The sequence below is a fragment of the Euleptes europaea genome, chromosome 19 (genome assembly GCF_029931775.1).
Source record: "Euleptes europaea isolate rEulEur1 chromosome 19, rEulEur1.hap1, whole genome shotgun sequence".
NCBI classification, from domain to species: domain Eukaryota; kingdom Metazoa; phylum Chordata; class Lepidosauria; order Squamata; family Sphaerodactylidae; genus Euleptes; species Euleptes europaea.
The window spans coordinates 16505395-16615677 of NC_079330.1; the positions used below are offsets into that span (position 1 = coordinate 16505395).

The 110283-nt window shown below is 48.9% G+C and overlaps 4 protein-coding genes across 4 annotated transcripts; 2 read left to right on the forward strand and 2 right to left on the reverse strand.

Moving 5' to 3' along the window:
* Positions 1–11852: 11852 nt before the first annotated feature.
* On the reverse strand, positions 11853–13487 carry LOC130491786 (vacuolar protein sorting-associated protein 37D-like). The gene is made up of 2 exons (XM_056865578.1): positions 13304–13487; positions 11853–12181 (listed from the first exon to the last, which is right to left on the reverse strand). Exons 1-2 carry the CDS (start codon positions 13485–13487, stop codon positions 11853–11855), a joined length of 513 nt encoding a protein of 170 aa, XP_056721556.1.
* An 8689-nt stretch (positions 13488–22176) lies between these two features.
* On the reverse strand, positions 22177–37216 carry LOC130491384 (vacuolar protein sorting-associated protein 37D-like). The gene is made up of 4 exons (XM_056865107.1): positions 37064–37216; positions 28144–28315; positions 24658–24740; positions 22177–23029 (listed from the first exon to the last, which is right to left on the reverse strand). Exons 1-4 carry the CDS (start codon positions 37190–37192, stop codon positions 22556–22558), a joined length of 858 nt encoding a protein of 285 aa, XP_056721085.1. The 5' UTR covers positions 37193–37216; the 3' UTR covers positions 22177–22555.
* On the forward strand, positions 37191–59005 carry LOC130491787 (serine/arginine repetitive matrix protein 2-like). The gene is made up of 5 exons (XM_056865579.1): positions 37191–37359; positions 41851–44283; positions 48002–48046; positions 49462–49465; positions 58495–59005. The coding sequence occupies exons 1-5, from the start codon at positions 37191–37193 to the stop codon at positions 59003–59005; spliced, it is 3162 nt and encodes a 1053-aa protein (XP_056721557.1).
* Positions 59006–66722: 7717 nt separating this feature from the next.
* On the forward strand, positions 66723–104485 carry LOC130491838 (septin-4-like). Its single transcript, XM_056865644.1, has 12 exons — positions 66723–66774; positions 77728–78048; positions 80471–80564; positions 81532–81618; positions 83446–83569; positions 84187–84321; positions 86964–87081; positions 88667–88768; positions 89239–89335; positions 91088–91250; positions 103055–103154; positions 104242–104485. The coding sequence occupies exons 1-12, from the start codon at positions 66736–66738 to the stop codon at positions 104299–104301; spliced, it is 1440 nt and encodes a 479-aa protein (XP_056721622.1). The 5' UTR covers positions 66723–66735; the 3' UTR covers positions 104302–104485.
* The last annotated feature ends 5798 nt before the right edge of the window (positions 104486–110283 follow it).

Genomic DNA, 110283 nt, shown 5'->3' on the forward strand with positions numbered 1-110283 from the left:
GTCAAGTATTTGCAGTGCCTACCCTTCTCCATATGGGGATGGGAAAAGGACACCCAGGGAGGCCAATGAGTCTGGCAATCTCACCAGCCTGCAGCTCTTGCAGTATTTCACTAAGCCTTAGAAGCTGATGATTCTTGGTTTGAGTTTGGTTGTGCTAATCACCTATTGTGTATGGATCAAGAGCTTGAGTGGGAGCAGTTAGGAGTGGTGGACTCTAATCTGGAGAACCGGGTTTGATTCCCCACTCCACATGAGCAGCAGATTCTAATCTGGCGAACCGGGTTGGTTTCCCCACTCCCCCAACGTGGAGCCAGCTGGGTGACCTTGGGCTAGTCACAGTTCTGTTAGGGCTCTTGCTGGAGCCCCACCTACCTCACAGGATGTCTGTTGTGGGGAGAGGAAGGGAAGGAGATTGTAAGCTGGTTTGATTCTCCTTTAAAAAGGTAGAGGAAGTCGGCATATAAAAACCAACCCTTCTTTAATCTGACACACAGACTGCATGATGAACTTGCAAATAGGTAGGCAATGATGTAAAAGTACCAAGCCTGGCATAAGTTCAGGGTTGCCACGCAGAGGCAGGCAATGATAAACCGCCTCTGTTAGTCTCTTGCCTTGAAAACCCTATGGGGTCGCCACAAGTCAGCTACGACTTGATTGCACTTTACAAACACACTAGCTTCTCTAAAACCCAACAAGGTTTTAATTGAGTCTGTCATAGTGAAGCTCACCCCATCCAAGGTGAAAAACCCAATCCTCTCCAAGACCTCCACTTTCCCAGCCAGTAACAGTTCCGTCTTATCTGGATTCAGTTTCAACTTGTTCTCCCTCGGTCACTTAACCATGACAGCCAGACAGTAGCTTAAGAGATAGCTGTTTCTGGGGGCTTTAGAAAGGAGAAAGATAGCTGGTTTACATCAGAATGTTGAGGATACCTAACACCAAACCTTCGGACAAGGTGACAACATAAAGCTTTGTACAACCATGAAGGTTAAATCCCAAGCAGCAAATTCTGAGTCCTCGATGAAGACCTTCTGGACACAGTGAGATTTAAAAAACAAATAGACAAGTCATTTAAGCACCCTTCCAGTAAGTGCCTCTTCAGACTCAACATATGTTAAATAGAGCTGAGTGATCAACGGTATTGAAGGCAGCCAACAGATCAAGCAAAAATAATAGGAACACTTTATCCAGCTGCAGATGAAGATCATTTAATAGAGTTATTAGCACTGTTTCTGTCCCATAATTGGGCCTGAAACCAGAGTGTAAAGGGTCAAGTGCAGATGAATCATCCCGAAAATTCTGGAGGTGTTCTGCCGTCACTCAGTCCTTGTTCCTAAACGCCCCCCTCAAGCAAGTTGGAAACGCCTATAATTGGAGACAGTCTTTACAAATATGGTTTTTTTCAGTGTAAGCTGCACTAGCTTCTTTCAGAGGCGGTGGAAAGACCTTTTCTGGTGGATGCATTGATGGTCTTCATCCATTGGACCTTTGCCTTAGCCCAGCCTGATTTTAACAGGCTGGGCATAGGCCCAAACTACATGCAGTGACCCATATAACACCTGTGGGATACTGTTAGTATCAAACAGGGATAACAAGAGGTAACTGTCCACATAAAAAGGACCAGACAGTGCTAAATGGAATGTCTTCTGCTTAATTACCCAAGGCAGGGCAGGTTTTTCCCAGCAAAGAACAGTGCCCACAATTCACAGCTAATGGCCAAATTATTATAGTTTGAAGAAGAAGAGTTGGTTTTTATACTCTGATTTTCTCTATCTTGAAGGAGACTCAAACCAGCTTACAATCTCCTTCCCTTCCTCTCCCCACAACAGACACCTTGTAAGGTAGGTGGGGCTGAGAGAGTTCTGAGAGAACTGTGAGTAGCCCAAGGTCACCTAGCAGGCTTCATGTGGAGGAGTGGGGAATCAAACCCAGTTCTCTAAATTAGAGTCCACCACTCTTAACCACTACCCCACACTTGCTTAACCCTTGAAATTGTTAACTAATTATCTTTTACCCAGTGCTCTTAATCCAAGACAGTTTACAGAACAACAAAAAAGTCTACCAAAATCAGCAACAAAGCCATCAATAAAACAGCAAACAGCTGCAGGTTAAAAACCACTACCATAGAATCAAACAACCCTGGCAGTCAAAGCAGAAAAAAAGGAACAAAGATTACAAAAATTAGCAACATAAAAGCCTGATAACATAAAACCAAAGCGAAGAGCAGAAAAGGATTTGGAAATGAAGTTTGGCCTTGGGGCTCTTCAGGTACTAGCTGGAGATCTCCTGCTATTACAACTGATCTCCAGCCAATAGAGATCAGTTCACCTGGAGAAAATGGCTGCTTTGGCAATTGGACTCTATGGCATCGATTCCCTCCCCTCCCTAAACCCTGGCCTCCTCAGGCTCCACCCCAAAAACCTTCCACCGGTAGCAAAGAGGGACCTGGCTACCCTAGCTCTTGGGTTGCTTTTCAGCCTTGGAAATAAAACCAGAAAAGTTACTAGTGTACAAGGAAATTGTACCAGCCCATAAAATGCCCCTTTGTGGCATACTGGTGCTTCACAAGAAAATACCTGAGCACTTCTGTAGCACTTCCGCTGTTTAAGAAGCTTCTCTTACATTGTCATGGTAATCTGAACAACAGCTTTGTACAATAAACTAGTGTTGTTCCTCAATATTGCAGACTACCAGTGGCGGGGTGAGAGCACAGTTGCCTTAAGACCTTGTGCTTTATAGTGGATGCAAAAGTTGAACCAGCGGCATCCCAAATCACAGTTCATTCTCTCTTATTTCTTAAAATATGTATACTCCACTTTTCCTTTGTGGCTCCAGGGGGCTAAAAATTCCAAGATTAAAAGCATACAATATACCATAAACTCCCATTAACCTCCCCTTTCCTGAGAAAGTGCCTGCAGCTTAAAGCCCCTCAAAAGCCCTTGCAAATAAAACAGTTTTACGATACCGCTATATTAACTCTGCTCTCAAAAAGTAAAGAATTAAGCTGTCCAAGAACTGACAAAGAGTTTTCCTTCCAGGTTTGCCTGGAGGAGATTCTTAATCCCCACATGCGAACAAGTCCTTACTAGCCTGACCCTGGGTAGATGGTTTGGATTTTTGGCTGCCATCATGCATGAAATTGCTTAAGCTGTTTACTGTCAAAGATGAAACATTACCGGTCGGTGTCCCTTATCAAATATTGACTGTGTGCCCACAATCAAATATAAAATAACGCCCCTGCACATTCAGGTAGCAAATAATGTTCGATGTTGACTGCCAAACGCACATATTGATGAATGTTAAACGTTACCAAAGCATTGAAATTGGAATTTGCAGAGAAGAAATTGTGGGAGAAAATTCATTTAGGCTCAGAGTAGGAGAGAACCCTAAACAAATCTCTAGGGGCCCTAGAGAATTGCTCCAGCTAGAGCCAAGATGTAATTTTTGAAATATTTCTGGAAATAATTTTTATGCTTTGGAGCAAAAGAAGCCGTTGCTGTTATCCCTTCCATTTCACGTCTGCTTTGGCATATATGTTTTGCAGTAGGGTTGCCGGCCTCCAGGTACTAGCTGGAGATCTCCTGCTATTACAACTGAACTCCAGCTGATAGAGATCAGTTCTCCTGGAGAAAATGGCCGCTTTAACAATTGGACTCTATGGCATTGAACACACACGAACACATGAAGCTGCCTTATACTGAATCAGACCCTTGGTCCATCCAAGTCAGTACTGTCTACTCAGACTGGCAGCTGCTCTCTAGGGTCTTATGCAGAGGTCTTTCACATCATCTTGGGAAGGCATCTTGGCCATCTTCTGGGAGGGCATCTTGGTCATCTTCTGGTCACTAGGTGGGGGGGGGGGAGGTAGTTGTGAATTTCCTGCATTGTGCAGGGCATTGGACTTGATGACCCTGGTGGCCCCTTCCAACTCTATGATTCTATCACCTACCTGCCTAGTCCCTTTAATTGGAGGTGCCGGGGATTGAACCTGGGACCTTCTGCATGCCAAGCAGATGCTCTACCACTGAGCCATGCCCCCTCCCCAAACCCCGCCCTCCTCAGGCTCCACCCTAAAAACCTACCACCGGTGCTGAAGAGGGACCTGGCAACCCTAGTTTTGTGGGCACTCACCCCGCCCCCATGGTTATGACTGGCCCCTGAGCTCTTCCTTCAGCTACCTTTGCCATCACTTAAGTTATTTGTTTAAGAGATTTTCACACTGCTTCTCTAGAGTCCTGCTCCAGGCAGTTTACCAGTAAAACAAAAGCATAAAACCCTAATAAATTATTGGTACGAGAACAAAGGCAACCTGCCCAGGAGCCACACCCCATAATCCCAGATGCTTTGGCCACTGGAGAAACGCACTTTATACATGCTCAGGAGTTCTCTCGCATCATTGCTGCATACGCTCACGGCGGAGTTCTGTCTAAAAGGAATGTGGTCAAACAAAGGTGTTTAGGCTGGGTGACAATTTTCCAGCCCTCCCACTCCAAAGCTGTAGCTGCGCTGCCAGCCCCCCACCCGCCTACCCCCCACGAGCCTGTGTAACGTCACAGATCATGCCGAAGGGCAACTCAAGAGGTGCACATGGCCAGTTGCGCCCCGGCATTGTCTGCAGCACCCTCAAAGGGTCACACCGCCTGGGATCGCCCAGCCTTTTGTTTCCCTCGAACGCTCCCCACTCCAAGCGCGGCTTGGGCTGTTCCGAGGAGGGTTGCAGGACTGCGAAACCTCTCCTTGCCTTTCACAGGAGGATCTGGATGCTGCTGTTGCCAAGGCGACCGGGCAGCCCATCAGCATGCTGGAGAACCTGGCTGGTCCTCCCGGCCAATGGGAGAGCCAGGCTGGCATCCAAGAGACAGCTGCTGCCTGTAACCAAGGGCTACCCACTGGCAAATGGGAAGAGCATCTCTCTCCGGGAAAAGGGTTTGGTTTCCTATTAGCCTACAGCGGGAGCAACTGGAAACAACCAGGGAGCTAAGAAGACTCAATCTTCTCCCCGCCTCCCCCCAAGCAGCTATTGAGCAGCCAGTTCAAACCTCTCCCTAACCTCAGCATCCGCTGCATCTGGTGGCTGCTGTAGGAAGGGAGCCGGCCAGCCACTTGCTACGATCCTAGCAAGTTGCCCTTGATGTGGGACTAGGGTGGCCAACCTCCAGGTACTAGTTGGGAGATCTCCCGCTATTACAACTGATCTCCAGCCGACAGAGATCAGTTCACCTGGAGAAAATGGCCGCTTTGACCGATTGGACTCTATGGCGTTGAAGTCCCTCCCCAAATGAACCCTGCCCTCCTCAGGCTCCACCCCAAAAACCTCCCCGGCAGTGGCGAAGAGGGGCCTGGCAACCCTATGTGCGACTCAAGGAATTTGTGCCTATTGGGTTATTAAAAGAGAGGGGGAGATTGCCTCTGAGGATGAACCGAGCGCATGGGGGGGGGGCTGCTACCAAGCAACCTTAGCTTGTTTCATCTCATGCACATCGGAGGGCAGGACAATCTGGCCCGTTTTATAGGTGACAGCTCCACTAAGAAGTGTCAGTGCTTAAAACTTTACTGGTCACGGACCGTTTTAATAAACTGTAACTGTAGTGCTTAAAACAGGCTTCCTCGGGAGGTGGTAAGTGCTCCTTCCCTGGAGGTTTTTAAGCAGAGGGCAGATGGTCATCTGTCAGCAAAGCTGATACTATGACCTTAGTCAGTTCATGGGAGGGAGGACACGTTGGCCATCTTCTGGGCATGGGGTAGGGGTCACTGGGGGAGGTAGTTGTGAAATTCCTGCATTGTGCAGGGGGTTGGACTAGATGACCCCGGTGGTCCCTTCCAACTATGATTCTAAAAAAGTTGGCCAGCCCCCCCATGTGCTCTGTCATTAATCCGGTCTTGTGCCTTCCTGTGCGTGACGCACTTCACCATGACCTTGAAAGACATAATTTCAAGGCTGAGCTGAGAGCCAGATGGGGCCCGGAGTTCAAATCACCCCTTTGCTACAAATTCACCTGGGCAAGCCAGTCTTAGTCATTCCTGTCCCCATAGAAAGACAATAATATAGACCTATCAAAGAGGAATCCCGAGAAAGTTCATGAGAAACATTCTGAACCTGCCCAAAATGTTGCATTAGTGGCATTATTACTCCTGCTACTAGTGTTGTAAAAGTAGGGTTGCCAGTTCCCTCTTTGCCACTAATGGGAGGTTTTGGGGGCGGAGCCTGAGGAGGGCGGGGTTTGGGAGGGGAGGGGCTTCAATGCCACAGAGTCCAATTGCCAAAGCAGCCATTTTCTCCAGGTGAACTGATCTTTATTGGCTGGAGATCAGTTGTAATAGCGGGAGATCTCCAGCTACTACCTGGAGATTTGAAGCCCTAGCTGTAAGACCCTTTCGAGCAGGTCTTTAGAGAGACGGCATAAATTATGCCAATTTACTGCTGTTGCGAGATGCTTGGCTTTCTGATAAAGAAGAATAAGGAAAAGATTAAGGATCCAATGAGGTATATGGGACATTTGACTAGGATTAGGGAGACCCGGGTTCTAATTCCTTGGGGTACTTGCTATCTCTCAGCCTAACCTACCACGCAGGGTTATTGTGATAGAAAAGAGCAAGAGTCCAGTAGCACCTTAAAGACTAACAAAAATATTTTCTGGCAGGGCATGAGCTTTCGTGAGCCACAGCTCATTTCTTCAGATATTTCAGAAAGCTCATACCCTGCCAGAAAATATTTTTGTTAGTCTTTAAGGTGCTACTGGACTCTTGCTCTTTTCTACTACTGCAGACAGACTAACACGGCTACCCACTGAGGGTTATTGTGAGGATGGGAGACCTGTAGACATCACCCTGTGTTCCTTGGGCAAGATAAAGACTGGTGAGTTTCAGATCTCAAGGTAGGTGAACAACTGGGCTCCTATCCTTGGAACAGACAGTTTGCAGCCCATGGAACAAAAAGGAAATCCCATAATCTCTCCAGCTAGCAGGGTGGGTATCTCTTACTTGGTGCCCAAGACTTTATAGCTTCCTATTCCGTCAGTCCATACCATCTCTTTTCATGCCTGTTGCCAATTTAGATTACAGACTCCTTAGGGGTGAGGATTTCTTTTTTCCTTATGAACTCTGGTTAAAGGCCACATGTGCTGAAGGCACCCTATAATGAAAAATAATCCACATGGGGGTAAGTCTGGGTGCCATGTGAACATAAGAACACAAGAAAGGCCAAGGCCCATCAAGTCCAGCAGTCTGTTCACACAGTGGCCAACCAGGTGCCTCTAGGAAGCCCACAAACAAGACAACTGCAGCAGCGTTGTCCTGCCTGAGTTCCACAGAACCTAATATAATAGGCATGCTCCTCTGATCCTGGACAGACTAGGCATGCATCATGATTAATATCCATTTTGACTAGTAGCCATGGATAACCCTCTCCTCCATGAACATGCCCACTCCCCTCTTAAAGCCTTCCAAGTTGGCAGCCATCACCACATCCTGGGGCAGGGAGTTCCACAGTTTTAACTATGCATTGTGTGAAGAAATACTTCCTTTTATCTGTTGCGATTGCAGAGGCCATGCTTGTGCCCAAGGAAATCCAGAAACACCAATGCCTTTCTGGCATCTGACCCAGCGGACGCTGGGGTCACACGCAATGTAACCTGTTTGACTTTAGGAAGGTGCTCAAGGTGTGTGCTGGAAAGTGAATCTTTCAAGGACTTCCGTGAAATCCTCCCACTGGCTTTGAAAGCGCTAAAACATCTGGAGTTGAAAACAGCTGTGGCAACGTCGGTGCCGCGTATGTCCGAAAGGCAGGTAGAAGACTCCAGAATCCCTATTTATTATGGTGTACCAGTCATAAAACACACATGAGGCTGCCTTATACTGAATCAGACCCTTGGTCCATCAAGGTCAATATCGTCTACTCAGACCGGCAGCGGCTCTCCAGGGTCTCAGGTAGGGGTCTTTCACATCAGCTACTTGCCTAGTCCCTTGAACTGGAGATGCTGGGGATTGAACCTGGGATCTTCTGCATGCCAAACAGATGCTCTACCACTGAGCCACGGCCGCTCCCCACATAGAGTCATAGAGTGGCTGAGTTTTGGGATTCCATAGTTCATTATAGGGTGAAGCTGCAGCTAGGGTTGCCAGCGCTGACCTGGGGAATTCCAGGAGATCCAGGGACAATGCCTGTGGACATGGACAGTTTGGGGAGTGATTTCACCTAAAATGTATGGCACTACATAGAATCTGCCCTCTAAATCTGCTTTTTCTCCCGGGGAACTGATCTGTATAGTCTAGAGATCAGTTGTGATTCCAGGAGAACCCCAGGCCCCGCCTGGATGTCGCCCCCCCCCCCCGACCTGTAGTGCACCCAATCCATCAAAATCACAAGCAGGATTTCACCCTGGCTGCCTCCCCAGCCAACACTGATGAGTTGCAGAACCAGGAAGAATTGCAAGGGCAGGAAACGATCTGGGGTTGTGGTGGGAGAGAAGGTGCCTGCTTTGTCTTGGAACGTGAAGTATCTGAAGCAACACCATGTGCTGCTGGCATGCGTCTGTTACTGTGAAGAAAACAAGGGAAGCTCAAGGCCACACACAAGGGAAAACCAAGCACAAAACCTGACAGGTTGAGAATAGGAAAATCCAAGCCAATCAGTTCATGAATACAATCATATGGCTCTGCACAGGTTCATCTCAATGGCTGTTGGCAGCTGAGGCCCCTGCTCTGGTTGCACCTGAGCATCAGTGTCTTCTCTGTAACTGGTATCCCCCATCCTTCTTCCAAGGTGCCGATGAATTTCCCTGAACTGTCCTTGCAGATTGCTATCAAGCAGGTTCCTGAACTTGGGTGTCTTCGGCTCAGGTCGAACTCTTCACTTCCACCGCACTAACTTTGGGGAACTCCCAGCCCAAGAAAAAGGGGGCATCTCAGAGGGGCATCATCATATAATGGCATTTGCAAAACATCCCAGGACTCAGCTCACACTCGGCATCATCCGCAGATGGGCTGCAGAACAGCAACATCCACGGAAACAATTATTTCTGATTGCCCTCAATAGACAAAGGCCATTGCAAGGCTACCTAGGACATAAGGAGTGCCTACACTCTGGGCACAGCTGGGACTGAGTCACAGAGGAAGCGTCAATGATCACGAGAATTTACAATGGTCCCTTGCACGGAGGCTTAGTGAGGGCAGCAGGGCAGCATAGCAGCAGCGCTGCTGCTTCTTGCAGTGTCTTAGTCTCAGAGGCGAAGCACATTTCGTCCACTGAATACAACTGGCGATGGCCGACGAGAAAAATCAGGGGCATGTGACCCTGACGGGACAGCAGGAGTCAACAGAATTTTTGCACAACAGTTTCTGAGTAAGAGTGGATGGAAGTTGGAAACCCTGTGGCTAGAGCCTTAAGGATTCAAAACCATTCTGAGTTTGCTCCTGTGCCAGTGTGGGAGGAAGAGGGACGTAGTATTAGGAGCTTGGCCCAAGAGTAGACATACAATCATAGAGTTGGAAGGTACCACCAGGGTCATCTAGTCCAACCCCCTGCACAATGCAGGAATTCACAACTACCACCCCTACACACCCCCAGCAACCCCTACTCCATGCCCAGAAGATGATCAAGATGCCTGCCCTCCCTCTCATGAGCTGCCTAAGGTCATAGGATCAGCATTGCTGACAGATGGCCATCTAGCCTCTGCTTAAAAACCTCCAGGGAAGGAGCACTCACCACCTCATGAGCAGTTATGGAACTAAAAACTATTATTCAGCTTCCCAACCCATGCCAGCATCCAGCATGCTTGCTTTGTGTAGGCAAGGCAGCACCTTGCACGAGTGGATCTCCTCCGCACGGGCAAGAGTGACAGATTCCGCCACGCTTCCTTTCTCCAAGGAGCAGCCGCTGTTTGTTTGACTCAGAGTTGCAGCGCCAACATTTGGTCGGCTGCCTCCCCCAAACAGCGCAAGAGCCTGTGCCAAGGCAACTCTCTGCCAACTGCTCCTGTTCGATTTGCCCGAGTCTTTGGTGATACAAACTGGTGATAGAACTGGTTCTCGGGGGGCGGGGCGTCCATAGACGGCAATAAAGACCACTTTATTCGCTCGAGCTTTTAGTAGGGTGTAGGCCTAGGGTTGCCAGGTGGGTGGTTTGGGCAAGCCTTTGCCTGCCGATCCCCCACAGCTACCCTGGAGCTGCGCCCACGTGCCCGCGAAGATGCCACTTCTGGGTTTACCCCCAGAAGCACCACATTGCAGCAGCTGCTTTAGCACTCAAACCCCCCAAATTTGCTATATCAGCCATGGTGATGCAGCGCTTCCAGAAGTAAACTCAGAAGTGATGTCTTCGCGTGTGTGCGGCCGCCCCAGCCCTGCTCCCTAAAACCTCCCGCCAATTGAGAGGGAGGACCTGACAACCTAGGGTTGCCAGATCCGGGTTGGGAAATACCTGGAGATTTTTGGGGTGGAGCCTGAAGAGGGCGGGATTTGGGGAGGGAGTTCAATGCCATTGAGTCCATTTGCCAAAGTGGTCATTTTCTCCAGGTGAACTGATCTCTATCGGCTGGAGATCAGTTGTAATAGCGGGAGATCTCCAGCTAGTACCTGGAGGTTAATATACATATCTTCAATCAGTTGTAATAGCGGGAGATCTCCAGCTAGTACCTGGAGGTTAATATACATATCTTCAATCAATTGATAATGCGAAGGAACAAAGGAACAATGTCCGAAAAGGAACACAAGGAACAGTAGTCCAGTAACAGACAATGAATTGTCCAATAATAGACGCAAAAGGGTAAGGCCGGCTTCTCAATCCCTTTCGAGCCGCGAGCTTTCTTCATCAGTTGCTTTGAAAGGTGAAATTAACACACGTGGTGTCGACGTGTTCTAATGGTATAGTGAATTCTCATGGAGGATATTTAGCACTTAATGCCACAAGCCATTATGACAGAGGTACTTCTAGTATCCCTTCTGCTCATCACAGACTGAAGTGTGTGGTGTGGTGTGGTGTGCTTGGGAGTTTGATGGTACTTGGGAGTTTGATGGTACTTTGTATGTTTTTAAATTTGGATTTGTAAGTGGCCTTAAGCCTCAAAGGAAAGAAGGGGTACAAAATAGTTTAATAACACTTCTGCAGACGATGCCCTGTTATTCAGTCTTAAAATGAAACAGCCTAGCATTTCCAATTTAAAACTCTTGTTTTCCTGATCGTACATTTTAGATCTTTTTTGTTCCCTTTTACCTGGTACGTTGCTTTGAATTTAGTTTCACAGAAAAGGCAGCTCCTAAATTTCTATCAGCAAGAAAAAGAGCGCTTGAAACGGTCCTCAGGCCAGCCAGGGATTCAGTCCTCTGGATTCCCACACTTCCCCTTCCAGAGTACTCCCTCGGACCTCCTTCTGGCTCATGCCCCCACCCGCTTCCATATTTTCTCCATAGAGAACATGCAATTCTTGCATTCAGCTTGGTTGTGGCAACCAGGGTCCCTTCAGCTTTGGTGACTAACAATACGGAGTCTTCCGTTTCCTCTGCAGAGGAGGGCAGACATATGCTGGTTCGAAAGAGCAGGGGATATGCAAGAAGAAGAAGAAGAAGAGTTGGTTTTTATATGCTGACTTTTTCTGCCACTTAAGGGAGAATCAAACCGCTCGTGTGGAGGAGTGGGAAATCAAACCCGGTTCTCCAGATCAGACTCCACCGCTCCAAACCACCGCTCTTAACCACTATACCACGCTGGCAAGGAGGATGTATTCACCATCCATATAGATCACGATGGGTAGCTGCGTTAGTCTGTCTGTAGCAGTAGAAAAGAACAAGAGTCCAGTAGCACCTTAAAGATTGCCGGAAATTTTGTTAGTCATTAAGGAGCTACTAGACTCTTGCTCCTACCATCCATAGTCGTGTCCATGTAGCTGCTGTTTGGGTATAACTGCTGAAGAATCCATCGGAGGGAGGTGGTGCTTTGGCGAAGTACCTGGCACAGGGAATGGAATGACATCTGCTGAGGGGGTACGAAGAGCTGGTGTGAAACTGTAACAGAGCTCGGAGAGCTTGGCGGTTTCATTTTGTGCCAAGGGTGGCAGCTCAGGTGAAGGGCCTTTACCCAGTCTCTCGCATCCTGGCCTCAGCTTCCCCGGTGGACCTTTCTCCTCCGACAGAAGGCTCTCTTGCAGTTTCCCTACCTGGGTGTGGCGGAGATGGAAGAGCAAGACGGCTGTTCAGAAATGACTCGAGGAAGGTCACAGCGGGGATATTCTGGCACAGGGATTGCTCCAGCTGTTCCTGCAGACAACAGGACAACAAGATGAATGGATGAGTGTGAAGGGCACGGGGGAGGAAACGGAATGGTCACAAACATTTTGAATTTGCTGGGTTTTTCCCCTGACTTCACCACTTCGATTTTGAACACGAATTTCTACCATGAAATGTGAGTGCTTCAGATGAGTCGAACCGTTTCTCACCTTTGCCAGCTATTTATCAAGCCCTGGTGGTCAATATTTAAATAAAGAAAATCCCTGAAATATGGCAGGCTGCCTGCCTGTGTGTTCCCTTGGATGGTTGGGGAACGAAGGTCATTAATGCATGGTCGCTTTAACCTCCTTTATTCCCCGTTTCAGCCAGGATCAAAGTAACCCGGGTTGGGGGAAACTGTATGCATTGGCTGGCATGATCCGGGATGAAACTGTGTGCTAATGGAGGTATGAATACAGAAAAGCAGTCTCCCAAGTTCAAATCAAGTCCCACCCCTTTAAATGCTGCTCTGTAATTGGCTGACTTTGCAGTACTCACCCTGAGAGAAGATTTCCTTCCCCCCAGACCCAACTGCCACATAAAAAAGCATTTTAAAAACAAAAAACAAAAAACAGAGCAATCAGAAAGAAAGGGGGGAGGGAGAAATCCAAGCCTTTTTTTTAAAAAAAGCCTTTCTTTTGCTCAAAAGAGCTCCGCAGAAGGAGGAAGCACTAGAATCCCCACCTCTTTACACACTGCTTTTTGATTGGCTGTGAGAGAAGCCAATCTTTTGTGCTTCCCCTGTTTGGCTATCTGCATGCTGCCTTGAAGAGGGGTTTGGAAAAGGGTGGGGCGAAGCTCAACCTGAGAACGGAGTATGCACGCTCTGTGACTCCGGAGTGAGCCAGGATCAACGGTTTAATTCGGGCCAGAAGAGGAATGGGAAAAGCCGGGTCCGTTTTGCCTTGAAACAGCGTTGAGCTTCCAAGGAGTGAGGTCACGTGCATGCTGAAAAATTTGATCCTGGCTGAAACAGGGAATAAAGGTGGGTAACGCGACCATGCATGAATGACCAAAGACAGGGAGCACAGCCTTTCTCACTCACCTAAGTGCTGCTGCTTCTCCCGACACATCTCTCGAAGTTCCTGCAGCTCCTGGTACTTGACGGCCAGGGAGGTCCTGCCATTCTCCAGGCACGGCTTCAGAGGCAGGTTTTGCTTGGCCAGTGCATAGTTGGAAGCCAGGCGTCTCTCCTGCTCTAGCTGCAGGCTCTGGGACTGAAAGCACATCAACCCCTGGCATCACCCGTCTGACTCCTCATTCCAATCCCCCTGAAGTGCATAAATCCCAGGCCCCTTTTCTCTGGCTCTGCTGACCTCCTCCCCTTTGGCCCATACCCAAGACCCATTTGCTTCAAAAGGAGCAGCAGAGCTCCGGGAGCCAGTGTGGTGTAGTGGCTAAAAGCGGTGGTTTGGAGTGGTGGCCTCTGATCTGGAGAGCCAGGTTCGATTCCCCACTCCTCCACGTGAGTGGCGGAGGCTAATCTGATGAACTAGATTTGTTTCCCCACTCCTCCACATGAAGCCAGCTGGGTGACCTTGGGCTAGTCACAGCTTTCTTAGAGCTTTCTCAGCCCCACCTACTGCACAGCGTGTCTGTCGTGGGGAGGGGAAGGGAAGGTGATTATAAGCCAGTTTGAGTCTCCCTTTAGTGGTAGAGAAAGTGGGCATATAAAACTTAACTTCTCCTCCTATTCTTCTTCTCCTCCTCCTCCTCGTCTCCTTCTGGACCATGTCCATAGCTCAGAGCCGTCTGCCTCCAACTCAGATGCCTTTAACAGCACCCCAAACTTGCTGCTGGAGACGAAGTCAGCTCAGCGGGCCATGTGATAAGGCCTTCATCCAGAAACTGCCAAGAAAAAGAGAGGAAGTCCCTCAACAGTCTCTGGGTGTCTTTTCCCACTTCAGAAATGCTCTGAAGAACTTGTAAATGCACTCTAAAGTTTCATCCCCAGGTCTGCTAACGGCTTCCAGGTCTTCTCAAGACCCTTTTAAGTATCTGGAAAGTCAACTAATGCTGCCCCTCCCTGGAACCACCTTTTCTCTGGGATAAGCAAAGCCAGCCTCTTCAGATGGCATAGTTAAATTGTGGAACTCCCTGCCCCAGGATGTGGGGATGGCTGCCAACTTGGAAGGCTTTGAGATGGGAGGGGATATGTTCATGGAGGAGAGGCCTATCCATGGCTACTAGTAAAAATGGATACTAGTCATGATGCATACCTATTCTCTCCAGGATCAGAGGAGCATGCCTATTATATTGTGTGTTTAAAGTGCCGTCAAGTCGCAGCTGACTTATGGCAACCCCTTATGGGGATTTCAAGGCAAAAGACTGAAAGAGGTGGTTTGCCAGTGCCTTCCTCTGTATAGCTACCCTGGACTTCCTTGGTGGTCTCCCATCCAAATACTAACCAGGGTTGACCCTGCTTAGCTTCTGAGATCTGATGAGATCAGGCTAGCCTGGGCCATCCAGGTCAGGGCACCTATTATATCAGGTGCTGTGGTACATAGGCAGGATGGTGCTGCTGCAGTCATCTTGTTTGTGGGCTTCCTAGAGGCATCTGGTTGGCCACTGTGTGAACAGACTGCTGGACCTTGGTCTGATCCAGCATGGCCTTTCTTATGTAGAAAGCCATTTCCCTAATGCGCAGGTACACTCTGAAGTTACTTGGTGGTGATGGAAAGCACATACCTCTTTAGGGATACTTTGATCTGTTCTTACTGGATATATTCCAGGGTTAAAGCCAAGAGATGTGTAGATGACTGGGGCAGGCAGTGGCAACCACCCCGTAAGCTTCAGGATGTGACGTTACCCCATGGGTCAGCAATGACCCGGTGCTTGCACAGGGGACTACCTTTACCATTTTTTAAAGCCAAGAGATACAAGGACAGAGGTCTGGTGTCCAGTTGGGGGGGGTTTACACCTCTCCCCACTTTTTCTCCCCTCCTGTGATCTGTTTCTAAAGAGCTAGAGGGACACTCCCCCACCCTTTTGACCAGGGAAGCCTTATCTCCTGATAGATCTCAGAACAATTTCCTCTAAACACTCTACAGGTGTTTTCAGCCTCATCACAGACCCTGTAAGGTAGTTCTGAAGAAGTGAGCTGTGGCTCACGAAAGCTCATACCCTACCAGAAAATATTTTTGTTAGTCTTTAAGGTGCTACTGTACTCTTGCCCTTTTTGACTCCTGTAAGGTAGGTTGCCTTTATACTGTGTGTAAAGTGCCCTCAAGTCGCAGCCAACTTATGGCGACCCCTTTTGGGGGGTTTTCATGGCAAGAGACTAACAGAGGTGGTTTGCCAGTGCCTTCCTCTGCACAACAACCATTCCTTGCTGTGTATTCCTTGGTGGCTTCCCATCCAAATACTAACCAGGGCTGACCCTGCTTAGCTTCTGAGATCAGGCTAGCCTGGGCCATCCAGGTCAGGGCTGCCTTTATACGGCATGGAAGAAAATAGTTTGTACTTGGGGTGAGATTTCCGCAGGGACTTGCTGGGGTAGAGGCACAACCAGATTTTGTTAACTCACAAGTAAGTCCCGCTGAGTTCAAATGAAGCCCCGGGATTCCCCCCCCCCCGCCCCGTGAGGGCTACCTTTGTATTCCGCCTGAGAATGCTCCCCAGCCATCTCACCTTGCAGCAACGCCCGGAGTTGCCCTGTGCTGAGCCTCCAGAAGCCCGGATCCACCTCCAGCGGTTTCCTGTGCCGGGACTGGCCCCGATCCATGCCGCCTTTTGTTGCAGCCGCGCAACAAAACCTACCTGGCGCCGGCGGAACTCTCACCTGGATCTTCACCTGGGCCTGCAGCGCCAGCTCCGATCGCCAGAGGGCGCGGCGCCCGCGGCTCTTAAAGGGGCTGCGCTCCTACGCGCGGCCTCAGGAGCAGAGGTGAAACTACTTTTGCTCTGAGCAGGGGCAGATCCAATGTCTGCTTGCAAACGCGCCGGCAATTCTGGCTGGTTGTGAGCATGTACAGAGCGAGGAAAAGGGGGTTAAAAAAACAAACAAACAAAAAAAACCAGACGCAAAGTCAGAAAGTTTCTGAGGATGCATGCAATGCCTCCCCCCAAAAAGCAACTTATAAAGAGGAGGCCTCTGAGCATATGCAGAGTGGCCCCTAGGGTTGCCAGCTCGAGATTGGAAAATACCTGGATATTTTGGGGGGTGGAGCCTGAGCAAGGTGGGGTTTGGAGAGGGGAGAAAATGGCTGCTTTGGAAGGTAGACTCAACGGCGTGATATCCCATTGAAGTTTCCTCCCCAGACTCTGCCCTCCTCAGGCTCCTCTCTCAAAATCTCCAGGTATTTCCCAACCAGGAGCTGGCTGGCAACTCTACTTCTTCATAGCAGCCCTGGTCTTCCTTGGGGGGTCTCCCAGCTAAGTAGTAATCCTGACCAACCCTGTTTAAACTTGGGCTAGTCTGAGCTGTTCTGGCTGCTGGGTAAAGTTCTACCATATTTAAAACAGTAGCAGGAGGGAGTGCGTGTGGGGGACTTTTGACTGGAGGAGTGTGGTTGGAAAGAGTCCCTCCCCCAACATTGGTGTAACAACAGCTTCAGAAGTGCTTTGCTCGGGAATGTTAAACACACGGCCCGTGAGCCAGATCCGGCCCCTTGAGAGCTTATTTTGGCCCACAAACCAGCTGAGGCAGCCCACCCCGGCTCTCGATCTGGGCTAGCGAGGCATGGCCCCGCCTGATCAAGTGACATTTATACTCACATCCAACCCTCTTAACAAATGAGTTCGACACCCCTGGCTTTGCTGGTATAAATTGGGCAAGCCCCCGTCAGAGTCTTTGTGACATCAGCTGTGATTACTCCCGTCCCTATCCCCATCTCAGACCTATCTGCATGTCTAGCAACCAAAACCAGCTTGTGCTGAAGAAAGCAGCAAAGACTGTCAAAGAAGCCACGGACCTAGAGTGCAAACTGATCCACAGAGGTGGGCAAGTACCAGCTCAGCTACTTTTTGACAACATAGAGCTGCAAAATTTGGAAAAGCAAAGGTACATTCTCTAAAGTCTTGAGCATGCAAAATAACAACAACCCTCAGCAAGGATCCGGGCCTCTCTTGACCACAGTTCTAGATCCACCACAGCAGCAATAACCACAACATTGAAACTTGCTTTTGAAAATGCTGCATACAGAAATGTATTACTTAAATTTATTCCAAAGAATATATATTATATATATACTGTTTCCACACTTATGTTTCCAAAAACATTACATGAAAAAAAAACGTTCACGAAGACAGCATGAGGTCTATCTTGAAGCTGCCGGAATCAGATTACCCTGGGAGAGAGTCCCACAAGTGAAGTTTTGCGGTGAGTCCCCAAAGAGAAAGTTCTGGCTTGTGCATGAAAATAACAGGGGGTCCAGTCGATGTTTCAGAGGTAGGGAGACCATCTGGAAATCCCCCCCTTCAAGTCCCTTGAAACTTGTAGTACATTTACATTCCAAGTCTGAGGCCTGGGCTAAGGAGGGATGTTGGCATATTGAGGGTGGGGGGATGACTTCTGGATGTCTGGGGAAACCCCCCCCCCCCAACTTTCATTCCCAAAGAATACCCTGATCGGGGACACCTGGTGAAGTTTGAAACCAGGTTATTTTTCATGGCTAGTTAAAAACAAAAAATCAGTGACGATGCCAGAAAATTAGCAACTTTAAATTTGCATGCATTTAAATGAATCAAGGTATAACAGCAGCGAGAGACTCCTCTCTTCCTCCGGAATCCTAGAACTGAAACCAGGGTGAAAATTTTCAGGCAGATGCTGCTAATTCAGTGGATATCCAATGCAAAACATTTGTATTCTCCTACCTCAACACCACTGCCACCCCACACTTCAAATCAAAAGCCAGTCTCTTTATAGTTACTAGCTGTGATAGCTAAATGGCATCTTCACGTTCAGAGGCAGTGTACCTTAGAATGCCAGTTGTTTGGCGTTATAAAACCCAGGATGGTTGTTGCCTTTGGGCTGTGGGCTTCCTGGAGGCTACTGGGGAAAACAGAATGCTGGACAAGAAGGATTGACCCAGGTCTGATCCAGCAGGGTAAAAAAGGTTCAACTTGGCAAATGAATGCTGAACATGTTAATTTTCTCTATTTTTTAAAGCAACATTATTATTATTTTTTAAATGAGATGCCTTGACCACTTTAAAATTTTCTTTAAAATTTTTTAGATGTGAAGATTTTGGAAAGTTCAGATTCCAACTGTGGAGAACAAAGGTTATTAAATTGGGGTGGGGGGAGGTTGTTCCACACCCCACTACAGCACCTTGCCCTGGGGGGGCTACTCAGGAGCTGAACTCCTTGTCTTGGAGATTGGTTTATCCCAATTAACCCTTCCCCACCCCAGCATCTAGAATTCCAGCTGGGTCTTACAAGGGAAGAAAAGTGTGTGTGTGGGGTCAGTAATGGGTCAATTATCAGAGAAAGCCAAGTTGAGGATGATATTTGCATCATGTAGGAGAAATATGAGTTCACCCAGATCTTCGCTCGAACCAGAGAAATTCAATGGGCCTTAACCTCAGAATCTGTACATGGCTCTAGGACATGCATACAAACAGTGCCCCTGAGCTTGCACAGAGTCCATTCCTTTCACACAAGGACCACTCTGCTTGGCTCCTCCTCCTCCTCTGCTCGGATTCTACCACGGTTGTGGACAAAGGGTCTATCACAGTGATGGCGAACCTTTTAGAGACCGAGTGCCCAAACTGCAACCGAAAACCCACATATTTATCGCCGAGTGCCAATGCGGCAATTTAACCTGAATACCACCCCCAGAGGGGGCCCAGAGGGAAAGGCTAGGGTTGCCAAGTTCCTCTTCGCCATGAGTGGGAGGTTTTTGGGGTGGTGCCTGAGGAGGGCGGGGTTTGGGAAAGGACTTCAGTGCCATAGAGTCCAATTGCCAAAGTGGCAATTTTTTCCAGGGGAACTGATCTCTATTGGTTGGAGATCACCCGGGGCGGGGCAGAGCCGGAAAGGCCAGCGGCTTGGAGGAACTGCGCGTGCCGGCAGAGAGGGCTACGAGTGCCGGAAGTGGCACTCGTGCCATAGGTTCGCCAACACGGGTCTATCAAGACCATTTCCTGGTCTGTGACGGCCATAAAAACGGCTGAATCTGAGCAGGAAAACGGTCCTCAGTGGTAAATGGAGCGGCCGTGGGAACAACCCCATGGATCTGGGAGGGTAGGCCTCCTATCTAAACTTTATCTAGAGCATTGTTTGGTGTTAGGGATGCCAGCCTCCCGGTGGGATCTGGGGATCCCCTGGAATTACAGAGCATCTCCAGATGACAAAGATCAGTTCCTCTGGAGAAAATGGATGCTTTGGAGGGTGGACTCTATGGCATTGTACCCCACGGAGGTCCCTGTCCTCCCCAGGCTCCACCCCCATATCTCCAGGAGTTTCCCAACCTGGATCTGGTAACTTTACCCGCTAACCCCCGCCGGTGGTCAGGGGGGACTTGGGGACCCTATTTTGTGTTGAGGTTCAGCAAGTGACGATTCAGCTAAAAGGGGGTTTCAGGCCTCTTGATTTTTCCTTGACCAAAAGGGAGGGTCTGCTAATTGTGATCCCCCCCATGACACCCAACACCCCAAGCCCTTGCCTTGCAGATGCACCTGCTCCCTGGAAGCTTGTTCTGCAGCTCTGGACGGCGTCCTTCCTGATCGTCTCTCTTCTGGCACCCACATACCAAAAAGACCATTGCTGACAAAGGGGCTGTTTTTACCTCCAGTGGGCTCGGTCGTTGGAACGTCATGACCCACTGCAGAAGCCTCCCATTCTTTGGGAAGACCAACTACGCCCCCCTCCATATCCCTGGCTTTCCCATCCTGCTCTGCAGTTACAGCCTGCCGTAAAGACCATGACCTCATCAGGAACAACACAGCAAGGAGTCAAACAGGCCCCACTCTCTCCCTTTAGACCTGCCAAAACCTACTTTCTGGGCATTCACCACGAAAGCCAGACAAATGCAACTGAGAACAGAAAAAAATAAAAATGAAATGGGGTGGGGTGAGGTGAGGTGAGGTGCGCGGGGAACGATGATGCAAAATTTCAAGTTCTGAAATCTGGATTTTTTAATTTAATCTGCAGGGACCTCTTTAGAGACTCTAAAACACGATGCCTTCAAAACTTTTATAAAGTTACGAAACACAACACAGGTACCTTGTTTGCCTTAAGCAGCCTTTCTCAAACCCTTTTTTTCCCCTGAATTGAAATTTGAGGCTGTCTTGACCTGTACGCCACAAGATTTACTTTTCTAAGGCACAAGCGCAAGAGTTATGACTTTCGGAGGAGTCTTTCCCCTGCATCTCTCTGTGAGTCACTGTTCTGGGCTCACTGCCCAGTTAATTCTATTGCTTCTGCCTTGAAAGAGATTGAACAACCCAATTATACCTCATACAGAGATGAAGCAGAATTATATGCTGGAAATGGGTATATTAAGGTCTTTATTACCCATCCAGGGCCCTAAAGCAACACCAAGAAGCAAGAAGGGGAGGGATTTCCAAATGAAGAAATGGCACAAGGGGAAGAGTTAAGCTTCCCTTTCCTCAGAGCCATGGCCCCTCTCTATAACAGGCCTTTTTGCATAACAGGCCTCCTGCTGGATCAGGCCAGTGACCCATCGAGTCCAGCAGCCTGTTTCATCCGGTGGCCAACCAGATGCCCTGAAAGGCCAACAAAAACAGGCTGTAGAGGCCAGGGCCTTGCCCTGTCGTTGCCTCCTGGTACTGATATTCAGAGGTTTACTGCCTCCAAACATGGAGATTCCCTTTAGTTACCATGGCTAAATGCCATTGACAGACCTCTCCTCCATTAATCTGTTGAGTCCCACTTTAAATCAATCTACGCGTATGGCCATTGCTACATCCACCGCCGGTGAATCCCACCATTCACTTACTCATCAAGTGAAGAGGTACTTCTTTTTGTCTGTCCTGAATCTATTGCCCATCAACTTCATCGGCTGCCCCTGAGTTCTAGTACCCTCATGGCTGGTGGGGTTTTTTTGCAGCTAAAATGCATGCCTGTGGAATCGGATGATGGAGTCAGATCTGATTTGGCCCTAGTCACAACGATGAAGCCCCCCTCAGTTTCCATGCAGCTGACCTGCCTCATTGTGACCTCCGAGTCCAATGGGAAATGTGGGGAAGGACCACCGCGATGCCATTCGGGACTGCTGATGCACCAAGCAACTTTCAGCAACTGCCCAGGGCATCTGCAGAAGATTATGAGACTATAATCCTGCAATTCCATTCAAAAAAAGTCTCCTCTTAAGGGTTTTTATCAATCAAAAGGCTGCATAAACATTCAAGTTAGAGGAAGGTTTGCTTGAGAATGCCCCCCCCCACCGCAAAGAATAATGTTTTGCCCCTACCAGAAATGTGAACTCTCCCTTATCCATTGTTGCAGCTGCAGCATCGGGCCCCTCTTCTGCATACCCTGTCAATACCTTGTGCCTGCCTCTGGTACAAATCTGGTCTCGAGCCATGGCGCAACTTTGGGCCACATGTTCCCATACCCTGTGCTTTACAACTTTGACCCACCCACCCCCACCCCTCAACTCCCCTTGCCGCAATCATGGAAGCCCTCTTCCACTTCAACAGATGAACCGAACGATGGAGGCGAAGGACAAGTCCACTCCAAAATGTGCCCCCCCTCCAAATCACATCCTACCCACCGGCCCTCCCGTCCCCCACCCCTCACAATGTGCTATGTGCATTCCCCAACACCGTTGCCCTGTGGCTTCTCTGCTCGCGAACAATATGGAGTTGCTTGTGCTAAGGAAAGCTCAGCTTGCCTGCTGTGGCAGGATGGCGCCCGCGGGTGTCGCCATACTACAGCCATGGTAAAATCAGAGATGAAGTGGCCAGCAGCCTGCAAATTATTATTTTTTCTCTACAGGAAATTTGATGGGTGCTTGGTGGTTGCAGGCTCCCCGAAAGATGGGGGGTGGGGATGAAGCTAAGTATACCTCCCTTCAGTGTAAAATTGGAGGGGGAGGGGGGAACCCAGCCCTGTCTCTGCTGCCTATACTTACAATAAGTGTTATAACCCCGGCCAGCCAGGCTGCCTAAGGGGGTGGGGAACAGGAGGGGGATTAAAACCACATGACACTCAGCAGCCAGAGAGAATAGGGAGCCAGCTCATTCCCCCCAGCCCACCCCACCCCCAACCCCCAGCTCCTGGCAAGTCTGGGAGAACCGAGTCCTTGGAGGGCTGGCATCATACGTCGGACCCTGGCACATCGTAACTCGTGTCAGAGGCTCCGGTAGAAATGTCCCGGCAGCACCAGCATCTACCGGTGTGGAGGCTCCTTTTTCTTCTGGTGAGGCAAGTGAGCCTGCGGCAAGTGGATATGTCCAATCAGGCTCAAAGGGGAGCCCACGAAGGGAGCCTTGGGGTGCGAGGTGGCCAGGGTTGGCAGGCAGCACTTTTGGGGCGCCGCTGCCACGGGGATGGGGAGCACGGCTTCCGAAGGGATCAAGAAAGCTGGTGCCAAGCGGAGCTGGAAGACCTTGGGGGGCGGCCCGTTCTGCGCTGGTGCGGCTTGGGCGACGATTGGAGGAGCCGGAAGAGCTGGGGAGCTGGCGGGCTGTTCTTCGCAGCTGGGGCTGGGCTGCTCCGGGGTCTTTTCCTTTTCCAGCTTCAAGATCTCCTGCAGTTTCTCCAGTTGGGTGCGGCGGAGGTGGGATAGCATGCGGCTGTGCTGGAACGACTCCACAAAGGTCTCGATGGGAAGGTCCCAGCATAGGAATTGCTCCATCTGCTCCTGTGGACACAGGGAGGAAATGCCAAGGTGCCATTTGGGATTGCTGATGCGCCGAGCAAGTTTCAGCAGTTGCCTTGGGTCTGCTCACAGCCGTCTGCAAGAAAAAATGACCTCCTGCCTCCGCTAGACCTCTCCCTTCCCTCTTCATCATATCAATGCCACGTAGGCTGTGGACTCACAGGGAACTCTGTATGGTCTGGTTCCCTATGGCATTCCTCGGGCCTTGATCAGCTTATAACCCAGCTTTCTGGTCCTATATAAAAGTTGATAGATCAGGTCAGTCCCAGTGTTGGTGGAGATTAAATTGGTGTGTCTGCTGTGACTCCATTGCACCATGCATGTCTGTGGCCCATAGGTCTGTAGGCAAGGAGCTGTGGATTGGGGAGTCAGCCTAAAATGGCATCAGGACTGGGACAAGCATGCAGCAACTCAGGGCTTAGCATGGTGTGGTGATTAGAAATGGCAGACTCTAATGTGGAGAACTGGGTTTGATTCCCCCCTCCTCCACCTGAGCGGTGATCTCTAATCTGGTGAACCAGGTTGGTTTCCCCACTCCTACATGTGAAGCCTGCTGGGTGACCTTGGGCTAGTCACAATTCTCTCCGAACTCTCTCAGCCTCACCTACCTCACAAGGTGTCTGTTGTGGGGAGTGGAAGGTGATTGTAAACCAGTTTGAGTATCCTTAAAGGTAATGAAAATCAACCCTTCTTCTTCTTCTTTATTTAAAATAACTTTTTTTCTTTTGCAAAAGCAGCCTCAGAGATTGTTTTGTCCAGGAACATTGGGGGTGGGGGAGAGGACTTTAACTCATCCTCTCCTGCCATTTTCTTGTAGTAAGCACACACACCTCCAAAAAAATGTGTTTTCCCCACAGGGGGGCCTGTTCCATAGTTAGTAAACTGTTACAGCCACCCAACGTGTTTAAATCAATGCTTTCTAATTTATCCATTTGGTTAAATGGTTCACATTCAGTAGAATGTAGCTTGAACAACAGTTAAAAAGAGTAAAAGTTAAAGAATAATAATTGCCAAGTGCCCCTCAAAACAAATGATAAATGTAGCTGAGAGCAAAACTGCTCTTCTGATTGACAAGGGAGAAAAATACAGAAAACCTGCCCACTTTTCCTTCATTAGCCAGTTCAGTATGCTGCAGGGAAACAAAGCAGTATCCCACTGCTTCCATTACATGGAAGGGGAGGGGCTGTGGCTCAGTGGTAGAGCATCTGCTCGATATGCAGAAGATCCCAGGTTCAATCCCCGGCATCTCCAGTTAAAGGAACCAGGCAAGTAGGTGATGTGAAAGACCTCTGCCTGAGACCCCGGAGAGCTGCTGTCGGGCTGAGTGGACAATACTGATTTCGATGGACCACGGGTCTGATTCAGTATAAGGCAGCTTCATATGTGTTCATGTCAGTTACACCATTGGCTTTGCACTCCTTGGCCAGGACACTGGGAAGCAGGAGCAATTTTACCGCTTCCTGCGCTATTGAAAAAGAGACAGCCTGCATAACCCCCCCCCCATATTTCCGTACACTTATGGGATAGAAAATTTGAACGGCAAAAATTCAGGAAAGGGATCTGGAATACCCCCGAGAGAGCCAGGTTGCATGGTTATGGCCTTGACTCACCTCAACGTTGGCCTCCACTCCATCCAGCTCAGACTGCAGCCTGCTCACAGCATTCTGTGGGGTCCACTTTTCCATACAAGCCCCTGCAAAGGAAAGACAAGCCTTAGTTTTTGCACAGCTGCTCCACATTCACCCCTTCCTAGGGATGCCAACCTTCCAGGAACTGATGAAGAATATTGCAGCCACTGCGGCTAAACTCCTATCTCCTAAAAATATTATAAATCACAGCTTTGATTGGTTATTAAACTCTCTGAGTTGTATTTTGGCTATTACATTCACTGAGTTGTATTTGACACAGTCACTCAGTTTTGTATGTACAAATGACAGCTTTTAGTACAGAGGAACATAAATACAAAGCGGCTTAAGGTTCCAATCAAGGTTGAACAGTCCAAACTCTAGTCAAGGGTGTGATTTATAATATTTTAGGAGACAGGAATTTAGCCATAGTGGCTGCAATATTCTTTATCAATACTACATTGGCAGCTCAAGTGTATAATTGTTTTGACTAAACCTCCAGGAACTAGATAGAGATCTCCCGCTATTACAACTGATCAGCTGATAGAGATCAGCTTACCTGCCGCTTTGGCAATTGGACTCTATGGCATTGAAGTCCCTTCCTTCCCCAAACCCAGCCCTCCTCAGGCTCCACCCCCAAACCTCCTGCCAAAGGCAAAGAGGGATCTGGCAACCCTACCCCCTTCCTCACATGCAAACTTGGTCCAGGGTGGGAGTAGGTTGGGTTTTCTGTACCAGCCACCACCCAATGTGGGCTGAACCTAAGGTTGTGTGTGTTTGCATGCCATCAAGTCACAGCTGATTTATGGTGACCCCGGAGGGTTTTCAAGGCAAGAGACGTTCAGAGGTGGTTTGCCATTGCCTACCTCTGCATGGGCTGAGAGAATTTTGCGAGAATGGGGACTAGCCCAAGGTCACCCAGCAGGCTTCATGTGAAGGAGTGGGGAATCAAGCCCGGTCCTCCATATTACAGTCCGCCACTCTTAACCATTACAGCATGCTGGCTCTCTGATCTCTAACCTAAGGTTTCTGGGTCCCAATCCAGGTATGACAATGGTGGTTTTGACTTGCCAAAGAGCCAGTGGGGTGGTTGCCCGGTGCCTGGATTCGATCACTTTGGCATACAGGTGGGGACTGCCTTAACCAAGGACCTCACACTGTGCAGATGGGCGTTCAGGGTTTATAGTAAATAGCTACGCTGTTGCTTACAAATAAATGAGGAAAATAAAATTAAAAGAAATGGAAAATGACTATCAGTATCCTTTCCTTCCTTTCTCTTCCCTTTCTTGCCAGTTAGAAAAATGCCTTAAGCCCTGCAGCTAGAATATTACCATGTCAATGAGAAGGGAATTGACTTAGTCTTCTTGCTACGCTAGATGTCTACATTTCAGGGATGTGTTTTGGTGTGGAATCATGTTGCATAAGCCACCTGTGCTTTGAAGTATGCAATCCAGACACAAGTTTACCAGAGACGTTTCCAGGTTTGGCCCAGAAAGGAACCCATTTCTGGTCAGATCAAGAGCCCAGAGCAGGTTTACACTTCACAAAAGTTAACCAAAGTTCCCTTCAAGGCCAAAGAAGATGAGGAAATACGGACCCAGGGAACAGGAAGAAAACTGGAAGCAGAAATACATTGAGGGAGAAGTTGACTACTGAGGCTTAGGCCTGGGGCCTATGAACGAGTGATCCTGAGCATGTGTAGAGTGCCTTTTCCTTTCATAGAATCATAGAGTTGGAAGGGACCACCAGGGTCATCTAGTCCAAACCCCCTGCGCAATGCAGGAAATTCACAACTCCCTCCCCACACAGCCCCAGTGATCCCTACCCCGTGGCCAAAAGATGGCCAAGATGCCCTCCCTCTCATGATCTGCCTAAGGGCATTCTTTCATTCTTGAGCACCCACAGTTAAGTATCAATCAATCTTTATTTTACAGTCATTTGACCAAAAATAGAACACATCTAATCAAGAGTAACATAGATTTGTAATAAAATAGTATCAGTCAATCGAAAAGTCGACAAAATATATCAATAAAATCCCATATCGAAAAAGGTAAGTAAGCTAGCTTCTAAAACGTTTATCAAATTGTACCTATTTGTACATTACATCCTTTCGGGCCTTATATATAGCAGCACAAAATTTGGCCACACTCCTCGAAGTTTGTGTGTTACTATCTTCCAGTAGTCGTTGGATACAAATTTTATCAGGTAGCCCTGTATTATTTCTTAGAATTTCTTGAATAGTCTTAGATCTTAACTAATGATGGAGAGGGCAGTAAGTAGTACATCTATGTAATCTGGAGGCAGGAGTTTCCAGATTACAGGATTTGAGATGGGGGGCACAATCAGAGTTTACTATGACTTGGCTTGACCAACAGAGTATGCGCCCACTGCATGCTCTTTGCTGTGATGATAACCAGTGTTCGATGTAATGGACACAATTCATATAGAAGCACATGGGCTGCAGAACTGCGACTGGCCGTGACTTCCTAGCACGTGTCTGTTCTGTGCTTACGTACATTATTCTTTCGCACTTCACGGGGTTCACAGGTGTGCACACATGGCAAACGAATCTGCCACGCAATGTGTGAAACGAACCTCTAGAAAGGAGAGGCACCAATGCTTAGAAAGGCCTAAGCAGCCGGGAAAATGTAGAGCCTCTGCATGGAACTGGATGTTGTAGCAACCGCAAGGCTGCCGCTGAAATCAGTGGTCTTGCACCTCTGTTTCGTTCTATCCCCCGACACATAGGGATGCTCCACACACTATGGGATAACATGGTGTCTATGCCTCAGTTCCACCTCATTGGATGCCAATTACGAGGGGAGGGACAACTTGCAAGCATTTCTAGATGTTACATCATAGAGGAGAAAGAGACGCAGGGCTGCCGTTTTCAGCAGCAGCCCAGCCTTCCCCGTAATGTCTGCTTCCAGCACTGGTGACACTCCATCCTTTGTGCAGCAGTCTTCTGCCAGCTGTAGTGACACCAGTGTTACACCTCACATTCAGTAACCACAACCTAATCAGTACACCTCGGCAAGTGCCGAAAGACACGTGTCGTCCATACATGCATTATAGGGTTCCTGCCGGAAACAATGGTGTACCCACAGAAGAAGAAGATTCGGTTTTTATATGCCGACTTTCTCTACCACTGAAGGAAGAATCAAACCGTCTTACAATCACCTTCCCTTCCCTTCCCCACAATAGACACCCTGTGAGGTAGGTGAGGCTGAGAGAGTGTGACTAGCCCAAGGTCACCCAGCTGGCTTCATGTGTAGGAATGTGGAAACAAATCCAGTCCACCAGATTAGCCTCTGCCGCTCATGTGGAGGAGTGGGAAATCCAACCCGGTTCTCCAGATCAGAGCCCACCGCTCCAAACCACCGCTCTTAACCACTACAATGGCTGCTTTCCTTGGCTAGTGGGGGGTACGAGGGAGGTGTAGGCAGGGGACACCCCCTCCTTTCCACTCACCCAGGCGCTGCTGCTTCTCTCGACACGTCTCTCGAAGTTCCCGCAGCTCTTGGTACTTGATGGCCAGGGAGGCCTTGCCGTTCTCCAGGCGTGGCTGCAGAGCCAGGTTCTGCTTGGCCAGTGCGTAGTTGGAAGCCAGGCGCATCTCCCGCTCCAGTTGCAGGTTCTGGAACTGCAAGGAGACCAGAGAGATCCTTGGTTTGGTCCTACACGGGGTCTCGGCAGACAGTCCCCGAAGTTACCCTCCTTCGCTACAGTCCTAAAGAGCTGTGGCGTGGGCAGGGGACGGCTCATGCTTTGCAGGAGGACGTGGTTGGAAAACATTCCCACCGCCGATCACCCAGCTGAAGAGGGAATTAGAACCAGCTTGTATCTTCAGTAGGGTTGCCAAGTCCCTCTTCGCCACCGGCGGGAGATTTTGCGGGCAGAGCCTGAGGAGGGCGGGGTTTGGGGAGGGGAGGGACTTCAATGTCATAGAGTCCAATGGCCAAAGCGACCATTTTCCCCAGGGGAACTGCTCTCTATCCGCTGGAGATCAGTTGTAATAGCAGGAGATCTTCTGCTATTACCTGGAGGTTTGGTAAACAAAGATTAGCGTGCTGTAGGATACTCAGCAAACTAGAAACAGCACTTCACAAGCTAGACACAATGATTATAAAGTAGTGGTATTTAATAACATATCCACCACTGATAGTATGTAGGCAAAAACATGTGTTGTTAATTATTGCCTTAAAAGTAACACCAAAGAGAGGACTATGCCTTGTTACAAACAAATAATAGTATTATAGGTAAGTCCATGAAAGGGGGTGCCAACCTCCCTTTCTTCCACAGATATGCTTCTTGAGAGTAGCAATTCAGTAGTGCAGTTGTTCTCTGCAGTTGTTCTCAACAGAAGCCCGGTGATCTTTCTGTTTCAGCGATTAACGCCTTCTTCAGGGACCAACGCTGGCTGTTATTAACATTCTCTGAGTTGGCCAACATGTTTTTGCCTACATACTATCAGTGGTGGATATGTTATTAAATACTACTACTTTATAATCATTGTGTCTAGCTTGTGAAGTGCTGTTTCTAGTTTGCTGATTACCTGGAGGTTAGCAACCCTACTCTTCAGCCATGTGGTTGATGGTAGGGAGTGGGGAAATATCCAACACACTTTGGTCTATTTGGTCTCCCCTTGCCCAGGTGCTAGGACAATGTTTGACAACGTGCTGTAGGAAGTGATTTGGATCCCCTGTCCAAGCCGCCTGCAAATTTCTGCTCCGTAGTTTAGTTCCTGAGCCTGCACGGTAATCTAGACTGTATGTGTAGGATGTGATTGTTTTGGGAACGCATTTGCCATTGGTCTGTCCCCTGCAAAAAGACCCTCTCCAAAGCTGCATAACAACTATTTACAATCTGTAACGAAAAGCAGTGACCTAAAGTCTGAGAAAACAAGAGAACCCTGTAACATAAAGGGTTTGGTAGTGGACTTCAGAAGGAGCCCCGTGGCGCAGAGTGGTAAACTGCAGTACTGCAGTCCAAGCTCTGCCTACAACCTGAGTTCAATCCCGACGGAAGTCGGTTTCAGGTAGCTGGCTCAAGGTTGACTCCGCCTTCCATCCTTCCAAGGTTGGTAAAATGAGTACCCAGCTTGCTGGGGGTAAAGGGAAAGGTGACTGGGCAAACCACCCCGTAAAAAAACAAAGTCTGCCTAGGAAACGTCGGGATGGGACATCACCCCATGGGTCAGGAATGACCCGGTGCTTGCACAGGGGACCTTTACCTTTTAGTGGACTTCAGAGAGGAAAAAGTCCCAGAGCTGTGGAGTCACCACTAAGGAGGTCCTGCTTCTATAAAAACCTACGGGGTTGTCTTAGCTTGTCTCATGGGTGGGTTGGGTGGGCATGAGTGGGAAGCAAGGAGGTTTAAGAAGATAGGATTTAGATTGGAAGCTCCTCTGGGCAGGGATCTGAATCTTTGCATAACTTGACTCTGTTAAGCAGCCCACGCATGGATGGTTCTATAAAAAGCAAACAAAACATTAATAATCTACAACATGCCTAATTTGCATGACAACATCAAGAAACGGCAGACAAGCTGTCTGGCTGCAGAATGCTGCCCGCTTGGGAACACAAAAGAATTCCAGTGCCCAAACTGTAAGTCCCCAGGATTTGGGGTTAGGTGTGGGACCAAGAAATGCAGGCCAGAGAAAAGAACATCAGAAAAGCCATGCTGGATCAGGCTGAAGCCCATCAATTCCAGCAGTCTGTTCACACGGCGGCCAACCAGGTGCCTCTAGGAAGTCCACAAACAAGACAACTGCAGCACCATCTTGCCTGTGTTTTATAGCAGCTAATATAATAGGCATGCTCCTCTGATATTGGAGAGAACGGGTATGCATCATGACTAGTATTCATTTTGACTAGTAGCCATGGATAGCCCTATTCTCAATTAACATGTCCACTCCCCTCTTAAAGCCTTCCAAGTTGGCAGCTATCACTGCATCCTGGGGCAGGGGGTTCCACAACTTAACTATGCGTTGTGCGAAGAAATACTTCCTTTTATCTGTTTTGAATCTCTCACCCACTGAAATAAATGGGAGCTGTGCAGGAAGTTTTCTGCAGGGTCATGCTGCCCCAACTTGACCCTAGGTTGGTCTTTGGGCCCCTGTTCCCCATGGGTCTCTCCTTGTGCATGCGTTAAGTGCCGTCAAGTCATTTCCGACTTATGGCGACCCTATGAATTAATGATCTAGCATTAACAGCCTTACTCAGGTCATGCAGACTGAGGGCCGTGGCTTCCTTTATAGAGTCAATCCATCTCATGTTGAGTCTTCCTCTTTTCCAACTGCCTGCAACTTTTCCTAGCATACCTGTCACAGGACCCCAGTTATCTCACTGGCAAACGAAGATGAGTGAAAAAAATCATCCTGAGCACAAAATCCAATTTTTTTTCTTAAAGTAAAACCCCCAAACGTAACCTCCTCCACCTTTTATTTGGAGATGGAGAGGTCTTGGTACCACAGGCACATTTCTGACTGACTTGAGTTATAAATGGTAAAGGGTTTTTGGTTGGAGGGTTGCCAACCTCCAGATACTAGCTGGAGATCTCCTGCTGTTACAACTTATCTCCAACCGATAGAGATCAGTTCACCTGGAGAAAATGGCTGCTTTGGCAGTTGGACTCTATGGCATTGATGTCCCTCCCCTCCCCAAACCCCACCTTCCTCAGACTCCACCCCCAAAAGCTCCCGCCGGTGGTGAAGAGGGACCTGGCAACCCTAGTAACTCTAGTAGCTTGGTCGAAAGGCCTACTCCTGGGCAAACTGCCCTTATCCTCCACAAAAAGGAAGGGAAATAATTGGAAGGAAGTTTGCAGGGGCTATTTTGGTATAAGAACATAACAAGAGCCTTGCTAGATCAGACCGGCGGTCCATAACTCCAGCATCCTGTCTTACACAGTGGCCAACTAGTTGACCTCGAAGGCCGACAAACAGGGCAGAGAGGCCGTGACCGTTCTGTATTCAGAGGGATACCACCTCTGGACATTTAAATCACCATGGCTAATAGCCACCGCCAAGCCTCTCCTCTATGAATCTGTCGAATCCCCTTTTAAAGCTCTCAATATAGTAACCACCACTATGCCCACGGGCAGCGAATGCCACCATTTAATTGCTTGTTAAATAAAGGAAAAGTACTTCCTGCTGTCTGTCCTGAATCTTTGCCCATTAACTTCATTGGGTGATCCTTGGGTTGCCAACCTTCAGGTGGTGGCTGGAGATCTCTCACTATTACAACTCAGTAACTGTTCCTCAGTGGAACAGGCTTCCTCGGGAGGTGGCAAGCTCTCCTTCCCTGGAGGTTTTTAAGAAGAGGCTAGATGGCCATCTGTCAGCAATGCTATTTCTATGACTTTAGGCAGATCATGAGAGGGAGGGCATCTGGGCCATCTTCTGGGCATGGAGTAGGGGTCCCTGGGGGTGTGGGGGGGGAGGTAGTTGTGAATTCCCTGCATTGTTCAGGGGCTTGGACTAGATGACCCCGGTGGACCCCAGCTCTACAATTCTATAATTCTAACTGATCTCCTGGGGATGGAGATCAATTCACCTGGAGAAAATGGCCGCTTTGGGAGGTGAGCTCTATGGCATTCTACCCCATTGAAGTCCTTCCCCTCTGCAAATCCCACCCTCCTCAGGTTCTGCCCCCAAAATTTCCAGGTATTTCCCAACTCAAAAGTTGAAGGCCCCGGGAAAAGAGGAAGACCCAACAAGAGATGGATTGACTCCATCAAGGAAGCCATGGCCCTCATTTTGCAAGATCTGAGCAACCCTGTTAAGGACAGGATGTTTTGGAGGACACTGATTCATAGGGTCGCCATGAGTTGGAAGTGACTTGACAGTACTTAACACACACAGGCACACATTTGCCAACCCAGAGCTGGCAACCCTAGGTGATCCTGAGGTCTACTACTATGGAAGAAGGAAAAACATTCTCTCTATCCGCATTCCTCACCCCACAGTAACTATCACAAAGCTGCTACCTCCCTCAAGCAAAGAAATGTTATATGAATCATGGCTGAGTCAGACCTTGGTCCATATAGCTCAGTATTGTCTGTTCTGTTCGGAAGCAGCTCTCGGGCAAAAATTCACTCCCAACGCCTACTTGAAGAGATATTTTTAACTGGACATGCTGGGGATGGGATCTGGGACCTTCCGCATGCAAGGCGCATGTTTGCTGTTCCTACAGCCCAACCCCACAAATATATGCTCATACCACCTTCTACAAAGTTAGTCCGCCTGGCTCATTTATAAGGTTGCCAACCTCCAGGTGGTGGCTGGAGATCTCCTGCTATTACAACTGATCTCCTGCCAATAGAGATCAGTTCCCCTGGAGAAAATGGCCACTTTGGCCATTGGACTCTATGACATTGAAGTCCCTCCCCTCCCCAAACCCCACCCTCCTCAGGCCCCACCCCCAAAACCTCCTGCTGGTGGCGAAGAGGGACCTGGCAACCCTACTCATTCAACTTAGAATTGTCTGCTCAGACTGGCAGCAGCACTCCAGGTACTTGGGCACCAAGAGCAGTCTTTCTCTCTCCTGCTGACCAGCAGTTCTGTAACTAGAAGTGCCGAGTATCGAACCTGGATCCTTCAGTATGCAAAGCAGGTGCTCTGCCACCCATATCCTTGGCAGGAGGGCTTAATTCACAGGGCCTCTGAATAGTTTGTAACAAGAGGTATTTAGTGTGCGGAACTAGCAAGTTGGGAAGTATTATAAAGGCTCCCGAGGGACAATGCCACACATGGTCTGAAACCCATGGGGGGTGACCCCCCCTGCACCCCGGCCACTCTATGGGACCCTCTCTGGAGTGGTGTCATGGCTGTGAACCGGGAAATCCTACTTAAAATCTCAGAAGAAGAAGAAAAGAAGAGTTGGTTTTTATACCCCACTTTTCTCTACCTTTTAAGGAGTCTCAAAGCGGCTTACAATCGCCTTCCCCTCCCCACAACAGACACCTTGTGAGGTAGATGGGGCTGAGAGAGTTTTGAAAGAACTGTGACTAGCCCAAGGTCACCCTGCAGGCTTCATGTGGAAGAGTGGGGAAACAGACCTGGTTCACCAGATTAGAGTCCACCGCTCATGTGGAGGAGTGGGGAAACAGACCTAGTTCACCAGATTAGAGTGGGGAAACAGACCTGGTTCACCAGATCAGAGTCCGCTGCTCATGTGGAGGAGTGGGGAAACAGACCTGGTTCTCCAGATTAGAGTCCGCCGCTCATGTGAAGGAGTAGGGAAACAGACCTGCTCTACCAGATTAGAGTCCGCTGCTCTTAACCACTAAACCTCGCTGGCTACTATACCATACAAAGCCACCAACATGTTTGGTGGCCTTCAGCAAGTGATCACTTCCAGTTTCAGCTCCCCTCCCTCCTCAGTATGGCCAGCCCCCTCGCACAAGGCTAAGAGAGGGGACACAGCTCAGCGGCAGAGCAACTGCTTGGCATGCAGAAGGTCACCGGTTCAATCCCCAGCTTCTCTACCTAAAAGGATTGGATAGCAGGTGATCCAAAAGACCTCCATCTGGGACCCTGGAGAGAAGCTGTCAGTTAGAGTAGACAATACTCCTAACTGGAACATTGGTCTGATTCACTATAAAGCAAGCTTGAAGCATTCATGTGTGTTCAAGGCTGTTCTACTCGTGCCAAGAGCTAATGGGAATGAAATATTTTGAAGACTTGAAATGCTCCACCTCAGTGTGAAGGATCCAGATAACTGTCACAGAACATGCCAGTTTTGGGTACAATCTTTGGCGCCATATTTCCATGCCAAGCTAAAGAGAACAAAGTGGCCCTGTCCAATCTACATTCATTATTTCATTTCAGACATTTATACCCCACTTTTCTCCCCAAGGGACCCAAAGCAGCTGAGAACATCATTGCCCACGCCTCCAGTTTATCTTCACAACATCAACACAATGAGGAAGGTTAGGCTCAGAGTGTGTGACTGGCCCAAGGTCACCTATCAAGCTTCCATGACAGAGAGGGTATTCGAACCTGGCTCTCCCAAATCCTAGTTCAATGCTCTAACCCAGTGGTTCCCAAACTTTTCGGGCCACCGCCCCCTCGGTTCCACAAACTCAACCCCAGCGCCCCCTACCCTATCCTATAAAGCGCATTATTCAAAATAGGGGTTTGCATGACTCACTACAGAAGATAATAACAATACAATTTCAAAACAGTAGCAATTAATTGCACATCTATTCAAAATCAAATTAAAATTTTTTAGTTGATATGTATTCAGCAAAACTGATGAACTTGATCCAGTGGTACCAGCTCTTCAAAGTCTGGGAAAAAATTCTGATAGTTACCACCAAAATTTGCCGGCATGGTGCCATAGCTTGATCTATTGTAAATTAGTGAACAACACAATTGAAGGGGCCCACCTCTAGCGCCCCCCTGCTGCCCTCTTGCCTCTTAGTGCCCCCCTAGGTAATCCCACCACCGCCCCCCAGGGGTTGGTACTGACCCCTTTGGGAACCACCGCTCTAACCACTACGCCATGCTGGCTGTCAATCATCCAGTGGCTGAAAGTGCTTTATTCTGTTAAGCTGAAGGCATAGGGACAATGAGATTCTGTGCTCAGCCTGGTCTGCTGCCCTGACTAAGCCTCAGGGCAAGCCACTCTCTGACTTTTCCAGCTACCACCCTGATAAACCCATCTCATTAAGTGTTAAGCACGGCCTGATTTAACATTATTTCAGTAATATCCAGCGCTCTTTCTCTGACCTCCAAAGGGTCGTACCTACTGGATCTGGGCACATCTGCCCCCTCCAACGACACAGGAGGGCACACATAATAAAGGAAGGCCGTGGGGGGCAGGTCCTGGCTGGACTCGGGGGGTGCAACCTGGCACAGCGCTTGGTCCCAGTCTTCAGTAATCCTGACTAGCATTTGTGAATGCTGGACTAGGAAGTGGCAGCTACCCCCATTTTAATGAACGACGAGGAAAAAGCGGTGGTCTCGTTCACGGGGCCTTGCCAACAGCGAGGTTTGAAGGAGTCGGAGAAGGCGTCTTTCCAAGATAAACAGGCTGGACGGATTGTGGCAAGAACAGGGGGGGGGGGGTTGGCACGACGGCTGCGAATCAAGGGGACTGAACCGAGGGGCCTTTGAAGGCTTGGTGGGCCAGGGAAGGGTTCAGGGAACGCCTGGGGGGTGGGAAGCCCTCTCTGGAGGCAAACCCCCCCGCTTTGTTTCTCTGCCTGTGGCTTCGGCTGTCGAAAAGGCGAAAGGAAAATCATACGCCATTTATGATGAAGACGTACGGTGAGCCCAGAGAGGGAACAGCCAGGCAAATATGGGGGGCAATGCCCACCCTCCCTCCCCGCACACAAAGCACAACAATCCCTTTTTGCTTGCCCGGCTGGCTCCCTGAAGGGTGAATCAGTGGGGTTCTGTCAGACCTCGGGGTCCCTTGCAGAAAAACACAGGAAGGGGGGGTAGAGGAGAAGGGGGAGGCAGAACGCGAGCATTTCCATGTTGACAGTCTGATCCGGGGAAGAGAGCCGTTGTAAGGAGCCTGTTTTCGGATGGGGCCCCTGCCAAGGCAAAGCATCCAGGCCTTGTGAACATCCCACACCCCTGCCCAAATCATTCCCCCCCCACACACACAATCATCAAATACCTCCCTCCCCAGTGACTGGCGCTGCCTTCCTCCTATAGGGCCATGAAGGTATAAAGCAGGGCCCATTATAAAGGCTGCTGTCAGGGGATGGGTTGGGGCGGGGGATACAATGAAAAATGGAAGGGAAAGCCCTTTGGGTGGTTTCGGAATCGGAGAGCCCAGGGAAGGGCAACGTTGCCCCGCTGGTGGGGAGGTGGGCGGGCGGGTGGAGAACCTGGGTATCCTCCGTGCCAGGGTCTGAGACAGAAGCAGGTGGGTTGGGCTCTCAGGCAAGAGGGTCCCGTCGCCAAAGGGAGGGGGGGCTGCTTTGCCCAGGGAGATGCCCAGGGTGGCTTGTTTGGTTTCGCTTTGTTTTTTCGCCTGGGGCCCTGGAAAGCAAAGAGGGGTTTTCTGCAGAAAAGGCCAGCGTAGACTCCAGCGTCGAGCGCAGGCCTGCTGGATTGGCACAGGGAACCCCCCCCCCCAATGCCATGATCCCACCCGATGGGCACCGCAGCAACCACCAAGGACCCTGGGGAGTGCCAAAAGGCAGAGAGCCCCCAAGGTGGCCCTGGCAGGCCTGGTGAGCATCCCTTCCCTTTTTCTGGGGTGGGTGTGCTTGGATGGATGGGGAGGGGGGCTGGGGAGGGGGCCGCGCTCGGGGCCGGCGGTTGCCCTCCAGGGCGAGCGTGCGGGAGATGCACCTGCCTGGCAGACAATGCCCCTCGTGGGCCCGATCCCCTCCCCGGGCCCCGATCCCCGATCCCGGCGGCGCTTACCTTCCTGCTCAGCTTGACGATGCGCTCCAGCCACGTCTCGTCCCGCATCAGGGCGCGGAGCTGCGCGGTGCTGAGCGCCCCGAAGCCCAGGTCCACCGCCGAGCTCCGCGGGCCCCGGTCGCGGTCCATGGTGCGGACGGAGCAGACGGGCGGCCGCACCTGGACGGCGATCTCGCACCTGCACCTGCGCCGCCGCCTCGGGCCGCCAGAGGGCGCCGGCGCGCCTCTTAAAGGGGCCGCCGCGCTCTGTTGTCTTCCACCGGGGGGAGGGAAGGGGCGGGGACGGCGTCGCGGGGGTGGGAGTCGGATTTAGGCCAGCGGGAGCCCCCCCCCCATTCCTGTCAAGAGAGCCTGCTTTGGAATCGGGGAGTGCGCCTGGATGCCCTTGGCCATGTGCAGAGGGCCTGCTCCCAGATCGTCGGAAGGGTGACCTTCAGGCAGGCTGGGATGTTGCAGGAAAGGGCGAACAAACGATCGAGGTGTGGCAGCGCCTCCTCTGTGAGGAAAGGCTCTGGGGGCTTTTGACTTGAGGCGAAAATGATGACTCAAGGGTGGGGTTGCCAACCTCCAGGTACTAGCTGCAGATCTCCTGCTATTACAACTGATCTCTAGCAGATAGAGATCATAGAATCATAGAGTTGGAAGGGACCACCAGGGGCATCTAGTCCAACCCCCTGCACAATGCAATAATTTCACAACTACCTCCCCCAACACACCCCCAGTGACCCCTACTCCATGCCCAGAAGATGCCCAACATGCCCTCCCTCTCATGGACTGCCTAAGTTCATAGAATCAGCATTGCTGACAGGTGGCCATCTAGCCTCTGCTTCAAAACCTCCAGGGATGGAGCACTTACCACCTCCTGAGGTCCCTCCCCTTCCCAAACCCCACCCTCCTCTGGCTCTGCCCTCCAAATCTCCAGGTATTTCCCAACCCAAAGCTGGCAGCAACCCTACTCAAGGAGGACATGATGGTGATGGAGGATCATGGAATGAAGCAAGATGTGGAAAGAGAGAGAGAAAGAGAGAACTTTTTCTTCTTCTCCCAAACCGAGGCTCAGGGTCATCTATTGACGTTGGATGGGCAGAAGATGCAGGACGGACAAAGAGGACAGATGCATAATTAACGTGTGAAGCTCCCTGTCAAGGGAAGCAGTGATGGCCACTAGTTTGGACGGCTTGGAAAGGGGATTAGAGGACTTGATTGATCTGAGGTCCCTCAATGGATGTTCAGTTGGATGGCTAGGTGAAACCTCCATGTTCGGAGGCAGTGTACCTCTGCCACCTGGATAGGCCCTATTGGAAGGCCTTGTGGGGGCATCTGCTTAGTCACTGTGGGAAATTGGATGCTGGAATAGAAGGGACCTTTGGTCTGATTTAGCATTGGAGGATAAATCCATCAATGGCTATCTGTCAGAATAGTTCAATGCAACCTTCATGTTGTGAGACAGTATACAGGTAGAGTATCCCTTATCCGGACACCTCATATCCAGACTGATCCAAAAACTGAACTCTTTGAGCCGGCATGCAGGCAGATCCGTGTTGCCTGCTTTCAATGTTTCCTCTCACCTAAAAAAATAAAATACAGTGTATGTTGCATCATAGGTGGAGACTGAAAGCCTGCCGTTGTTAGTTTGTTTGCTGTTGCTCTTGTTTAACGGCTGAAACAAGTATTCTGGTAAGAAGAAGAGCTGGTTTTTATATGCCGACTTTCTCTACCACTTAAGGGAGACTCAAACCGGCTTACGATCACCTTCCCTCCCCCTCCCCACAACAGACACCCTGTGCGGTAGGTGGGGCTGAGAGAGAGTGATTTGCCCAAGGCCACTCAGCTGGCTTCGTGCGTAGGAGCGGGGAAACCAACCTGGTTCACCAGATCAGCTTCTGCCGCTCATGTGGAGGAGTGGAGGAATCAAACCTGGTTCTCCAGATCAAACTCCACTGCACCAAACCACCGCTCTTAACCACTACTAAGATAGTTCCACCTTTGCTTTCTGATGGTTCAGTGTACACAAAATTATTTAAAAAATTGTTTCAATTTACGTTCAGGCCATGTGTTTAAAGTGTATATAAAACATAAATGAATTTGGGTCCCATCCTCAAGATATCTCATAATGCATATGCAAAAATTCCAAAATATTCCAATATATGGAAAGATCTGAAATATGGACCACTTCTGGTCCCAAGCAGTCCAGATAAGGGATACCTGACCTTTGGGTTGGGGAGAGTTAGGTGGAAATGTAATAAATAAATAAATACTCAACCTGTACCTCTGAATACTGGTTGCTGAGAGACACATTGGGGGTTACCACATTATGTATTCCCAGCAATGTCTTAAGAGTTTGAATTTTTTTAAAAAAAACATCACTTTGAAAGGGTTTTTGGATGCCATGGCTAAAAAATGGTTGGAAGACGTCTTCACAGCTAAAGGGGCCAAACAAAGTGCGAACAGTATTTTTTATAACAGTTTCAAACTCTTAATACATCGATGGGAATACATAGAAAGTGCGAACAGTATTTTTTTATAACATTTCCAAACTCTTAATACATCGCTGGGAATATGTAGTGTGGTAACAGCCCTGGTTGGCCACTGTGAGAAACAGGAGGCTGGAAAAGACACCCAATTGATCTGATCCAGCAAGGCTCTTCTGATGTTCTTATGAATCTGGGAAAGAAGGAATTTTTCCCTGTCTTTTCTAAGCACTGGAACAGATTAGAGTTGTAATACAGTAGTTTAGCAGCATATGGGAAACGTCTGTGACAGGTGCGGGAATGTGGGATAGCGGAGAATGCCCCGGAGCATGTGCAGAATGCTTCTATCTTCTGCTTTCTTTGGGAGTACCTGGGTGCAAGCAGAATTATGAAAGGTAATAGCAAATAGAGTGTCAATGGTTGAACCCCTGGTTTAAGACTCTCTGCAGGTGTGAATTAATGTTATCAATCTCACAGGAACACATGAAGCTGCCTTCTACTGAATCAGACCCTTGGCCCATCAAAGTCAGTATTGTCTACTCAGACCGGCAGCGGCTCTCCAGGGTCTCAGGCGGAGGTCTTTCCCATCACTGGCAACTGTACTGTGAATTTACTAGGGGTTTTTAGACAAGCTTCTCTCAACCCCCGGTCTTCCTTCCGAAAAGAGAAAACTGATCTGGTCACCCTGGCAGGGTTGTTGTAAATGCTGTTGATGCATTTAAAGGTATACTCTTTAAAAATAGCACAACTCATGTTCGGCAGTTAATGATAGATGGGCTGCGCAAAATGATGAAGCAGAACCAGTGGCGGATGCAAACAAATCTTGGAGGCCTTGGTTCAGAGTCTTTCTGTCATGGATAGGGTTGCCAGCTCTGGGTTGGGAAATAACTGGAGATTTGGGGGTGGAGCCTGCGGAGGGCAGGATTTGAGGAGGGGAGGGGCTTCAGTGGGGTGTAATGCCATAAACTCCACCTTCTAAAGTGGCCATTTCCTCCAGGGGAACTGATCTCTGTCACCTGGAAATCAGTTGTAATCCCAGATCTCCAGCCACCACCTGGAGGTTGGCAGCCTTAGTCATGGACACAATCTACGGCTCCAGCCCAGTTACTCTCTCTGCAACTCAGGTCTGGTTCATCCAAATATGTGTATCTCCTGTCTCCTTCCCTCAGTGGCTGTCAGTCAAGGTTAGGGGAGCCAGCATGGTAGAGTGGTTAGAATGTCAAAGTGGGATCTGGGAGACTTGGGTTCGAATCCCATTCTGCCACGGAAGCTTGCTGGGTGACTTTGGGCTGGTCACGCACTCTCCGCCTAACTTACCTCACAGGGTTGTGGTGAAGATATAATGGAGAACAGAATGTTGTGAGCCACTTGGAGCTGTAGCTTTGGAACTCTATTACTGGATTGCTCTGCTGTCTAATCGGTAAATAATGCAGCGTGGTGTAGTGGTTAAGAGCGGTGGTTTGGAGCGGTGGGGTCTGATCTGGAGAACCGGGTTTGATTCTCCACTCCTCCACATGAGCGGCGGAGGCTAAGTTGGTGAACTGGATTTGTTTCCCCACTCCTACACACGAAGCCAGCTGGGTGACCTTGGGCTAGTCACACTCTCTCAGCCTCACCGACCTCACAGGGTGTCTGTTGTGGGGAGGGGGACGGAAGGTGATTGTAAGCCGGTTTGAGTCTCCCTCAAGTGGTAGAGAAAGTCAGCATATAAAAACCAACTCTTCTTCTTCTTCTTCTTCTTCTTCTTCTTCTTCTTCTTCTTCCTCTTCCTCTTCCTCTTCCTCTTCCTCTTCCTCTTCCTCTTCCTCTTCCTCTTCCTCTTCCTCTTCTACTTCTTCTTCTTCTTCTTCTTCTTCTTCTTCTTCTTCTTCTTCTTCTTCTTCTTCTTCTTCTTTAAAATGTACCCATAGCTGCTAGGTGTGCACCATTTTTAAAATTATTTTTATTGATTTTGTTTAAAAGATATTATTTCTTTCGAGCATTCTGTATGCTCTCTCCTTGCTTTTTAAGTCTCAAGAGCTTGCAGATTCTTTGGAGTATCAGAGGTACTTAATGACGGAAATCAGTTTAGCGCTTTGCTCATTAGAGAGTCAGCTGGCCTACTGCCTCTGGGCAGATATACATCCGATGGTTTGTTGTGATGATGTCACAGTCTAATAGAATGACATCACAGCTTTGTGATCCCACTAGGCCAGTGCAGAGCACAGAGAATCAAGAAAAAGCCCACTGCTATGCTCTTGGGAAAATGCCGCGCTTTATGAAGGGCAAAGATCGCCTGCTCTTAAAACTGTTGGTTGTCCTAGTGCAATCTTGCAGGAGAACTTGGGTCGAATGTTCAGATCATGGGCTCCAATGAGAGGGGCTCCGCAGGTAGGATGGGCCAACCAGCAAGCCAGGTGCCCCAGAGCCATCCGTCCCAGCGAGGCTACGATAGAAGCTCGTCGCCCCAGAGAAGCAGCGAACCTCCAAAAAGCAACCCGCCTGCCTCTGGAACTCATCACCACCGGATGAGCATACAGCCCACCTCATTCCCAAGAGTAAGCGAGGTCACGAGAACCGCCTCACCCCCGAGAGGAAACGACAGTGCCCAAAGACGCTCCTCCGTGAGAGGAAACGATGTCCGAAGTGCCTCACCCATGAGAGGGAACGAGGTCAGCCACAGCACCTCATCCCGAAGAGGAAGTGAGCTCTCTGAAGGTGCTTCTTCCCAGAGGCAAGCCAGCGATCTTTCCCAGAATCCCCCTCCTCACAGAAGAAGTGAGGCTGCCCGAAGAGATTCTTCTCCGCGAGGAGCCAGCCTCCCTCCGGACGCCTCTGTGAGAAGAGGGAGCGACTTTCCACAGGCGTCGTCCCAAAGGCCGCCGGGCAACCTTTCCCGGAACCCGTCTCCACCGAGAGGAAGCGATGTCCCTTCAAGCGCTTCACCCCGCCGAGAAAGTGACCCCTTCAGGCAAGGGAGTGGACTCTCCCACGGCACTCGAGAAAGTGACGGTCCCCAACGAGGACGGCTAACAGACCAATACCCCTCAACGCCGGGGATTCTGGACTACCGGAGTGGAAGATATTCCATCCAGCCAGGGCAGTTTTCGATGACCACCAGCCGGATGTTGTTGGCCATGCAGCAAGGCCTCAATTCACAGAGGGAGGAAGTGTGCCAGAAATACCGGACAGGATCAGAAATGGCACCGAGACTGGGGAAATCCCAAATGGAGAAAAAAATAATGTTGTCCTCCTCGCCACAGTGTGATGCCCCTCAGCCGTCCGCAAAACACTTCACGAGACCCATCGTCAACCCAAAGGATGAATCGACCCAAACGACCCCTCTGAGGAAGGAGTTCTTGCAGGTCCCCAAGATTTCTGCTCAGCCAGGGACTGAAGCGATACAGCGCGATTTACCTCAGCCGACTAAAAAACTCATCCGCAAGCATGTCCCTAATCCAAAAGATGAGTGTACTCAAACGGAGCCTGTCTATAGACTGAGCTTGGCAAAAAGCGAACCCCCTCAGGCAGAGGTGCGAACAACTGGCAAGGTACCCCTGCAGTCAGAAGCCAAGGGACCTGCTAAGACTTCCTACCTGCCTGCAACCACCATCAAGGTTTCTTCTCAGCCAAACACCAAACTGAGCTACAGACCCGTTTTTCACCCAGAGAGCGAGTCCGAATACAGGTGCCCACTCCACGAGGAGATGGAAGCGGCCTTTAAGAGTTCCCTTTCTCCAGGAGCCGCGCTACCTCACAGGGGGTCTCTGTCTACTGATAATGAGTCGAGGAGGAGTTCCCTCCAGACAGGGCCTCCTCTTAACCAGAGGGGTTCACTTCAGAAAGAGAACTGGTCAGCCTACAAACCTGCTTTTCATCCAGAAGGTGAATCCGAGTACAGATGCCCTCTCCATCTAGAGATGGAGGTCACCCACCCGCACACCTTCCCTTCGGGGTCTGAAATGCCACGCAGACGCTCGCTCCCCAGGGAAACCAAAACTGCTCCTGGGATTTCGCCTGGGCCGAGGCAGGAAAACTTCGGCAAACCGTGCCCTTACTCCAAGAACACGTCGACTCAAACGGAGCGGTCCTCCTCTATTTCACCTGGCATGGAAAGCAAGGCAGTTGTCAGGCGCTCTCTTTGTCCTGATACAGATGCGAGCCTCAGGGCCCCACCGCACACGGGGATGGCCTTGCTTCCTGATACCCTGCCTCCCAGGTCATTAGCTAAGTTTGGCCCAGAGTCACCTTGGTGGGCCTTGCTGCAGGCAGACGCTCGTTCTCCAGCTCCAGAAGGGAGGAGCGAAAAGATCACCGGCCCGTTGGTTCTAGAATGGATAAGTGAGCAAAACACCAGCCCGCCAGCCTCAGGGTGGATGTGGCCAAAGCCCTTCAGCCCACTAGCTCCAGAATGGATGCGCAGCGAATCGAGCAGCCTGCCGCCTCCGGACATCATGAGCCACAGGTCCAGCAACCCCCCAATTCCAGTCATGATGAGGCTCGCGTCGACCAGCCCGCCGCAGTCTCCGGAAGAGACGGAAGGAAGGCCGGGTTCTCCTGCAGAGTCGGAGATGGCCTCGGATTCTTCATGGATCGACCTTCCTGCTGCCTGTAAAGATTTGCCAAATTTGGCGGCGCCTCCGGAACAGCCGCCCACAGCAGCAGAGCCAAGGCAGGGGGGCCAGTGGCTGGAATGCGCCGGCCCCTCCCATGAAGCGGAAGAACCGTGGCGAAGGAAGTCGGTTCCGAGGTTTAGTGCTTTTTTCGTGGGTATGTGATGAGAATCCGAGTTGTGTCTCCCGGCTATGGGCTGGGCGTTTCTCTGAGCAGAGGCGAGGCTCTATACTTAAATTGTGGAATTCCCTGCCTCAGGATGTGGTGATGTGGTGAGGAGAGGGCTATCCATGGCTACTGGTCAAAATGGATACTAGTCATGATGCTCACCTATTATCTCCAGTATCAGAGGAGCATGACTATTATTTTGGGTGCGGTGGAACACAGGCAGGATGCTGCTGCAGCTGTCTTGTTTGTGGGCTTCCTAGAGGCACCTGGTTGGCCACTGTGGGAACAGACTGCTGGACTTGATGGGCCTTGGTCTGATCCAGCAGGGCTTTTCTTACAGCTGCCAACTTGGAAGGCTTTAAGAGGGGAGTGGACATGTTCGTGGAGGAGAGGGCTATCCATGGCTACTAGTGAAAATGAATACTAGTCATGATGCTCACTTATTCTCTCCAGTATCAGAGGAGCATGCCTACTATATTAGGTGTTGTGGAACACAGGCAGGATGCTGCCACAGTCGTCTTGTTTGGGGGCTTCCTAGAGGCACCTGGTTGGCCACTGTGTGAACATACTGCTGGACTTGCTGGGCCTTGATCTGATCCAGCAGGGCTTTTCTTATGGCTGCCAACTTGAAAGGCTTTAAGAGGGGAGTGGACATATTCATGGAGGATAGGGTTATCCATGGCTACTAGTGGAAATGAATTCCAGTCATGATGCTCACCTATTCTCTCCAGTATCAGAGGAGCATGCCTATTATATTAGGTGCTGGGGAACACAGGCAGGAGAAAGCTGCCGCAGTTGTCTTGTTTGTGGGCTTCCTAGAGGCACCTGGTTGGCCACTGTGTGAACAGACTGCTGGACTTGCTGGGCCTTGGTCTGGTCCAGCAGGGCTTTTCTTGTGTTCTTATATCCTTAGCGAGGCAGTGGATTGCTGCAGATCCAACTGATATTGGACAGCCAGAGGGACCAGTTTGAAAGCTGGCAACCCAACATATCTTTCCTGTGCAGATGTGGTCTGGGAGTCAACTGATCGGGTCAGAACTTAATTCCCTGGTGCATGCAGTACCAGTTCGGATCAGGATCATGGCGCATGAGGAGAGGGGACTGAAGCCGACAGGGGCTTGCCTTGGGCAAAAAAACAAGCCATTGAAGGAGATAGCTCAGCGACAGACACCCCAGATTGTTTTGCTTGTTATGGAAGCAAAACAATCTGGGGTGTCTGCCGCTGAGCTATCTCCACGACACATTTTTATCCTGCCCTTCCTCCGAGGTCGGGTTGCCAGCCTGCAGGTGGAGCTGGAGGTCTCCCAGAATTATGCCTGATCTCCAGACTACATGAATCCCTTTTTATTTATCTAAAGCTTTTATTGCACTTCTTCTGGAGAAAATTTCTGCTTTGGAAGGGGGGCTGCATGGCATTATACCCCATTGGAACCCCTCCCCTCCTCAAACCCCACCTTCCTCAGGCTCCACCCCCAAATCTCCAGGTATTTCTGAACCTGGAGTTGGAAACCCTACTCCAAGGAGCTCAGGGAGGCATATACAATTCTACCTAGGGTTGCCAACCTCCAGGTACTGGCTGGAGATCTGCTATTACAACTGATCTCCAGCCGATAGAGATCAGTTCACCTGGAGAAAATGGCCGCTTGGGCAATTGGACTCTATGGCATTGAAGTCCCTCCCCTCCCCAAACCCCGGCCTCCTCAGGCTCCACCCTAAAAACCTCCCACCCACAGTGAAGAGGGACCTGGCAACCCTAATTCTACCTCCCTCCATTTTTTCTTCACAACAGCTGTGTGAGGGAACTGGGGCTGAGAAAGAGCGCGACCCTCCCAAGGTCAGCCAGGAAGTTTCATGGCAGGGCAGGATTTTGAACCCAGGTCTCCCCAGACCTTTTTCTGAACTAAAAGACCCCCTGACCCCTATACTGGCTTCTAAGGGTGTTCCATTATGGTTTTTTCCCCATTGCAAAATCTTCATTCCTTTTCACGATTGGGGCCTAACTACGTTCTTTCTCCAGGTCTGTCACCACGTCCAATTGACAGGTGTGTTCTGGGAGTTCTGTGCTCAGGACTCGGTTCCCAGGCACATGGAGGGCCCCCCAAATTAAATCAGGACTGCAGAGCATGTGGGGAGAGGCCTAACCCTTCCACCCATGCTGTTCTCCTAACTCGAAATGGCCCCGAATGGGCTCCTTTTTTTGTCATAAAGTCACTTCTGACGACTCCTGCTAGCATTTTCAAGGAACGAGACGTTCAAAAGTGGTTTGCCATTGCCTTCTTCCGCGTCGCAGCCCTGGTATTCCTTGGAGGTCTCCCATCCAAATACTTCCCAGGGTTGACCCTGCTTTAGCTTCTGAGATCTGATGAGATCAGGCTAGCCTGGGACATCCAGTAGGGTTGTCAGGTTCCTCTTCTCCACCGGTGGGAGGTTTTTGGGGTGGAGCCTGAGGAGGGTGGGGGTTGGGGAGGGGAGGGACTGGAAACTTGCTGGAAACTGAACAGATACGCAGGAGCCCAATGGGCTCAATTCCCCCCGTGAGGTGGGAAGGACTGCAGAGAGTCAAAGCATGCTGAGACATCTGACCTGACCAGCCTTGATAATCCAAACAGCACTCCTCCCTTTTGCTGTTATAAAACATCTCCCCGTTAATTCAACAACTGACCAATGGTAGTCCTTTACCAGAGGTTCCCTGGGGCAGCCTCTAAGCTCTACCTCCTAGGAAGGCTAAGCATGGGCAGGGCCCCTGGAGCTCAGCTACCAGGCCTTCACCGTGGCCCTTTTTGCATGGTAATTAGCAGCGTGTTCCAGGATTTTTCAATCCGAACCATCATTCTGGAAGTGGCTGCGAAGCCGGTGCAGACCTGCTTCACATTACTAAAGAGCCCGTTTAACGCGACCTTTGGTGTTTGCTGCGAAGAATCCCCCTGAAGCCACCATGCAAAATAACAGCGGCGGGCTAGCTATGCACATGCTAATGGCTATGAAAACAGGAACAAAGGAGCAGGCGAGTGGGGGGTGGGGTGGAATTTCTCCATTGCATCGGGACCATGAGTAGGCATTTTTAAAGTCGCATTTTAAAAAAGAGCTTTGAGCGAGCATCAAAATTTTCCGTGAATAAATGGCCAGTGTCTTTTTAGGGTCCAAATATCTTCTTGGAGATGCAAACATCCAGAGGGAGACTAAGGCCTTTTATGCTTGGCTGTTTCCCTCGCGGTCACCCCTCCGACAGCCTCGGGTCTTTGTTTGGATGATGCGTGCTGTTTCCGACCGGCAGAGGTCCGCCTCGCTCTCCCTCTGCGTTTCCCCATGTTTTCAAATTCGAGATAAAACAGGTCTCTGAAAACGCAAGCCAAATGGGAGGAAGGCAGGGGGGAGAGCGAGGCGACCTCTGACGGCCAGAAATGGCATGCATCATCCAAACAAAGACCCGAGGCTGTCGGAGGGGTGACAGTGAGGGGAACAGCCAAGCATAAAAGGCCTAAATCTCCTCCAGTTTCGAGCTGGGGTCCACTCCATGTGGTTTTGGCCCCTGCCGGGACTCCCAGATACGGAGGCTGTGCGGTGCCGGTGTCTCGCCTGCCTTCTGATCTCAGAATCCTGGCCAATACCTCGAGCAGACAACAGCGGTCTGGCTCCTCTCCTGCTTCTGCAGTGCTGCACTGCAGCTTCTTATGGGTCCCTCTCTCTCTCTCCTTCTCCGTTCCAGATGTCTCCGACGAGATGTACACGAACGTTCTCTGGTGGCTTAAAGGTGGGTGTTCCTTTCGAGCGCAGTCCCGTCTACCAAAAGGGCAGGGGTGGGGGAATGAAAAAGCCAGGGAGAAACCCTCTTCGAGCTTTGCCCATGGCACCGTTCCCCAGACCTTGTCTTTAAATTCTCCTTGGCTGATGGCTTGTCCGGAAGATCTCTTCCTGTGATTCTTCCCTGCACTTACAAAGCCTTTCATGCCGGGGGAGGGGAGGGGGACAGGATGACTTTGAAGTCCAGCCAACCTGAGAGATGCATTTATGCGGTAGATAAGCCAAACCTTGTCCTTATTTACTTGTGGATTGAGATATAAACCGGGGGAGACATCAAGGGTTACAGAGACTTTTTAATTACCCCGTTGTGGTTTGATCGACTGTCCATATGTCTGTTGTGATCCTTGAGGTAAACTTAGGAGAAGGAGGGAATGATCTTAACTGTTTGTGGACTAGATTCTTTATGGAGGATAAATATCGGAAGTGTTTCCTAGCAGGGAAAAGGTTACTCCAGATGTGCTTCCCAAGCATCTGGGCGCTTAATTGTAGGTCACATATAAATAGTCCTCAACAATATACATTGCATTTTTATTTTAATTAGTGCTTGCTAAGTGATTGTTTGTTGCGTTCTCGTTCCATCTGATTAGCTGGAATGGAGATCGGTTATAATAGCGGGAGATCCTAAAGCAAGGAGCCTCTATTGCAGTATGAAGGAAAGCCCCTTAGGGGCAGAGGAGCTCCCTGCACACACAGGAACCCTGCGTGCACTGGAGCAGTGGAGTCTTATCGGGAGAACCAGGTTTGATTCTCCCCTCCTCCACATGAGCAGTGGAGGCTAATCCAACGAACTGGATTTGTTTCCGCACTCCTCCGCACAAAGCCAGCTGGGAGACCTTGGGCTACTCACAGCTCCCTCAGCCCCACCTACCTCACAGGGTGTCTGTTGTGGGGAGGGGAAGGGAAGGCGATTGTAAGCCGTTTTGATTCTCCCTTAAGTGGTAGAGAAAGTCGGCATATAAAAACCAACTCTTCTTCTTCCCCTAAAAAGGCCCTGTTAAGTCACTGGATCAGGATGCGTACATTTGGAGTCCAAGTAAAGTTTGGCATGTTTGGGTGGGTACAGTAGAACTGCCAGGAATGGCCCTGGTGAAGGGGGCTTTGGAGAGTGGGCCAGGACCCTTCCCTGCTAGCAATTGTTTGTCTCGGGTGTGATTCTAACAGGTTTCCATCTCTTTCCGATTCTCGCTTTCTGACTGCTCCTCTCTCCAACTTCATCCCCTCTGGGAATGGCTCCTCCTCTGGACCTCCCTCCTCCAGATGAAGAGGTAAGAGAAGCCCTCCATGCGATGCGATCTGCAGCATTTTAATAGTCGAGCGACTTCCAAAGCGGGCTGGATTGGTTTTTCCCCTGCCCCCAACCCCCAGGGAGGTAAGGGCTCTTCTCATCTCAGGGGTTGTGGGGTAAATGAAGGGAGCATTGCCTAATTTAAGCCTAGGGTTGCCAACCTCCAGGTACTAGCTGGAGATCTCCTGCTATTACTACTGATCTCCAGCCGATGGAGATCAGTTTACCTGGAGAAAATGGCCGCTTTGGCAATTGGACTGTATGGCATTGAAGTCCCTCCCCTCCCCAAACCCTGCCCTCCTCAGGCTCCGCCTCAAAAACCTCCCACCGGTGGCGAAGAGGGACCTGACAACCCTATTTAAGCCAGAAAATATACCAGCTCCATTTGTAATTCATGTTGTGTATTTATGACTGGCTGACTTGGTAGGGAAGTGCACGTTTTGTTTTTGGCTCAACTGGTAAACTTACTTTTGTTATGTTTGTGATTATTTCCATTAGTATGGGTGTGTTGATATAACACACAAGTCTTTCTTTGTTTTTCGTCATCCATTCAGAAACAAAGCACTCCCTTAATCCCTTCTGTTGCATGCTCTTGCTTGACTTTGATGACTGGAAATCTCCAATGTCAGTTTCAGTGTCAGTTTCTCTAAGCTAGACTGCCAAACACCAGGCAAATCAATGAAACAAATAGCATTTGGTGGTTTTCATTCATTCCTTTTTAGTGTTACTCTAAAACAGAGGTTCCCAAACTGTGCTCCGTAGAGCATTTGGTGCTCTGCGAAACATCTCCCAGTGCTCCATGAAGAGACTGGAAAGAAAAATGCTAGTCATTCAGTTTAGTATATAGGTGGTAGGTGAAAATTTGTTCTCCATGATGAATTTCTCTCCTGAAAAGTGCTCCCATGACTCAAAAGGTTTGGGAACCTCTGATGTAACACATAGGCCTTCAGGGCCACATTTCCCCCCCATTTGTTTTTAATGAATGCATATTTCAGTTACCTGGTCCCTTCCCCACAATCTCATATTGCTAAATAGCACACCTTGGGAAAGAAAGACAACTGTTTGGACACAGATATTTGGACACAGATTTATTTGGACACAGATACCAAGTCATTATTATCATTTCCCCTTCCTTTCCCAATTTCTTTTCTGTATCCTCATTATAAAAAGTAAAATTTTATAAACTCCCCCGCCCAAAAAAGCCCCCCAAATTCTTGGCAGGGCAGGTGAGTTAGTGCATTGGTTCTGCTGGGCTGCAGAGGGTAGAGGGGGCCTTTCTCTGTCCTATTGGGAAGAACTTTCTCTACTCCTGGTGAGGAGAGCAGGATGGACCAATGGGTCGACTCTACATAAGGCCTGTTTGTGTAGTCATGTGACAATTTGTATTGGTAAAGCATGACAATTTGAGTTTGCACAGTAGGTGGCACTGTTGAGTAGGCTATCAGTCAGTTGGGGGTTCTGCAGATTGATAAACTTGTCTGACTGGTACTTCTAGCACAGTACAACTATTCTCCCGAAACATGAAAGCCATGGAGTTCACATGCTGATGGTTTCACATAACTTTCCCCAGTGGAGCAAACAGCAGCTACCCGGGGGGCGGGGGGAGGAAACGATGCTGCTGCGCCTTCCTGCATGCATGCCACAGTCCTGATCCAAATCGGACCTGTATGTGTCTGGGAATTAAATCCCCGGTACAAGATTCTGAAGTGTAAGGATGTGTCACTGGCCAACAAGATTAAGTTAATTCATGCCATCGTATTCCCTATTACTATGTATGGGTGTGAAAGCTGGACATTGAAGAAAGCTGATAGGAAAAAAAATAAGATTCCTTTGAAATGTGGTGTTGGAGGAGAGGGTTACGGATACCCTGGACCGGAAAAAAAAAATCAGTGGGTTTTAGATCAAATCAAGCCTGAACTGACCTTAGAAGCAAAAATGACTAAACTGAGGCTATCGTACTTTGGTCACATTATGAGAAGACAAGAGTCACTGGAAAAGACAGTCATGCTAGGAAAAAGTTGAGGGCAGCAGGAAAAGAGGAAGACCCAACAAGAGATGGGTTGACTCAATAAAGGAAGCCACAGCCCTCAGTTTGAAAGCTCTGAGCAAGGCTGTTAAGGATAGGACATTTTAGAGGACATTGATTCATAGGGTCGCCATGAGTCGGAAGTGACTTGACAGCACTTAACACCCACACTGAACGTCACATGGGGGACCCAAGGACTTTGCAATGTGTGAATTCAGTGGCTTTGGTGGAGAACAGGCCCTGGTGTGCCAAACAACGTGCTTTGGTGTGCCAGCGTCTGGCACAAGTGGCTTTGGTGGAGAACAGGCCCTGGTGTGCCAAACAATGTGCTTTGGTGTGCCAGCGTCTGGCCAGGGATTTCCTACCCTGGTTTACAGAAATGTATACATTTCTTTATCACTAGAATTTATATCCTGCCTTGGTTGCCCTATCAGGGCCATTGAGGCCGAATTGGAGTTACCTAATGCTGTAGATGTTTTTACTGAGCTATTAGGAATCATCGCGGAGGGGTTGGGGACAAAGAGCCGCCAAAACCTTTTAAGACTGCGTTCAAAAGCATCTCAATCATCATTCGAAAAGAGGAAATCTTCCATATGAGGTTCTTCATTCCTATTTTGCTCCCATATGACCAAAAATTAATCGCCTTATCAAACATATCTATCATATTTAGTGTTTATACAGACAAGATAATTATCCAAATATGAAATTAAATGGGGTTTCACTACAAATAATTAGCAACTGCTTTCTTATTTTTGTTAACTATAGTTAAACCTCAACCTATTGATAAAATAATTTCCATTTTTCATAACACTGCTCAAAGTTGGTATCACTGATTACCATATCGGTCATTTTAGCCATAATAGCATATTCCATTAATTTTTCTTTCCGTTCATCTATGTCCGCAAGGAATGCCTGTTTCCATTTCCTCACTAAAATCATTCTAGCAGCCGTTGTAGCATATTTAAATATGGTAATCTTTAAGTTGCTGAGATAATTTTGATGGTGTAATACCTAACAACTTGTTCTTAGGATCTGGGGAAATGTTTTGTGTAATCTGCTTGTTGAGTGACTGAAGAGCTTTGTTTTATAAGGAATCCTTGCTGCTAGCTTCAAATGTTGTTCTCATTCAAACAGTAGCAGATTTTGCCATTGGCGTACTGATCGACCGGGTAGTTCTGTCGGGCTCAAAATCCGCCTTGAGTCCTGGTGAGAAAGGAAGGCTTTCTTTAAAAAAAATGAAAATGAATAAATAAAATGCATTGGAGCATGGCTATTGAAACCTAGGGTTAAAAAAGACAAGACCCAGAAGGGGCAATCCCTAACCACCCACAGCGGTGGGTAAGAAACCTTCTGCCCGGCTATTTAGACTACAACTAGGACTGGGCTCACCAGTTTTGATTTGGTCTTTAAGAAAAAAAAAAAACCTGGGAATCAGGCCAGCCCCTTCCCAAAATAACCGTGGCCTCCAGGGATAATTATAGCTCTCTCTTGGTAGCTTCTGGCCGCAGCCTCCCCCTTCCCAGGAAGCCGAGCTTGAGAATTGTCCCGTCTGAGTCCTCCCGCTCCCAGCCCTTCCTAATCTTTAAAATTCAGCGCCTGCCTAGGGACTCTCCTCCCCTTCAGCACAAGGCCAGAATGATCGGACGCTGGCAGTAGAAGCATCTCTTGCCCGGCCATGCACCACACAGGGGTCTCTGCCAGCTGGGCACACTGCAATCTCTTAGCAGCATGTCATCAACCTAACTTTAAGAACATAAGAAAGGCCATGCTGGATCAGACCAAGGTCCATCAGGTCCAGCAGTCTGTTCACACAGTGGCCAACCAGGTGCCTCTAGGAAGCCCCCAAACAAGACGACTGCGGCAGCATTGTCCTGCCTGTGTTCCACAGCATCTAATAGGCATGCTCCTCTGATCCTGGAGAGAATACATATGCATCATGACTGGTATCCATTTTTACTAGTATCCATGAATAGCCGTCTCCTCCATGAACATGTCCACTCCCCTCTTAAAGCGTTCCAAATTGGCAGCCATCCCTACATCCTGAGGCAGGGAGTTCTACTTTCATTTGGGCACATTCTGCAAGAGCTGGCTCTCCAGCCAACCCACCCAAGCAGCTGCTCGGGGCAGCACATTGAGGAGGGGGCTCAGCTGGCTCTTAGCCATCAGCAGTGTAGGACTGGCCCCTCTTCCTGGGCCTGTGCTGATGCTAGACCAAGTCTTTGATTTTTATTGATTTGGGTCCAGTGGGGACCCCAAAGCAGTTTACAGCATCATTCTTATCCTCCTCCGTTTTACCCCCATAACAGTTCCCCTGTTATTAGGGTGAGACTGAATGACGGGCTCAAGGTCACATGGCAAGCTTCTACTGCAGATTGGGGATTTCAACCTGGGTCTCCCAGATCCTAGTCAGTCAGTCAATCAATCAATCAATCAATCAATCAATCTATTTACAGTCAGACCAGTAAAATCTGATATAATACCAAATGTTAAAACTATCAGTACAGTAAAATGATAAATCCCTGATCTAAATACATGGCTACTAAGTGCTATTCCAACATTACAGACATAAACATATCCACATATATACACACACACACACACACACACACACACACACACACACACACACACACACATATATATATTAATAAAAGGATGAATTAAACTATTAATAATAGTTAGACTGCCTCGTTCTGCCTTAATAGACATGCCAATGCACAAAATTTTGCCACCTTGAGGGTAGTTTCATTAAAGCAGTCGGCAAGAAGAAGGGCGGTATAAAAAGAATTTGGCCTGCCTGGATAGTTACGCAGTATTGCCAGATCCTAGTCTAACACCCTCACCAGTACACCATGCTGGCGTTGCAAGCAAGCCACGCCCTTACGACAACACGCCAGGTGGTGCAGGAGGGGGTGTATCTTGCTCAGAGCAACTGAATGCCAAGAACTGGCCACGTTTTCAATGCCTGCTCTGCCACTTCACACCGCCAACTTCTGGTCCCCTCAGCTTTGGGAAGGGAGCGTTAAGCACCCAATCATTTCACTGGGGGGTTTGGACAGGACACTTTCCCATGGCGCCTATGTCCATACACCAGTGGCACTGGTGTAGTGGTTAAGAGCGGTGGAGTCTGATCTGGAGAACCTGGTTTGATTCCCCACTCCTCTACATGAGTGGCGGCGGCTAATCTGGTGAACTGGATTTGTTCCCCCACTCCTACACATGAAGCCAGCTGGGTGACTTTGGGCTAGTCACACACTCTCAGCCCCACCTACCTCACAGGGTATCTGTTGTGGGGAGGGGAGGGGAAGGTGATTGTAAGCTGGTTTGATTCTCCCTTAAGTGACAGAGAAAGTTGGCATATAAAACCAACGTTTCTTCTATTAGGATTTTCTGCTTCGGGTACCAAAAGATTCTTTGACTGGCCATGCCAAGTGAGGGTATCTCTCTCCTTCGGCTTGTCTTGCAAGTCAGCATGCTTTAAAAGGGCAAAAATGTGGTCACTTTGCCCTCCCCCCTCCCGGTGCTTGCTTCCCCTCTTTTCTCCATCCCGGGGGTTTTCCTTCGTACTCCAGGGAGGATGCACGCTTGGGTACTGTTGCCGCAGGGCATAGAAAAATCCATATGATCTCCTGGAAGGTCTCTGAGGGTAATCCTCAGTAATCCTGAGATTCACTGGACACAGGACAAATTTAGACATTCACAAACCTCCCACCCCTTTCCTTCTCTTACAAAGGAGTCTTTCATGCTCCTCCTCTCAGATCTCTGTGGGTGGGAGACTTACAAGTTTGAAGGTAATCTCCCGCTTGCTTTTCTGATCTCCCTGTTTCACCCCTTGTGCAGGTGAGCCAGCGTGGTGCAGTGGTTAAGAGCGGCACACTCTAATCTGGAGAACCGGGTTCAATTCCCCACTCCTCCACATGAGTGGTGGACTCTTATCTGGAGAATTGGGTTCGATTCCCCACTCCTACACATGACGCCTTCTGGGTGACCTTGGGCCAGTCACCGTTCTTTTTGAACTCTCTCAGCCCCACCTACCTCACAAGGTGTCTATTGTGGGGAGAGGAAGAGAAGGCGATTGTAAGTTGGTTTGAGACTCCTTAAAGGTAGAGGAAATCAGGGTATAAAAACCAGCTCCTCCTCTTCTTCTTTTCCCCTTGTAGTTCAAGGGAGATGATTTTGCAAGACAGTTCAGTTATGCAGCAAGCTTCGCAAGGCCCCGGCCTGTTTGCAGGTCATGATAATTTGCTGGATTTGAGATGCGAGGTGGCCAAAATCTTGCAAAACAGACTATGGCCGTAGCTCAGTGGTAGAGCATCTGCTTGGCATGCAGAAGATCCCAGGTTCAATCCCTGGCATCTCCAGTTAAAGGGCTAGGCAAGTAGGTGATGTGAATAGACCTCTGCCTGAGACCTTGGAGAGCTGCTGCTGGTCTGAATAGACAATACTGAGGGTCTGATTCAGTATAAGGCAGCTTCATGTGTTCATGGCACCTCAGGTATAGAGACATTTCTTTTCTGGCCCCAAAGCTGCTCTGTTAATTATCTGCTTTACCTACAAGACATATATGAAATGCTTATTTTAGGATTCACAGAGAGAGAGTAAAATACAAATTACTTCAGTATACTGTTAGAACACCCTCACCTGGATGGGCCAGGCTAGCCCAATCTTGTCAGATCTTGGATGTTAAGCAGAGCTGAACACATGAACAATTTTGAACAATTCTTTTACCTTTGCCGAATTTTTTGCGACCCCCATATTCAGTTACGTGACCCCCATATGGGGTCGAGACCTGTAGTTTAAGAAGCTTTGCTCTAAGTGACAGCCCTTCAAATACTTAAAGAGAATAGTGTCCCCCCCACCTCCTCTTCTCCAGACGAAACATTCCCAGCTCCCTTAGCCTTTTCTCATAGGTAGGGTTGCCAGGTCCCTCTTCGCCACCGGCGGGTGGTTTTAGGGGCGGAGCTTGAAGAGGACGGGAGTGGCTTCAATGCCATAGAGTCCAGTTGCCGACGCTGCCGTTTTCTCCGGGTGAACTGATCTCTATCGGCTGGAGATAGGGTTGCCAACTTCCAGGTGGTTACAACCCAAAAAATACAGTCACAACTTAATGTAGATGCAAATTCTTTGTTACAAAAATTGTTGACACACCCATATAAACTATACAATCCACCAACTAGTGTGTACATACAAAGTATCAAAAAGGTACAAGATCCTTCTTGTATCAGATAAGTATAATAAATATTTTGTTTTTACTCTAGTTAACAATATTGTCTGCCCTGACCTGGATGGCCCAGGCTAGCCTGATCTCATCAGATCTCAGAAGCTAAGCAGGGTCAGCCCTGGTTAGTATTTGGATGGGAGACCACCAAGGAAGTCCAGGATTGCTATACAGAGGAAGGCACTGGCAAACCACCTCTGTTCGTCTCTTGCCATGAAACCCCCCCTCCCCAAAAAGGGTCGCCATAAGTCAGCTGCGACTTGACGGCACTTTACACACACACAACAATATTGTCTATAAAAGACTAATCATACATGAATTCTTGTTTCAGATGCCAGGAAGAAGAGGAAGACGGACGTTTCTTTTTTCTTCAGTTCCTCTTCAGACCCTTAAGTTTACCAGTTGGTATATCCCTTCATTTTTACATAAGTTCTTTCCTTTATTCAAAAGCTTTATTCAAATTCTCTGCTCTTTCAGGCTAGTCAGGTTCCATAGATTCCTCTTTGGGATATCCCAAAGAGGAATCTATGAAACCTGACTAGCCTGAAGGAGCAGAGAATTTGTTTTTGAACTACCCATGGGGAGCTTTTGAATAAAGGAAAGAACATGTAAAAATGAAGGAATATACCAACTGGTAAACTTAAGGGTCTGAAGAGGAACTGAAGAAGAAAGAAACGGCCGTCTTCCTCTTCTACCTGGCATCTGAAACAAGAATTCATATATGATTAGTCTTTTACAGACAATATTGTTAACTAGAGTAAAAACAAAATATTTATTATATTTATCTGATATAAGAAGGATCTTGTACCTTTTTGATACTTTGTATGTACACACTAGTTGGTGGATTGTACAGTTTATATGGGTGTGTTGACAATTTTTGTAACAAAGAATTTGCATCTATATTAAGTTGTGACTGTATTTTTTGGTTTGTAACTAACATTTGTACAGCAGTGTCTAATTTTTGCTAACTTCCAGGTGGTAGCTGGAGATCTCCCGCTATTACAACTGATCTCCCGCCGAGAGAGATCAGTTCCCCTGGAGAAGATGGCCGCTTTGGCAACTGGACTCTATGGCATCGAAGTCCCTCCCCTCCCCAAACCCCGCCCTCCTCAGGCTCTGCCCCCCAAAATCTCCAGGTATTTCCCAACCTGGAGCTGGCAACCCTAGCTGGAGATCAGTGGTAATAGCAGATCTCCAGCTAGTACCTGGAGATTGTAATAAAAAAACAGCGTAGGCCAAATGATCAAATACTACCCTGGTTAGTATTTGGATGGGAGACCACCAAAGAATACCGGGGTTGCTGTGCAGAGGAAGGCACTGGCAAACCACCTCTGTTAGTCTCTTGCCATGAAAACCCCCAAAAGGGGTCGCCATAAGTCGGCTGTGACTTGAAGGCCCTTTACACACACATATTACAATTATCAAATACTATATTACAATTTACCAAACATGACATAAAGGCGCCATACAAAACATACAAGTGAAACATTTACTTATTACAGCCACTTGTATGTTTTGTATCATACAAAACATACAAGTGAAACATTTCATAAAGCTGCCATACAAAACATACAAGTGAAACATGACATAAAGGTGCCATACAAAAGTGAAACATTTACTTATTACAGCCACTTCTATGTTTCGTATGGCAGCTTTATGAAATGTTTCACTTGTATGTTTTGAATGGCACCTTTATGTCATGTTTGGTAAATTGTAATACAGTATTTGATCATTTGGCCTACGCTGTTTCTTCATCACTACCTTTGATTTAACAGTGCTAGCGAGTTGTTTGTTAGTACCTGGAGGTGGGCAACCCTACTCGCAGGGCTTGGTCTCTCGGCCCCTGTCCTGCACTCTGCACATGCCCAGGGGCCGGGGCCGCGGATTGCCCACTCCGCACTTTGCACATGCCCCGCCGGGCCAGGCGCGCCGCCCAGGCGGCTCCGTCCCGGGCTGCGGTGCCGGCGGCGGCTCCTCCGCCCCACCTTCCGCTGATCACATGAGCGCCCTGCCTGCCCGCCCGCCCGTCCGCCCGCCCGCCCGCAGCCTCGGCCGGCTGTCCTATTCCGGCGCCGGCCTGGCAGGGGCCGAGCGAGCGGAGGAGCCTCGCCGAGCCGCGGCCGATGGTAAGGGGCCGGCCGGCCGGGATGCCCTGGCGCGCTCCGCGGGGGATGCTTCGGCGGGCGGGCGGGGTCCTTGGGGGGAGACGCTCCGGCTGCGGGGAGCGGCCAGGCCTCGGCCCGGCTTGGCCTGCGGGAGCCGGCGGGGTGGGAGAGGGTCCAGCGCGGCAGCCCCTCCCTCTTTAGGAAGCGGCTCCGTCCCCGGACCGGTTTTGCGCTGCGGACGAAAAAAGGCGCGATTGCAATCAAAGAGACCCTGAGCATGTGCAGAGTGCCTTTCTTCTCGTGGCAATGCATGAAAGCGAACGGGTCTTTGCCGTTGCGGGGGAGGCCCAAGGCGACCCAGCACTTGCCATCAATGACATCCCCTGGCTCCCAGTGGGGGAACTCTGCACAGGATTGCGCTGTCTGGGCTCCTCCCACTGTGCGCAGGGGGCAGGAGGGGGTTTTGGGTTGCCAACCTCCAGGTACTAGCTGGAGATCTGCTGGTACAACTGATCTCCTGCCGATAGAGGTCAGTTCCCCTGGAGAAAATGGCCGCTTTGGCCATTGGACTCTATGGCACTGAAGTCCCTCCCCTCCACAAACCCCAACCTCCTCAGGCTCCGCCCCCAAAACCTCCCGCCGGTGGCAAAGAGGGACCTGGAAACCCTAAGGGGGCTTCTAGGCCAGAATTTGTTAACTTTGTGGGTATGTGGAGTGCTTATAGGTCAGCTGGAGCCAGCAAAAAAAAAAAAAAAATCTAAATATGTCAGACGTGCTTAACATTACCTAATTTAAATTGAATTGGATTCCAAGTGGCGGGTGCTCGAGAACGATCTGGGGTGACCCCCAGACCGGTATTTCATTCACAACGGAGCGCTGGCATCTGTTTAGCGCCGCACGGTCGGATGCACCGTGTTCTGCACGTCGCGAACATAAAACCACAACCTCTTTAGCATCAGGAACAATCCAGGCAGTGGGCTGATGGGCTGCGTACTGAAGCTGCAGTTGGATACATCTTTCACTGGGTGGAAGTCTCTTTCGACATGGTGGGGCTTACATCCGAGTAAACACACATTGGATGGGGCCCAGGCAGCGCAATCCTGTGCAGAGTTCCCCCGCTGTGAGCCAGGGGATGTCATTGATGGCATCCGTGCTGGGTCTCCTTGGGCCTTTGGCCTCCCCCCAATGACCCATTTGCTTTCATGTATGCCTGCAGGCAGAGGGGGTAAGCCTCCTTCGTGTCTATCAGTCTAGATCTCGTATCGTGTCCTCCCAGCAGCCCTGTGAGGTAGGCTAGGCAGAGAGCCAGCGTGGTGTAGTGGTTAAGAGCGATGGTTTGGAGCGGTGGGGTCTGATCCGGAGAACCGGGTTTGATTCCCCACTCCTCCACATGAGCGGTGGAGGCTAATCTGGTGAACTGGATTTGTTTCCCACTCCTACACACGAAGCCAGCTGGGTGACTTTGGGCTAGTCACAGCTCTCTCAGCCCCACCTACCTCACAGGGTGACTTGTGGGGAGGGGAAGGTGATTGTAAGCCAATTTGATTCTCCCTTAAGTGGTAGAGAAAGTCGGCATATAAAAAACAACTCTTCTTCTTCTTCTTACCCAAACCTTCTGTCAACCGGTGGTGAGGATTTGAAACTTGGGTCTCCCGTGTGTGTGCACCATCAAGTTACAGCTGAGATGTTCGGAGGTGGTTTGCCATTGCCTGCCTCCGAGTCACACCCCTGGTGTTCCTTGGAGGTCTCCCATCCAAATTCTAATCAGGGCCAACCCTGCTTAGCTTCTGAGATCTGATGAGATCAGGCTAGCCTGGGATATCCAGGTCAGGGCTTCGATTCGATTTATTATTATTACGGCTTTAGCCAGAAAAGATACTAACCCTGTCAATAAAACCGATTGCATGATAAAATAATCTCTTTGTACAGAATACAGATAAAATTATATCAATTAAAATTCACCATATTAACCCTAATAACCTTTTCCGAGTGGATTTTAATTGCTGCAGAGCAATATTTGGCTACCTGCAAATAACACTGAGAAGGACAGGGCTGGATCTCCATAGTCTGACACTAACCACTACACCATGCTGGGTGGGCTGGGGGTGTCAGTGCAGGCAGACAGACCTTCCCCTCATGCCTGGGCATGGGGGGGGGGGAGTTTACCAGCCTGACTGCATAAACTACTGAAGTGTTGTCTTTTAGGCCCTCTTCCGGTGAGACAGGTGATATCCATGCCAGCCTTTTTGGCTGACTGGTTTATAAGCCGTTCCCTGTTGCCAACCCACCCTGGACCTTTTTTGTTGTTGGGGATCCTTGAAATCTCAGGGAATCTTCGGGAATACTGATTCTCCCCCCCCCCCAACCACATTGTTGAATGCTATTGCTTTTTTGGGGGAGGGGGAACCCACCTTCCCAGCAATATCCAACCAACAAATTCATCCTTAATATTACTTATTTCCTTAATGATTTACTAGCGAGGTTTAACATGCCTGAAATAGAACACATGAAGCCGCCTTCTACTGAATCAGACCCTTGGTCCATCAAAATCAGTATTGTCTACGCAGACCGGCAGCAGCTTTCCAGGGTCTCAAGCTGAGGTCTTTTACATCACCAACTTGCCTGGTCCCTTTAACTGGAGATGCCAGGGATTGAGCCTGGGACCTTCTGCATGCCAAGCAGATGCTCTACCACTGAGCCACATCCCTTCCCCAATTGCTGGAATGAATACTGAGAATTTTACAACTAGATCTCAGGATGATGATGATGATATCATACTTTTTAAAAAGCTGGGCAAATGAGTCTGTGGGTTCAAAAAAATTGTGGCTCTTGACTTACTTGGACAAATTGCTTGTGGCAAGCTGGACATAAATACCTCATTCCCCTCCATGCAGAATTTGGTGTTAGGCTTGCATTGGAAAGGATTGCGATTGGCCAGAGAAGACATCCTTGCTTGGGAAAGTGCTGCCAAGTCACAGCTAACTTTTGGCAACCCCATAGGTTTTTCAGGGCAAGAGACATACAAAGGTGGTTCGCCACTGCCTTCCTCTTCATAGCAACCCTGGATTTCCTTGGTGGCTTCCCTCCAAGTACTAATCGGGGCCAACTGTCCTTAGCTTCGGAGATCTGACAAGATTGGGCTAACCTGAACCATCCAGGTTAGGGCAAGACATCCTTTGTCCCCTTCATTGTTTCCCAAAGTTCTGATAACTGATATATCTTTTTGGGGGTGTGGGAATTAAAATTGAAGCACGCTTCACTTGTCCATCTGCAGAGCTTATGTGCTGAAGAATGACCCTCCTTCTGAGGAGTCTATCTACTGTGTTTCTGTGTGAGTCACTGTTCTGCTGAAGAGGGCAGGTCATCCTGCTGTAACTCTGAATAGGCAACCAATTTTGGAAGGAGGACAGAATTATTCACCTTCAGCAGGTTGGAAAGAGGCAAGACCAAAGTGACAACTCATGCAGAGATGCAGCAATCAGCCTCGGGCAGGAACGTTGGGCTATCTTTTTATAAATTATTTTCTTGTGGCATGCTAGCAGTGTTCTTGTGGCCCACAGTTTGGGAATTACTACTTCAGTGGTTGTTGGTTGTGCTCTGATCTTTAGGGGGAAGTGGCCAACAGGGAGAGGCATAGCCCCTGGGGTGGTGTCTTTGAAAGGCCTGCATAATTCATTGGCTGTTTATCCCAGGATGTGGTGAATGGCTGCCAATGTTGAAGGCTTTAAGAGGGGAGTGGACATGTTCACAGAGGAGAGGGCTATTCATGGCTACTACTAAAAATGGATACTAGTCATGATGCATACCTATCCTGTCCAGGATCAGAGGAGCATGCCTATTATATTAGGTGCATTGGAACACAGGCAGGATCCTGCTGCAGTCGTCTTGTTTGTGGGCTTCCTAGAGGCCCATGGTTGGCCCCTGTGCAAACAGACAGCTGGACTTGATGTGCCTTGGTCTGATCCAGCAGGGCCTGTCTTATGTTCTGGCACAATGCAATCAAGTCAGAGCTAGAAGAAGGCATTTCTTTCTGCCTGAAGTGACCATACTATGGATTCTGTGAACTAGGAGGGGTCAAACTCCAAAAGGTGACGACTTAGGCGTGTGATGTGATAGTTTGCATGCATTTTAATTATCGTGAAGTCGGAGCTGGCATTTGGCATATCTTCGTTCATGCTGATTAGAGCCCTGGTTGTGAAGATGATCCTCCCAGGCCTGCCAGAGTACAGAGGAGGGGCTGTGGCTCAGTGGTAGAGCATCTGTTTGGCATGCGGAAGGTCCCGGGTTCAATACCCAGCATCTCCAGTTAAAGGAACCAGGCAAGTAGGTGATGTGAAAGACCCCTGCCTGAGACCCTGGAGAGCCGCTGCCAGTCTGAGTAGACAATTTGATGGACCAAGGGTCTGACTCAGTAGAAGTCAGCTTCATGTATTCATGTGGGATATGCTGCAAGACACACAAAGAGAGTCTCCTTTTAGAGAAACCGCTCAAGAGATTGAAGCCAGTTTTGTGGACTTCATCAGATGCAGTCGGTATATCCTCTGTTGACAGAGATATATCTATGCAATGAAATGAAAACAGTGGGTTTAAAAGTCAGTGAAATGCATGAGATAGCATCTAAGCAAAGCTCCGATGAGCACAGTGGCAATTTATATGAGTTCTAATTGATGGTAGTGCAATCTCTCTAGACTTGCTGAGCTAATTCCTTATAACACCTGCAGTGTGTGCCTGGAATCCATTCTGTTTATCAGGACTTAATGAGAGAGAGTGAAAATCTTCCTGATGAATTCTAACTCGGGAGTTTTCACGCTGGACTCTCCCTTTGAAGTTTGTTTGTTGAATAATGATGACTTTCCAGTTACCAGCAGAGGCGACGTAACACAGCAGCCGGGCTTTAGATTTGGAAAATGAGATTGCAATAAGTCCAGAAGGGGGGACCATCCAGAACGGGAGAGTAACCCTTCATGGCTCGAAAGGTGCATGAGGGTATTATTTAAATGGGTTGCTGTTGGTGGATCTTAGAGATGATGACGGGACACTGTGGCTCAGTGGTAGAGCATCTTCATGGCATGCAAAAGGTCCCAGGTTCAATCCCCGGTATCTCCAGTTAAAAGGACTAGGCAAGTAGGTGAACACATGAAGCTGCCTTATACTGAATCAGAGCCTTGGTCCATCAAAGTCAGTATTGTCTGCTCAGACTGGCTCTCCAGGGTCTCAGGCTGAGGTCTTTCCCATCGCCTAGTCCCTTTAACTGGAGATGCCAGGGATCGAACCTGGGACCTTCTGCATGCCAAGCAGATGCTCTACCACTTAGCCACAGCCCCGGTGTCAATCTCAATTGTTACAATTGTTACAATATGACATAAATGACACTTGGTTGGGCCATGCCATGCCTTGCCAGCCCAGATTGAGAGTGAGGGGGTGGCTGCCTCGGCTGGCTCGCGGGCCGGATAAGAGCTCTCAAGGGGCCGGATCCAGCCCGTGGGCCTTATGTTTTGACACCCCTACCTTAGATACTTTGCTTCTTTTAATAAAGTCTACATTTACTTTAGCCTTTTTTGCAGCGGTGTCACCTGCTGGCTCATGTTTGGCTCGGGACTGACTGCATCACCACGATCCTTTTCTCAAGCACTGCTGCCAAGACAGGTGTCACCCATCCTATATCTATGCATTTGATTATTTTTGTCCAAATGCATAACTTGGCATTGATCACTGCTGAGTTTCATTTTCTTTGTTCCAGCCCAGCTTTCGAATGTATCAAGGTCATTTTGAATTTTATTTCCATCTTCTAAGGTGTTAGATGTCCCTCCCAGTTTCATACCAACTGTAAATTTGATAAGGATTGCCTCCACCCCTTCATGCAGATTACCTCCACCCCTTCATCCAAATCACTGATAACAATGTCAAAGAGTAAAAGGCTGAGGACTGAACTCTGCCACGTCCCTCTCAAAACTTCCCTCCAGACTGTTAAAAGTGTCACTTCTTAAGTCATCTCTCATTTTTTTCTCTTGTTGGTATTGGTAACTCCTTTATTAACTCCTTTTCCGAGTGGTCTCACCTGTAATAAATCTCCTCCTTGGATTCCTTGGTGGTCTAAGGGGTTCTCTAACAGCAATGTTGTTTGGATTTCTTTCTCCATTTTCATTGAATCATAGAATCATAGAGATGGAAGGGAAAACCAGGGTCATCTAGTCCAACCCCCTTCACAATGCAGGAAATTCACAACTACCTCCCTCCCCACACCCCCAAGGACACTTACTCCATGTCTAGAAGATGGCCAAGATGCCCTCCCTTTCATCATCTGCTTAAGGTCATAGAATCAGCATTGCTGATAGATGGCCATCTAGCCTCTTCTTAAAAACCTCCAGGGAAGGAGCGCTTACCACCGCCTGAGGAAGCCTGTTCCACTGAAGAACTGCTCTAACTGTTAGAAAATTCTTCCTAATGTCTAGATGGAAACTCTTTTGATTTAATTTCAACCCGTTGGTTCTGGTCCGACCTTCTGGGGCAACAGAAAACAACTCGGCACCCTCCTCCATATGACAGCCCTTCAAGTACTTGAAGATGGTTATCATATCCCCTCTCAGTCTTCTCCTCTTCAGGCTAAACATACCCAGCTCCTTCAACCCTCATAGGACTTGGTCTCCAGACCCCTCACCATCTTTGTTGCCCTTCTCTGGACATGTTCCAGCTTGTCTACATTTTGTTTGATCCCTGATGCTCTTCATGAAGCTACCCTGTTCACCCTTTGGGCTTGCTGTGCAAGTGTGCCCCTTTTTGACGCCGAGTGCGAATCCTCCTCCCTTTCTGTTGTATCCCTTTGAACGAGTGTTCAACACTTGCATTCCAATTCTGCCTTCTGATGGGCCTCTCAGAGTCATGCGGTTGGCTATTCTTGGAAGGAGGATGCTGAGCTAGATGGTCCTTTGGATGGATCCGGTAGAGCTGGTGTGTATTCTTATCTCAGAAAGGTATCTATATTCAGATTTTGGTTGTAAGCAAAACAGACACCGACAGTTGATTAAATGGCACATGATGAATCAACTCCGAGGCCTTTAAATGGTTGACGTTTCCTTCTAGCCATTCTAGTCGAGCAAGTTTTGCAATGCCATTCATTTCTTGATTAGTTAATCTGCCGGTCGGCTATGCTGGGAGAGCCCGACATTAGAATTTAGAGAGTGAAGAATATCTACATCTGTAGCAGGAAACAGCATATCGCTTGGGGTATGCAATTACCAGCTCTATGCTGTTGTATGTGTGTTGGGAGAAGCTGTGGCTCAGTGGCAGAGCCTCTGCTTGGCGTGCCTAAGGTCCCAGGTTCAATCCCCGGTGTCTCCCGTTAAAGGGATTAGGCAAGTAAGTGATGTGAAAGTCCCCTGCCTGAGACCCTGGAGAGCCGCTGCTGGTCTGAGTAGACAGTACTGACTTCGATGGGCCAAGGGTCTGATTTGGTATAAGGCAGCTTCATGTGTATGTGTTCATATGGAACTAGGATATGCTTTATGGCTTAGTATCTATTGCAATACCTCAGCTCCTTTGCCACAAATTCAAGGCATGTGCAAAGTGCCCCCAATTTAGGGAATGGGTCTGAGGATGTTCCCCAGGCTGGAACTTTCAGCACGTATTGCTTTAGAAACTTTACACTCCCTGGCTGTGTTTACTCAGGGGGACTCTGCACATGCTCTGCGACAGACCCTTTTACATGTGGTAGAATCCTGTTTTGCAAACTGGTTCAGGGTCAGAGATCTGGCTGAAATCAAAACCCGCTCCAGAGAGATCAGAGCAGGGTGTGGCAGAATTGAACGAATGGATCTTCCTGGGGGCAGCAAGAACCCTTCTGGCTCAGTCTGTGTCAATCAGCAGCCGGAGTGAATGCAGGAAAGGTTGGGGGTGTGGTTATGCAAATAGGAGTGGCTGTTCTCTCCCCCCCCCTCCACCCTACCTCCCTTTAATTTACAAGCCCTGTAGCAAAATATTCCATTTGCTGCTTAGGTCAGAGCGGAAAATGGCTTCGTGCATCTCTGAGCCAGAGAACGAGGAAAAGGTACTGTATGAAAAGTGGGGGTAGGGATGGGGAGAGGGGAGAGGAGGCCTGGTTTCTGGGGCAGGAGTTGGCATTGCCAGACCCAAAGGGGGTGGCTGGTGGCGGGGGAGAGGGAATTGATTCTAGTTATCTCTCGTAAGGAACAGCAACCCACTGGAGTGACCTGCGGAAAAGGGGGACAGCCCAGCTCCTGTCCCTTTGCAAGTTGCATAGATGAGGCTATTTGTCGGAGGGGAGGGGCAGTGGCTCAGTGAGAGAGCATGGCATGCAGAAGGTCCCAAGTTCAATCCCCGGCATCTCCAGTTAAAGGGACTAGGCAGGTAGGTGATGTGAAAGACCTCGGCCTGAGACCCTGGAGAGCTGCTGCCGGTCTGAACAGATAATACTGACTTTGATGGACCAAAGGTCTGATTCAGTATAAGGCAGCTTCATGTGTTCATGTGGCCAGTGTGCTTTCCTCTCCTCTTCCTGTTGGGCTGCATCTCTTGAAGTCCCTTCCTTTGGCTCCTTCTCCTCGGAAGCTGGTTCAGAATCCATCTCTGGCGCAGGGGAAGCTCTCCAAAGGGAGTGCAGCTCAAAGAGGGCTATTGAGATAAATTTATTCCACAAAAGCCCAGTATATTTTGGGCCACAAACAGCTGATTTGGTGCCCAGTGCAGCCCATCCCTCGACCAGCCTCCTATTCTATCTATGTAATCCTAAGCAGAGTCACACACTTCTAAAGGGAGGAGCTGTGGCTAAATGGAAGAGTCTCTGCATGCAGAAAGCCCCAGGTTCAATCCCTGGCATCTCCAGTTAAAAAGGACCAGGTGATGTAGAGGATCCCGTAGAGCTGCGACCCCGGAGAGCTGCTGCCAGTCTGAGTAGGCAACACTGATTTGGATAGACTGATGGTCTGATTCAGTATATGGCAGCTTTATGTGTTTGGGAGGGGCTGTGGCTCAGTGGTAACCTGCTTGGCATGCAGAAGGTCCCGGGTTCAATCCCCGGCATCTCCAGTTAAAGGAACCAGGCAAGTAGGTGATGTGAAAGACCCCTGCCTGAGACCCTAGAGAGCCGCTGCCGGTCTGAGTAGACAATACTGACTTTGATGGAACAAGGGTCTGATTCAGTAGAAGGCAGCTTCATGTGTTCATGTGCTTAGGCAGGTTTCGGACTAAACTGGGCTGCGGTCTGCGCTTGGTGGGGGTGGAATAAAATGATTAGTCTTGGCAGTGCCGCGGGACTCATTTTTTTGCTGCGACTGACTGCCGTGGCTGTCTCTGTGGAAATCTGTTTCAAGACGATCCCTTCAAAATATGGTACGTACCCCTGAGGAAGGGTCCCTTATGGTCTGAAAGACTGCAGGCAAATCAGTGTACCTCTGTGTCAGATTTTTTGTGTTCTGTTGAACTGCGCCCCCCCCCAAAAGGCGTCTGTAGCAGGGGAACAAGCTCCCCAGGTTATACAGGACGAGTAAGTGGAGCTGCCTTGAGGATCGCGTTTGGCGTTTCGACCCCTGCTCACGCCCTTGCACTTACAAAGATGTCTAGAGCAATCTTTGTGTCTTCAAGAAGCATCCTAGCTGTTGGCAGATGGAGACATGGAACAGAGATAGGCATGTCCTAAATTTGTCAAATGCTGACATAGGCGAATCCCAGATGAATTTCACTAGTATCCAAACCCCGATATCTCCTCCCCCCTTTTGGACATTCACTACTGAGTGCTAAAAAGGACTCTTTGGGGGATTGTCAACATTGACAAATATGTCTTGGAGTTTTCAGGCTTTAATCACAGATTTCTGGGAGTGCCAACATTCACATGGCACAGTCTGCAGATTTCCCTTGACTGTTCTGTATTTGTATTTCATGGTCCTCATTTGCTTCATTAACTTGGTTCCCCCCCCCCCAACACCTCCTCAGAACTTGTTATCCCCAAGCAACCGAGGACGCCAGGACCACTGACATTTATTCCAACTAACAAGTCCAAGTCTCTGAGATTCCTCTTGCGCACATGTGTTTTGAAAATTGTGGACTGGTAAAGTTGCAATGGGATTGTACAACAGCTTTCTTTTACCGCCATCAAGCAATTGAGAAAGCTGGGACAAGTGTTATTTAGAACCCTCTTTCTGGTTTTCACATGTGCACTTAAAACCTGTGTTCCTTTGTTTCCAAATGTGCATAAGTACATTTAAAGCTGCCTGTTTTTCATAGTTGCATTGGTGCATTTAAAGCTGCTTTTCCGGTTTTCACATGTGCAAAAGCACATGCAAAGCAGCTTTGTTTCATATGCTAATATGCGCGTACACACACACACACACACCAAGAGTGGGACTGAAAAGCCTTTTAAGTGGCTTGTGTGGGGTCAGTCTTGTGACTTTTGAATATCTTTTTTGGGAGAAGAGGTGTAAGAACCTTCTTTAATCTATGAAGGGGGCCACATTTCCTTTCATCTCTCTGAGCAATGGCTGCTTCTTGGTCAATGACCAAATCGCTGGCCCAGACTCCTGGGAATCTCCCATGTGCCGATCCCCTGGAGCGGACAAAGAAGTTTTTATTTCCGTCTGTGGAGTTCGGTTTTTTTTGCTGCTCACCCTGATTGCCTTTGACTGAGCCTATTTACTAGAAATCTCACAGGGCAATCCTAAACAGAGTTACTCCAGTCTAAACCCATCGAAATCAGTGGGTTTAGACTGGACAGATTCTGCATAGGATTGCCCTGTAAGTGTCTTAAAGAGCAATTCTATGTAATGTTGCTCTAGTCTAACCTATTAATTTCAGTGGGCTTAGACGAGAGCAGAGGTTCCCAAACTGTGCTCCGCAAAACATCTCCTAGTGCTCCATGAAGAGATTGGAAAGAAAAATACTACTGTCATTCAGTTTAGTACATAGGTGCTAGGTGAAAATTAGTGCTCCGTGACTAATTTCTCTCCTGAAAAGTGCTCCGTGACTTAAAAAGTTTGCGAACCACTGGATTAGAGTAACTCTACATACTGTTAGTGAGGGCAGAGTACAGAGGAGGCAGGCAGGAGTTTGAGTCTCACGTGGGGGCACACCAGGTCGTTTTCTCTTGGCTTCAGTTCCCCATCTGTGAAATGAGACTAGTGATTTACTGCTGTTATTTCATGTTTCTTTAGTGGCATGACCTTCTAAGTTGCTGGCGTGGTGTATTAGATAGAAGAACGTCAGATTAAGGCTAAGGAGACACAGACTGAAATCCGTGTTCAGTCATGACATTTACTAGGGCCTTAGGCAAGTCCCTTATCTCTTGGCATGACCTACTTAGCAGGGCTGTTGTCGAGATAGATCGGGGAGGGACAGCTGTGCACATGGTCCTAAGCACCTTGGAGGCAGGGCAGGTTTGAGCACAGTGAGGGCAGACACCTGTTTCCTAGGTGGTGGCCCATGTAAATAAGGATTTGTGTGGGTGTGTGATTGCAGGGAATGAGATATTGGGTCATTGACAAAAGCGCATGTTTCCAAAAACATGTATCATCAGAGAATCAAGGTTGATTGTGATTCCTTTTATTTTTTTTAGTACAAAAGGGGTGGCAATCTGTGCTTTGCTGCCATATGAGGTACAGGATGGAGAAGGGCAGTTTGAGACATGGGAGGGGATATAGTCTTCAGCTGACCGATGGGGAATATATAATAGGGACTAGAAGCTTGAGTTGGTATGAAGCACAGCAGGGAACCCACAAAAGAACTTTTAAAAGGTAAAGGTAGTCCCCTGTGCAAGCACCGGGTCATTACTGACCCATGGGGTGATGTCACATCACGATGTTTACTAGGCTATCTTTACAGGTGGTTTGCCATTGCCTTCCTTTATTTCTTATAAAAATTAACCGATAGCCTTATAGTTGTGGGTGGGCGCCCCCTTTATCTCCTGGCAACCAATATGTTTAGGCTCAGTCCGCCACTGGGATAAACAGTGTCACTTTCAGAGGGGCACAAGAGTTCTCAGAATTGCCCAGAAAGAAGAGGGAAGGCCAGGGAGGAGGACGAGACCGGTGCCGGGAATAAATGCTTTGCTCAACCAAAGATGCTACAGGAATCGTTAATAATCGTAGGTGGTTGAGCACTTTGGAACTCAGTGTCATTCTCCTTGGCAGTATGTGTGCATTATCATCATCTTCTCTTCCTCCTTCTCTTCCTCCTCCTCCTCCTCTTCTGGGTTTCTCTGGCACAGGGATTGGAAGTTTAGCCATGTGGCCTGAATGGCCGAGCAAACAGCCATTTGTTCAACCCGCAGGCTAACAAGATTAGTCTAGAGAGGATTAGAGGTAGGCTGATCCCTCCTGGGAAAAAAGAGTCATAACAATCTGCGCATGGGTCCCAACAGCATGGCAGCATCAGGGAGCAGCGAGGTAGCACATCAGTGTCCCAAGCCCTGAGTTCCCAAGCACTGCTTCAATTTGACTCACATTTCTATCTTGCCTTTCTGGATCCATGTCTTGCCCACTGCCCTGAGTGATCAAAGTGCAGCTGAGGGTGCAGCTGGAGGGGGGGAAATGGTAGCGGCACAATGATTGGCACAAAATATTTTTGAGCTACGTAACCCAGTGCTCTTTCTCCACCACTGGCCAGTCAGATGCCCGGGGACACTCAGAAGCATCAGCCTTCCCTGTCGCTTGCCCCTGAGATATACTGCTTCTGAACTCGGATGTTCCACTTAACTGCCATTGGAAATAAACGTAGGTACACCTGATCTGAATGGTCCAGGCTAGTCCAGTTTCATCAGATCTTGAAAGCTAAGCAGGGTTGGCCATGGTTAGCATTTGGACGGGAGACCCCCAAGGAAGCCCAGGCAGTGACAAACCACTTCTGTTCGTCTCTTGCTTTGAAAACCCTAAGGGGGTCACCAAAAGTCGGCTTCAACTTGATAGCACTTTCTACTACCAGACCTGCCAGCATGGTGGTTAAGAGCAGGGGTTTGGAGCGGTGGACTCTGATCTGGAGAACTGGGTTTGATTCCCCACTCCTCCACATGAGTGGCGGAGGCTAATCTGGTGAACTGGATTTGTTTCCCCACTCCTACGCATGAAGCCAGCTGGGTGACCTTGGGCTAGTCACAGCTCTCTTAGCCCTACCTACCTCACAGGGAGTCTGTTGGGGGGAGGGGAAGGGAAGGTGATTGTAAGCCAGTTTGAGTCTCCCTTAAGTGGAAGAGAAAGTCGGCATATAAAAACCAAACCTCTTCTTCTTCCTTTTCTTTTTCTGCTACTACTACCGGTATGTCTTCGTCGTCGTCTTCTTCTTCCTCTTCCTCCCTGTCAACTGACTGGTACATTTGGTGGGGCTGGTTTTTAGAGGTCTACCGTCTCTGAACATGGAGGTTGTATTCAGAAGGGAAAGTATTTGGGGAGATACAGTAAATTGGCTTTACACAAGGGGCCCAAGAGGAAAGCAAGGGAGGAGAAGGACTAAATAAGGGACAGGAAGATGGTGGTTTAAAAATGGGGGCTAGGAGGATGGTGCTAAGCCGTCCACACGGCAGAGGAATGAACTTCGGTCTCTGTGGGACATTTGACTTTCGAACGCTGTAAAACTGTTGAGTGACCTCTTCAAGGTCGGAGCGGCCCAAAGTGGATGAGCGCACGGATGCGGGATGCGCCAATTACACAAACATAACGAGCCATATTGATTAGGATGGAAAAGCCAAAGCCTTGCTCCAGATGGTGTGCGGGGGCTGGGGGAAGGGAACCTCCACGACCCCATTCTGCCCCCCCAGGCCTCGCAGCCGCGCGCTCTTCCCTAGGCCAGCACTGAAACAAGAGCAGCACCCAACTGCAGCATGCAGAAAAGTCCCCATAGTCCTATGTTAGGCTGCGTATTTGTCATGCGAAAGATCCTGGGTTTGTGCCCAGGGGAAAGGCTCTTGGGTAGGTGGGGGTGGGGACAGATCCTTGTTTGCCTGAAGGTAGTTTCAGAGGGTACTAGCCATGTTGGTCTGCAGTAGAACAGCTAGATTTAAGTCCAGTAGGACCTTAGAGACCCACAAGATTCTCGGGATATCTGACGAAGGGAGCTTCGACGCTCAAAAGCTCATACCCTGAAAATTGTATGGGTCTCATGTGCAACAAAACACATGAACACATGAAGCTGCCTTCTACTGAATCAGACCCTCGGTCCATCCAAGTCAGTATTGTCTACTCAGACTAGCAGCGGCTCTCCAGGGTCTCAGGCAGAGGTCTTTCACATCACCTGCTTGTCTAGTCCCTTGAACTGGAGATGCCGGGGATTGAACCTGGGACCTTCTGCATGCCAAGCAGAGGCTCTACCACTGAGCCAAGGCCCCTCCCCTCTCTTGGGTGCTACTGGACTCGGATCTAGCTATTCTTTCCTTGATACTTTGGAGAGCGGCTGACAGTCCAAGGAGACCATTGACTGGGTTGGATAGACTGGATAGAAGGTTGGTATTGCTTTATAGAGGGGCCATGGCTCCTTGCATGCAGAAAGTCCCAGGCCAGCCCCCCAGAGGTCTGACATGTTCTGAGCAGTTTAGTCAGTGAGTGCATCTTCTGGGCATGGAGTAGGGGTCACTGTGTGTGTGTGTTGCGGGGAGGTAGTTGTGAATTTCTTGCATTGGGTAGAGGGGTTGGACTAGATGACCCTGGGTCCCTTTCAACTCTAGGATTCTAGGATTCTAGGGTGTTATGTCCTGAATCCCGATGGGTCCTTCCCTTCTTTTCCAGGATCTGGTTTTTTTGCATTCCACTATTAGATGCACCTGTGTAGCAGCTGAGCAAGTCTGACTGAGGACTTTGCTTTGGTGGAACCAGATTTAAGGCCTGGGAGGAACATGTGAGATAATGGGAAACTGCCTCGAAGCATTTGCAGAGGAAATACCATGCCCTTATGAGTGGATGCATTTGCCTTATTCTGAATCCGGCCATTGGTTCATTGTGCTTGGTACTGTCTGCTCCAACTAGCAATGGCTTCCTGGGGTCTTCTCACATGAACACATGAAGCTGCCTTATACTGAATCAGACCACTGGTCCATCAAAATCAGTGTTGTCTACTCAGACTGGCAGCGGCTCTCCAGGGTCTCAGGCAGAGGTCTTTCACATCGCCTACTCGCCTAGTCCCTTTAACTGGAGATGCCAGGGATTGAACAGGCAGAGAAAATGTTCTGAACACCGGTTACCCGGGATCCTTTAGTTGGATAAGCTGCCAGAGATTGAACCCAGGGCCATCTGCTTGCAAGGCGGACGCCTTTCCCCCGAGCCACAGCCCATTTCCTGTTTGCGTATGTCTTTCGTTTATAGTCTGCTTTTCTCGCAGAAAGGCAAGGCAAATTACACAGTTCAAAACAATGAAATAAGAATGGTATACCGTACTAATACAACCCACTGCGCAACAAAACCGGATGACCAAATGAGAGAGCCACATGCTCAAAACAGTAGAATGCATAACTGTAGAACGATATAAGAAACACAACAGTGAAACAAACCTGGATTACGAAATTGGAGCAAAATACAATACAAACAGTATAATACATGCAACGAAGAAAGCAACCGAAAGCTTCCTAAAACTCATAGTTAACTAGGGACATTTATGCATGGCTGTTTCCTTGTGGTCACCCTGCCGACTACTTCGGGGCTTTGCTTTGAGTATGCTTGCATTTTCCCACTGTCAGAGGCCGCCTCGCTCTCCCCGCACATTTTGCCTGCGTTTTCTGGATTTGTGATTAGCTAGCATCCAGAAAACCCAGCCAAAAGGCGTGGAAACGCACAGGGAGAGCGATCTGACCTCTGACGGTCACCAGATGCAAGCATAATCAAAGCAAAGCCTCGAAGTAGACGATGGGTTGACCATGAGGAAACAGCCATGCATAAAGGGCCTAGAAAAGCAGTTCCATTTATAAAAAGGCCCCTCTTGAACTCTTCTGTTTTCTATGGAATGGTAGAAGCTTTCCTGACCTCATCAGACCGGCTGTTCTACCAGGTGGGAGCTATGCCAGGGAATTCGTCGCTATGGGCAGCAATTGATCTTACACCTTGTCAAGGTGGCACCTTCAGAAAGCTTGGTTCAGGACAGCACAGCTTGTCGGGACAGGGGGTCCTACCAATATGTAGCTAAAACCGGTAGCTAAAAAGGCAAATGCGATCTTGGGCTGTATCAACAGTAGTGTCCAGATCACACGAAGTGATGGTATCACTTTACTCTGCTCTGCCTAGACCTCACTTAGAGTATTGTGTTCAGTTTTGGGCACCGCAATTTAAGAAGGATGTAGACAAGCAGGAACGTGTCCAGAGGAGGGCAACAAAAATGGTGAGGGGTCTGGAGACCAAGTCCTATGAGGAAAGGTTGAAGGAGCTGGATATGTTTAGCCTGGAGGGGAGAAGACTGAGAGGGGATATGATAACCATCTTCAAGTACTTGAAGGGCTGTCATATAGAGGAGGGTGCCGAGTTGTTTTCTGTTGCCCCAGAAGGTCGGACCAGAACCAACGGGTTGAAATGAAATCAAAAAAGTTTCCGTCTGAACATTAGGAAGAACTTTCTAACAGATAGAGCAGTTCCTCAGTGGAAAAGGCTTCCTCGGGAGGTGTTAAGCTCTCCTTCCCTGGAGGTTTTTAAGCAAAGCCTAGATGGCCATCTGTCAGCAATGCTATGACCGTAGGCAGATGATGAGAGGGAAAGCATCTTGGTCATCTTCTGGGCATGGAGTAGGGTCACTGGGGGTGTGTGGGGGAGGTAGTTGTGAATTTCCTGCATTGTTGGACTAGATGACCCCGGTGATCCCTTCCAACTCTATGATTCTACGTGGGTGCGCTTTCATGGTCCCAAATGGATTCCTGTACATTTGCGGATATCATTTGCACCTGACTGTTTCCTTCAATATCGGTGCTTTTGTCTTGTCTCTGTCTCTCGGTTCCTGTCTTTCTGCCCCATCGTCCCAATTTCTTTTCTGACCTCCCTGTTACACCCCATTACCTGCTCCGTGTTCTGGTCTCAGGCAACAGAGGCTGAAGGGATGTCCTCAGAAGACACCACAGAGACCCAGCCCTGTGCCGCAGAGGTGCCCTTTGCGGGTGCCCAGACAGAGGGTGCCGATCCCTGCCTCCAGGGGCAGGCTGAAGAGCCTGGCGGAGCCCCAAGGGAATTCACAGTAAGAACTTTGGCAAGTGAAGATGGGGCTTTACCTGGACTTTCCTCCATAGCCCCGACCCACATTCCTCTGGGCTCAAAGCTGGGTGCTCTCTCCCGGGGTTTTACTCCTTCTGCTCTCCTTTACCTTCCCCAAAGTTCTTCAGTTGTGCAGGCAACTGAGCATCACAAAAAGGATTGACAAATGTCCGTCGTATTTGTGCACCAAATGAAGTCTGGTTCGGTGTGAAGAGAACAAGGTGACTGACAGTGCAATCCTAAGAGCACTTTCCTGGGAGTAAGCCCCATTTAGTACACCTGAGTAGGATTTTGAGTAGACCTGTTTAGGGTTGCTCTCGTTCGTAATTGGGCAAAGCTGATGTTGCTCCAATGTTATCGATCGAGATTGTGAGTGACCACCTGATGGGGAGGATGGGGGGGGGGTCTGTTGAAAGGACCACCAAAACCTCGAATTCTCCTTTACAGGAAGGGGAAAAACAAGACTCTTAACTTAGAGCATGTTTTCACAACCACAGGAATTAGCCAGCAGTGAAACAAGGAACATTTTTTCTGTCAGAACAGACTGTTCAATTTTGAATTCCGTTTTGGCCTTCGTCAGTCTTGTGCTTTAGGCCAAAACCCTATGCAACGAAAGCAAGATGTTTCTTAAACAACTTATTTTAGGAACGGCGGTATTAGTCATTGATTTGTCTTTTTAATCTTACTTTATACTACAAAGATCACGACAGTGGTTTTGATCTGTGTGATGTGTGGGGTGTGGGGGTCTGTGTGTGTGGGTGAGCCAACCCACCATGGTAACCTGAGACTTTAGTTGGGAGGACAACCACTTCCAAGCCTGAGGTATTGCCATAGGAGCTTGACTCGAACGCAAAGCCAGCATGGTGTAGCTGTTAGAGTCTCGGATTAGGGTCTGGGGAACACAGGTTTGAAACCCCACTACCTCACCAGGTTGTTTTTGGGAGCATAAAATGGAGGAAGCCATCTTGGGTCATCAATCAGGAGACGAGCAGGGTAATATCTAAATGAATATCTTTTAAAAAGGGATGGAGAGTCTCAAACTGCCATGGAAGCAGAGAGCCAGCGTGGTGTAGTGGTTAAGAGCGGTGGTTTGGAGCAGTGGACTCTGATCTGGAGAACTTGGTTTGATTCCCCACTCCTCCACATAAGCGGCAGAGGCTAATCTGGTGAACCGAGTTGGTTTCCCTGCTCTTACACATGAAGCCAGCTCGGTGACCTTGGGCTAGTCACAGCTCTCTCAGCCTCACCTACCTCACAGGGTGTCTGTTGTGGGGAGGGGAAGGGAAGGTGATTGTAAGCCGATTTGATTCTTCCTTAAGTGGTAGAGAAAGTCTGTATATAAAAACCAACTCTTCTTCTTCTAGTTTATAAACCAATAAATGCACAACAAAGCCCAGGTCAGACCATTTGTGATTGTTAAAAAGAAAGGTCCCTCACCAGTGTTAGTCTGACTGCACCTCTCTCTTGAACAGTGCTGAGTGTGGTAATACAAATCAAACTTTGAGGGCTTCAACATGTGTAGAAAGTATCCCGTAATGAATGTTGTTGACCTCCGTACTATGAAAAGCTTCAGCTGCCCATTTTTTTCCCACATTAAGTCTCCATTAAAGGGACAGGAATTTCTCCAGGCCTGTTGGCAACCCTAGTAGAAAGGACATCACAAATAGGACTGAATCTAAATCCGTAGGCTGTTGGCAGGAAGCCTGGTTTAACAGGGTCCAGTGTCCAGAAAAGTACGGTTATCCCCACGCACAAATATTCACACTGGTGTTATTCACTTCCCATTTCTTTTCTCTCCTCCTTCTCTTCACCCTGCTCTCTGCCGTTACTTTTTTCCTTCTCAGATACAGCGTTTTCTGAAGGAAGACTCAGACGAGGCCGAGCTGGTTCAATTCCTCAAGGACTATCCTTCCAAGGAGTACTTCCGCTTTGTGCCGTCGGAAGGGATCCAGAGGGACGCAGGCGGGGGTTATACCGAGACCAAGATGTTCTCCAACGTGGTCAGGACCATCCCGGAGGACTCCTTGGTTGAAAAAGAGCAGAGGGGCTTCCATCGCCCACAGCCCCTCGACCTGCAACAGCAGCACATGGCTGCTCCCACGCCGCAAAGTCCTTCCCGACCCAGAAGTCCCTGGGGCAGGCTTGACCCCTATGATTCAGATGAGGTAAGGCGTTCCCTCCGTGGCGCTCATTTCCACCCTGTGTTGGGCTCCCTATTGATGACCTCTTTTGGAACATGGGTATGGAGTTGCCGGAAACCCTTGAAACATTTTGGTTCTTCTTTTTTGTTTCTGAAATGGAGTCTTGCTTTGTTGAGGAGCTGAGGGAAATAAGGAGGGTTGGGAGCCTTGCTGGCAGAAGACTCGTGCTGAATCAGATGGGGGAATGACATGGAGGCCATTTGAAAACCTGGGAGGTGGAGCAACCAAAATGATGAGGGCACTCGAACAACTGCCCAGTGAGGAGTGGTTGGACGAAGAGAACTGCTTTCCCCATTCATTGTGTAAAATCCTTGTTGGGAGAAAGGGTCCCTCCTTGGCAAAATATTATATGAGTTCCTAATGTAGGTAAATGTTCCTGGGCTTTTAAAGAAGGCTGTGGTTAGAGCTCCCCCTACACACACCCAGTGACCCCATTTGAAGAAGGATCTGAAAAATATGCTACTAAATACCTTACCAAGTAATATTCCAAAAATATACAGTGAGTTATTCGAGTACCTGATGACGGCGGCAAGGGTCACATATTCAGCAAAATGGAAGGCAGAGAAATACCCAGATTTGAATGGATGGATGAATAAGTTAACTGAATATGCGACTCTGGCAAACTAACATCCTTTCTACATAACAGACCAATTTCAGGAAAAATGGAATGTCTTTGTTAATTATTTAGTTGAAAATTAATAATAGAATTAAATCAAAACAGAAAAAGAAAGAGGTAATATATGTTTCACCACAAATGTATTATTAGATATGAAGATATATTGAGAAGAGAGTAATGTATAAAAATGAAGTGACTACTAAAATGTAAATTTAAAAAGCAAGCTCCACATAAATTGTACGAATATGATTGTTTATGTTTTATGTTTATTTGTTTTTGAATTGAAATAAACCTTTAAAAAAAATTTAAAAGAGAAGGAAATACAGGGGAGGGGAGTGGCTCTTCCATGGTTTCGATCATTTCTGTCCCATTAGACTTAAAAAGTTTTGGAGATTTCCATATCACCATCCTGGGAACTGACATGTGATTGGCCTTGGGGTTCAGCCTTCTCCCCGACTGTGCTTAATATCTATGTTAAGCCACAAAATGAGATGGTAGCTTTTGGGTCGGGCATCATCAGTATGCTGACGACAACCAGTTCCGTCTTTAATTAACTTGGCCTCCAGGAGTTGCCATCTCCTCCCTGGGCTTTTGCCCTGATGCCGTTGTCTTCTGAATCCGCACGAGATGGTGGAGGTGGCTGGAAAGCTTACTGGCTTGGAGGCAGACGAGCTGCTAACTTTAGAGGAAGCCGTGCTGTCGTCGGCGGAATATGTGAAAAGCTCGGGGGAGTTTTTAGACCTAGCTCTGCTGATGGAGGGGCAGATTGGGTGCTATGGCAAGAGATGCCTTCTACCGATGCCTTCTGGTATGTAGATTAGCGCCCTTCCTGGATTTAGATGAAGCTCGCCACTCTAACCCAAAGGCTAGATTACTTCAACAGAATTGATGCGGGGCAGCCGTGGAGGCCTAGAAACTAAAGTTGGTTCAGGACTCTGAACGAAGACTCATTTCCTCAGTTACATCGCGCTGCTTTGAAAACAGAGCCTGGAAACAAGACAAATGGATCACGATATACATTCAGAGGTGGAGATCTGCCCTAAAGCAAGATATAGTTGCAAAGTTATTGGCTGATACTGATCCAAATGTAACCCTCGCCGTGGCAAAATTTTTATCTATGGTTTTTAATGATACCTCCTTTTAACTGTACTGTTTAGATATTATATTTTTTGTATGTTCGGTTATTTATGTATCATTGAATTTGTTTTGCTCATGACCTGTTGGTCCGCGAGCATAAAGAATGGAATAAAGGGAAAGGAGCCTGGAAACATATTGACTAAAAAAAAGACAGAAACAAAAAGGCTGGGATGTATTGGCAGACAGTTTACATTGTATAAGAGTGTAAAATATGACAATAAAGAGCCGTGAATATGAACTGCAAGTTAACTGCAGAAAGTAATTACATGATCAAAAAGATCTGCGTCAGAATCCACAGTCGTTCTTCTCTATATAGAACTGACTTGTTGGGTGGGGGGAGTCACAGATGAGCCTGTGGTAGAGCATCTGCTTGGCATGCAGAAGGTCCCAGGTTCAATCCCCGGCATCTCCAGTTAAAGGGACTAGACAAGCAGGTGATGTGAAAAACCTCTACCTGAGACCTTGGAGAGCCGCTGCCGGTCTGAGTAGACAATACTGACTTCGATGGACCAAGGGTCTGATTCGGTATAAGGCAGCTTCATGTGTTCAATGTGTCCCCCCAACAGTTCTTTACACAGTTCTTTATTTCTTTTTTCCCTTCCTCCCGGTCTCCCTCTTTCTGCCTTCCTGCAGGATGACAAGGAGTATGTGGGGTTTGCGACCCTCCCCAATCAAGTCCACCGGAAGTCGGTGAAGAAAGGCTTTGAGTTCACACTCATGGTTGCAGGTATGGGGGGGCGGGATAAGTGTGAATGTCTGGGAGTTGCTCTTGATGCTCTTGAATGGTACAACCTGCATTTTCTCTGTTGTACCTGGAAGACAATTTCATGGAAGATCAATGGCTTCTAGCCACAAGAAACAAATGGAACCTCCACGTTCAGAGGCAATATATCTCTCAAAACCAGTTGCTGTGGGGGGGGGCAGCAAAGAGCAGAAGAAGGTTGTTGTCGGATGCAAATCGCAACGATATTTGTGACGGGGACGCTTGATGCTTTTTTAAGGTCCAGGTTGATCAGGCTGTCTGTTTCATAGTGATTTTGTGTGTTTCCCTGCAAGCCGCCTTCAATGAATTTGGAGAGTGGGTGTATAAAAATATTTTAAACGACTCAAAGAAACAGGGCCTGCGAGGATAAAGACTCCGTCAGTCTGACCTAGCGGATGCTACGTCTTGACAAGTGACGCCACGATCAGGCAGTCTTTTACATCCACAAAACTCACTGTTGTGCCCTGGAGATCTTGGGATCCACTGTGTATTAACACAGCCCATATTCTACCTGCATCTAAAATGATGGACCCTCCCCAGGTCACGACCTGCCCCTTTGGCACCAGCCCCGTCTTACAGTAGGCCTCTTTCTCCAAAAGCAAAGCTCTTAATCTGGTCTTCCTTACTTTCTCCTTTCTCTGACTAATGATGCTGGGTCCCATTTCACTGCCTAGCAGTGATTTAAGTCAACAGAGGGCTTTTGACTTGAGAGTTTTAATGCCTTAGCGTTCTTTTGGTTTTGATCTGTACCCTAAGCAGGAGATGGCAGAGAGGCAGAAACTCAACCTCAAGTTTTAACTGTCCTTGTAGTACACCGTGCAGGTTGTAACATGTAGTTTCCCCGGATAAAAGTGCTGTTTGAAAGATGCTTGCCTGTCTTCTCTCTTTTGTTCTTGCTACTGAATTCTGTTTGCTGCTGTTTTTCTCCCAGGAGAGGCCGGGCTGGGGAAATCGACGCTTGTAAACAGCCTCTTTCTCACTGACCTGTACAAGGACCGCAAACTCCTAAATGCGGAAGGTAAGGCGGCTTTCTCGGAGGCATCCTTCTGTCCTTTCACAGGAGAAAGCTGAAGGAGGAGGGGTACCCACACACTTCAAAAAGGGGGGATAGTTTGATGCAGAAGTCCCACGCAAGACAGCTGTTCCCTGGCCCTGCCTTCTAATGCACAGAACTTTCTTTGATTCCTTTCCTCCCCTTCTGAAAGTGCATTTTTGAAATTAGTTCCTTAATGGATATAGATTGGTCATGACACACAATTATAAATGGTCTGAGGACAGTGGTGTGTGTGTGTGAGAGAGAGAGATTAGACAAAATTAGATTAAAAAGGATTAGATGAAATCACAGAGGATGAGTGTCAACAGCTGTTATCGAGGGTCCTTAAATGGAGCCTCCACATATAGGAGAAGTTATACTGGATGCTAGATGCTAGAGGGCAGATGCCAGGGAAGAGCAGTTGGACTTCATGCCCTACTTGCAGGCTTCCTGGAGGTATCAAGCTGGCCTCTGTTGGAAACAGGATCCTGTAAAAGGTGAAAGCTTTATACCATCTGAAGAGAAGTCGGCTTTTTCTATGAATCTGTGGCATCTGCCCTCTAGCATCTAGCACGAGAGCCAGCATGGTGTAGTGGTTAAGAGCAGTGGTTTGGGGCAGTGGACTCTGAACTGGAGAACCGGGTTTGATTCCCCACTCCTCCACATGAGCTGCGGATGCTAATCTGGTGAACTGGATTTGTTTCCCCATTCCTACACATGAAGCCAGCAAAAAATTAAGTTTAGGATATATTGGACACCACAACAACCCTTTACTAGAGGATTGAATGAAGAGTCTAATTGTTGGTTTTGTAACTCACAGGATGCATCCCTTAAACATATGCTTTGGGCATGTCCAGTCATTCTTTTTTCTTTTTTTTTTTCTGGGAGGAAGTTATTACCCATATCAATTTTCTACTAAAATTTTCATTGCTTTTTGAGGATGCTTATGTACTTTTGAACTATCTGCCCATCTCTTGGAGGCTAACTGATGGTCTGTGAACATGGACCTCCCGTGCCCTTTCCTACAGCTAAAAGTTTCGTATTGCAACGTTGGAGAGAAAAATGCCCACATCCTGTAAATCAGTGGAGAACCTTATAACTTTATCAGTATTTGAACACATTGCATGTAAACAACTGCATATGGACTTATTTTTAGATGTTTAGAAATTTTATATAGAAACTTATGGGTAAACCTACTACTACTGTTGTTATGTTTGTATTGCTACTTTATATATATGTTTTTCTTTTTTTAGTTTTCCCCCCCTTTCCTGTTTCTTTTTTCCTGTCACGTTTGAAAGAAAAATAATAATAATAAAGCAAAAGATAATGGTCTACATAGCCTCACCTTGGTCTGAAAGATATAGAGCTAGGCAGTTGTGATACCCTTATTTTAAAAAAAGATTAAAATTCCCTTTTAATGGCTATTAGCTATGATAGCTATAGCAGTATCCCTCTAAATATGGGATGCTGAGAGGAGCGAAGAGATTTCTGTGTCCTTTATGAGAAGGGTTTTATCTTTGCCACATCGGTGCTTGAGAAGAGTTGGATGTGAGCTTCCATTCTCAGTGGCAGTATACCTTTTGTTCTCAGATGCTGGGGTCAAAAAGAGGGGAAGACTGTTAGGAGCATCTGGCTGTCCACTGTCAGAAGCAGGATGCTGGAATAAAACACTTCCTGCATTCCAGCAGAGACAGTCCTGGATTTTTGGCCTTTTGTGATGTATGCAGGGGTGTTGTGTAACCGTTGCGCCTTGCCTCATAGCCTGTAGCTTCCCTTCAAAGCCCATTTCTGTCCTTTTCTCCCTGCGGCTAGAACGGATCTTGCAGACGATAGAAATCACGAAGCATGTGGTGGACATTGAGGAGAAAGGCGTGAAGCTCCGTCTGACCATTGTGGACACGCCGGGCTTCGGGGACGCCGTCAACAACACAGAGTGGTATGTCTTTCCCTCGGGGAGAGGAGAGGAATTAGCCCTGGCAGCTTGGAGATGAGAGCCCTGGCCAGGGAATCCCATTAGGCCTTGTTTGGAGAGCCAATCTGACCGCTGGATAGAAGCCAGAGTGGGAATAAAAATAATCTGCTAGAGACAAATGCCAGTTGGTGGGTGGTCAGGTAAATCCTCGTGAGAAAAGACATGCGCCCGGCCCAGCGGAGCTCCCCATTGGGAGATTGAGGCGTACAATCAGTAGGGTTGCCAGGTCCTTCTTCGCCACCGGCAGGAGGTTTTTAGGGTGGAGCCTGAGGAGGGCGGGGTTTGGGGAAAGGCTTCAATGCCATACAGTCCAAGGGCCAAAGTGGTCATTTTCTCCAGGTGAACTGATCTCTATCGGCTGGAGATCAGTTGTAATAGCAGGAGATCTCCAGCTATTACCTGGAGATTGGCAACCATAACTATCAGGGGTGGGGTGTAGACCCTCTGCCAGGCCATGGGCCTTGGCAGGTGCCTGCCCCAGCCACCCCCTGATGACAACCCTGAGTTTGCACACCAGCGTGTGTTTTTGTAGAACTTCAGCACAGCTTCCTTCCCGCCCCCCCGTCCTGTTTCCTCCCCAGCTGGAAACCTGTGGCTGACTACATAGATCAGCAGTTTGAACAGTACTTCCGGGACGAAAGCGGCCTGAACCGGAAGAACATCCAGGACAACCGCGTCCACTGCTGCCTCTACTTCATTTCGCCCTTCGGACACGGGTACGGGGAGCAGAGGGGGCCGGGGCTCAGCCAAGCCTGCCCTGACGTTTGGAGCAGGGCATCCAAGCGTCGGCTTCATAAGCCGTGGACTACGCGAGCAGGCAAGCAAACCTTGCCTCCGCCAAGGCTAGGGTTGCCAGGTTCCTCTTCGCCAACGGCGGGAGGTTTTGGGGGCAGAGCCTAAGGAGGGCAGGTTTGGGGAGGGACTTCAGTGCCATAGAGTCCAACTGCCAAAGCAGCCATTTTCTCCATGTCTATGTTGGCTGGAAATCAGTTGTAATAGCCGGAGATCTCTAGCTATTACCTGGAGGTTGGCAACCCTACCCAAGGCATCCTGGCGCATTGCTAGCCATTAGGGCCCTGTCTGCTCTGTGCCATCAGTTTTATGCCGCTGTAACTGCCTTGGCTTCTCCCAAAGATCCTGAGGTTTGTAATTTGGGGGAGAGAATTCTCTGTTGGAAATCCCTCCCACAATTTCCTTACAATTTCCAGGGTTCTTTAGAAAGAAGGCATGGCTGTTTCTCTAGTTTAAGCCTGTGGTATGGCTTTGCCAAGATGGGCTTGGGAGATGACCGGCGAAGTTTATCATGAGCTAATGCAAAACAGAACAATCAGCTTGAATTTACATGTCCAGCAACATGTGACATTGGGGATCTCTTATTGGAGCCCCTGATATTTAAAAAGCAGTTGCGGAGGGGGGTGACTGATACCTTTTGAGCCTGTGGCGCTGGGGAGCAGGGATTTTAATACCCCCCATGCTGTTTCCCCAATTGAAAGACAATACTAAATACTCAACCGATACTGCAAAACTTACAGTAAAGAAATAACTGCACCACGAGGCCGCCAAATATATAGAAGATCATAAATAACAATTTCATAATGCAATCCCAAAATATCAATGCACAACTCTATAAAAATACTATTAAGGGTAACATTGCAGATGCCATTCACAACCACATAGAATACTCCATAAGTTCTTCATGTATTTAGTCAGTCTAATTCAAATCCAATGTGCATGAAAAAAACACTGGTTGAAACGATCCTGATTGGAAATCGGAGGTAGAATTGAAGGTGACGGTCACAAGCCGAAGACGACGCCCCGGTGTTCAGTCGTTTCGCTTAGCTTCCTCTGTTCAAACGGTAGCCTTAAAATGCAATCAGGCAATGCATAATATAATTATAAACATAGGATAATATAGGAAAACAATACACGACTAAATAATAATGGATCTTAACACTAGAAAGGAGATGTATATGCATGAAACATCTTCCCTGGAATTCATGGTGTAAATTAACAGCTTTAGAAATGCGTTTACCAGTAGAGGCAGGAAAGAGACATTTATTCACTAGCGTAGAAGGTCCTTAATGAGACCTAATTAAAGGTACATTCCTACCTGTTGTAAAAAACAATACCTATTGGGAGAGAACTCTACCTGTTTATTAACTACCTGTTATAGAGAACACATTACTCAAACGAAATGGACCCAGAGAGTTGCTTCATGGGGAAACCTGCATGTAGCCATCAGTACAGTACCTTTAGGTTTCCCCAGTGGGACAAAGAGCCGTTCTCCAGGCCCATTTCAGATCAGGGAAACAGCACAGGGGCTTAAGTTCCCTCTTCCTGTATGTCGTGGCTCAGATCCAAATTGGACTTCCCTATCTGTTTGGGAATTGAGATGGAGCCCTGAAATGTAAAGGTACATCAGATCACAAGTCCTTGTGGTGGACTTGGAGTCATAAAAAGCAGTTAGGCCCTAATGCAGGGATGGGGAACCTCAGGCCCGGGGGCCGTATGCGGCCCCCGAAGACATTTTCTGCGGCCCTCGGGAGCTCCGGGGCCAGGGGTGTGGCGGGGGGGGGAGGCGTGGAGGTTGGGGCCTGGTCGCATGGGGCCGGTGTGCACAGGTGTGTGTGTGTGGGGGAAGGTTTTTCTTTCTTTTCTTCTTCTTTTTCTGTCACTCTCCTTTCTCTCCCTCTCTCCCTCTTTTTCTGTCTCTTTGCCTGTCTCCCTCCGTCCTTTTCTTTCTTTCTCCCCCTCCCTCCATTTCTTTCTCCCTTTCTCTCTCTTTTCCCCTCCCTCCCTTTTTTTCTTTCTCTGTTTCCTTTCCTTCCTCCCTTCCTTCCCTGTGGATCAGCTGCCTCCTGGCGCCTCGTTTGCTCAGGCCTACCACTGGCTGCCCTCCGGCCTGGGAGGGGGGGAGGACAAGGGAGCAGGGGTGCCCTCCAGGCCTTCTCTGCGTGGTCTCCCCTGGGGTTGCCAACCTCCAGGTGGTGGCTGGAGACCTGGAAACCGTAGTCTCCCCCACCCCGGGAGATCTACACCTGGTTATGGCCCCCGAATAATGTTATAAATGCGCAAATGGCCCTTGGCAGGAAAAAAGTTCCCCACCCCTGCCCTAATGTGTGCTCAGTAAAGTTACTGAGCATATTTGATAACTTAATGAAATACAACCCCAGCGAAATTGAAAAAAATGGTTGCCAAGCACCGAGTCCTTGCCCTTCCTCCCACAGCCTTTATGTTTCTTGACTGGAACAACAGAACGAGGCTACCTTGAGCATCCCAGCTTTAAGGCTCCGTATTCGTACGGGGGGCGGGGGCAGCTTGTAATTTGCACACGCCCATTCACTGCATCTCTTGGCAGGCTGCGGCCCCTGGACATTGAATTCATGAAAGCTCTCCATCAGCGTGTGAACATCGTTCCAGTCCTGGCCAAAGCCGACACCCTGACGCCCTGCGAGGTGGAGCGAATGAAAAGCAAGGTGAGGGGAGACCATGTAGAGACGGCATGGTGTAGCTTTTAGGAGCAGCGGACTCTGATCTGGAGAACCGGGTTTGATTCCCCACTCCTCCACATGAAGCCTGCTGGGTGATGACCTAGTCACAGATCTCTCCTCACTCTTTCAGCCCCACCTACCTCACAAGGTGTCTTTTGTGGGGAGGGGGAGGCGATTGCGAGCCAGTTTGATTCTCCTTAAAAGGTAGAGAAAGCTGGCATGTAAAAAACCAGTTCTTCTGCTTAAATCCATTTGCCTGCTCCCAATTTCCCCAAGCAGGTGCAGAGGAAACAGTGCAGGATTGCTTCTCTGTCCCTGTGTGTGTGTGTGTGTGTGTGTTTGCCGTCAAGTCTCAGCTGACATGGCAACCCCTGCTGGGGTTTTCAAGGCAAGAGATGTTCAGAGGTGGTTTGCCATTGCCGGCCTACGCATCACGCCCCTGGAATTCCTTGGAGGTCTCCCTTCCAAATCCTTGCCAGGGCCGAGGCTTAGAGTGAGTGACTGGCCCAAGGTCACCCAGCAAGTTTCCATAGCAGAGTGGGGATTCGAACCTGGGTTTCCCAGATCCTATTCTGACACCTTAACCACTACACCATGCTGTCTCTCCCATGTGCCTTGCCGTAGCATGAAAACTTTTTATGCTGGGATGGTTTGAAAAATGTCCCCTCTGTTCCAAAACTGATCGATACAATTAAACCAGCCCAATAAGAGGAAAGCATGAAATCAAAGCTAAAAGTAGTGGCATAGAAGCTCATCAGACTCTCATGCAATGTATGAGGGGCTGTGAGCAAAAGGGGAGGGGCTGTGGCTCAGTGGTAGAGCCTCTGCTTGGCAAGCAGGAGGTCCCAGGTTAAATCCCCGGCATCTTCAGTTAAAGGGACCAGGCAAGTAGGTGATGTGAAAGACTTCAGCCTGAGACCCTGGAGAGCCGCTGCCGGTCTGAGTAGACAATACTGACTTTGGTGGACCAAGGGTCTGATTCAGTAGAAGGCAGCTTCATGTGTTCATGTGGGGATGCGGGAAGAGCTCTCTTTGGGACTTTTAAACACACTGCTGCTGCTAAAAATGTCAGTTATGTGTCCAGGTCCGCTCTTCATTTCCATAGTAGCTAATAGCGCTTACCTTGTTTAATGGTTTTATTTTTTTCCTACCCTCTGCAGCTAGTGATGCAAAACATGGTGCTACCATGACAAAGGCCCTGACCTGGATAGCCCCAGGTTGGCCAGATCTCATCAGATCTCAGAAGCTAAGCAGGGTCAGCCCTGTTTAGTATTTGGATGGGAGACCACCAAAGAAGTTCAGGGTCACTATGCAGAGGCAGGCAATGGCAAACCACCCCTGAACGTCTCTTGCCTTGGAAACCCCACCAGCGGTTGCCATGAGTTGGCTGTGACTTGATAGCACTTTCCACTGCCACCATCATGACAAGAGGCAAATTAGACACATGGCTGCCACTTTTGATGTGGACCCGTTGTAGTCATGTGTCGTTTGGCCCTCAGCCTGTAGCAAATATGGAGCTAAGTCATGATTGAGCTTTGTCAGTGACAGGCAGCATTTCCCCCCCTTCTAGATCCGTAATGAAATCGAGCAGTTTGGAATCCGGATCTACCAGTTCCCTGAATGTGATTCAGACGAAGATGATGATTTTAAGATGCAGGACCTGGCCCTTAAGGTAAGGAGAAGAAGGGAGGAGCCTGCAACAACTTGGTGTTGCAATTAAGCTGTGAAAAATGGCCACAAATCTGGTCTGAAAAAAGACAGGGAGGACAACCAGGAAAACACTGGAAGGCCAAGGGTTGCCAGGGGTGGCGTCAGGATTCTCTGTGAAAAACGAGTGAGCAAATCAGGGCGATTCTAGACAAAGTGGTAAATGTGGAAGCCTGTTTAAAACAGCATGTTCAAATGGTGGAGTTCTCTGTGGTACAGTGAGCAACTGCCACCATGAAAAACTACAAAACATTTATTAAAAAGAAAATGCCCACGTGCATACTCTCAGCACAGGAGCAGATTGAGCATGACTGCATGAGTCGCCGTGAGAGATGGAAAGAAAATAAGTCAACCGGAAAGAGTAGATCAATAAAGTACCCACGTGGGTTGCTGCCACCATGCAGGCATGCCTCTGACAGTTCTGTTCTCTTCCAGGAGAGCATCCCTTTTGCTGTGATTGGCAGCAACACGGTGGTGGAGGCCAAAGGCAGACGAGTCCGCGGGAGGCTGTACCCGTGGGGCATTGTGGAAGGTAACCGAGAGCTCATTCCCATTCCTGGCTTGGTGCCTTGTCTAAGAAACGTGGGCCATGCCCACAAGTTGTGGGGCAGCCAGCAGGGTAGATTGCATTTTGTTCAGGAGGTTTTAAGGACCCTCTGAGAGGGTGTTGAGAGCAAACCACAGGCTGTTTGGGGACAGGAAAGTGAACAAATGAACACGTGAAGCTGCCTTATGCTGCATCAGACCCCCAGTCCATCAAAGTCAGTATTGTCTGCTCAGACTGGCAGCGGCTCTCCAGGGTCTCAGGCAGGGGTCTCTCACATCACCCACCTGCCTAGTGCCTTAAACTGGAGATGCCGGGGATTAAACCTGGGACCTCCTGCATGCTGAGCAGAGGCTCTACCACTGAGCCACGGCCCCTCACCTGAGAGATCTGTGAGTGGGGAGAGATCTGCTCCATTTACTCCTTTCATTTTGTTTTCCACTGGATGCAACCCGGTATATTCAAAAGGGAAAAGGAGCTGGATTTGAGGAGGATTGTATCATGTTTACTGGCTCAGATCCAGCGGAGCGTTCACAGACAGCAGGGGCAAAGTCCACCATGTCAGGGGAAGGACCATGGCTCAGTAGCAGAGCATCAGCTCGGCATGCAGAAGGTACCAGATTCAATCCCCAGCATCTCCAGTAAGCGCCGGCAGTAGGTAACATGAGAGGCCCTGAAGAGCTGCTGCCAGTCTAAGTAGGCAATAGAGCAACAAGAAGAAGAGTTGGTTTTTACAGGCTGACTTTCTGTACCACTTAAAGAAAGAAAAAACCAAACCAAACCTTCCCCTCCCCACAACAGACACTCTGTGAGGTAGGTGGGGCTGAGAGAGCCCTTACAGAGCTGTAACTTGCCCAAGGTCGCCCAGCTGGCTTCGTGTGTAGGAGTGGGGAAACCAACCCGGATCACCAGATTAGAGTCCTCCGCTCATGTGGAGGAGTGGGGGAATCCAACCCGGTTCTCCAGATCAGAGTCCACCGCTCCAAACCCCCGCTCTTAACCACTACACCACACTGGCTCCCAGTGTGGATCAAGTTAATGAAGCAAATGAGGACTGTGAAATACAAATACAGAGCAGTCAAGCGGAATCTGGAGACCGTGCCCATGTGAATGTTGGCACTGCCAAAAATCTGTGATTAAAGTCTGAAAACTCCAAGACATATTTGCCAGTGTTGACAATCCCCCAAAGTGCCCTTTTGAGCTCTCAAGGGTGAGTGTCCAAAAGGGGGGAGGAGATATCTAGGGTTGGATACTCGTGAAATTCATCCTGGGAAAATTCATCTGTGAAATTCATCTGCTCATGTGGTGGAGTAAGGGAATCAAACCCGGTTCTCCAGATCAGAGTCCACCCCTCCAAACCACTGCTCTTAACCATGCTGGCTTGCGAGTGGGCAGGGGAAGGACACACAGGGAACTGGGAGGCATGTTGATGGGTGGGAAAGAAGGAGGGTGTGAGAGGAGGGCCTGGGGTGAGCAGAAGAGGGGAAAGGACTCCTGGGAACCCTATGCCCTCCCCCCCAAAACCTGGAATTGTCCCTGCCTCCTCTGACCATCAGCAACTCTCCACGGTTTTAGGCAGAGAAAAGTCTTGCCTGGCATTTGCATCTGCAGACCCTTTAGCGGGAATTGACAGAAACCAAGCCTGGGAACCGGCGCTTGCAGCAATGCGAGCGCTCTGCCCCACCCTCCTTGTGTCCCCCTCCCTGATGGCCCTTCTGAACCTCTGTCTCCTCCGGCCAGTGGAGAACCCCACGCACTGTGACTTCATCAAGCTGCGCACCATGCTGGTGAGGACCCATATGCAGGACCTGAAGGACGTGACGCGGGAGACGCATTACGAAAACTACCGGGCGCACTGCATCCAGAGCATGACCCGCATGGTGGTGAAAGAGCGGAATCGCAAGTATGTCGTGGGGGCCGCGAGGGGGACAGGTGTGCGGGGGGGGGGAGGGACGGGGAGGCGGCGAGAGTTTTCTCGGTGCTGGCAGAAGAGGGAGGGTGGCAGGGGCACGGCAGGTGGAAACGCAACCCGGGATGGCTTCCCCCCTCCCCATAACAGTGTTATCAACTCCCCAATAACAGGCATGAGGTGGAGAGGCGTTCAGTGTTATCTTAAGAGTCCTCACCTGGGGTGTGAGGGGGTCACAAGATTGGGCAGCCGTGTCCAACGGAGATCGTTCTGGAGGAAGGTTAGCATTGGCTTGAGTTTCCTAGTTTTCTCTCTCTCCTTAACCACCCCACTCCACTAACAATAGGGCCCCAAGAGCAGGACTTTTTCACGGCCATATACCAATGGACTCAGCCTATATCAATGGCGGGGAAACCGTCATGCAATCCAAATAAATGATCCACCATTGAAATCGGTTTGCTCAGATTTGTGTGGGGACTAGTGCACAGTAGGGTGCAGGCTTTGCCTTGATTCCTTGGGAGAAAGGGGACTCCCAGTTCCCTAGAAAGCATTGCAAGATTTTATTTAAGTTTTTTTTAAAAAAACACCAAAAAAACAAAAATAGGTCATCCCGGTCCCTTCCCTCTTCAGTCAGTGGACTCCTTGGTACATATCCTTTTGCACTGTCCTTATATATACCAACTTGGGCTAAAATGGATTATACCGTGTTTTAACAAATGGTCCACATCTTCTCGAGCAACCTTGGAGCAAAAGGTTCAGTTCCTTTTAGGGCAAAAACGCACGGTCGCTTTCGCCTCCTTTATTCCCTGTTTCAGCCAGGATTCAGCCAGGATCGAACGCATGTTCAGCTAAACGCATGTGTTCGATCCTGGCTGAAACAGGGAATGTGGGTCTGTGTGTAAAGTGCTGTCAAGCCGTAGCCAACTTACGGCGACCCCTTTTTGGGGCTTTCATGGCAAGAGACTAACAGGTGGTTTGCCAGTGCCTTCCTCTGCACAGCAACCCTGGTACTCCTTGGAGGTCTTCCATCCAAATATTAACCAGGGCTGACCCTGCTTTGCTTCTGAGATCTGACGAGATCAGGCTAACCTGGGCCACCCAGGTCAGGGTGAAACAGGGAATAAAGGAGGCTAAAGCGACCATGCCTAGAGGAATCTGACCCTCAGCATACCTATTTTGTTGCTCGTTTTTTGGAGGCTGCAGAGAAGAGACGAAGGGAGGTGTTTTTAGAGATGGGTCTTATTGAAGTTTTATGGTTTTATTGTTCAAGACCTCGGTCTAAGAACAGGGGGAAAGAAAGTTATTCCAATTCAGATGGGGTGGAATTCAACCCCCAATGTTTCATCAATGGAAACAACTCCCTTTATGCTGTTGTTGGCCTTGGAAAGAAAAAAAAGTTGGATATCGTCTTCCATTTTTCTTTCAGAGGATCTTAATAACGCACAGAACATTTGTTTATTTATCTAGATATTTATCCCCCGCTTTTCTCCCCAGTGGGAACTCAAAGACGCTTACAATAATGTGCTCTTCTGCTTCATTCTATCCTCACAACAACCTTCTGGGGAGTGTTAACCTGAGGGAGAGTGATTGGCCCAAACAGCAAACTTCCACGGTGGAGTGAGGATTCGAACCTGGATCTCCCAAATCCTTATTTGAAGTTCTAACCACTGTGCTAAATTGACTAGCGGTTTCAGATGGCAAAAGCATGCGGGGCAGTAGAGTTAATCCTTCTCTGTCCCCTCCCGCGGGTGCAGCCCCAATCCACATGGGGATCATCCACGGCTGCTGTTCTCAAAAAGAGATTGCTCGATAAATGTGATCATTGATCAGTGTGTCATCTAATTAGGCCCATGACAGATGCTTCCCTGCCTGAGCAGTTAAAATGTGTGTGAATATTCCATGACATCACAACAAGTTCAGCCATTGGATAAGCAGGAGACATTGAGAGGTGAACTTCAGTTTTTAAGCCTACTGTTTAAGCCTACTGTACAAGACTAGCTGAGAGCCAGCGTGGTGCAGTGGTTAAGGTGTCGGACTAGGACCTGGGAAACCCAGGTTCAAATCCCCACTTGCACCATAGAAGCTTGCTGGGTGACCTTGGGCCAGTCAGAAGAAGAAGAAGAGTTGTTTTTTTGTACCCTGCTTTTCTCTACCTTTAAGGTACCCTGCTTTTCTCTACCTTTCTCTACCTTTTCTCTACCTTTAAGCTGCTTACAATCGCCTTCCCCCCCCCCCACAGCAGGCACCTTGTGAGGTAGGTGGGGTGAGAGAGTTCCGAGAGAACTGTGACTTGCTGAAGGCCACCCAGCAGACTTCATGTGGAGGAGTGGGGAATCGAACCTGGCTCTCCAGATTAGAGTCCGCCGCTCTAAACCACTATGCCACGCTGGCTCTCATGCACTCTGAGCGCTGACCCTGGCTAGTATTTGGATAGGAGTCCTCCAAGGAATACCAGGGTCGTGACAAGGAGGCAGGCGACGGCAAACCACCTCTGACAATCTCTTGCCTTGAAAACCCCACCAGCGGTCTCCATAAGTTGGCTGCAACTTGACCGCAAAAAACAAAAACAACAAAAACAAGATTAGCCGCAGGATACCAAATTGCTCTAAATTGATAAAATGAGCCTGACCCCTCAGTTGTGGCGGGCACTAGTGTGGCTCGCCAAAGCTCCATACACCACTAGGAGCCACCAGTTAAGCCAGGGCAACGACCCAGAACATCTGGAGTCCTCACAGGGTGTGTAATGAAGAAGAAGAGTCGGTTTTTATACCCCGATTTTCTCTACCTTTAAGGCTTCTCAAACTGGCTAACAATCGCCTTCCCTTCCTCTCCCCACAACAAACACCTTGTGAGGCAGGTGGGGCTGAGAGAGCTTGAAGAGAACTGTGACTAGCCCCCAAGGTCACCCAGCAGGCTTCGTGTGGAGGAGAGGGGGATCAAACCCGGTTCACCAGATTAGAGTCTGCTGCTGCTCATGTGGAGAAATGGGGAATCAAACCCGGTTCTCCAGATTAGTGCCCACCTCTCTTAACCACTACACCACACTGGCTTTCTATGGCCAGAGCAGTACCCATCCCTCTGTCAGTGCCAGAATGTGTGCCATCCAAGTGCCGCTGGCAGTTAAATTTATTAATGAGCAAGTGTGTGCCAGAAAGGGCACATGGAACTTGGGAGCCCAATTTTCTGCCTTGGCTTTCTGAGTTTCCATTCCAAATGCCCTCCAAGGTTCTAGTCCTCTTTAAATAAAGGCAGGGTCTTTTATTTTTGGGGGGGCATAGAATGCCAGCATAATTTCTTGAATTTTGTGGCACCTTTAGCTTCTGCAAAACATCCCAAACACCCATATTACCTGTTCAGCATCCCAACGAGAACCTTACGAGGCAGTCTTCTGGGAGCGAGATTCCCTCTCCCGGCATGGAGATTAAAAATAAGCTGCTTTCACACATACTGGTTGATGCACTTTAACAGTAGCTTGCAACTGGATTTTCCTGTGTGAAATAGGAAAATCCCCTTGCAAACGATTGCTAAAATGCATTGAAGTGCTTTATCCAATGTGCGTGAAAGCAGCTAAAGAAAAGAACTGACTTGGATGGGAAAGAGAGCAGTTTGCCCACGCCGAAATGCCAAGTCTTGCGAGAAGCAGGACTGAACCCAGGCCAAACCCCTTGGCTGCTCACCTGTGTCAGGTGAGGATCTAGTCCAGCTTCAGAGCCAATCAGGAGAGCTCCCCTTGAGTAAGCGAGAGGGGATAGAGGCTGGGGGAGGGGGGCGTCCTCAGATGGGGGTCCCTCTTCCCGAGCAGCTTTGTTCTAAGCTTGGTATCTCGTTCCCTTGTTCCGCTGCCCTCCTCTTGGGAACAGGAGAGACCCCTCCGCCCTGAGACTTTGCTGCAGCGACTGCTCTATGGAGTGAGCCGACGAGAGCCCCTCCCAGGCAGCGCCTCTCGTTCGCGGGCGCTAGGACCGCACTGGGCTCAGAGCCTCTGAGGATCCACGCCGGCCCCCCTGACCCCAGTGCCAAGCCGGGGCGTTTCCAAACTCTTTCCACCCAAAGCTATGTTTGTCTGGCTTCTGCCCATTTACATAAAGTGCTTATTTCCAACACGCAACTGTCTCGGGTCCATTACATTTTGCCTGTGGGAAGGAGGTGTCTTGGGGGAGGTGTGGATTAAGGTTGGCCAGGCTGATAGTGTCTGCACCCTTGGGGGTACCCTGGCAAGCCTAGGCAGGAGGCTGGTCTTTTGCTACGTTGCTGGCAAAATGGGACAGTGCACGAGAGGATGAAAGTTCCTTATACCGAGGGCATTTATGCATGGCTGTTTCCTCGCGGTCACCCCGCCAACCACTTCAAGGCTTTGCTTTGATTATGCTTGCATTTTCCGACCATCAGATGTCGCCTCCCTCTCCTGGCGTGTTTCCATGTGTATTTCCTTCATTTTCTGGATGCTGGCTAAACACGAATCCAGAAAACACGGGTGAAACGCGCGGGGAGAGCGAGGTGAGCTCTGATGGCTGGAAAATGCAAGCGTCATCAAAGCAAAGCCCCAAAGTAGTCGGTGGGGTGACCGCGAGGAAATAGCCGTGCATAAATGGTCCGAGTTAGTATTCTGGCAGAGGTAGATTAGAGACCAGTGGCATCTTAGAGACCAACAAGATTTTCAGGGTAGTAAGCTTTCAAGAGTCAAAGCTCCCTTCATCAGATACAAGTGGGATCCCTGAGCCCTTATATCCCAGTCGGCAGAAGGTGGGAGGGGTGTTGCAGAAAAGGGAGTCAGGATGCAAAGGTAGAACCCAACGTGATTACAGCAGATGAAAAATTCTTAGGAGCAGTATTCTGGCAGCCTCTCTTCTGGGTCTCGTGCGAAGAAAAGTGAGAACCTTTAACGGTACACAGCACGCATGGAATGAAGACCTTCCGCCATTGAGCCAGGGGACCTCCTAGTCAAGAACCGCCTTGTACAGAGTCAGACCATTCCTCCATCCTCCATTGTTAACTGACAGCAGGTTCTCAAGGCCTCGGATGGAGAAAGGTCTGACCAAACGCTGGCTGCCTGACATCCCGTAACCGAAAATGGCAGAAAATTGAACCCAGGACCTTCTGCGCGCAAAGCAGGTGCTCATCCACTGAGCCACAGTCTTTCCCAGTTTGTATAACTGTGATAATCCCCACACATAAATAGTGAGCTGGGGGGAAGTGGCGATGCAGAGGGAACGGGACGTAGGGAATGGTTGAGAGTGGGCCAGACACTTAGAATCTGGTTCTGGGCCAGCTTGATTGAAAGAGCTGCAGGAGCTGATGGAAGATGAAATTGCTTGAGGATATGGATTAGACGGGGAAGTATACCGTTGACAAAGGAAGCATGGGGTGCTTCCTTCAGCCAAGGAGGGAGACAGCTTTCTCCAAACTTTGTAACTGAAATGAGAGGTGTGCACACCAGTGAATCAAATGCCAGGTCAGATGTCAATCTTACCCCCTTCCCCATAGTGTCAGGCAGCCCATTTCCTCCATTGTTAGAAGACCCCCCCACCCCCGCATGTCCATTCATGTATCTGTTCATGAAGCCAAATGATGTGTGATACAGGGATGAAGAGGTACATTTTGGATCAAACACAATAGGGCTGCTGCCAGAGCAACCTCATGGTTCTGGAGAGGGGTCATGGCTCAGTGATAGAGCATCTGCTTGGCATGCAGAAGGTCCCAGGTTCAATCCCCGGCATCTCCAGTTAAAAGGACAAACAGTAGGTGAAGTGAAAGACTTTTGCCTGAGCGACTGCCAGTCTGAGTAGACAATACTGACCTTGATGAACCAAGGCTCTGATTCAGTATAAGGCATCTTCATGTGTTCATATATTCTAATAACGTTATTTCTGCCTTCACCTTCTAAAAGCATTGCTTCTGTTTTCACCCGCTAAAAACATTGCATCTGTCTTCATCCTGTATGCCCCATCCCTCCTCCTCATTATAGCACCAAGCAGCTCGAGAGAAAAATCTTGGACAGGATGGGGGAGAAATGTGCCTGGGCTTCATAGCAAGATGTGGAATGGTCTTTACAAGAACACTTTTAGAGTCAGGATAAGTAGGCAAATGTAGGAGGAGGAAAGGTGGTGGGGGGCAGGGGTAGTCCAGGTGGACCAGCACCGGGCAGTCAACACTGTTGCCCATCTGCCTTCACATGGCTTTTCCACCTTGAGATGAAGACAGAAATAATACTTGAAGCGTGATAGGCATGGCTTAAAAGCACAATGGGAAATAAAAAGCCCACGCCAGCAACGGGAGATAAAAATAAGGCTGAGGCCAGTGGTGCAAAATAGATTTTTAAAAAATTATTTCTCAGAATTTTCCTTTTTGTTTTGCCCAAAAGGCTTCTTCAGGGGGGGATCTGTGATAGATTGTATTCTGACTCTTAACATAGTGCTTTATTTGCCTGTATAATTTTAACCAAATAACTACATTTATAAACTCAGTAATGTAATTATATATTATATATTACAGATTCCCCCGAAGAAGCCTCTTGGGTGAAACACGTAGGGAAATTCTATTCTGAATAATAAAATAATTTTAACCTACTTTGCCCCCTTGGCCTCGGCCTTATTTTTATCTCTTAAAAGCACCATGAGGTAGGACTGAGGGAGGGGCCAGCATTTACATGGGTCTGTTTCTAGGGCAATTTGAAATGTCCGTTGATATCACGGGGTAAAGAACCCGCCGTGTGTATGTGTGGAGGGGGGTGGGCAGGTGCTTCGGCATTCGTACAACAAATTGTAGAGTTTTTCTGGCCACAAAGGTCTCTTATGCATGAGCACTTTGACTTACTTTCTCCCCTGGTCTGACTCGGTTTTTCGTTGGGGTTATGCATGAGCTTTCCACCCCGAAGAGGTGACCTCGCACCCATCCTGTGCAATGTCTGGGTCTTCCCGGTCCTGTTGTAAGGCAATTGTTTGATCTCCCCTAAGATCAGCCCCGGGTCAAAACGTCCCCATTTCCGTGCATTAGCCAAAGCTTGGGAGAGGGGAGCGGGGTGTGTGTGATATTTTTCTCACAGTAAGCACTACAGCCAATTACAAAGCAGCTTTTTCAAGGGGCGGGGACTCAGACACTTCCGGATTTTTGCTGGTGATTGTGCAGTACTCTGGAAACCCCAGGACTTTCTCCAGGGCAAACAACAACATGCATAGCATTTTTAGGATTCGGAACAGAAAAGTGTGGCTCAAGAGAGCCTCGAACCCCAGGTAAAACTCCCATGCATAAAAGGCCAAAGACTCCTAGACAAGTGTGGGCAACATAGTAGAAGATACATGCATTTTAACAGCCTTTGCAGATCACCCAGACAGAAATATTACTTTCCTGCAAAATGAAGTTGCTTACAGGTCCAAATGTTCATCTTGCATGGAAAGACATGATTCTACAAATACATATTCTCAATCACAGTGTTTGTATGTATGTGCACTCTCTCTAATTTTTCTAAAATTCTGCCATTTGGAGACAGACCCTCATGAGCAACCAATTCTCTCCCCCTTTTAACGGTCCTTTGGAAAATCAATAGATTCCTTCTTCTGAAGGAACTCGTGCTTCTTTATAGTCATTCTCTGACATTCCTTTTAGCATCACACCTTTCCCATCCTTGAAACTGGACACCCTCTAAGTCAGTGATCCTGAATACTATGCCCATGGGAGCCATGGTGCCCGCTAATGTGTTTCTTGGTGCCCGCTTGCTTCTTTGGGATATAATTCAAGTGGTCTTTAATGGAACAGAAAATAACAGGGACCTTTGGGTCCATCCCTACCAGCTGTTTGACTAACAAAGTGCTGAGCTTATCTTGGACAGGCATTCCACAGCCGGGTGACCGTGTCTTGGCCAGAGACACACTCTCTTATGTCTCTGGTCTTGGCCCTCCCTTCCTGTGGCCATGCAGGGAGGCAACCCTTTTAAACTGAAATCAAACAGCAAAGAGGTGGACTTGCTCTCCATGGTAGCAACTTTGCGAATGGCCCCATAGCCCATTTTTTTGGTGGTGTCGTCTACCTTTTCTTAAAATTTGCAAACAGCTCACAGGCTGTACAAGGTTTGGATCCTCATGCTTGCCCAAAGCTGTGCTCTAAGCCCGGGGTGTCAATAGGTTTGCCAATCTCCAGGTCGTAGCTGGAGATCTCCCGCTATTACAACTGATCTCCAGCCGATAGAGATCAGTTCACCTGGAGAAAATGGCTGCTTTGGAAGGTGGACCCTATTGCATTGAAGTCCCTCCCCTTCCTAAATCCTGCCCTCCTCAGGCTCCGCCCCAAAAACCTCCCGCCGGTGGCGAAGAGGGACCTGGCAACCCTAGGTGTCAAACTCAATTGTTACGAGGGCCAGATATGAGATAAAATGTCACTCGGTTGGGCCAGGGCATGCTTCGCCAGCCCAGATCGAGAGTGGGGGGTGGGGGTGGCCGGCTTGCGGGATGGATAAGAGTTCTCAAGGGGCCAGATCCGGCCCGCGGGCCTTACGTTTGACACTCCTGCTCTAAGCTAAGGCTGCATGCAATGCCACAGAGAGTCTGTGGAGGGCACTGCTCTAAAATGACTCAGTAATCAGCCCGTGCCCATTCTAGGAATACACACTGCACTGAAGAAGGGGTCATCTTTCTGGGTACATGAATGCTCACAGTTGGGGGTTTTCCTGGGGGATGGGGATGGGGGTGGGGGGAGGACATAAGAAGTTGCTCACAGGAATGGAAAAGAAGAAGAGAACGCTGAAACTCCAAAGGAAAGCCAAAGACTTTCCGTAGCCACACCATAAAAAAGACAGCCATCTGGACACATCATAAGCCCCGGCTGCTATTTAAACAGAAGAGGCACCATCTGTGCAGTGCAGTGACACTTTGAAGAACATAAGAAAGGCCGTGCTGGATCAGACTAAGATCCATCAAGTCCAGCAGTCTGTTCACACAGTGGGCAACCAGGTGCCTCTAGGAAGCCCCCAAACAAGACGACTGCAGCAGCACCATCCTGCCTTTGCTTCACAGCTCCCAATATAATAGGCATGCTCCTCTGATCCTGGAGAGGATAGAGGCGAAAATGCATGGTCGCTTTATCCTCCTTTAATCCCTGTTTTAGCCAGGATCGAACGCACATGAGGTGAAACGCATGCGTTCGATCCTGGCTGAAACAGGGATTAAAGGAGGATAAAGCGACCATGCGTTTTCATCCTACGTGTGCATCATGACTAGTAGCCATTGGGACTAATAGCCATGGATAGCCCTATCCTGCATGAACATGTCCACTCCCCTCTTAAAGCCTTCCAAGTCAGCAGCCATAAGCAGAGCCATGCTGGATCAGACCAAGGCCCATCAAGTCCAGCAGTCTGTTCACACAGTGGCCAACCAGGTGCCTCTAGGAAACCCACAAACAAGACGACTGCGGCAGCACCATCCTGCCTGTGTTCCACAGCACCTGATATAATAGGCACGCTTCTCTGATCCTGGAGAGAGTAGGTGTGCATCGTGACTAGTATTCATTTTGACTTTTGAGCAGCCAGTCTTCTCTGTTCCCCTTTACAGAGGCCTCTGTGTGTGGCAGCCACTTTGTGAACGGCAAAAGTCCCAACAAGTCGTCTGACGTGAGCTGCCGCCATGACACCAAGGCAGCTCACCGCCTCCAAGGAAACGTTCAAGCCGGCAGGTCCCAATGAGCCACAATTGCACCAAATGATACAAAATCAACAATAAATAGTCATCGGGGATGCTTACTGATTAAGGACTGTTCAGTCAATTTAATGCCCTGCCTTTTCACTGACATTAGATTTAAATAAATGTGCATTTCTGAAGGAGAGGGGGAAGTATCCCTTAATAATAATGATGATGGAAACAAAGGCCATTTAAAATAAAGTAACCCCAACCAGGAGTCCTCAGGTCAGAACTGAAACAGCCTTCCAACGATTAATAAATCTAACCATAACTCTCAGCCCTGTCAATTAAAAAGCACCCTCCTCCTTTGACCTTGCAGCTTTGATCGATCTATTCACTCGTTGCGGCTTGGCAGCTCAGATAAGTAGTATTTAGAACATGTTCTAAGTATTCAGCGTGCCAGAAGATATGCCAGTCATTTACAACAACCCTCTTAGGGAGGCCAGTGTTATGCTTATAACACAGATGGGGCATGGAGGGGTGAGGCGAGCAGTGTTGGCCCCCCAACCCCCCTTTTTTCTGTGGTTTGTATGAATTAGAGGGGGCTTGTCTGTATCTGCCCTCTCGGCGATTATTGTATTCTCGCACCACATGAAATATTAGATTGTTTTAAACGGAGAATTATAGTTTTAAATTTTTTAGAATCGTCATGATTTGTAATGTTGTTACTCGCCCTGAGCCTGGCTGTGGCCGGGGAGGGCAAGTCAGAAATTGAAATCATAAATAAAACAAGGCCACTCTGTAGATTCACAACTCAGTCAGGGAGTGAAGCGAGGGCTCCCAGATGGGAACTCCTGCTATTTGCCACACGATACCCCAACCAGGTTGGCCAGTTTGTGGTGACACCGCTGTGGCATGCATCTGTCGACGACAGGCTGACCCTTGCAGCTCTGGACCTCAGGATGTCTTAAGAACACTGTCATTGCTTTGCTGTGTGTGTGTGTTAAGTGCCATCAAGTCTCTTCCGACTCATGGCGACCCTATGAATCAGTGTCCTCCAAAACGTCCTGTCCTTAACAAACTTTCTCAGGTCTTGCAAACTAAGGGCCGTGGTTTCCTTTACAGAGTCAATCCATCTCTTGTTGGATCTTCTTCTTTTCCTGCTGCCTTCAACTTTTCCCAGCATGATTGTCTTTTCCGGTGACTCTTCTCATAAGGCGAAAACGCATGGTCGCTTTATCCTCCTTTAATCTCTGTTTCAGCCAGGATTCAGCCAGGATCGAACGCATGCGTTTCGCCTAATGTGCGTTCGATCCTGGCTAAAACAGGGATTAAAGGAGGATAAAGCCACCGCCGTTTTTGCCCATAATGTGACCAAAGTATAACAGCCTCAGTTTAGTCATTTTAGCTTCTAGGGTCAGTTCAGGCTTGATTTGATCTAGAACCCACTGATTTGCTTTTTGGCAGTCCAGGGTCTCCATACCAGTCTCCTCCAACGCCACATTTCAAAGGAATTTACTTTCTGTCAGCTTTCTTCACTATCCAGCTTTCACACCCATACATAGTAATAGGGAATACTATGGCACGAATTAAATTGATCTTGGGGTGAAAACACACGGGAGGTTTTGCCTTGGATTTGCCCCTCTCTAAATGCACATTTTCCCCATCTGAATTCTCAAAACTAAAAAATAAGCCCCCATGCAGAGTTTTGAGAATTCAGATGGGGGAAATGTGCATCTAGAGAGCGGCAGATCCAAGGCAAAACCACCCACACCTTTTCGCCCTTGGTGGCCAGTGACACGTCCTTATGCTTCAGAATCTTTTCTAACTCCTTCATGGCTGCCCTTCCCAGTCTCAATCTCCTTCTGATGTCTCGGCTGCAGTCTCCCTTTGGGTTGATGATGGAGCCAAGGAATAGAAAGTCTTTGCTGAGTCAGACCTTTTTCCTCGCAAGAGAGGTTACAGGAGCAGGTTCATCCATCTGATCCCTTGTCAAGACTTGGGAAGATCGCAGCCCTTCTTATTTAGTTAAGCCAGAGTGGTGCTTTTCAGCTGTTCAAAAAAGGCAGCTTCTCTTGAGGAGCCAGGCGTCTGATTGTCTGAAGGATCTTCCGCAAAACACCTGGATGAGCCAATGGACAAGCCCGAGTTGCCCTCGGTAATAATTTCTCCTTGTTGTTGTTTTTTAAATAGCAAACTCACCAGGGAAAGCGGGACAGATTTCCCCATCCCTGCCATCCCTCCGGTGCTGGATTCGGAGACAGAGAAGCTGATCCAGGAGAAGGATGCAGAGGTGAGTGCTGCAGAGGCAATGTGGAAGTAAAGGGGGAGCCAGGATTCAGGGCAAGAGGAACTAGCAAGACGGCTGCCTAATGAATGTGCCAATTGGTTCGTCCAGCTCAGTCTGACTGGCACTGGCTCTCTGGGGTCTCTGGCAGAGAAGGGTCTTTCCAAATGATTCCCTAAGATCCTTTAACTGGAGGTGCTGGGAACTGAACCCGGGATCTTTCATTTGCAAAACAGGTGTTCCGCACCTGAGCCACAGCGATAGCTCATAAAGCTACCTTAGTCACTAATTAGATCAGCTTCCCCCACCTCCAGTTGTGGGGCCTGTTCGGCAGTGGCCCCAGACCTGTGGAATATGCTTCCTGAAAATATTAAGAAGGCTCTGACCTTTAGCAAGCTCTGTAGTGTACAAAGGCCTTTGGAGGCATTTGAGATGCATGTTTAGTCTAGAGAAGAGGAAGTTGAGGGGGGCATGATTGTTCGCTTGAAGTATTTGAAGGGTTGTCACTTAGAGGAGGGCAGGGAGCTGTTCCTGTTGCCAGCAGAGGATAGGGCTTGGAATAATGGGTTTAAATTGCAGGCGGAAAGGTACCAGTTGGATCTTAGGGGGAAGTTGTTTACAGTTAGAGTTGTTTGACAGTGGAATTGGCTACCTAGGGAGGTGGTGAACTCCCCCTTACTGGCAGTCTTTAAGCAGAGGCTGGAAAAACACTTTTCAGGGATGCTCTAGGCTGATCTTGCTTTGAGCAGGGGGTTGGACTAGATGGCCTGTATGGCCCCTTCCAACTCTGTGATTCTATGACATTGGAATGTACTCTTTTTCAGATTTTTCGGGGGGGGATTGGGTTTCTTCTTTCTCTTTGGTGCTTTATGGTCCTTTATTACTATTTGACTGCATTTATTGTGGTGGTGTTTTCTCCAGAGGCGTGGGTACTTCGTAACTTGTTTTCAGTCATCTCGGCAGAGTTTTTTTTTTAAAAAAACCTTAATAAATAAAAGTAAGTAACACATCCCAGGCTCAGAGGACAAAATGCAATTGACTGTTAAGGCTGAGGCTTGTCACCCCCTTCCGGTGTGCTTTTTGTCCCTTTCAGCTGCGGCAAATGCAGGAAATGTTGCAGAAGATTCAGCAGCAGATGACGGACTCCCACTAGCCCCTCGTCCCATCTGGCAACAGCCCCTCTCTCCCTGGCTCCCCTCAGAGGCCACAAACTGTTTACATCTCACCCATCCATCTGCGCATGCGCCGCCATCGGGTCCTAACCGTGCACCTTCCACCTTAAACTGAATAAGCCTTCGCTGCAACGGTCGCCTTATAACCGAACCTCACCGTGCTTGCCCATCGGCGAAACAAAAAGATCTCAAAGCTCCTGGATGCTGCCGCTGAGCTTCTGGGCACCAGCGGCCTGCCCTCTCCATGACTCTGAACTGCCTGACGGCCATTCCTGTGATGGGGTTCCTATAGCGTTCACATTGGAACTCTCTCCTCTGCCTGGGGTTACAAAAAGATCTGGCAAAGCCAGGGCTTAGGAAATGGTATTTGGTTCTCTGCTGCCAACCGGTTGGGGTGTCGGGTGACTTGCCCCAGCATTCCTGGCAAATCTTCTGTGATCACCCTGCTTCTCTGACACGGTATAGAAATGATTCAAGAATGGGGAGGGTCCTGTACGCCCATAGGGAGGGCTGTGTGGGACCCATAACAGAACTGCAGAACTTAGGATGTGCAAATCATACCAACTCTAGCGCCCGTGCAGAATATCCAAAATGCTATCTGGTAGCCAGAATCCCATCAGGAGCAGTATTCCTTTGGCAGCTTGGATGTGTCTCCTTGTGTGCATGCACGCCTTTTCCTCTTTGTCCCAGGATATCAAAATTGGAATTTGTTGCCAAGCAAGCTTTTACTCTCAGAATGGGAAAGCTTCCTAGAGGTTCAGAATCGTGTGCAGCACCCAGTTCCCTCTTGAGAGTGTTCCATCCCTGCATGCCGCTGCCCTCTCTCGGGCTCATACTGCTGAAACTGCCTCAAACTCCAGTGCCAGTTTTTCCCCCAAAGCTTGTCCAACAAAAATTACGGACTTCCTAAATATACTGTGGATCACCAAAAAAACAAATGCGTGGGTTCTCGATCAAATCAAGCCTGAACTGTCCCTAGGAGCTAAAATGACTAAACTGAGGCTATGGTACTTTGGTCACATTATAAGAAGACAAGAGTCACTGGAAAAGACAATAATGCTAGGAAAAGTGGAAGGCAGCAGGAAAAGAGGAAGACCCAACACAAGATGGACTGACTCCATCAAGGAAGCCACAGCCCTCAATCTGCAAGACCTGAGCAAGGCTGTTAATGAGAGGATGCTTTGGAGGACATTGATTCATAGCATCGCCATGAGTCGGAAGCGACTTGACGGCACTTAACACACACAGTACCTGTGCACGTCCTTCACCAGTCATGGGAACTTGCTTGGGCTGACCATTCTGCCAGCACTTGTCTCAGAGTTTTTTCCATAAGCTGCAGATCTAATAAAGGGGCAGAGTGAGCGGAAGTCTCCAGGGTGGGTGGGCAGCACGGATTGGGTGCCAAACATGACCAAAGGTTTGCTTCCAGGTAGACGGGTTAAACCCAATCTAACCACAGAATGTCAATAAGAACACACTGGCTCAGATCAGAACTTTCCAACAGTAGCAGAAGGATGCTCCGAGGAAGCTCATGGGCAGGCCGTCTTGTATTGCCAGCATCTGGTCATCAATGGTATCCTGCCTCTGAATGTGGAGGCTCCATTTTCCTAGTTAATGTCACGAATAGCCCTTCGTAGGTACCTGCTAGCGTCTGTCGGTGTGTCTGATCCCTTTTCGAAAGCCGTCAGATCTGACGCCCTGTTGTAACAAATGACATTCCAGCAGATACTGCTTGGGAAATAGGGGGCCGGGTTCCTCCTTTGGAGTGCTTGGAACCAGCTGAGCATGGTTTGGAGCAATCACTGTGAAGTTATATTCTGAAGCCCCTGTGAAATGAATGTCAGCAAGTTTGTGCATTTGGACCTTCAGTGGCGTCAATATTCAGCTATTTGGGGGCAAAAACAGCGGATGCATTGAAGAATGTTGCCAACTGACCCGAAAGAAAACCAGGTTGGCTTATCCCTTTTTCATTGAACAGGAGCTTGATGTGGAAGGGAAGCTTTTGATGCGGGGAGGAAAGCGTCACCTCCTGCTAAACGTCTGTAAGTGAAGCCGCTGTTAAAAGTACAGAAACATTTGCAGGTTGAAAAGCCGGCAACCCTAGCGTAGGGGACTGGCTTAAAATATTCCCCTTTACTCTTCTTTACTGCTGTTCCATTATTTATCATTATTATACTATATATATATATATTTGCTGTTTATATTGTTATTATTATTAATATTATTATTAGTAGGGTTATACTACTACCTTTGGGCACTCGAGAGTTACATGTCCAAGCACTTCCTTACAGACAAGTGCAGATGATGCTTCTGCTTTTCCAAAGCTCAGTCTAAGGTTTTCGGGTTGTCGTTTTTTTTTCGCAATTCAAACTATGGGCGCCTGAGAAAGTGTTTGCTTTGGAAACGGGTGAAACACTGGTGTTTTTTATGCACGGCTGTTTCACTCGCCGTCACCCCCCGACAACTTCGGGTCTTTGGGTTGATTATGCACTCCGTTCCCGACCGTCAGAGGTCGCCTCGCTCTCCCCCTGCGTTTCTCCTCCGCATTTTGCCCGTGTTTTGAGAGACCCGTTTTATCTCGAATTTCAAAACGTGGGCAAAACCCAGGGAAAGGCAGGGGGAGAGCGAGGCGACCTCTGACAGTCGGGAACGGCGTGCATAATCAACCCAAAGACCCGAAGTCGTCATCGTCGGCGAATGAAACAGCCATGCATAAAGGACCACTGCCATGAGAACAGACGCAGGCTTGTTGTGATCACTGGGTGCCCTCTCTCTCTGACTGTTTCCCATTGTTAACATTTTGTTTGGTAGTGGGTGACTGCACAACCACTGAAGCAAAGTTCAGCCCATTATTCATTTTTTTTTTTTTTTGGAGATGAACATGTTGACAGTTGTGCTTACGAGAGCTCGTGAGATCTTTCAGAGGAGGTGGGAGCCTTCGTGGGACATGACCAGGTTGGGCCCCTAAGGGGCAGCACCGATGCCAACTGAAATTTAGGAGGATTTAGCCAGTAGCCTGAAACGCTGTTCAGACTTTTAAAATTACGATAAGAGTCCTCTGATGACCTGACCTCTGGGTGCACTTTAGCAAGATTGATGATAGATGGGACAGGGCTGGCTCACAGAAGAGGTGTGAGGGATTCTGGGACGGGCGGCCCTCTTGCATTCTTGAACAGGCCAAAGATGTTGCGTTCGCTCCTCACAGCTGCCTGCCCTTCCCAGCTGGGAGGCGCAGCGAAGATGTGGGGGACAGGTGGAGGAGAAGAACCTTAAAGAATGTTATTTTCTTTGACTGCATCTCCCGCCCCCCAAATCTTGCTATTTTCTTACCAAAAAGATTATGTCTTTGCACATTTGTTGGGCGGGGGCGGGGGGGAGAGAAATGGTATTTATTGAAAGGCTGTAAAATTCTAGGTTTATACATTCAAGATTGCTCTAGCGGAAATATTTTTTATCCTGCTAATAAATGTAGCTACTTTCAAACGGTGTGGTTTTGTAGATCTCTTTCTCTCGGAAGCAGCAAAACATTCCAGAGGTGTGGCACACAAAATTCTTGGACCTGTTTCATCGAAGGGTACCTATTTGCACGAATCCTTGCAGATTGAGTTGTTCCACAGATAGGGTTGCCAACCTCCAGGTAGTATCTGGAGATCTCCTGCTATTACAACTGATCTCCAGCGGATCTGCTCTCTATCGGCTGGAGATCAGTTGTAAGAGCAGGAGCTCTCCAGCTAGGAGATCTCCAGCTTTCTCCTGGAGAAAATGGCCGCTTTGGCAATTGGACTCTATGGCATTGAAGTCCCTCCCCTCCCCAAACCCCACCCTCCTCAGGCTCTGCCCCCCAAACCTCCCGCCGGTGGCGAAGAGGGACTTGGCAACCCTATCCACAGAATGACCCGCCCCCCCCACGTATGCAAGATATTGCTTTATGCGGGTCTCTGGTGTGCTTTCACAAAGCCCGTTGAAAGGAAACAGGCAAATGGCCATTTGAACTGGTGGGGAGAGGCTGAGCGGGTTTGGCCCTAAGGGAGCTATGGGGAAGAGTGGGATGTATCAACAGCCAGAGCTAATCCATCTGTAGATGCTAGTCTGGCGGGGGGGGTGTGTGCTAGAGTTGCCAGCTCCAGGCTGGGAATCACCTGGATGTTTTGGAGGTGGAGCCTCCAAAAGAGTTGGTTTTTATATGCCAACTTTATCACTTAAGGAAGAATCAAACCGGCTTACAATCACCTTCCCCTCCCCTCCCCACAACAGACACTCTCTGAGGTAGGTGGGGCTGAGAGAGTTCGGAGAGAACCATAACTAGGCCAAGGTCACCCAGCTGGCTTTGTGTGTAGGAATGGGGAAACCGACCCGGTTCACCAGATTAGCGTCCACCGCTCATGTGGAGGCGTGGGGAATCAAACCCGGTTCTTCAGCTCAGAGTCCAATGCTCCAAACCACCGCTCTGAACCACTACACCACGCTGATCTCAAGACTGAGAATCTGTAGACACTGGTCTGGTCAGTGGGTGGAGGGCTAAGGCTGCCAACTCCGGGTTGGGACACACCTGGAGATTTTGGGGGTGGAGCCTGAGGAGGGCGGGGTTTGGGAGGGACTTCCATTGCGTAATAATGCCATAGAGTCCACCATACAAAGCAGACATTTCCTCCAGGTGAACTGATCTCTGTCACCTGGAGATCAGTTGTAATAGCGGGAGATCTCCAGCCACTACCTGGAGGTTGGCAACCCTAGGGCTCAAGACCCATCAGCCAGAGGTTTCAGCCCATCATGCAAATCAAAATACAATCAGCCCTGACCCCTAGTAAGTTTGCCTCTGTGATGGGCACAGTGCTGTCATGTGAACCGACTCAGGCTCAGTTTGGTCACGAGGTGCCTCCCTCTCTGATCCTTTTCGATTGTTAATTTGTACCGGCCTAACCTGATCCCCCCTCCAGGGCCAGTTACTAGAGGATGCAAAGCCAGGGGAAAAAAGAAACTCAGCTGATTTGTGCACTTCCAAAGCACATGGCTGTGCATTGAGGCATCGCCCGGGGCATTTGTAATGTAGTGGAAACGTATGTGCTGCAAAAGCTAAGCATTGCCAGAAGAAACATAGGCAGCACAGACCATGATTGTGGAGGTTGGCAGCTCTGGGTTGGGAAATACCTGGAGATTTTGGGGGTGGAGCCTGGAGAGGGCAGGTTTTGGGAAGGGGAGGGGCTTCAGCAGGGTATAATGCCATACAGTCCACCCTCCAAAGCAGCCATTTTCTCCAGGGGACCTGATCTCCATTGTCTGGAGATCTCCAGGTGCCACCTGGAGGTTGGCAACCCTACCACTGAAAACCCCCCAAGAACAAAATTTGGGCGTGTCCTCAGTGGGCTGCAGTATGAGAGGGAAGAAGGAAAGTCCCACTCTGTGATGTCAGCAAATGGTTGCATTAGGGTTGCCAACCTCCAGGTACTAGCTGGAGATCTCCTGCTACTACAACTGATCTGCAGCCAACAGAGAGCAGTTCCCCTAGAGGAAATGGCCTCTTTGGCAATTGGACTCTATGGCATTGAAGTCCCTCCCCAAACCCAGCCCTCCTCAGGCTCCGTCCCAAAAACCTCCCGCTGGTAGCAAAGAGGGACCCGGCATCCCTAGGTTGCATACAGAATGTGTAAGTGATGCAGAAAAGCACAAAATTGCTTTTGGGGGATGTTGGTCTAGGTTACCAGAGGGCTGTAAATGAACCAACCCATCACCTACCCCTGAAAGAAAACACCGGGAACTGGAGTGCGGGGTGGAAGGACTTTTATTGATTCCGCATGATTTTGTTTTACATCACAGGTCATGAGAAAATCCTCCTTCACACCTCCAGAGACGGCATCACCTTTCACTTGCAGGTCAAAGTGCATGTAGATGCTTCACAGTTTTAAATTCCCCGCCCTCCCCTTCCCCTACTTAATACTTCCCGTAAGCAGAACTGAGGCAGAGTG

What these genes read in the sequence shown, in the direction of transcription:
- LOC130491838 (XM_056865644.1), top strand. Translation starts at nt 66,736, where the DNA reads ATGGCTTCGTGCATCTCTGAGCCAGAGAACGAGGAAAAG. An exon ending in CAAACTCCTAAATGCGGAAG is followed by an intron (nt 81,619 to 83,445) that starts GTAAGGCGGCTT and finishes CCCTGCGGCTAG; the next exon opens with AACGGATCTTGCAGACGATA. An exon ending in GCCGTCAACAACACAGAGTG is followed by an intron (nt 83,570 to 84,186) that starts GTATGTCTTTCC and finishes TTTCCTCCCCAG; the next exon opens with CTGGAAACCTGTGGCTGACT.
- LOC130491786 (XM_056865578.1), bottom strand. Translation starts at nt 13,487, where the DNA reads ATGTGCTTTCAGTCCCAGAGCCTGCAGCTAGAGCAGGAGAGACGCCTG. An exon ending in GGAGAAGCAGCAGCACTTAG is followed by an intron (nt 12,182 to 13,303) that starts GTGAGTGAGAAA and finishes ATTTCTGAACAG; the next exon opens with CCGTCTTGCTCTTCCATCTC.
- LOC130491384 (XM_056865107.1), bottom strand. Translation starts at nt 37,192, where the DNA reads ATGGACCGCGACCGGGGCCCGCGGAGCTCGGCGGTGGACCTGGGCTTC. An exon ending in TCGTCAAGCTGAGCAGGAAG is followed by an intron (nt 28,316 to 37,063) that starts GTAAGCGCCGCC and finishes GTCTCCTTGCAG; the next exon opens with TTCCAGAACCTGCAACTGGA. An exon ending in GAGTGGAGGCCAACGTTGAG is followed by an intron (nt 23,030 to 24,657) that starts GTGAGTCAAGGC and finishes CTGTGTCCACAG; the next exon opens with GAGCAGATGGAGCAATTCCT.
- LOC130491787 (XM_056865579.1), top strand. Translation starts at nt 37,191, where the DNA reads ATGGTGCGGACGGAGCAGACGGGCGGCCGCACCTGGACGGCGATCTCG. An exon ending in GCGGGGACGGCGTCGCGGGG is followed by an intron (nt 37,360 to 41,850) that starts GTGGGAGTCGGA and finishes GCAATCTTGCAG; the next exon opens with GAGAACTTGGGTCGAATGTT. An exon ending in GTTTAGTGCTTTTTTCGTGG is followed by an intron (nt 44,284 to 48,001) that starts GTATGTGATGAG and finishes TCTCCGTTCCAG; the next exon opens with ATGTCTCCGACGAGATGTAC.